This window comes from Cibotium barometz, chromosome 13, assembly GCF_041138505.1.
Source record: "Cibotium barometz isolate CiBa-2024 chromosome 13, ASM4113850v1, whole genome shotgun sequence".
Classification (NCBI taxonomy): Eukaryota; Viridiplantae; Streptophyta; class Polypodiopsida; order Cyatheales; family Cibotiaceae; genus Cibotium; species Cibotium barometz.
The window spans coordinates 48,180,839-48,325,017 of record NC_141058.1 but is presented as its reverse complement, the minus strand read 5'-3'; the positions used below and the strand labels follow the sequence as shown (position 1 = coordinate 48,325,017).

At 40.7% G+C, this 144,179-nt stretch overlaps 1 protein-coding gene across 2 annotated transcripts; it reads right to left on the bottom strand.

Moving 5' to 3' along the window:
- Window positions 1-86,384: 86,384 nt before the first annotated feature.
- LOC147632767 (WD-40 repeat-containing protein MSI4-like) lies at window positions 86,385-135,804 on the bottom strand. Of its 2 annotated transcripts, none has more exons than XM_086807621.1 (16): window positions 135,654-135,804; window positions 135,322-135,473; window positions 122,197-122,260; window positions 112,210-112,296; window positions 112,020-112,082; window positions 111,736-111,801; window positions 111,306-111,380; window positions 111,116-111,191; window positions 110,380-110,584; window positions 110,044-110,125; window positions 109,744-109,817; window positions 109,545-109,656; window positions 103,892-103,966; window positions 102,720-102,805; window positions 102,282-102,381; window positions 86,385-86,753 (listed from the first exon to the last, which is right to left on the bottom strand). In XM_086807621.1, the coding sequence occupies exons 2-16, from the start codon at window positions 135,438-135,440 to the stop codon at window positions 86,652-86,654; spliced, it is 1,386 nt and encodes a 461-aa protein (XP_086663747.1). In that variant the 5' UTR covers window positions 135,441-135,473; window positions 135,654-135,804; the 3' UTR covers window positions 86,385-86,651. The 2 variants fall into 2 exon arrangements, with proteins under 2 accessions (XP_086663747.1, XP_086663748.1); XM_086807622.1 differs by having other exon boundaries at window positions 135,608-135,788.
- Window positions 135,805-144,179: the final 8,375 nt, after the last annotated feature.

Below are 144,179 nucleotides of genomic sequence, written 5' to 3'. Positions count from 1 at the left end.
AATCAGCATCTGTGTACCCATGCACACATATCTCTATCCTAGTTTCATAAAATAGTCCACAATGCAAAGTAGACCTCACATACCTCAGTATGCATCTCAATGCATCCAAATGTGGCTTCCAAGGAACCTCCATAAACTGACTCACCAACCCAATAGCATAGCTCAAATCTAGCCTAGTGATCGTCATGTAGATCAAGCTTCCTACTATGCGCCTATGCATAGTAGGATCCTCCAAAATCTCTCCTGAATTTGCACTCAACTTGCCATTCTGATCCAATGGCACTGAGATAGGCTTACAGCCTGTCATACCATACTTGGACAACATGTCCAAGCCATACTATCTCTGCAGTAATCCAATACCATGTGGTGACCTAATCACCTTAATGCCCAAGAAATATTTGAGCTCCCCCAGATCCTTCATTTCAAACTTCTGTCTAAGCAAGATCTTTACATCAAAGATCTCTGCATCATGGTCCCCCGTAATGATCAGGTCATCTACATAGATGACAACAAGCACAACCCCTCTATCACTGTGTCTCACATACAGCGAGAAATCTGCATTGGCTACATGAAAGCCAACAGTGATAAGATATTCAAAAATCTTGTCAGACCATGCTCTTGGTGCTTGTTTTAAGCCATACAAGGCTTTCTTCAACCTGCAAACATGCTTGGGGTGACTCACATCCTCATAACTAGGTGGCTGCAACATATACACCTCTTCCTGCAAATCCCCATGCAAGAATGCATTCTTTACATCAATCTGATGTAAAGACCATTGCTTTGATGCAGCCATTGCTATCACAACTCTCACTGTTGCCATCTTGGCAACTGAAAGTTTCCTCATAATCAATGCCATATGTCTGCGCATATCCTTTGGCTACCAATCTAGCCTTGTACCTGCTTATGCTTCCATCACTATTATGTTTTACTTTGTACACCCACTTGCATCCAATGGCTTTCTTACCTTCAGGCAATTGCACTAAATCCCAAGTCTCATTTCCATATAGTGTATCCATCTCATCCATAGCTTTCTCCCAACACACATTTCCAACAGCCTCATCAATGCATGTGGGCTCTACAACCTGCACAACTTTTGCCATGTATGCATAGTGATGTGCCACATAACCATCATAGGTAAACCTCTGCACAGTATTCTTCACTCTCGCAGCTTTGCATTCATGGCTTCCATAGCCTTCTTTACACTAGGTTTTCTCATAGCTGATATCCCAAGATCCTCATCAAGGCTCATCTCTGAGTCACTAGACTCTCCATCAACATGAGAATGCGCTGCAGAAATGTCAGGCATACTAAGGGGCTCAATCACTTTCTCTTTGCCTTTATGTGATGTACTAATCACATTTGCAGGAAACTGGTATTATGACGCAACCTGCCACTCCATGGTCTATCAACTGAACTACTAGATGAGGACTTTCCTGGTCTACTCAAAGACTGTGATTGTTGACTTGTATTCTGTGCAACCACATTTCCACTCACATCAGCCCCAACAGCTTCTTTTTCAGCAGCATCCTAGCTGCTCATCTCATCAAAAACAACATCCCTGCTTACCCTCAACTCACGTGTAGCAGGGTTATAACACCTGTATCCCTTTTGCTCAAGGGAATATCCAATAAACACACTTTTTTCAGCTTTTGGATCCAGTTTAGTTCTCAGCTCATCTGGCACATGCACATATGCAATGCATCCAAAGACTTTCAGATGAGACAAATCAGGTTTTTTGCTAGTAAACCTCTCCTCTAGAGTTACATCATGTATAGCTGCAGTTGGAGTCCTGTTCATGATGTAAACTGCTGTAGAAACAGTCTTAGCCCAATAGCTATGCGGCATATTCTTCTCTCCCATCAATGCTTGCGCAATCTCAGCAATGTGCATGTTTTTTCGCTCAGCAATGTGCCTGTTTTTCCGCTCAGCAACTCCATTTTGCTTGCGGAGTGTATCTGCATGTAAACTGTCTCCGAATACCATTCTTCTTCAAAAATTCAGAGAACTCATTGGAGAAGTAATCTCCCCCTCCATCTGACCTTAGGCACTTTACATATTTCCCTATTTGCTTTTCAACCATAACTTTGAAATTCTGAAAATGAGTGAACACCTCACCCTTCTCCTTCATGAAGTATACCCACACTTGGGCCTTGTGTGGTTATCAATAAATGTCACATAAATAATACCTGCAGCCTCCCATAGACATGGTCTTCGTCGTAGGACCCCATACATCTGAATGCACAACATCTAGTGCATTTCTGTTCACATTTCTGTTACGTGGAAATATATGCTTTGTTTGCTTTCCAAATTGGCATGCTTCACATATTTTCTACATACATTCAACTTTAAACTTTGGCAGCCCTGTCACAATTCCTTTAGTCTGCATAGACTTCATTCTTTGTACATTCACATGTCAAATTCTTTTATGCCAAATGTCCGTGTCTACAACAATTCCTGAACCATTTGCAAACATCACAGCACTCACTTCAGGCAGGTTTACATTCAATGTAAACATTCTGCCCACTCTGTTGCCTTTTGCAACCAACCTGCACTTGTCTTTAAAGTCTTCAACATAACAACCATCAGGGTTAAACCGAACTTGCAAACCCTACTCAATCATCTGGCCAACTGAAACCAGATTCTTTGTTATATTCGGAACATGAAGTACATCTGCAAGGTACTTCACTTTGCCATCCTGCATAGACAATGGCACATCTCCAACATGGGCAATTGGATGAGTAGTGTCATCCCTTGTTTCCACAAAACCAGGTCTTTCAAGGTTTTTCATCTCCTTGAACCACTCCCCATGACTTGTCATGTGGTTCGAAGCACCTGAATCAACGTACCATACATCATCTTTATGTGCTGCTTCAACATTTTCAGACATGGCATTAAACAACATGCTGCATGACAAACAACCTTTCATTATTCTCATTGTTTCTGCTCGAGGATGCATAGTTGTTTTGCTGTAATTTTCCATTTTGCATGTCAGCCTGCTTCTTATAACAATCTGCCTGCACATGTCCAGGCTTACCACAATAAAAGCATCCACATGTATCATTATACTGCCTTTGCCAATTTCCACAACCTCTTTGACTCCCCCTGCCTCTGAATTGGCCTCTTCCACGTGCGTGTTGTTGTTGTTGTGAATTCTGGGACTGTTGTTGTTGTTGCTGCTGGCCATAATTCTGATTACCTATTCGGCCACCTCCTTGGACGCGTCCACAGCCTCCTTTACCTTGTCCTCTTCCTGAACTTGTGTAGAAGGCCTGTTGCTCTGAACTGTTTTTGTTTTGTGAAGGCTGTTGGTCTTCACCCAAGCTCTTCTCTTCTATAATCAACATAGACACTAAATCTGTGAAATTAGAAATGTTTTCTCGAGTCTGAATAGACATCTTGAATGCCTTATATTGTGGCTCGAGACCACGTAGACAGACTTCCACCTTATCATCATCATCTACTGAAACGTCAATAGATGCAAGGGATTCCACAATACCCTTGATCTTCAATGCATAGTCATTTACAGACATACTCTTTTTCTCCACAGTATATGAAGTTCATTCTTCAACTGTATCTTTCGTGCCTTGGTATTCATTTCATAGAGTTTTACCAAGGTGTCCCACGCCTCCTTAGGGGACTTGGCATCATGTATGTGCCCCCAATCATGGTGTCCTGTATACTGATAGAGAGCCAATACATAACTTTTCTGGCTCCTTGGTTCCAATCCTTGAACTCTTTCACATCTGCAGTAGTCGGATTGATCTCCGGTATCTCCGGTGCCTCTTCATGCTCACCTTCTATATAGTCGCAGTAATCCTTTCCCATCAAGAAATTTGTCAACCTGAACCTCCAAGCATCATGGAAGTTGTTCTTATCAAGCTTCTCAGCAACAATATGGTTTATACAATCATTTGACATCTTGCCAGACACACAAATTTACTAGGAATAGCACTCTGGTTTGTCCTGCACAAACTGTTGTATTTTCTGCAGCGGTACTGTACTACACTCAAATGTCATAACCAGTGACCTCAATGTGCATACATACACCCAATGGCAACTGTTGACCTCCTTGTAGCACACACAATGTTTGCACAACCAATCTGTCTTCCTGCAGTTCTTAAAACAGAGTTCTGCAGAGAATTGATGACTTACTCGCAGTGCTCGAAATCGCATGCTTTCTGAAAAACGGAGGTCGTAACGCGCCCGAAACGCTTTTTCGGCCCGAAAAATTATTGTCCTATAGAATAGTATAGTTGCCCTATAGCTTTACTCCTGCAAAGAAAGCTCCTCAATCAGAGAAGGTTTGCCGGTGCCTCCCGTAGAGCTCCCGACAAGGGTGTAGTCGCTCGCCAACACAAATAGGGAAGAGTAGTTGAAACTCTTACCCTCGTACCGCTTCTTGTGCTTCTTGTGCTTCTTGTGCTTGCAGCTCAGCCCTTAGCATGAACCAGGCTCTGATACCATGAAAAGATGCAGGGGAGAAGAGAGCTTGAGCTCTTGCAAGCACACACACACTCACAAAACCCTAAAAGAGAACACACAAGGTGAAAGGTTGAAAATCTTCTTCTTCTTCACTCAACACTCAACACACCATATACAAAGATAAGAGTACACACTATGAAAAGGTGCTTAACCAAATACATACTAGGGTTCTCTATAGTGTGAACCCAACTAAATGAGCTGGCGCTATAACTATGCCAGTCTCTAGAATGGCTGTCACACGACCTGTCATCCCACTGGCCGCATATCACCCATGATCTCACCAACCATGCCAGTGGTTTGTGGGGCCTATCCCCCAGGCGGATCATCAGTGTCCATCGCCTCACTAGATGAGCTCGATATCTTAACACCTCCACCATGCCTTATGCTCATACATTCCCTACCATCCAAACACCTAAAGAATGAATTAAACATCCCATGGAGGGTGTTGCTCTTCCTTGTTCCTCCTCCATGTCTTATGCTCTTGACGAACATTGCTTTTGCTAGTAGGTATCGGGATTGCAAGTATAGGTAGTACTTTTCCTAATAGGTAGTGGGATTGCCGTAATCTATTTTTATCCAAACAAGGGGACTATGGACAAAGCAACACTATTCACCTCCTTTGGATCGTACAGAGTCCCTTTGTTTTTATCCAAACAAAGGGACTATGTATAAAAAGCAAGACTATTCCTAAGTAGCATCGTATAGTGTGTACTTTGTGTTTCTCCTCACGCATCAACCATGGGTATGATGAACTCATCAATGTTCTTCTTTTAGGGTTATAACCTCATGAGTCTTTCCTTTTCAAGAAGAGGAATAAGCAATCAAGTAAAACCCATACTTTTACACACTTTAGTCCCATCTTTTCCTTATTCCCTATGTGGTTGGTGTAGTCACATATTTGTTTCCACACTTAAAACTCTATATGGATTTTAACATTTGTGTGATTGGTTAGAATATTATTTGCCTTGTATCTACCCATGCATATGGATAGGGTAAATAGATGACCATGTCAAAGTGGAATGTAAGAAGGAAACTATTAGATGTAGGAAGGGATTGAAAACTTATGGGAGTGATTTAGAGTTCATAGATGTGTAGCAAGAGCACAAATTAGGATTTAAGTTGGGTTTTAACACTTAAAAAGGAATTGCAAAGATTAAGGTGGTGCTTTTATCACATAGAAGTGTTGTTTCAAATCTTAGAATGGAACAAGTGAAATACTAGATAGAAAAAAAAGGAGAGAAATGCAAGGAGCATGCTGAGAGGGGTGATGTGTGAAATGAAAATGAGGGAAGGAGGGATTACACAAAGCTACATAATTAGACGACACTAGAGAGGGAGGGTAATAGCATAAGGAAAGATAAACGGGAGTAATGCAGGAGAGACAAAGGAGATGTAGCAGTAGGGTGATAAAGAAGATGTAGAGATGAGGGAGGCATGGGAAAGATGATGAAGAGATGAGGGAGAGGTGGTTTGGGAGGGAGGAGGGGAGGAGAAGGGTAGGATGAGGGCATGAGGGGAGGATGGGTGGCTTGGGAAGGAGGAGGGGAGGAGGGTAGGATGAGGGAAGGAGAGGAGTGTAGGAGGAGAAGGGAAGAGAAAGGAGGAAAGAAGAATAGAAGAGAAAAGACCCTGAGGAGGAGAGGAGAAGAGAAAGGATGAGAGGAGGAGGGAGCAAGAGGGGATGAGGAAAGTAGGAGGAGAGGAGAAGAGAAAGGATGAGAGGAGGAGGGAGCAAGAGGGGATGAGTAAAGTAGGAGGAGAGGAGGAGGGAAGTAAGAGGAGAAGAGAAACTAGAAGAGGAGGATGAGGGAGCAAGAGGGGAGGAGAAAAGTAGGAGGCAAGAGAAAGATGACTTCACTCTCTGAACCAAGTTTGCATTGCTGCCTGTGAGCATAATATCATCAACATATAATACCACAAGTACAATCTCATTATTGTCTTTGAGTACATACAAAGTTGGTTTAGATGAATTGTTCTCAAAACCACATAAATACCAAGCACGTGGTGCTTCTTTAAGCCCATAAAGAGCCTTCTTCAACTTGCATACTTGATGTTCACATCTTGGAACAACAAACCCATATGGTTGTGCAATATAAACATCCTCATGTAGATCTCCATTAAGAAAGGAAGTTTTTACATCCATTTGATGGACGTTCCAATCATGAGAAGTAGCAAAAGCAATAAGAAACCAAACTATGGTCATCTGAGTAGTGGGTGCAAAGGTTTCATCATAATTCACACCTTTTTCTTGTGAATAACCTTTCACAACAAAATGTGCTTTGTGTTTATCAATTGAACTATCTTCTTTTTGTGCTTAGTTTTAAAAATCCACTTAGTGCTACTTACATTGACATCTTGCGGTCCACAAGTTTCCAAGTTTGATTCTGATGAATGGAATCCATTTCTGCTTCCATAGCCTTTCGCCAGTGATCCTGTTGAATTGCTTCTTCAGGAGAAATAGGATCAAAAGAATCATCATGTAGATCTAACAATAACATCATCTATATCATCATCTTCAAAGTCATCCATCTTCTAATTTTGAGACCCAAAAGCTTCCAACTTTTGAGTTTGAGACCTTGGAAGAGGTTGTGAGAGTTTGCTATCTTGTAGAGTCTTGACCACCCCTCTAGGAGTGACCTTTGGAGAGACATCAGAGACACTTGGCTCACTAGGCACCCCCTTTTAAGTTGAATCCTCAAAGTCTTTTGTAGAATCCTGCAAGATATTATCAGCAAGATCCTCTTCTTGAAAAGTTACATCACGGCTAGTCAATACTTTGTTAGAAATAGGATCATAAACTCTGTAAGATTTTGAATTTTGACTATAGCCCACAAATACAACCTTCAAACTCATCACTAGAAACAAGATCCCATAAGCCTTTCTCGATAAGAATATTCTTCATCAAGAATGACCATAATGGATAGTTTGCACCATCCAACTTCTCATCTTTAATGATGGCCGAGAAGGTGTCTTGAGCCGCCATAGTGAAGTAGAAGAATAGATAATGATCAACTTTGAAAGAAAGTATAGTATGGATGAAAAAATTTACCAATCGCCTGAATTTGATGGGAATTGGAGAAGAAGTAGCCCCCCTTTGTGGAAATTGATTTGAAAAGAACACCTTTTTGTGCTAATTGCAACTTCTGAAGGGTTATTTAGATTACAAATCTGACTGCTCCAATGGTTCCAAAAGGGGCTCTAAATTGCAGGGCACTATTCAAAATCTGCCCAGTTTGTTGATTACAACTTTTAGGAGTTCTCAGGAAAATTGCATCTTGAAACCCTGTGCATAAAGAGACATGTAGAAATGCAAACTTAATAATAGAGTTAATTATGAAGCAAAAGTACCAATAATAGAGCTAATTATGAAGAAAAAATCTTCAAAAACGTGGGCTCTGACACCAATTGTAGGATTTAGAGCATGATAACAATAAATCAAAAACAACAATAAAGATATTATGGAGTAATTAAGGTATAATTAAATCTAGTATTATGGCATGTTGTTACAAAAATTCAAGAGAGCTTGAGCTCTTTATAATGATGAAGGGAGAGGCTCATGCAAGCTTTTGGCAAAGGAGTGGAGAGAGTGGAAAGAAGGAAAGGAGTGGTGAAGTGATTGCACATTCATGCAAGTTGATAATAACCACTTTTTTACACTGTTAAGGTCACCACTTATTAATCAGTGAGCTCCAACTAAGAGCTAGTTCCTATGCTAATAAGAAGAGATTGTGGAGAGCATCATATCCAACACAGAGCAAGAAGATAATAATATGTCACTTGATGATGACAGAAAAATATGCACGATTTGTAAGGTGGTTTGCTGCTTGCTTTGAAGAACAAACAGCAGGGATGGAGGTGGATAATCGAAAAACATATTTCAAAAACTTCTTCTCCATCCACCCTTCCCAAAATTGTATGATGCATCATCACAAGCTGAAGCACTTATGCTGTCTAACATCCACCACATGCTTACACAAGTGAAAGTGCCAAGGAAAAATGATGAGTTCTTCCTCAAGTGATCATGATGATGTTACTAAATTCTCAAGTTGGTGGATCCAAAGATGTTAATGTCTCTGAAGGTGCAAAGTCCTTGGTACATAGACGGAATGTTCAGTCCTCAGCAATCTCTCAGTTATCAAGAAGAGCCAGGGATTTTACCTCTAGCCATGTCCTTGGTATTCATAGATGGAATGTTTATTCAGCAATCTCTCAATTATCTCAAGAAGAGCCAGGGATTTTACCTTTAGCCATGTGCCACATGCCACCCCGTGGTAGTGCAATTGTAGAGGAGATTTAGGACCTTATTATTGAGTTTTGGACATCCGAGACTTATGTTTCCATAAACAAAAGATATGTGTGTCTCCATAGGATAGGGACGGGTGTGTATGTAGAGCATCCTATTCATCTCCTTGATGAGCCTTAGGTATACTTTCATAAAACCATAATTACAACTCTTTATGTGTCAATACATGTGAACCTTTTTATTGCACTAGCTCATTGCATACTCCTACTCAAGGTGTCTGCTTGTTGATGAAAATTTAGAGTTTAACAAAGCTCTGTAACATCGATTCATATTAGTGAAAACTTGCTTTAAGGCTAATTTACAGAGCTTTAAAGCATTAACTTTATTGCTTCAAAGCTTTCAGACATTGCTTTGAAGCACTGTCACAAACCTTAAAAGTAGTTACAACCTACTTTTCAGACATTGCTTTGAAGCACTGTCACAAACCTTAAAAGTAGTTACAACCTACTTCACAGTGTCTTTCACAGTATAAGACTCTTGAGGAACAATAAAAGTTCAACAAAGCTATGAAGCATTGCTTTTAGCAGCTTAAGGCTAGTTTCAAGGATTTCGAGAGAGCTTTCATGCATTTCTCTTTCCCCTCTAAGCACTCTTCGAATGCTTTAAAGCAATGTTGTATGTTTCACAAAGCTTTAAATCAATGTCACAAAGCTTTTAAGGCTATTACAGGGCTTTATAGCATTCTTTTATAGGCTTTAAATCTTTAAATCATTGAGACATGTGTTGATGAAATTTTGTAGGCTTTAAAGCTATATGATTCTCCTCTCCTTTGAATGGATATGAAAGAAGATTTGAATCATGGAGACATAGATTTAAAGCTTTATGTAAAATTTTAAAGACACCTTTAAAGACCTTGACATATCTTAGTCCTTTGACATAGATGTCTAAGGTTAGGGAATAAATTTAAAGAATTTTGACACCACTTTTTAGCAATGAATTGGTTAGACCAAACTTTAAAGCAATGAGATTTGAATATAGTTGCAGTGCTTTAAAGTAGTTCTACACAGTTTTTTACTTTCCTAGAGCTTTAAAGATAGTTATTGGAGATTTGAAGCATATAGAGATGATTCAAAGAAGATTGCCTACATTGTGTAGCTAGCACTAATGTACTTGCAATTGTCATCTCTAGATTCATGTGTTGATGACTGAAGTAGAGTTGACCACTTTTTTGTTGTGTTCATGGCAGTTACAGCTCTATCTTTGATTCCAAGATATGTATCCATCAATTGAAATCTCATTATACGAGGTTTCGTGGCCCTGAAACCATACTTTGTTTGTAAGTTGAAGGATAGATATTCATGTTGTTGCATTGCACACGTGCAGATGATTTTTTTGAAAGAATCATTCAATCACATGTGCAATGCACAATTTGGCATGCATGGAGTGGGTTATATATGTAATTGTGCTCTATGTGTGAGATCTGCTCAGTCATATAATGGTAATTCAACTCAGCATGTATACAAGAGTGTGAATGATATTTGGGAATTGGTACTTTGCCCAAAACCAAATTGGTCCATGCTTCATAAATATAAATGTCTCATGGGAACTTGTTCTTCATGTGGTGTGCACAAATTGCCTCTTTCTCCCCAAGAGATGGCTGAGAATAACTTGTTGCTCCCTATTAAGGTATTTTAGGATATAGAGACATGTACAAATGATGATGGGAAGTTAAAGAAGAGAAAAGATCTGATACATATAAAGATGCAATGTAGGGATATGATCAGCCTATTCCAATCTCACCTGAGCTTCTTCATTAGACACAACTTCATATACAAGTGGCAAGCTGAGCAGTTTAAGACATGTGTATTGTGATTTCCAAGTGATGTTGTTTCAGTATAGACTTTGCTGAGAATTACTCATTTAAGGAGAAGAATGAAATATAGTCCATGCATTGTTATTCTATCCAGGTCACTATTTTTGTACTAACAAAGGTGAGGTAAAGAAGAGCACACATTACTAAGATGATAAGGTGCATGATACTTTATTTGTGCAACATTGCTTTCTTTTGCATGATGCATGGCTGAAAAGTCAAGGTGTTCAGTATAAGAGCGGTCTGATGGAGCAACTTTGTAGTTCAATGCAAAGCAACCATTCTACTTTGTGGGTAGATTCTTTGGGTTGATAAGAATTGGAACTTCTTTTCTTTAGGTCATGGGAAAGGGAAACATGATGTGGCAGGTGCTATTGTTAAGAGAGCACTCACTGGAGAAGCTCAAGCTAAATGGTGCAATTCTGAAATGTGTTGATGTGGTAGTTTTTATGTAGGCTAGGTTTTAAGCTGCTCAATGCAATGGAATGGTCAAAACTTGTGTCTTCTGGGAAATCAAACTAAGTGAGGTGCAAAGATTATTAAAGTGGAACTGTAAACCTATCCCAAATACACGCTCCCTACATTGTGTGAATGGGTATTCAACAACTAACTCTTTCTCTTTGAGATGTAGGAGGTTGCATGTTTTTGTGATTTTTGTATGCAAGGCAAGTGGACGAGATGTGTCAACCGAATGCACATGGAGAGTTGTCAGTACTACCGTATAGTCCCAGTGGAGGATAATGATGAGGATGAATAGGTGGAAGGGGAAGAATACGGGTTGAAAGATGAGGGATTTTGATGCTTTGATGGTCCAACCAACATATGCGAGTCATCATGATGCTCTACCTACTACTCTTTGTGTTAGGGAAAACTTTGCGATTGTGAGGAGACTAATGCCAAAGGCACAGACTTTTACATTCTAAAATGTGTAGTAGAAAAGGAGTTAAGAATGAGGGAACAAAAGGATGGGTGGGAAAACCACATCTTTGGCTGGCTCTTACATAATGAAGGCATACTGGTATGAGCGTGTGCAATAAGATAAATATTGACTACTTGATGACTAGTCCATTACTCTCATGTACTCACATTTGGTGAGGGCCATTAAGTTTCCTATGGAACTAGTGGTAGGTGAAAGGAAAATGTTTATCCTATCAGCTAAAGTTCATGAAGCCATTTATAATAGCATGCCATTTGAAGTTTAACATTGTATGGAAAGAGCCATTGTAGTGCATCAACCATTTTTATCATACAATAAAATGTGCAGGGTTTTTTATCTTGTTGGTGTAATGCTCTATCTTCTCTTAGTCAAACTTGGATGTATGATGTTTTTAAAATATACAGTTGTCTGGAATCTTACACAAATTGCTTTGAAGCAGTTACGAGCATGATTTCAAGCACTTTACTAGAACATCATCAGTAGCCAAATAGGTCTAATCTACACTTTTAAAGTTAGTAACTTAGATAGGCTTGTATGTATTTAGATTCTTCCTTATATTGCCTTGGATCAGTTGAATATTAATTTAAAGCAGTACTTTAAAGTATTTGTAGTAGAGATATAAAGCATTGTACTAGACCTTTTAAGCACTATACTAGAGCTTTTAAGCACTGTATGAGAGATTTTAAGCACTATACCAGAACTATAAAGCATTGCACATCAGAGCTTTAAAGCGTATTGAAATTGCAAAAATTTCAATTGATCTTATGTATAGAAAAAAGACAGATTCTAAAAACTAATAATTGTTAAAAGTTTTGCCTCTTCAATATTAAAAGCATAAGTGTCAGCAACCCATTGGAATCTGTACATAAGCATCAACATAAGTATCAACATGGTTGAATGTATATATACCTAAGTATAAGGATGTTGGAACCTATACAATTTGCTGGAATCTATACATAAGTATAAGAATAAATGTCAAAGTGTAGTAATCTATATCTAAGTATTAGCATGTTTAAACCTATACCTAAGTATCAACATGTTTAAACCTATACATGAGTATCAGCTATAGTAACATCATGTTTTGAAGCTAAACATCAATGCCTTCCATACTGTTCCCTTGGCCTACTACCCCCTCTTTGCCATGTACTCCTCCCCCTTCTTTGTGCCTCTGAACGCTCTACTATCTGTCTCTGCATCATTTCCTCATAGGCGCATACAGTGTGCCCTTGGTCAAACATGTCCATTATGAAGCTCAACTTTGCTTGTGATTCTTCATCCTCCTCTACAACAAACACATCCGTACTAGCATAATACAACCGATCGTCATTTAGCAACCACTTTGAAAGCCACTCGCTTACTTGCCTCACAAGGAAGTGCTCTAACTTGCTTTCACACATTGATCTGGACTTTGGTAGTATTTTGCAAGTCCCTCTCTTGTTAAGCAAGCACTTATATGGACTGTCATCCTACAATATGGTCGTTGCCTCATTGTACATTGGAAAACCCTCCAAAAGTCCTTTAAAGTCTTGAATAACACCGTCATATTGCCATCAAATCGAAATACACACTCTTGCACATCTCTTGGCCACAAAAACCTAAAATTAACATCTCCTCTTGTGAGAGAGCAACATGAAAATTTTGCTTTACATTTTCAAGCATTGCACATGTTGTGGGAGGTGGACATGAACCCATAAAAGTGATTGCACAATAAATAAATATATTGAAAAATAAATATAACAAACAAGATACTCAACACTCAATATTGGGTCCAATCTACCCCCACGTAAGAGTGAGCCCATGCTTCCTCTTGGTGTACTTAAATATATTTCATGAGTAGCCTTTGGGGCTCAAAAATAGTATACTTTCACAAAAATGTCAACTTTCTCAAGAATAAAATTCTTTAAAAGTGGCTTGCTTCAAAAATGGCTTTCTTGAGTGTGCAAGCTAGGCCTCTTTTAAAAACAAGTGTGGGACTTGAACCTTATAAAAGTGCACATGTCTTGAAAAATAAAATATGCACTAGGGAACTTTCACGTGTCCTAATTAACATATATACATTGCTAATAAATATGAATAACGTCCAAATAAATTAATGGCACTTGTCATCACAAAATCAAATATTATTTATTGATATTAATTTTTTTTTCATCTTAAAATATATTTCCTAATCATCACAAGCTCACCTCCATTATCCGGTCCAATGATCTGCACTTGCATCAATTAGCCAATTAATTAATAAATTAATTGATTAAAAATAAACATCCATATAAGATTTCATATCAATAAGATGATGTAACCAATACTTTCCACGCATGTACAGATTCACTCGTGTACACGTAAAGTAAGCTATGATCAACTGAATTTAGAAAGGCATCCTAATCTAAACCCGTTTATGAGAATTCATAACATAAAAACCTGAGAATAAAAATATTCCATGAATTATTTTAAGAATCCATAATTACACAATATGGGTTCATATATAAAATATTCCATGAACTCATCCTTAATGACATGCCCAAGGAGTGACAAGCAACTATCCTCACTTGTCACAAAATCGTTCAATAATAATCATGGGCTAGTATCCCTCTAAGATGCAATCAAGGATGGATAGGCGGCGAGGGCATGATCAAGTAACCATTGAGAATCTTCAATGGGTGACCTTTATATTTGACCAAATATCTATGATAAACATTGCCTTTTCTTGTGGTTGTTTGCTCACAGTCCAAAAATAATCTCTGGTTCTATGATTTCAGAATCTACATCTAATATAGGTGGGTCATCATATACTGGATAGGTAGGAAGAGGACCTTCAAATGGTTTTAGTAGACTATGTGAAAATAGTTATGAATATCCCAATGTGATGGAATATCTAGACGATAGGCATTGCCACTTTTTTTTTGTCAGAACCTTGAATGGGCCGTAAAATCTAGGGGCTAATTTAATTGCAGGGTGTTTGTCGACACTTTTGAGTCTTGTTTTTTCAACACAAAGCCATACACGATCACCTTAATTGAAATAAATTGGCTTGTGTTCCTTATTTTCTTGGGTAGTATATTTTATTTGGGATTTAGCTATAGCCTCATGTATTTGCAATATACGGGTGTGATCTCTAGTGAAATCATCAGTGAGGGAAGGAACAGTGTGTGAAAGTCGAGAAGCAGGTATTGGTAATTTCATACCATACACTACTTCAAAAGGAGATTTTTCTATAGCTGAGTGTGGTGTATTATTGTAAGAAAATTGTAGTAAATAAAGATGTTGATCCCAATTTGCTAGTGTGGAGATTGTGTAAGACCTCAATAAATCTAAGATAGTACTATTAGTAGCTTCGATCTGGCCATTACTTTCAGGATGGAAAGCAAAGGTGAAATCAATTTTGGATCCTAGATTTGAAAATAAAGCAATCCAAAAATGATTAAAAAATCTAGAGTCATGGTCAGATACAATAAGTATAGGTAGACCATGGTGTGTAAAAACATGCTTGATAAAAAGATGTGCAACTTTTGATGTAGTCAATGTCTTTTTGCATGCAATGAAATATGCTTTCTTACTAAATCTATCAATAATAGTCTGTTGCATATCATTTAGTGAAGAAGTAACAGGTAAAATCCATAGATATTTGTTACCACAAGGACCTTCTCGAATAGGCAAAGGCATTAGTAAGCCATGCTATTTTCCATGATGTCACTTGACTCGTTCGCAAATAAGACATTTAAAAACAAAATTGGAAACATCATTCTTTATGTTAGGCCAATAAAAATCATCAAGCAGATCTTTGAGAGTAGTAATGATTCCTCTATGGCCAATGTAGGGTGGATTATGCAATTCTTCTAAGAGAATTTGTCCAAATGGAAGAGTTATGCATAAATGCTTCCCATAGAAAATAAATCCATCATGATATGAATGATTATTAGTAGAAAAGTAATTGTTAGAGTGAAATTTCAACCATACATGATGAAAATCAGGATCATTCTTATAAGTGTCATGCATAGCATCAAAAGAATGCATATCAAGAATAAAAATGCATAGCATCAAAAGAATGCATATCAAGAACAAAAATGTTTGTAAATTGAAGGACGTCTACTTAGTGCATCAACTACAACATTTTCTTTTCTTGGTTGATATTGAATAAAAGAATGAAAACTTTGAATAAATGATGCCCATTTAATGTGATGGTCAGATATCAATGGTTGGGGGGGTGAGTAGATGTCACATACTTTGTTGGTCTGTTTCAATAAGAAATTCAAAATCAATTAATAATGTTTCCATGTATGAAGTACATGAACAACAGTTCTTTGTCATATGTACTATATTTAGTTTTGAATACCGGATCCACTAGCATCAGTGACAACAGGAAAGAAAGGTCTAAAAAATCAGGTAGTTGAAGTACAAGAGTATGTGTAAGAATATGCTTAAGCATATCGAAGGATTTTTGTTGGGACTCTCCCCAACAAAAAACAGTTTGTTTTTAAAGAAGAAAAGTCAAAAGGTAATGCAATTAAAGAAAAATTGCAAACAAAATTATGTAGTAATTGCACAACCTAGATAACGAACTTTAGTCACATTCTTTGGAAAAAGCCAAGTCTTAATAGTTTGGACCTTTTTGGGGTCTACTCTAATTCCTTCAGGTGAGACAATATGACCTAAATATTCAATTTCTTTTTGAAAGAAATAAATTTTCTCTGGATTAGCATATAATTGATTTTCTTTCAAAAGGTTTAATACAAAGGTAGGATGTTGTTTATGTTGTTTATTAGTAATATCATGAACATTGATTTTACCCTTCATCTTAAGCAAAGAATAGAATGAAATAGGGTTACGTGGCATAACACTTTATTTGGGATTACCATCATCATGTAGTGTGTCTTCGAACCAATTTGGAGCGTAATCACCATCATCATCGGGCACCTCTTCGATGCTGTGTAGTTGAGCAGTTGTTGGTATAAAATTCTTCCAAAATCGAGTAGCAAAGTGGCCTAGTTGGTTGCACTTGTAGCATGTAGGGAAAGAATTCTTTACACTATTAGTGTTGTGGCTAATAGGTTTGGATTGAGATACATTGCTTTGATCATTAATAGTTTTTACATTTTGAGTGGGATTTGTGCATGTGTTGCTAGGTGCTACCCAAGGTTTTCTATTCGCGTTAGAATTGTTAAAAGAATGTGGCCCAGTGGGAGTACCATAATGATAAGACATTGGATGTAGATTGTCATTGGAACCTGAGGGTTGTTGATTGTTGGATGAAAAAGCATTGAATCATTGCAGGGTTTTGTGCAAACCTCTTTTGCATTCTACATCATGGGCTAAAGAATTAGCTTCATTAAGTGTACCTTGGCTTGAATAGTCTCTTTAAGTCGTGATTCACAAACGATGTTAAATTGTATCTTCAGGGATTTCTTCAAGCATACGGAGTTGAAGTAGAGTTTGCCAAAATTTCTCTGTGTATTGTGATATCGTCTCACGATACATACATGGTCAAAGTATCCCATGCATGACGTGCTTTGAGAGGAAATTGAGGTGGCAAAAAGCTGGACTTTACTTTACACTTGAATTCTACCAAAGTAGTTAGTCTATCATTAATTTTACGAAGAAAATTCCACCATAATGATGCACGGTCAGCCATGTGGTTGGCATCACATTTGATCTTATCTCTTTCTGAAAAGGTCTCCTCAGAGAAATAATCATCCAATTGACTTAACCATATGAAAGTACGAGACGAGAATCCTTTTTATCATCAAATTTGATAAGAGAAAAAGTATGATGACTAATCTTACTATCCTTTTTTGTTTGTTAAGCATCGAATTGATGATTTTGGCAATGCAGGCATCTTCAGTTTTTGTGGAGTAGCAACTTCATTACCATCAAATACTTTTGTTGTTCATCTTGAAGTAATTGCTCGAGAAGTTGAGTGCGATCTTCAAAAGTCGGTGGTGGAAGTGGTGAGTTTGTAAATCCACCATCTCAGGCATTGGCATGTTCATTGGTAGGAGTGTCGTTGATGGGTTGGTTGAAATCAACTCTCGAATCCATGGGTTTGTGAAGAAGACGCTTGAATTGATTGGGTTAGGTGGCCAGAATTTGGCGTAAGTGCTTGGGAAAACTCTCGAAAATTTCTTTTTTTTTTTGGGGAATTGTTTTGTGATTTTTTTGGGGGAAATTTTAGGGTATGAAAAGGAGATTTTTGGGTAAATAAAGGGGTTATGGAGAAATAAAAAATATTTTTTTTGGGGTTCTAAATTTTTTTGAATTCTAGGTGGAATTATGCAAAGGTTGAATTAGGCTTTAGGCAAAAAGAAAAAGAAAATTTGGAAGGGCTTAGGTAGCTTTAATGTGAAAGCTTGTGTAAGCTTTAGAATAACTAAAGCTTTAGTAGCTTTGGAAAAGAAAAGTAACAAAAAGCTTATAGTATAAAGATTTTAAGATTTATTAAAAAAAGATTTAAAAGAAATCATAGGCGGCCGCATTCGCAGGTGTTTTAACAAAGTAATTTAGGGAAAGAGGGTCGCCGTGCGCCGTTGGGAGGAAGGAGAAGACGAACTGAAACAAAAAGAGATGCATAGGGTGGTTCCGGGCCCTCCAAGATGGGAGAAATGCATCTATGGTGGCCAATTAGGAAGAGGGATTGAGAACCAAAAAATCGCTTTTTGATTTGAAGTGGTTTTTGGAGGTGGTTTTCAAAATGGACAAGTGGTTTTCTACCTTAGATGGACCATTGGGTAATAGAATTATGGGTTTTTGTTACCCATTGGACAAAAGTTAGGTTTTCTTGAAAAACCTTAGGCTTTTGTATGCTTTGAATGTAATTTTTTACCTTAGGCCAAGCTTTCCACCTCTTTATCCCACTAGCTCTTCAGGGCTTCAATCAATTGTAATCAAATGCCTTCAATTGTAATCAAAGGGCTTCAATCAATTGTAATCAAATGCCTTCAATTGTAATCAAATGCCTTCAGGGCTTCAATCAATTGTAATCAAATGCCTCTAGGGCTTCAATCAATTGTAATCAAATGCCTCTGATACACTTCAATCAATTGTAATTAAATGGCTCTCATACCACTCTCATACCAATACCAATGTTGTGAAAGGTTGACATGAACCCATAAAAGTGATTGTAATAAATAAAATATTGAAAAATAAATAGAACAAACAAGATCCTGAATACTCAATATTGGGTCCAATACTAAATACTGAATATTAGGTCAAAGCTCAATATTCAAAGCTATCCCCACATAAGAGTGAGCCCATGCTTCCTCTTGGAGTACTTAAATAATATATTTTAGGAGTAGCCTTTGGGGCTCAAAAATAGTATACTTTTATAAAAATGTCTACTTCCTCAAGAATAGTATTCTTCAAAAGTGGCTTGCTTCAAAAATGACTTTCTTGAGTGTGTAAGCAAGGCTTCTTTTAAAAATAGCTGTGAGCCTTGAACCTTATAAAAGTGCACATGTATTGAAAAATAAAATATGCACCGTAGCTTGTTGGCTGCCATAGCCATACACACACCCACTCACAGCAGGTAGCAGAAGTTTGCCAGATTCTTTTGCAATGTATTGCCTTGCTTTATAGGTGTTGGAGACATAGATTGCAGGCATTTTTTGAGCAGTGTATGCTCATGTATGTTGATTGTGGGTTTGCATTGCTCTATGTGAGAACGTAACAGGTACACTATTCACAGATTACAGGACATTGTCGAGTATAGGTAGCAGGTGATTCCTGCTGTGTTTGCCTTGCATTACAGGTGATTTGCAGGCATTTTGGAGCATGTGTGCTCAGTGATGTACTTGGTTTGTAGATCATGGGCAGATTTGCTATGCCGTGAGCATTGTTTTGCTCATTCTTTGCTCTCCCACAGCTTGTCGGTTGAGTAGGTGACTCCCACAGCAGTTTCTTGCCATTCACAGGTTTTGGTAGGACTTGAGAGCATGATTTGCTCTATGTATGCATTGTGGTTAAGCTTGGGCTCTATGTGAGCAGTGATGCATTAGCAGTTTTAAGTTGCGAAACGGCTAGCAGGTGGTTTTCCTTCTATGCGACAGGTCACAGGTTTCGTGACAGGAGTTACTGTGACACTTGGATAGTGATTTTGGCATACAGTTTGAGGTGGATACTGAGGTTTTGCAGCAGAAACTCTGCCCAATTTTTCAAAATCTGTGATCTTTACCATTGGTGTTGTACATCATGTCTTCGTTGCATTCAGAGCGCAATTTGTACAACATCAAGAAGTTCGATGGTACGAACTTCCCGCTCTGGAACGAGCAGATTCAGGATGTGCTCATTTAGAAGAAGCAGTTGAAGCCCTTGAAGGGGATAACTGCTAAGCCTGCAGATATGGATGCAGAGGATTGGAATGAGTTGGATGCCTTAGCAAAGTCCATTGTCAGACTTCATCTTGCCGAGTCAGTGTACTTTACAGTGGTAAATGAGAAGACTACGCATGAGCTGTGGATGAAGCTATGTGCCACATATGAGAAAGAGACTGCCTCCAACAAAGTCTATCTCATGAAATGGTTATTTGAGCTGCTGCTGCAGATGATTTGAGCTGCTGCAGATGACAGAGGGTGGATCCATTGCATCTCACCTGAACGAATTCAATATCATCTTCAGTCAGCTTCAAGCAATAGAAGCTGAATTTTGATGCGGAAATGAAGGCGATATTTCTCTTATGTTCATTGCCATCATCATGGGATACTTTCCGCACTGCTATGAGTAACTCTGCACCTGGTGGAGTACTAAACTTTGATGATGTTGTGGGTAGCTTGCTTGTAGAAGAGATCACAAAGAAGTCTGTAGATCATGGCAAGCATGCGCTCCCATGCAAGTGGGTGTTCAAGATGAAAGTCATAGGTGATGCAGTGCCTAAGTATGGCGCGGTTAGTTGCCAAGGGAATCAAGCAGGAAAAGGGTGTGGACTTTGATGAGATCTCCTCGCTAGTCGTGAAGATGACTACACTCAGATGTGTGCTTGGCTTGGTAGCTAAAGATGACATGGAGTTAAAGAGATGGATGTCAAGACTACGTTTCTTCATGGTGACTTGCATGAGGACATCTACATGCAACAGCCTAAGGGATTTGTGCAAAAAGGGAGAGAGAAGCTGGTATGCAAGCTTAAGAAGAGCCTATATGGTCTTAAGCAGGCAACCAGGGAATGGTATCACAAGTTTGATGCATTCATGAGATCTCAGCATTTTAGGCGGAGTGAGTCAAATCACTGTCTTTACACCAAGAAGGCTGTAGATGGTAGCCTGGTTATACTCATTCTATATGTGGATGATATGCTACTTACTAGCAGGAATAGCTATGAGCTAGATGGTATTCGGGCCAAGTTGCATGAGGCATTTGACATGAAGGACTTGGGAGATGCAAGACACATTTTAGGCATGCGCATTACGCATGACAAAAAGCAAGGACTCTTATGGTTATCCCAGAAAGAGTATGTCGGCAAAGTGCTTGAGCGTTTCAATATGGCGGGGGGGAGGCATTGAGCACTCCTCTTCCTCCATAGGTGAAACTCAGCCAGAAAGATTGTCCGAAGTCAGATGGTGAGAAGGCCGAGATGGCTAAGGTTCCTTATGCATCAGCAGTTGGCAGTTTGATGTATGCTATGATAGCTACGAGGCCTGACATTGCATTTGCAGTGGGAGTTGTTAGCAAGTACATGGCAAATCCAGGCAAGAAGCATTGGGAGGCAATGAAGTGTTTGATGCGTTACTTGCGAGGTACGCAAGAGATGTGCATATGCTTTGGTAGACGAGATGCATGTGTATTGGGCTACATAGATGCAGATTATGCAGGTCACCTTGGCACGAGGAGGTCTACTTCTGGCTATGTGTTTACCTTTGCTGGAGGTGCAGTGTCATGGATGTCACATGCACAGAAGTGTGTTTCACTTTCTACCACAGAGGCTGAGTATATTGCAGCCCCACAGAGGCATGCAAGGAAGCCATTTGGCTTAGTCGGCTAGTGGGAGATTTGGGAGTTACAGTTGATACTCCTGTGTTGCATAGTGATAGTATGAGTGCTATACAGTTGGCACGAAATCCGGTATTTCATGCAAAGACCAAACACATAGAGGTCAAGTATCATTTCATTAGAGAGGTACTTGAGGACAAGCGGCTTCAGCTTGTCAAGGTGCATACGGATGATAATCTTGCAGACCTTTTGACAAAGGGTCTAGCATCTGAGAGATTCGCATGTCTTAGAGAGATGATGGGAATTGGGTGAGCACTATTCTCGCATGTACGACTCTCGCTTAGAGCCACATTGGCCTTTAAGTGGGAGGTTGTTGGGGGTGAAGGCCCCTGGATATGGGTATTTAGCCCATCATATATAAATGGAAGAAAAGAAAGATAAGGTAGTGTGAGCTACCACCAAAATACGAGTCGTCTCCTCCTCTCTTGCTCACCCGTGAGCTTCTGCTCTCTCTCTCTCATATTTCTATGGCCACTTCTTCCTCCAGTCTTTGTGACTCAGCTGAAGCAGCAACATCGGTGAGCACCCCCCTCATCTTTTTATCTGTTCTATTCCTGCGATCTTTCTTCATCTGCTTTATTATATCCTTGGTCTCCATCAAGATAGCTTGCCCTTCGTGTACATCTTCAGTTGTTAATGTGGGTTGGTCTGGTAGCAGTGCCAACTGCATATATTCCTCTGGTTTAGGCTCCTTGAGAGGTCTTTTGGCTACATGATTGAGAACTTGTGTGAGAAGGTATGGGTTAGATATTTTAGATTGGTGCACCTTCAAATAGTTCTCCATCTCCTTATGTAGATAGAATTCCCAATCTTCTTCTTTCTCTTCATGTACTTTTGCTATTGTGTTGAGACCAACCCTGTTATATCTCTCTACTGGCTTTATTTGCATCATCAAAGACATGGCCCTGCAAGCCTTCTCTATAGCCTCATCTTGGATATTCTCGTACTCTGCACCATTCGAATTGTGCAAAAGCCTTCTTCAGCATGGCCTTCAAAGGCATCTTGTCAATGTTGTGTTGGTGGGCCCTGATTGCATGGCTAGAAGTTGCAGAGCTTCTCTTATTAGGTCCTCTATGATGAGGAGTTCTTCTATAGTGCCGTTTGCCTTGGTAATTCTCCCTCTTTTGGTCTCCTTGTCATTGGTCTTCGGTACTCCGTGCGCAGAGTTCTGTGTCAATAGTGCGGGGCAGTATCTATGCTATCCTTCCGAGACCGACTTTGTCTAATTTTGCCTTAACTTCAGCCTCTTTTAGTATCTATAGACATTCCGGGCTATGGTACTGGAGGGCTACCTTTCCATGGGCTATATAAGCTTCCTTCCGGATGATGGTTCCATGGAAAGGTTGGGCATAAGGGCCCAAGAAGTTCAACTTCGGTCGCTGTGTTCCCCATCTTTTCTGACTAGCTGGGGATCTAACGGCACTGCTTGCTTGAGTTGTAGATGGATTCTCATGGGCTTCGGATTCCAAGGCTGACATTTGTATATTAGGCACATAGGATCAGTCAAATGACTGGTGGGGTTGATATCTTTCTCTTTTTCTTTTTCTTTTCTCTTTTTTTTAAATAAATATAAATAAATAATTTATTGGGAATATGTGAGATCCCTGTTCCCACCGCGCAATGGAATCGGGGTGCTAGCAGCGGAAGTAGCACTTCTTGCACAGGGCAGGGTCTCACACTCGGGGCCTCGCCCACGGATGTCCGGACAAGAGACTAATCCATCGGTTTTTCCAAAACCGAACCCGGAAAAACTTCCTTTATCCGGAAAGCACGGGCGATTCCACCAGGATAACTCTTTACTCTAACGTAGTCAAGATCATTACTGAACAAACTGATCCGACTGCACCTATAAAGGTACTTGGTCAGATCAAGGAAGAAACTTGCACTTGGATCATTGGGATCAACGCTTTTTTCCCCATCAAGAGGCACAGCCGTTGATTTCTATCCATAGAACAATTACTATCCGAGATTTACTTCTTCTATCGTAATAACAGAAATTGAGTCTCGATTTACGGATCCATCAGTCCAGCCTAACCCCATCCCCATCCTGTCCCATGGGTTAGCCAACCTCCCAACCACTGTAGTGATGGGATCCAATTAGGAATTTGGTTAGGTTTTGTCCCGGGTACCAGGGAAAAGAGTTCCCAGGCCCCCTAGCCGGAAGTTCATGCAACATAAAACTAGTCACATCACTTACGCATCCAATATGAAATTACCTTTTTCTCCACATCAGCTAACTTTAAACAATCCTCTAATGAAACCATTTTGTCACTGATGATAACCCTCGAAATCTCTGGTTGAATCCATATTTCCAATCATTCATTCATCGGCGTACTTTATGACATCATTGGCAACCAGAACGCTCACCACCTGTTCACTCAGGGGCCTTTTCAATAGTTCCTAGCTCATAGTACCCGAAAATATTTTCACATATAAAAATCAAGATGGAATTCTCGTTGAAGATCAGCAAGAGCAATCAACATATCCATATAAGAGAGCCATGGACTCATCCATTAAGGACCAGCAAGGTCAATCAACCAGATCCATGCCCGGTTTCAGAAAACAACTCTTACTCCTTGTTCCAATATCTTCCACGACGCACGTGTGGGTATCTTCGGCGACCCAGAGCCCGAGCACCATATGGTCAGCACCCTCTAGGATCCTTCGTAGGTGTCCTAGCGCTTCACTCATAGGCCGCTTCCTTGGTCCCTCATCCACCGTACCGGAAGCTCACCATTTAAATCAGGTCAAGACCTCGGTCGACCTTGCTACGTGAGACGTCCTCCATTGACTCTCCGTCAGCAGTTGCAACTTTATCAGTTAGGTCTTCATGACCTTAATCTACAAGACAGTCAAAATGCTTCCCCAGCATTCTTGACATAAAACAGTCATTTACAAACAGTCACAAAATACAGTTTCTATATCGAACTCTCGTCTTTCCACATTATCCCTCCTCAATCCACATTACTTAATCCATTTTCTATTCAATGTGTACTCATTCTCATCTATTTACTCATATCGACGACACATTATTTTCTATACACATTCACATTCATTATTCTACATACACATCCATGCATACATCCATTTTCACATCCTCATTCATACATCCACATCCACATACATAACCATACATCCACATCTCCATGCATACATCCACATCCACATTCACATTCACATCCATACATTTACATCTACATGCATACATCCACATCTCCATGCATATATCCACATCCATAATCACATTCACATCCATACATCTACATATATCCACATCCATAATCACATTCACATCCATACATCTACATCTACATGCATACATCCGCATCCACATTTTCATTCACATCCATACATCTACATCTACATGCATACATCCGCATCCACATTCTCATTCACATCCATACATCTACATCTACATGCATACATCCGCATCCACATTCTCATTCACATCCATACATCTACCTCTACATCCACATTCACATTTATACATTCATTTCCACATTCCCATTCATATAACCACATACGTCTTCACATCTATTCTTTTACATCACATCCATTCTCGCCTTATCACAACCCATATACATCTTATCCCATCACATACACTTCTTACCTCATCCCATACACATCTTATCATATCTTAACTCATCTTATCACATCCTAACTCATCTCATATGCATCTTATCACATCTTATCACATCTCATACACCTCTTATCACATCCTATCACATCTCATATGCATCTTATCACATCTTATCACATCCTATCACATCTCATATGCATCTTATCACATCTTATCACATCTCATACACCTCTTATCACATCCTATCACATCTCATATGCATCTTACCACATCTTATCACATCTCATACACCTCTTATCACATCCTATCACATCTCATACACATCTTATCACATCCTATCACATTTCATATGCATCTTATCATATCCTATCATTTTCCATATCTATTTATAGAATACAAGAGAATTCTTATATTTGATATAAGATTTCTTTACGCATCTATTTATACATAAATTCCGTTTACGGAGACTAATGCTTTCAAAATAAAAATCAATCTTTTATGCATCTTCCTATGCATAAATTCATTTTAAATGAGAATGACACTTTGAATGAAAATTCAATCTTTCATGCATCTTCCTATGCATAAATTCAATTTAGATGAGAATGACACTTTTGAATTAAAATCAATCTTTTATGCATCTTCTTATGCATAAATTCAATTATGTTAAAAGTAACACTTTTATAATAAAATAATCAACCTTTATGCATACCTCTGCATGAAATTCAATTATGCTAAAAGTTAACACTTTTACAATTAAATATTCATCTTTTATGCATACCTCTATGCATGAAATTCAATTATGCTAAAAGTAACACTTTTACAATAAAATATTCATCTTTTATGCATACCTCTATGCATGAAATTCAATTATGCTAAAAGTAACACTTTTACAATAAAATATTCATCTTTTATGCATACCTCTATGCATGAATTTCAATTATGCTAAAGTAACACTTTTACAATAAAATATTCATCTTTTATGCATACCTCTATGCATGAAATTCAATTATGCTAAAAGTAACACTTTTACAATAAAATATTCATCTTTTATGCATACCTCTATGCATGAAATTCAATTATGCTAAAAGTAACACTTTTACAATAAAGTATTCATCTTTTATGCATACCTCTATGCATGAAATTCAATTATGCTAAAAGTAACACTTTTACAATAAAATATCAACTTTTATGTATACCTCTATGCATGAAATTCAAATATGATAAAAGTAACACTTTTGATATAAAAATTTATCCTTTATGCATACTTCTATGCATGAAAATAAAAATGATAAAAGTAACACTTTTGATATAAAAATTTATCCTTTATGCATACTTCTATGCATGAAAATAAAAATGATAAAAGTAACACTTTTAATTTAAAAATTTATCCTTTATGCATATAATCAAAGTGCATCTTCTATGCATGAAAATGATACTTTAAAATATAGAAACCATAAGGATTACTAATAAGAAAAGATGAATTTTATTTCACTAATTTCAAATTTCGCCATAACCTCCTTTGTATAGCTGACCATTTTTCAAATTGCTAAGTCTTTAAAACTAAATAAAAGTGCATCAAAAATATTGAAATTACCCTAAAGTAATCATTTTTCATCTTAATTGAAACAACATTATAAAAACTTGACATCAATTAATTAACCATTCACCTAGGATAGAGAATGGTTGGTTTTGCTAGAGAAGAGAGGGGAATGCCTTTTGTAATGAGGCCTAACATTATAGAGAAGACATAAAGCATAAAAACCATTTAAAACCATAAAAATCCATAAAATAATTGAAAGAAAGAAGAATCACCAACTTACTAATGACTTTGATAGCTTTCCTTTGGCTTGATGGTTTGAGGGTTCAACTCTTGTTTGGACAAGAGTGGCCACCAATCTTTGGAAGAGGGAAATGTCAAAAACTAGTGAATTATTAATGAATTCACAGTTCTTGGCTTGGGTGGAGTAGAGTAACAGTGCATAAAACACTATTTTTTTTCAACAAAGGGGGAGGCTTCTATTTATAGGAAAAATTGAGCTCCTAACCAAACAAACTGATTCTAGAATTTTTCAAATTAGTTTGGTCAATTTTTGACCATTTTTAGGTCAGTTAAGCTAACTTTTTGGAACTAGAATTGAATTAGGAGAGAGGAGAGATAAAATATCTCATTATTTATGAGTTTAAAACTCATTCAAGCATGTGAAATATGCACCTCCTTTAATGGACTCCCCTTCCTTACATATGTGTCAAAATGGAATCATTATACCCAAAATATCTCATATTTTTAATATTTCTCATAGTTTCTTACTAATAAACCTTGTACATATTCAACTCTTCATCTTATGTGAGCATTTACTCATTTTTGGATACCCAAATTATCTTATTTTTTTGATATTACTCATAGTTTCTTACTAATAAACCTTGTACATAGTCAACTCTTCATCTTATGTGAGCATTTACTCATTTTTGGATACCCAAATTATCTCTTTTTTTTTATATTGCTCATAGTTTCTTACTAATAAACCTTGTACATAGTCAACTCTTCATCTTATGTGAGCATTTACTCATTTTTGGGTATTTTCTTTTACAAAATTGGATTTATCTCCTCCCCACACATGGATTGATCCTATTGGCCCATAGGAACCTTAATTGAACCATAATCCAAAAATTTTTGAAAATCTAGACCCTTAGGCTAAGGTCCTTTATACCCATTTTCAATTAATTCTAATTGCACATTGGAGAGTTCTTTTTGAATTTCTATTTCAGGGGAATTCATTTTAATAATATGAGAAATTTTTTTATCTAAAAATATTCAAAATCTAAATATTCTCTCTCTAGAATATTTTCTCTCTCTAAGTTAAAACAGTTAGAAACAAGATCTTTTATATTTCTGAAGAGGGGATTGATTACAGGGGAAGATGCTGGATATCTTGAGAGCCTGGGGAGGAATCTTACATTCTCTCCCACTTGAAAAACGCGAGATGCCCTCATCTCGCAAACTTGGGATAATTTCGCAAGATGCACGCATATGAGACTAAGAGAAAATTTAATTAAGATTAAACACCAAGAAAAGTCTCAAAGAGAGCAAGACTCAAGACAAGAACAAAGATTTCAACTTTATTCATTCTTGGAATATATACAGTAAAGATAGAAGAACTTTTTACACTTCCATAAGCTCGTCCATCATATGGTCACAAAAGCAGCACTCACAAGCTGCACACGTATAAGGTAACTCGTCTATGGGAATAATTCGGCCGGTTATTGCAGCACCTATCTCATTGGTATGAGGTGACCTATTAAAAGGACCTCTGAGAGGCAAGCCAAAAACGGGATAAACACATATCTTCTGATGAGGAAGAAAACACGCTAGTAAGAAGACCCGCTCAGAAAACCCAACATGCCTTGATCTCATCACGCATTAGTATCGGGGATCCAAACCCCAGGCTTCAATAACCATAGCCAAGCGGACATTGTTACGAAAGTGCTACTGACCCCACGGTGTTATCCTAGTTATGTCTTGATAGGTTCGCCATTTGGTCTGAGCTATAGAAGTTCCCAAGTGAGGGAAAAGTGAGCGCTCATACAGATCTATAAAATCCTTCTTCACAGACTCGCTTGCGTCTTGAAGGTGAGAAATCATCATGGATGAAACCAGTTCTTGCTGCCAAGCCATGAAGGAGATTAAGAAAAAAAGGAGATCGATGGAAGTAAGATTACTGCGAGCGACAAGTAAGAGTTACGATTTATATAAAAGAAGGAACTAGCATAACCTTGAAGCCAATGGGGTATCTTGTCACTGAAGTTTTTTCGTCTCTCCATGATTTGGGTTTGGCACATATTTTTATAGAAGGCTTACATGAAATACATTAAGAACTTTGAGATGAGGAGGTAAAAAAAAGCTTGTAGGCTAAGTCACCTACTTTCTTTGAAATCAGATAAGGCCCACAACATCTGGGGGATAACTTCTTATACTTTCCAAGAGATAAAGAACTTCTTTTGGGCCGTACTCGAATGAAGACCATATCTGCTTCTTTCAATTTTCTGACTGTTCTCTTCTTATCTGTATACTGTTTTTGTCGATCTTGGGCAGCTTTTATATCTTTATGAATTGCCTGCATCTGTTGCTCCATGTCGTCAAGCATTTGACTGGTCATCTTGACCCTAATCAATGGGTCGACGGACCTAGTTAATGGAGTTAAGCAATCTTGTCCGAGGACGGACCCTGATTAGATTGGTATGAAGGAATTGGTCTCTGAATTTGGGTTCTTGACTTCCCTGTGCCCTTGTCATGGCAGGAGTCGGGCAGTCTTTTAACTGATGACCAAAACCTTAGCATCCAAGACACCGGTTCTCACTTCTGAACTCTTCGTTCAGAATCCTTAAAACAGGTGGGCTCCTGAGAAAGTATTATGGGAACAGAATCTTTCTTTTATCTTAGAGAGGGAATAATTATAAGATCAGAAAGGGAGGTTCTTACTCCTGTATACCTCGAAGGCTGGGGGAGGAATCTTACATTCTACCCCACTTAAAAAAAGTGCGAGATATCCTCATATCGCAAGGTAGAGGACAACTCTTTTTCTTAAGATCCAATTTATTCTGGGGTTCCTTATATTTTGGTCAACCCAACAGAATACGGGGATAAATTTCCTTATATAGAACTCATCATTAAATAGCAATTCATTCAGATCATATCATTCATATCTTTAACACGATAATGGTTCATTAAACCGAAAAATTTCCTTCTGAGAACATTCCTCCACCGGAATTTCAGTTAAGCAAGTTCTCAATTTGTCATCCCTTAACTTGATCTACCATGTCAAGTATTAACAGAAGCAATTTGACAGCACAATCCACTAATCTCATAGTGATTTGCTGAAATCATTATCATCATTTATCATCACAGGAACTCGTCTCAATCATCCACATTGTGGTTTTGCTCAGCTTATTACATTTCAACTAAATTTCAGAAATCATCATTTTTCAATCAGAATCCAAATCAATCAGTTCTCAAACAGAATTAAAAATCATATCAACCACATTCGAATTCATTTACTGAATAGCATTAAGTTATAATTTCAAGTCTTAGATTTACTCGTATATACTGCCGGTAAAGAGCTGCAGTTATACCCTCGGTATATACGGGTAGTTATGATACTTGGAACTATAAGGTAAATACCATCATGTCTAGGCCTCAAGCAAGTTAGGGTTCCATACAATTGCGGTACTTCATTTGAAGACCCAATTACTAATTTATGAATTTTCAGTTTGAATATCCAATTGTACAATTACAAACTTTTTGTGCTACTTGATAAATTTTTGACATATTTGGTTCTCAGTTGATCTTTATTAGCCAATTCGCTCTGATACCAACTGTGGGATCCCTGTTCCCACCGCGCAACGGAATCGGGGTGCTAGCAGCAGAAGTAGCACTTTTTGCACAGGGCAGGGTCTCACACTCGGGGCCTCGCCCACCACGGATGTCCGGACAAGAGACTAATCCATCGGTTTTTCCAAAACCGAACCCGAAAAAACTTCCTTTATCCAGAAAGCACGGGTGATTCCACCAAGATAACTCTTTACTCTAACGTAGTCAAGATCATTACTGATCAAACTGATCCGACTGCACCTATAAAGGTACTTGGTCAGATCAAGGAAGAAACTTGCACTTGGATCATTGGGATCAACGCTTTTTTCCCCATCAAGAGACATAGCCGTTGATTTTTATCCATAGAATAATTACTATCCGAGTTTTACTTCCTCTATCGTAATAACAGAAATTGAGTCTCGATTTACGGATCCATCAGTCCAGCCTAACCCCATCCAGTCCCATGGGTTAGCCAACCTCCCAACCACTGTAGTGATGGGATCCAATTAGGAATTTGGTTAGGTTTTGTCCCGGGTACCAGGGAAAAGAGTTCCCAGGCCCCCTAGCCGGAAGTTCATGCAACATAAAACTAGTCACATCACTTACGCATCCAATATGAAATTACCTTTTTCTCCACATCAGCTAACTTTAAACAATCCTCTAATGAAACCATTTTGTCACTGATGATAACCCTTGAAATCTCTGGTTGAATCCATATTTCCAATCATTCATTCATCGGCGTACTTTATGACATCATTGGCAACCAGAACGCTCACCACCTGTTCACTCAGGGGCCTTTTCAATAGTTCCTAGCTCATAGTACCCGAAAATATTTTCACATATAAAAATCAAGATGGAATTCTCGTTGAAGATCAGCAAGAGCAATCAACATATCCATATAAGAGAGCCATGGACTCATCCATTAAGGACCAGCAAGGTCAATCAACCAGATCCATGCCTGGTTTCAGAAAACAACTCTTACTTCTTGTTCCAATATCTTCCACGACGCACGTGTGGGTATCTTCGGCGACCCAGAGCCCGAGCACCATATGGTCAGCACCCTCTAGGATCCTTCGTAGGTGTCCTAGCGCTTCACTCATAGGCCGCTTCCTTAGTCCCTCATCCACCGTACCGGAAGCTCACCATTTAAATCAGGTCAAGACCTCGGTCGACCTTGCTACGTGAGACGTCCTCCATTGACTCTCCGTCAGCAGTTGCAACTTTATCAGTTAGGTCTTCATGACCTTAATCTACAAGACAGTCAAAATGCTTCCCCAGCATTCTTGACATAAAACAGTCATTTACAAACAGTCACAAAATACAGTTTCTATATCGAACTCTCGTCTTTCCACATTATCCCTCCTCAATCCACATTACTTAATCCATTTTCTATTCAATGTGTACTCATTCTCATCTATTTACTCATATCGACGACACATTATTTTCTATACACATTCACATTCATTATTCTACATACACATCCATGCATATATCCATTTTCACATCCTCATTCATACATCCACATCCACATACATAACCATACATCCACATCTCCATGCATACATCCATATCCACATTCACATTCACATCCATACATTTACATCTACATGCATACATCCACATCTCCATGCATATATCCACATCCATAATCACATTCACATCCATACATCTACATATATCCACATCCATAATCACATTCACATCCATACATCTACATCTACATGCATACATCCGCATCCACATTTTTATTCACATCCATACATCTACATCTACATGCATACATCCGCATCCACATTCTCATTCACATCCATACATCTACATCTACATGCATACATCCACATCCACATTCTCATTCACATCCATACATCTACCTCTACATCCACATTCACATTTATACATTCATTTCCACATTCCCATTCATATAACCACATACGTCTTCACATCTATTCTTTTACATCACATCCATTCTCGCCTTATCACAACCCATATACATCTTATCCCATCACATACACTTCTTACCTCATCCCATACACATCTTATCATATCTTAACTCATCTTATCACATCCTAACTCATCTCATATGCATCTTATCACATCTCATACACCTCTTATCACATCCTATCACATCTCATATGCATCTTATCACATCTTATCACATCCTATCACATCTCATATGCATCTTATCACATCTTATCACATCTCATACACCTCTTATCACATCTCATACACCTCTTATCACATCCTATCACATCTCATATGCATCTTACCACATCTTATCACATCTCATACACCTCTTATCACATCCTATCACATCTCATACACATCTTATCACATCCTATCACATCTCATATGCATCTTATCATATCCTATCATTTTCCATATCTATTTATAGAATACAAGAGAATTCTTATATTTGATATAAGATTTCTTTACGCATCTATTTATGCATAAATTCCGTTTACGGAGACTAATGCTTTCAAAATAAAAATCAATCTTTTATGCATCTTCCTATGCATAAATTCATTTTAAATGAGAATGACACTTTGAATGAAAATTCAATCTTTCATGCATCTTCCTATGCATAAATTCAATTTAGATGAGAATGACACTTTTGAATTAAAATCAATCTTTTATGCATCTTCTTATGCATAAATTCAATTATGTTAAAAGTAACACTTTTATAATAAAATAATCAACCTTTATGCATACCTCTGCATGAAATTCAATTATGCTAAAAGTTAACACTTTTACAATTAAATATTCATCTTTTATGCATACCTCTATGCATGAAATTCAATTATGCTAAAAGTAACACTTTTACAATTAAATATTCATCTTTTATGCATACCTCTATGCATGAAATTCAATTATGCTAAAAGTAACACTTTTACAATAAAATATTCATCTTTTATGCATACCTCTATGCATGAAATTCAATTATGCTAAAGTAACACTTTTACAATAAAATATTCATCTTTTATGCATACCTCTATGCATGAAATTCAATTATGCTAAAAGTAACACTTTTACAATAAAATATTCATCTTTTATGCATACCTCTATGCATGAAATTCAATTATGCTAAAGGTAACACTTTTTTAATAAAATATTCATCTTTTATGCATACCTCTATGCATGAAATTCAATTATGCTAAAAGTAACACTTTTATAATAAAATATTCTTCTTTTATGCATACCTCTATGCATGAAATTCAATTATGCTAAAAGTAACACTTTTACAATAAAATATCAACTTTTATGTATACCTCTATGCATGAAATTCAAATATGATAAAAGTAACACTTTTGATATAAAAATTTATCCTTTATGCATACTTCTATGCATGAAAATAAAAATGATAAAAGTAACACTTTTGATATAAAAATTTATCCTTTATGCATACTTCTATGCATGAAAATAAAAATGATAAAAGTAACACTTTTAATTTAAAAATTTATCCTTTATGCATATAATCAAAGTGCATCTTCTATGCATGAAAATGATACTTTAAAATATAGAAACCATAAGGATTACTAATAAGAAAAGATGAATTTTATTTCACTAATTTCTAAAAATTTTACCATAACCTCCTTTGTCTAGCTGACCATTTTTCAAATTGCTAAGTCTTTAAAACTAAATAAAAGTGCATCAAAAATATTGAAATTATCCTAAAGTAATCATTTTTCATCTTAATTGAAACAACATTATAAAAACTTGACATCAATTAATTAACCATTCACCTAGGATAGAGAATGGTTGGTTTTGCTAGAGAAGAGAGGGGAATGCCTTTTGTAATGAGGCCTAACATTATAGAGAAGACATAAAGCATAAAAACCATTTAAAACCATAAAAATCCATAAAATAATTGAAAGAAAGAAGAATCACCAACTTACTAATGACTTTGATAGCTTTCCTTTGACTTGATGGTTTGAGGGTTCAACTCTTGTTTGGACAAGAGTGGCCACCAATCTTTGGAAGAGGGAAATGTCAAAAACTAGTGAATTATTAATGAATTCACAGTTCTTGGCTTGGGTGGAGTAGAGTAACAGTGCATAAAACACTATTTTTTTTCAACAAAGGGGGAGGCTTCTATTTATAGGAAAAATTGAGCTCCTAACCAAACAAACTGATTCTAGAATTTTTCAAATTAGTTTGGTCAATTTTTGACCATTTTTAGGTCAGTTAAGCTAACTTTTTGGAACTAGAATTGAATTAGGAGAGAGGAGAGATAAAATATCTCATTATTTATGAGTTTAAAACTCATTCAAGCATGTGAAATATGCAACTCCTTTAATGGACTCCCCTTCCTTACATATGTGTCAAAATGGAATCATTATACCCAAAATATCTCATATTTTTAATATTGCTCATAGTTTCTTACTAATAAACCTTGTACATATTCAACTCTTCATCTTATGTGAGCATTTACTCATTTTTGGATACCCAAATTATCTCATTTTTTTTATATTACTCATAGTTTCTTACTAATAAACCTTGTACATAGTCAACTCTTCATCTTATGTGAGCATTTACTCATTTTTGGATACCCAAATTATCTCATTTTTTTGATATTGCTCATAGTTTCTTACTAATAAACCTTGTACATAGTCAACTCTTCATCTTATGTGAGCATTTACTCATTTTTGGGTATTTTCTTTTACAAAATTGGATTTATCTCCTCCCCACACATGGATTGATCCTATTGGCCCATAGGAACCTTAATTGAACCATAATCCAAAAATTTTTGAACATTGGAGAGTTCTTTTTGAATTTCTATTTCAGGAGAATTCATTTTAATAATATGAGAAATTTTTTTATCTAAAAATATTCAAAATTTGAATATTCTCTCTCTAGAATATTTTCTCTCTCTAAGTTAAAACAGTTAGAAACAAGATCTTTTATATTTCTGAAGAGGGGATTGATTACAGGGGAAGATGCTGGATATCTTGAGAGCATGGGGAGGAATCTTACATTCTCTCCCACTTGAAAAATGCGAGATGCCCTCATCTCTCAAACTGGGGGTAATTTCGCAAGATGCACGCATATGAGACTAAGAGAAAATTTAATTAAGATTAACCACCAAGAAAAGTCTCAAAGAGAGCAAGACTCAAGACAAGAACAAAGATTTCAACTTTATTCATTCTTGGAATATATACAGTAAAGATAGAAGAACTTTTTACACTTCCATAAGCTCGTCCATCATATGGTCACAAAAGCAGCACTCACAAGCTGCACATGTATAAGGTAACTCGTCTATGGGAATAATTCGGCCGGTTATTGCAGCACCTATCTCATTGGTATGAGGTGACGTATTAAAAGGACCTCTGAGAGGCAAGCCAAAAACGGGATAAACACATATCTTCTGATGAGGAAGAAAACACGCTAGTAAGAAGACCCGCTCAGAAAACCCAACATGCCTTGATCTCATCACGCATTAGTATCGGGGATCCAAACCCCAGGCTTCAATAACCATAGCCAAGCGGACATTGTTACGAAAGTGCTACTGACCCCACGGTGTTACCCTAGTTATGTCTTGATAGGTTCGCCATTTGGTCTGAGCTACAGAAGTTCCCAAGTGAGGGAAAAGTGAGCGCTCATATAGATCTATAAAATCCTTCTTCACAGACTCGCTTGCGTCTTGAAGGTGAGAAATCATTATGGATAAAACCAGTTCTTGCTGCCAAGCCATGAAGGAGATTAAGAAAAAAAGGAGATCGATGGAAGTAAGATTACTGCGAGCGACAAGTAAGAGTTACGATTTATATAAAAGAAGGAACTAGCATAACCTTGAAGCCAATGGGGTATCTTGTCACTGAAGTTTTTTCGTCTCTCCATGATTTGGGTTTGGCACATATTTTTATAGAAGGCTTACATGAAATACATTAAGAACTTTGAGATGAGGAGGTAAAAAAAAGCTTGTAGGCTAAGTCACCTACTTTCTTTGAAATCTGATAAGGCCCACAACATCTGGGGGATAACTTCTTATACTTTCCAAGAGATAAAGAACTTCTTTTGGGCCGTACTCGAATGAAGACCATATCTGCTTCTTTCAATTTTCTAACTGTTCTCTTCTTATCTGTATACTGTTTCTGTCGATCTTGGGCAGCTTTTATATCTTTATGAATTGCCTGCATCTGTTGCTCCATGTCGTCAAGCATTTGACTGGTCATCTTGACCCTAATCAATGGGTCGACGGACCTAGTTAATGGAGTTAAGCAATCTTGTCCGAGGACGGACCCTGATTAGATTGGTATGAAGGAATTGGTCTCTGAATTTGGGTTCTTGACTTCCCTGTGCCCTTGTCATGGCAGGAGTCGGGCAGTCTTTTAACTGATGACCAAAACCTTAGCATCCAAGACACCGGTTCTCACTTCTAAACTCTTCGTTCAGAATCCTTAAAACAGGTGGGCTCCTGAGAAAGTATTATGGGAACAGAATCTTTCTTTTATCTTAGAGAGGGAATAATTATAAGATCAAAAAGGGAGGTTCTTACTCCTGTATACCTCGAAGGCTGGGGGAGGAATCTTACATTCTACCCCACTTAAAAAAAGTGCGAGATGTCCTCATATCGCAAGGTAGAGGACAACTCTTTTTCTTAAGATCCAATTTATTCTGGGGTTCCTTATATTTTGGTCAACCCAACAGAATACGGGGATAAATTTCCTTATATAGAACTCATCATCAAATAGCAATTCATTCAGATCATATCATTCATATCTTTAACACGATAATGGTTCATTAAACCGAAAAATTTCCTTCTGAGAACATTCCTCCACCGGAATTTCAGTTAAGCAAGTTCTCAGTTTGTCATCCCTTAACTTGATCTACCGTGTCAAGTATTAACAGAAGCAATTTGACAGCACAATCCACTAATCTCATAGTGATTTGCTGAAATCATTATCATCATTTATCATCACAGGGACTCGTCTCAATCATCCACATTGTGGTTTTGCTCAGCTTATTACATTTCAACTAAATTTCAGAAATCATCATTTTTCAATCAGAATCCAAATCAATCAGTTCTCAAACAGAATTAAAAATCATATCAACCACATTCGAATTCATTTACTGGATAGCATTAAGCTTATAATTTCAAGTCTTAGATTTACTCGTATATACTGCCGGTAAAGAGCTGCAGTTATACCCTCGGTATATACGGGTAGTTATGATACTTGGAACTATAAGGTAAATACCATCATGTCTAGGCCTCAAGCAAGTTAGGGTTCCATACAATTGCGGTACTTCATTTGAAGACCCAATTACTAATTTATGAATTTTCAGTTTGAATATCCAATTGTACAATTACAAACTTTTTGTGCTACTTGATAAATTTTTGACATATTTGGTTCTCAGTTGATCTTTATTAGCCAATTCGCTCTGATACCAACTGTGGGATCCTTGTTCCCACCGTGCAACGGAATCGGGGTGCTAGCAGCAGAAGTAGCACTTTTTGCACAGGGCAGGGTCTCACACTCGGGGCCTCGCCCCCACGGATGTCCAGACAAGAGACTAATCCATCGGTTTTTCCAAAACCGAACCCGGAAAAACTTCCTTTATCCAGAAAGCACGGGTGATTCCACCAGGATAACTCTTTACTCTAACGTAGTCAAGATCATTACTGATCAAACTGATCCGACTGCACCTATAAAGGTATTCGGTCAGATCAAGGAAGAAACTTGCACTTGGATCATTGGGATCAACGCTTTTTTCCCCATCAAGAGACATAGCCGTTGATTTCTATCCATAGAACAATTACTATCCGAGTTTTACTTCCTCTATCGTAATAACAGAAATTGAGTCTCGATTTACGGATCCATCAGTCCAGCCTAACCCCATCCAGTCCCATGGGTTAGCCAACCTCCCAACCACTGTAGTGATGGGATCCAATTAGGAATTTGGTTAGGTTGTCTCGGGTACCAGGGAAAAGAGTTCCTAGGTCCCCTAGCCGGAAGTTCATGCAACATAAAACTAGTCACACCACTTACGCACCCAATATGAAATTACCTTTTTCTCCACATCAGCTAACTTTAAACAATCCTCTAATGAAACCATTTTGTCACTGATGATAATCCTCGAAATCTCTGGTTGAATCCATATTTCCAATCATTCATTCATCGGCGTACTTATGACATCATTGGCAACTAGAACGCTCACCACCTGTTCACTCAGGGGCCTTTTCAATAGTTCCTAGCTCATAGTACCCGACAACATTTTCACATATAAAAATCAAGATGGAATTCTCGTTGAAGATCAGCAAGATCAATCAACATATCCATATAAGAGAGCCATGGACTCATCCGTTGAGGACCAGCAAGGTCAATGAACCAGATTCATGCCCGGTTTCAGAAAACAACTCTTACTCCTTGTTCCAATATCTTCCACAACGCACGTGTGGGTATCTTCGGTGACCCAGAGCCCGAGCACCGTATGGTCAGCACCCTCTAGGATCCTTCGCAGGTGTCCTAGCGCTTCACTCATAGGCCGCTTCCTTGGTCCCTCATCCACCGTACCGGAAGCTCACCATTTAAATCGAACCGAGGCTGGTCAAGACCTCGGTCGACCTTGCTACGCGAGACGTCCTCCATTGACTCTCCGTCACAGCAGTTGCAACTTTATCAGTTAGGTCTTCATAATCTACAAGACGGTCAAAATGCTTCCCCAGCATTCTTGACATAAAACAATCATTTACAAACAGTCACAAAATACAGTTTCTATATCGAACTCTCGTCTTTCCACATTATCCCTCCTCAATCCACATTACTTAATCCATTTTCCATTCAATGTGTACTCATTCTCATCTATTTACTCATATCGACGACAAATTATTTTCTATACACATTCACGTTCATTATTCTACATACACATCCATGCATACATCCATTTTCACATCCTCATTCATACATCCACATCCACATACATAACCATACATCCATATCTCCATGCATACATCCACATCCACATTCACATTCACATCCATACATTTACATCTACATGCATACATCCACATCTCCATGCATATATCCACATCCATAATCACATTCACATCCATACATCTACATCTACATGCATACATCCACATCCATAATCACATTCACATCCATACATCTACATCTACATGCATACATCCGCATCCACATTCTCATTCACATCCATACATCTACATCTACATGCATACATCCGTATCCACATTCTCATTCACATCCATACATATACCTCTACATCCACATTCACATTTATACATTCATTTCCACATTCCCATTCATATGACCACATACGTCTTCACATCTGTTCTTTTACATCACATCCATTCTCGCCTTATCACAACCCATATACATCTTATCCCATCACATACACTTCTTACCTCATCCCATACACATCTTATCATATCTTAACTCATCTTATCACATCCTAACTCATCTCATATGCATCTTATCACATCTCATACACCTCTTATCACATCCTATCACATCTCATATGCATCTTATCACATCTTATATGCATCTTATCACATCTTATCACATCTCATACACCTCTTATCGCATCCTATCACATCTCATATGCATCTTACCACATCTTATCACATCTCATACACCTCTTATCACATCCTATCACATCTCATACACATCCTATCGCATCCTATCACATCTCATATGCATCTTATCATATCCTATCATTTCCCATATCTATTTATAGAATACAAAAGAATTCTTATATTTGATATAAGATTTCTTTACGCATCTATTTATGCATAAATTCCGTTTACGGAGACTAACGCTTTCAAAATAAAAATCAAACTTTTATGCATCTTCCTATGCAAAAATTCATTTTAAATGAGAATGACACTTTGAATTAAAATTCAATCTTTTATGCATCTTCCTATGCATAAACTCAATTTAGATGAGAATGACACTTTTGAATTAAAATCAATCTTTTATGCATCTTCTTATGCATAAATTCAATTATGTTAAAAGTAACACTTTTATAATAAAATAATCATCCTTTATGCATACCTCTATGCATGAAATTCAATTATGCTAAAAGTTAACACTTTTACAATAAAATATTCATCTTTTATGCATACCTCTATGCATGAAATTCAATTATGCTAAAAGTAACACTTTTACAATAAAATATTCATCTTTTATGCATACTTCTATGCATGAATTTCAATTATGCTAAAGTAACACTTTTACAATAAAATATTCATCTTTTATGCATACCTCTATGCATGAAATTCAATTATGCTAAAAGTAACACTTTTACAATAAAATATTCATCTTTTATGCATACCTCTATGCATGAAATTCAATTATGCTAAAAGTAACACTTTTACAATAAAATATTCATCTTTTATGCATACCTCTATGCATGAAATTCAATTAAGCTAAAAGTAACACTTTTTCAATAAACTATTCATCTTTTATGCATACCTCTATGCATGAAATTTAATTATGCTAAAAGTAACACTTTTATAATAAAATATTCATCTTTTATGCATACCTCTATGCATGAAATTCAATTATGCTAAAAGTAACACTTTTACAATAAAATATCAACTTTTATGTATACCTCTATGCATGAAATTCAAATATGATAAAAGTAACACTTTTGATATAAAAATTTATCCTTTATGCATACTTCTATGCATGAAAATAAAAATGATAAAAGTAACACTTTTGATATAAAAATTTATCCTTTATGCATACTTCTATGCATGAAAATAAAAATGATAAAAGTAACACTTTTGATATAAAAATTTATCCTTTATGCATACTTCTATGTATGAAAATAAAAATGATAAAAGTAACACTTTTAATTTAAAAATTTATCCTTTATGCATATAATCAAAGTGCATCTTCTATGCATGAAAATGATACTTTAAAATATAGAAACCATAAGGATCACTAATAAGAAAAGATGAATTTTATTGCACTAATTTCTAAAAATTTCGCCATAACCTCCTTTGTATGGCTAACCATTTTTCAAATTGCTAAGTCTTTAAAACTAAATAAAAGTGCATCAAAAATATTAAAATTATCCTAAAGTAATCATTTTTCATCTTAATTGAAACAACATTATAAAAACTTGACATCAATCAATTAACCATTCACCTAGGATAGAGAATGGTTGGTTTTGCTAGAGAAGAGAGGGGAATGCCTTTTGTAATGAGGCCTAACATTATAGAGAAGACATAAAGCATAAAAACCATTTAAAACCATAAAAATCTATAAAATAATTGAAAGAAAGAAGAATCACCAACTTACTAATGACTTTGATAGCTTTCCTTTGGCTTGATGGTTTGAGGGTTCAACTCTTGTTTGGACAAGAGTGGCCACCAATCTTTGGAAGAGGGAAATGTCAAAAACTAGTGAATTATTAATGAATTCACAGTTCTTGGCTTGGGTGGAGTAGAGTAACAGTGCATAAAACACTATTTTTTTTCAACAAAGGGGGAGGCTTCTATTTATAGGAAAAATTGAGCTCCTAACCAAACAAACTGATTCTAGAATTTTTCAAATTAGTTTGGTCAATTTTTGACCATTTTTAGGTCAGTTAAGCTAACTTTTTGGAACTAGACTTGAATTAGGAGAGAGGAGAGATAAAATATCTCATTATTTATGAGTTTAAAACTCATTCAAGCATGTGAAATATGCACCTTCTTTAATGGACTCCCCTTCCTTACATATGTGTCAAAATGGAATCATTATACCCAAAATATCTCATATTTTTAATATTGCTCATAGTTTCTTACTAATAAACCTTGTACATATTCAACTCTTCATCTTATGTGAGCATTTACTCATTTTTGGATACCCAAATTATCTCATTTTTTTGATATTACTCATAGTTTCTTACTAATAAACCTTGTACATAGTCAACTCTTTATCTTATGTGAGCATTTACTCATTTTTGGATACCCAAATTATCTCATTTTTTTGATATTGCTCATAGTTTCTTACTAATAAACCTTGTACATAGTCAACTCTTCATCTTATGTGAGCATTTACTCATTTTTGGGTATCTTCTTTTATAAAATTGGATTTATCTCCTCCCCACACATGGATTGATCCTATTGGTCCATAGGAACCTTAATTGAACCATAATCCAAAAATTTCTGAAAATCTAGACCCTTAGGCTAAGGTCCTTTATACCCATTTTCAATTAATTCTAATTGCACATTGGAAAGTTCTTTTCGAATTTCTATTTCAGGGGAATTCATTTTAATAACATGAGAAATTTTTCTATCTAAAAATATTCAAAATCTAAATATTCTCTCTCTAGAATATTTTCTCTCTCTAAGTTAAAACAGTTAGAAACAAGATCTTTTATATTTCTGAAGAGGGGATTGATTACAGGGAAAGATGCTGGATATCTTGAGAGCCTGGGGAGGAATCTTACAGAATAGGTTAGTATAATTGAAGAGTGCATTAGCGTATGAGCAATCCTCTGGTGTGTTAATAGTCAGTTCATGGTAAAGTAGGAGTGAATACGTGAATGTGTAGGCCGTGAAAGTGCAGACACAGTTTTTCGTGAAAGTGCAGGCCATGAAAGGCTCGGTTCGTGAAAGGCTCTGGCCATGAAAGGCTCAGTTTGTGAAAGGCTCTGGCCGTGAAAGGATCAGGCCGTGAAAGTCTAGGGTTGTGAAAGTTTGAGGCCGTGAAAGTTTGAGGCCGTGAAATTCTCTGGCCGTTGAAAGGCTCAAGTCGTGAAAGTGCAGGATTAGTTTCGTGAAAGGCTCTAGCCAGCAGGCTCTGGCCACAGGCTCTGGCCATGAAAGGCTCTGGCTGTGAAAAGCTCTTTCGTGAAAGTGCAAGAAGCTGAGGTCGTGAAAGGCTCAGGCCGTGAAAAGCTTAGGCTGTGAAAGGCTCAGGTCGTGAAAGGCTCTAGCCGTGAGAGGCTCTAGCCGTGAGAGGCTCTAGCCGTGAAAGTCTAAGGCCGTGAAAGGCTCAAGCCGTGACAGTGCAGGAACATTTTTCGTGAAATTGCAGAGACAATGTTTTTTTGATTACGTTTGTTTGGTGTATGAGGAGACACCAATCTTTTGTAAATTTTTTGACTGAATCAATCGTGAAGGTTCTGTTCATTTGTGTTACCACTTAATGTGTATTGTGATTCTTGAAGAACACAAAACAAAAACAAAAACAAAAACAAACAAAAAACAAAAAAGAAAAGACAAGAAAAAACGAGGATCAAGCTCCCACCTTGAAGGAATAGTCGAGAATCGCTGTGTGAAGAGAGATGGCGAGCTCGGAAGATGCACATGGAAGCGAATGCAGAAGATCACTCCACGCACACGATGCGAAATGATAAAATAAGGGAGAGAAAATCAATTTTTTAACGCAGCCATCGGACAAGGTGGCTATCTTAATGAAGAATGCCATGTGGCACTGTGTGATTGGCTACTGAAAAATTATCCTTTCACGGCATGAACTATTTTGAACTCTTTCAAGGTGTGAACCTCTATAATGTGGTTCACGGCGTGAACCCTTTTTCTGCAGTTTCATGTGGAATGCATAAGATCAAATTCTTCTCATTTTTTCTTAATACACAAGCAGTCAAACATGCATGTGAGGCCCCCGCCCCCTCCACAGTGCCCCCTCCGAAGAAGGCGCTCGCGGTGGAAGCAGCGTCAGTCTCTCACACGAGGTAGGTATCCACACTCAGGGCCTCGCCCATGCATATCTAGACAAGAGACTAGCCCAGCGGTTCCTCCGAAACAGAGCCTGGAAAAACTTCCCTTGTCCAGAAGGCACGGGCGATTCCGCCAAGAAAATCATCTAATGGGAGAATTGATTTAACGAGTCAAAGTCTTAACTATTTAAACTGATCTGACTGAACCCGAAGTCACATGGTCAGATCAAAGAAGAGACTTGTACTTGGTCCATAGAATCACTGCTTTTTTTCTCCTTTAAAACGAGGCACATCCGTCGCTGATTCCTTTCATAGAACAAGGGTCTTCCTAGGACTTAATCTAACTAACGTAACTAATTGCAACTTATTTGTATCGTAGGAATCCCCCGATCTAGCCACCCCAACCGGGTGGCCTATGCCAACCGCCCAACCACTATATTGGTGGGATTCCTTTATAAAAATTTTGTTATGTTTTGCCCGGGTACCAACAGGAAAAGAGTTCCCATGCCCCCTAGCCAGCATTTCAAGCAAAAGTTAAGGTAGGCATACCACGTACACACCCAATATGAAATTACCATTATAACAGATTCAACTATCTTTAAAACAATCTTTCAATGAAAATCATAGTATTACTGAACATAATCCTCCAAAATTTTAAGTCCATTGTATTACAAAATATATCATCTGGACTCTCCGTTGAAGACCAGCTGGTCAACCAACGAGATCCAATATCAAAATTCGATTCACAAAAGTCATTCTTTTCAGTCCATCTGAACCTTCCTCGATGTACGCATGGATGTCCAGCAACTGCAAGCCCGTGCATCACCTGGTCAGAACCCTCTAAGATCCTACTTAGGTTTCCTAGTACTTCACTCAGGGACCGCTTCGTCAGTCCTCGCCCATCGTACCGGAAGCGCACCATTTTAATCATACTAAGGCTGGTTAAGACCTCGACAAGCTTTGCCGCGATGCGACGTCTCTCGATGACTCCCTGCCAGCTGTTGTAAAATGAGCCTCTTCTTGGTTTAAACACATACCAAATGCTTCCTCCAGCATTCTGGCGTAAAACAGTCCTTTAAAAGAAAACAGACGTTCTATACAAGTAAAATTCTCGGTTTGAGATTGGTTCAACAAAACCCTTTTTTCTTAATCCATATTTTCATAAATGAGAATTGTTAATCTCTCATCAGGGTTATCTACCCATCATTTGACTAGCCGTCCAAATAGATTCTTGGTCATTTCGGTCAAGGGAAAACTATGCTAATTTAACGGTAGTCTATTCTTTGTATTTAAGAACTGGAATTGGTCACGAGGTTTTTGCTTGATTCAGATCGAGAGATGGACAAGTAGTTTACTGGCCGTCCCTTTCATAGTCGTGGTCCAATCAAAATTATTCGGTTTACTTCTAACTTTGATTCCAAGGATTTTCTTCAGATAACATCCACTGAACTTCTAACCATAAGGAAATTCCAACTTTATGAATTTCATTCCTTCCTAACCATACTAGATTAAGAATTGGTTCTATATGAGAGTATCTGATTTTTATAAAAATACTCTTCTAATTTTGGATAAATATCAATTTGGTGATTTATCCACATAACATAACTAAAGATATTCTTTCTAATCGATTTGACTTATCAACCCTAATTCTCTAGGTGGAATTATGGTGAAAATTCCTCTTTGGTTACCAATATTTAATTTAAACCTCTCTACTTAAATACCACAAAAATTCTTCTTTTAATTAAATACAAATATCCATTTTTTTGAATATGCTTAAATTTCTTCTTTTCCTCATTTAATGATTGAATTCCAATTGTCATGGGAATTCCTCTTTTATCATTTAAAAATTTTCCAATTGTCATGGGAATTCCTCTTTTATCATTTAAAAATTTCTCATGCTTAAAATAAATCTATCTAAAATTTCTCTTAAAATTAAATAAAAATATCCATTATTTTAATGTACCAAAATTTCTCTTTTTCCATTTAATTACATGGATCTCCATTATCATGGGAATTCCTCTTTTTGCATAAAAATAAACTTACCAAAAATTTCTCTTTTCTTTAATTAATTATTTATGCATAAATACTAAAAATTAGTTTCCCATGAATATGATGAAAATCATTCTTTTGGCATAGGATGTCCAATCCTAGAATATGGTAGGAAGTCCTCTTTTGCATTATGCATAAAAATAAGATATGTTTTATTTTCTAAATTTTTTACCATAGCTTCGCTGCTATTACTGATAATTTTCAATTTTCCTAAAAAAGAATAAGACATTGCAATACAATTATGATAGAAGGCCTATTCTTAAACTTAAATCCAATTTATGGAATTAAAACATAAATTTAGCCATAATCATAATCTTAATTGTGATTAATTTATTAGATTACGCTATTTCTACTATTCTTCTTTTCCCAAAATGATAGGATTTATCTCTTCCACATTTATAATCACTTAAAGTAGTTTTTTAACTACTTATAAGAATTTACCATTATTTTATTATCATAAAAGCATAAAAAAGCCATTTTCTTAACCTCTAGCTTAACAAGCTAGAGTATGGTTTTGAATTAAGAATTTATCAATGAGAAGCATTCTTTTTCTAAAGAATTAGTCATAGGAATGACTATTCTTTTGGGAGAGAGAGAGAGATATACATAAAAAGCATTCTAATTAAGTATAAAGATTAACTTTTTGGTGATTAATAATTAGAATTCTTATAGAAAGCTTGATTTGCATTAAAAATAATTAATTAGAAACTTCTCAAGCTTGAGAGGGGTTGAGAAGTGAAATCATTGAGAATATTAACAAAAAAAACCATGAAATTCTTCTTACCTTTAGGTTTGGCTTGCTTCTTTATCTTAGAAGGAAGCCCCCAACAATTCAATTGGTTTAATGAGTTGAGAGGAAAGCTCCAAGAGTTGTTGAAGAGAGAGAGAAGCTCCAATCTCTCCAAAAGTAGAGGATTTTTAAGGGATAATAGAAAATATGAGTATTTTAATGTAATACTGGCATGGTATAGTTCACAGATGAGAATACAAAAGAATGAGGGTCTATTTATAGGTGAGGGAGGCCACTAACTGAGTCCAACTAAGTTCTAGAATTTTCTAGCTTCAGTTTGGCTGAAGCTGGAAAATAAGAAACAGTGAATGATTACAAGGGATTGAGGTAAAAGCTTATTCTGAGGAGGAATCTTACATCCTCTCCCACTTGAAAGACGTGAGATGTTCTCATCTCGCAAAGTGGGGGTAGTCTTTTGCCAACTCTTCTTCTTTCTCCCAGGTGGCGTGTTCTAGAGGGAAGAACTTCCACTTGATTAAAAACTCTCTGAGGACTCTGCTCCTGTGAGAACCTTCTCCCGAACATCAAGGATTTCTTCAGGTTGGAGTACCATCTAGCCTTGAGTTGGAGAAATCAATTGTTCATCATCAAGCACGTGACTCGGGCTGGGTACATATCTCTTAAGCAAATTGACGTGGAATACATTATGTACCTTGAGATGGGGAGGCAGAAGAAATTTATAAGCTAGATCGCCCACTTTTTTTATAACTGCATACAGTCCACAGTATCTGGGAGAGAGAGCTTCTTATACTTCCCTAAGGATAAAGAACTTCTTTTTGGTCGTACTCGAATGAAGACCATATCTGATTCTTCAAACTCTCTCTTTGATCTCTTTTTATCTACATACTGCTTTTGCCTATCTTGGGCTGCCTTAATATCTTTACGGATTAATTGCATTTGCTGGTCCATGTCATCAAGCATTTGTCTGATCAATGGGTCAGACCAAGTCAACGGTGTAAGGTAATCTTGTCCATACAAAGCTTTGAAAGGACTCATCCTCCCAATGCTTTGATGATAAGAAGCATTGTAAGCAAATTCAACTAGATGCAAATAGCTTAACCACTTCTTGGGTTCCCTGCCGCCGCAGCATGATCGAAGGATATCTTCTATCCATCTATTTCGAGGTGATAGGCTGTACTAAGATATCCAAGAAAGTTCCTACTGCTTCGAAGAATGCAGTCCAGAATTTCGATGTGAATTTGGGATCTTTGTCACTTACTATCCTCCTCGGGGTAAGCCATGCAATCTAAAGATCTCTTTAAGGAAAACTCTGGCAACATCCATTGCAGTGTATGTTTCTTTCACTGGAATCAGATGGGCAACTTTGGTTAGTCTATCAACAACTACCACAAAATGGAGTTGTAACTTGATTGCATTGAAGGTAATCCAGTGACAAAGTCCATATTGATACATTCCCACTTCATCTGTGGATTGTCTAGAGGTTGCAGTTTCCCTGGCATCTTGACTCTCTCTGCCTTGACTCTCTGACACATTAAACATTTGCGCACATGATCAAGTACATCCTTTTTGAGTCCTGGCCAGAAGAAGCTTTTCTTCACAGACATATAGGTTTTTATAAACCCTGGATGTCCAGCTATTAGGCTATCATGGGCTTCTCTCAGAATCCTTCCCTTTATCCCCTGATCATTGGGAATGCATAGCCGACTATTATAATACATGCATCCTTCATCCAATTTGTTGTCATCAAGGTGAACCTCTGTCCCAAAAGATAATGTCTCCAGAACTTCAAAGCATAAATTACTGAGAGTAACTCCGAGTCATGGACGTCATAATTTCTCTCATGTGTTCTGAGTTTTCTGGATTCATAGGCCACTGCTGCATGAGCTTCCTGCATAACAGCACCGCCTAAGGCAGACCCACTGGCATCAGTAACTACCTCAAAGGGTTTGGTAAAATCTTGCAATTTAAGGACAGGGTTGGTTATTAAGGCTGTCGTCAGTTTATCAACAAGGCACTCTGACACATTGCAGTCCATTGAAAAAGGGTACTCTTTGTAGATTCCTCCCTCCGACTTTTAAGGTGTGCAGGTGTAAGAACCTCCCCTTCTGATGTTATAATTATTTCCCTCTCTGAAATAAAAGAAAGATCTTGTTTTACCCTGTTTTGACCTAGAGAGAGAAAATATCTAGAGGGAGGTAATTCAAAATTGAGATATTTTTGGATATAAAAATCCTCCTAGTGTCTAAAATGGTTTCCCCTGAAACAGATATTCAAAAAGAAATTTCCAATGTGCAATTGGAATAAATTGAAATCAGGTAAAAAGGACCTTAGCCTAAGGGTCCAGATTTTTTGAAATTTTTGAATTAAGGTTCCTATGGACCAATTAGATTAATCCAAATGTAGGGAGGAGATAAATGGAAGAATAAAAGAAAATTCCCCAAAAATGAGTAAATTCTCACATAAGATGAAGAGTTGACTAAGGACAAGGTTATTAATTAAAAAAGAAGAGATATTTAGAAGAAATGATGCATTTTTGACACCTCAATGTGGGGAATTCCCCTCATGAAGGAGGCGCCTATTTCACATGTGTGGTTGAGTTTTAAACTCACAAATAATGAGATATTTTTATCTCTCCTCTCTCCTGCTTCAACTAGTTCCAAAAAATAAGTTAAACTGACCTAAAAATGGTCAAAAATTGACCAAACTGATCTGGAAAATTCTAGAATCAGTTTGCTTGGTTAGAGGCTCACTTTTTCCTATAAATGAAGCCTCCCCCTTTGTAAATGGTTAATAGTGTTTTATGCACTGTTACTCTACTCCTCCCCAGAGCCAAAAACAGTGAATTCATTGATAATTCATTTGTTTTTTACCATTTCCTCTTCAAAAGAATTGGTGGCCACTCTTGTTGCAAACAAGAGTAGATCCCTCAAACCATCAAGCCAAAGGAAAGCTCACAAAAATCCTAGTAAGTTAGAAATTCTACTTTTTCTGATTCTATTTTATGGTTTTCTGATTTTTGCTTTCTTTAAAATGAAAATGGATGTTATGCCTTGCTGGAAAGGCTTTCCCCCTTCTCTTCATTATGGTTTTCTGATTTTTGCTTTCTTTAAAATGAAAATGGATGTTATGCCTTGCTGGAAAGGCTTTCCCCCTTCTCTTCATTATTGAATTCATCCTTTCTTTATCCTAGATGTGTAATCAAATTTATGGAAGTAAACTTTTCATATTGTTTACTCTTAATAAAGTGAAAATTGATTAAATTAGAATGATTTAAATCATCTTGGATAATTTCTAGTAAATTTTAGAGTGAAAAAATTTGAAAAATGGTCAGCCATACAAAGGAGGTTATGGCAAAATTTTCTTAAATTTGGTGAAGTAAGTTTTATCTTTTTATTATTCAAAAAGAGTAATCCCCACTGCTTGTGTATTCTAAAAGTGTTATTTTTATTCTATGCATAGAAAAATGCATATTAGAAATATTTTTATTATAAAAGTGTTATTTTGATTAATTTTGATTTTATGCATAGAAAGATGCATAAAGAATTTATTTTTATTCCAAAAGTGTTATTCTCATCAAATTTTGATTTTATGCATAGAAAGATGCATAAAGAAATTTATTTTTATTTCAAAAGAGTTATTCTCATCAATTTTGATTTTATGTATCGAAAGATGCATAAAGAAATTTATTTTTATTTCAAAAGAGTTATTCTCATTAATTTTGATTTTTTTTTTGCATAGAAAGATGCATAAAGAAATTTATTTTTATTTCAAAAGAGTTACTCTCATTAATTTTGATTTTATGCGTAGAAAGATGCATAAAGAAATTTATTTTTATTTCAAAAGAGTTATTCTCATTAAAATTGAATTTATGCATAGAAAGATACATAAAAGATTTATTTTTTTATTTTGAAAGTGTTATTCTCCTTAAAATTGAATTTATGCATAAACAAATTTTTATAAAAGTGTTATTTCCCACTGAAGTTATTCTTATGCATAAATAGATTCGTAAAGAATCTTTATATCAAAAATAAGAATTCTCTTACATTCTATAAATAGATGTGATAAGATGTGATATGAATCACATAGATGAGAATGAATAGAGAATGGATGTGATGAGAATAGAAGTGATGAGAATGAGAGGTAAATAGATGTGATGAGATGTAATGCGAATCAGATAGATGGGAATGAATGGATGGATGGATGTGATGAGAATAGATGTGATGAGAATGAGAGGTAAATAGATGTGATGAGATGTGATATGAATCAGATAGATGAGAATGAATAGAGAATGGATGTGATGAAAATAGAAGTGATGATAATGAGAGGTTAATAGATGTGATGAGATGTGATGTGAATCAGATAAATGTGAATGAATAGATGATATGTGATGTCATGTGAATCAGGATGTAAATGAATGATATAAGATGTGAATGAATGTGTTAGCATTTGAATGAATGATATAGGATGAGAATGAATGTGTTAGCATGTGAATCGGGATGTGAATGAATGATATAGGATGTGAATGAATGTGATAGCATGTGAATCGGGATGTGGATGAATGATAAGGGATGTGAATGGATGTGATGTGATGTGAATCGAGATGTGAATGAACGATAAGGGACGTGAATGAATGTGTTAGCATGTGAATCGGGATGTGAATGAATAGATGAGATGTGATGTCATGTGAATCAAGATGTAAATGAATCATATAAGATGTGAATGAATGTGTTAGCATGTGAATCGGGATGTGAATGAATGATATAGGATGTGAATGAATGTGTTAGCATGTGAATCGAGACGTGAATGAATGATATAGGATGTGAATGAATGTGTTGGCATGTGAATCGAGATGTGAATGAATGATATAGGATGTGATGAATGTGTTAGAATGTGAATCGGGATGTGAAGAATGAATGATATAGGATGTGAATGAATGTGTTAGCATGTGAATCGGGATGTGAATGAATGTGTTAGCATGTGAATTGGGATGTGAATGAATGATATAGGATGTGAATGAATGATATAAGATGTGATGAATGTGTTAGCATGTGAATCGGGATGTGAAGAATGAATGATATAGGATGTGAATGAATGTGTTAGCATGTGAATCGGGATGTGAATGAATGTGTTAGCATGTGAATGAATGATATAGAATGAGAATGAATGTGTTAGCATGTGAATCAGGATGTGAGTGAATGATATAGGATGTGAATGAATGTGATAACATGTGAATCAAGATGTGAATGAATGATAAGGGATGTGAATGGATGTGATGTGATGTGAATCGGGATGTGAATGAACGATAAGGGACGTGAATGAATGTGTTAGCATGTGAATCGGGATGTGAATGAATGAGATGTGATGTGAAATGGATGTGAATCGGGATGTGATAAGATGCGATGTAAACTGGATAGATGTTAATGTATGTGAAGTGATGAGATGTGTTAGATGCAAGTGGATGAGATCTGATGAGGATAAATGAGGAAATAAGTGATGAGATAGAAAAAGATGCGATTAGATGAGAATGGGAATACTTATGAAATGAATGTGGATTGACGTGAATGGATGTATGGATGATGTGGATTGATGCGTGGATAATGTGGATTGATGTGGATGGATGTGTGGATGATGTGGATTGACGTGTGGATTGAACTGGATGGATGTATGGAAGATGTGGATGGATGTGTGGATAATGTGGATTGATGTGGATGGATGTATGGAAGATGTGAATGGATGTATGGATGATGTGGATGATGTGGAAGATGTGAATGGATGTATGGATGATGTGGATGATGTGGATGGATGTATGGATGATGTGGATTGATGTGTGGATAATGCGATTGGATGTGATTTGATGTGGGAATGGTGTGATGTGGATTGATGTGTGGATGATGCGATTGGATGTGATTTGATGTGGGAATGATGTGATGTGATAGGGATCGATGAAGAAAAATGTGGATTGATGTGGATGGATGTGTGGATGATGTGATTTGATGTGTGGATGATGCGATTGAATGTGATTTGATGTGTGGATGATGCAATTGGATGTGATTTGATGTGGGAATGATGTGATGTGATAGGGATCGATGAAGAAAATTTTTTTTGGGAAGATGAGAAAAGATGGAGACTAATGTGAAAGGATGTGGGGTGATGAGAAAAGATGGAAATATTGTTGGAATTGTATTTGTATGCGTTTTAAATGACTGTTTTATGTCAAAAATGCTGGAGAAGCATTTTGACCGTCTTGTGAATGAGGTCGTGGAGACCTATCTGTTAAAGTTGCAACTGCTGACGAAGAGTCAACGGAGGATGTCCCCCGTAGCAACGTCAGTCGAGGTCTTGACCAGCCTCGGTTTGATTTAAATGGTGAGCTTCCGGTGTACAGTGGATGAGGGACCACAAGGAAGCGGCCTATGAGTGAAGCGCTAGGTGACCTGCGAAGGATCCTAGAGGGTGCTGACCATACGGTGCTCGGGCTCTGGGTCACCGAAAATACCCACACGTGCATCGGGGAAGATATTGGAACAAGGAGTAAGAGTTGTTTTCTGAATTCGGGTATGGATCTGGTTGATTGACCTTGCTGGTCCTCAACGAATGAGTCCATGGCTCTTTTATATGGATCTGTTGGTTGATCTTGCTGATCTTCAACGGAGACTCCATTTTTGTTAAAGTGAATACTTGTCGGTTACTATGAGCTAGGAACTATCGAAAAGGCCCCTGAGTAGACAGGGGGTGAGCGTTCTGGTTGCCAATGATGCCATAGGTACACCGATGAAGGAATGTTTGGAAATAAGGATTCAATTGGATAATTAGAGGATTATGATCAGTGACACTATGGTTTCATTAAATGATTGTTTTAAAGATTGTTGAATCTGTGAAAAAGGCAATTTCATATTGGGTGTGTAAGTGGTGTGACTAGTTTTAAGTTTGCATGAATATCTGGCTAGGGGGCCTGGGAACTCTTTTCCCTGGTACTCGGGACAACCTAACCAAATTCTTAATTGAATCCCATCACTACAATGGTTGGGCAGTTGGCTAACCCATGGGACTGGATGGGGTTGGAGGCTCTTAATTGAGACTCAATTCTGTTCTAGTTCGATAGATGAAGTAAATCCCGGACAAAAATTGTTCTATGGAAAAGAATCAACGGCTATGCCTCTCAATAAGGAAAAAAGCGTTGGTCTCTATGATCCAAGTATAATCTTTTCCCTGATTTAACTATGGGACTTACGGGTTCGGTCAGATCAGTTCAGTTAGTTAAGGCTTTTGACTACGTTAGAGAAAAGTTATCCTGGAGGAATCGCCCGTGCTTTACGGGCAAGGGATGTTTTTCTGGGTTCGGTTTTGGAAGAACCGATGGATTAGTCTCTTGTCCGGATATCCGTTGGCGAGGCCCTGAGTGTGGGACCCTGCCCCGCGCAAGCGCAAGAAGTGCTACTTCCGCTTCTAGCACCCCTGAATTCGTTGCACGGTGGGGATAGGGACCTCACACTCTTCTTGAGAAGGTTAGTTAAAGGGTGCTATCTGAGCATACCTGGGTATAAAGATCCTATACCATCTGGTTAATCCTAGGAATCCTCTGACTTCCTTTACCGTCTTGGGTTCCGGCCAATCTACGACTGCTTGGATCTTTGCGGGGTCAGGAGAAATCCCATCCTTTGACACAATGAATCCCAAGTATTCCACTTGGTCAACAAAGAAGGAACACTTGCTCTTTTTTGCAAAGAGTTGGTGTTTCCTTAGGATTTCCAGGCCCTTGCGCACATGATCTTCATGATCTGCAGCATTCTTTGAGTATACCAAGATATCATCAAAGAAAACAAGAACAAAATCATCCAAGTATTCTCTGAGAATATCCTGCATAAGACGATTAAATGTCGCCGGCGGGTATTAGTCAATCTAAACGACATGACTATGAACTCATAATGCCCATAGCGAGTATTGAATGCTGTCTTTGGGATATCCTGCTCCTTGATTATGATCTGGTAGTACCCAGATTTGAGATATATCTTTGTGAACATTTGGGTCCCACTTAACCGATCCAGAAGTTCATCAATCCTAGGGATAGGATACTTATTTTTAATTGTTAATTGATTCAATCCTCTGTAGTCAATACAGAGTCTTGACTACTCTGTATAAGTATCCTAGGGATAGGATACTTATTTTTAATTGTTAATTGATTCAATCCTCTGTAGTCAATACAGAGTCTTAATGTTCCATCTTTCTTCTTTTGAAAGAGAATGGGTACACCCCAAGGTGAGACACTGGGTCTAACAAATCCCTGCTCTAACAGTTGTCTTAACTTCTCCTTAAGTTCTATGGCTTGAGGGACTGGCATTTTGTATGCACGCTGGGCTACTGGCTGAGCTCTGGGGGTTAACTCGATCTCATGATCGACTTCGCTAGACAGAGGCATCTCAGTCAGCTCTTCAAGGAACACATTTGCATACTCACTTAACCACTCTGATTCTTTAGCCTTGCATTTTATGTCTACTGGATTCATCTTAACGACATAAACAGCTTGCCTCTTTTTGAGCCCTTTTAACAATTTAGAAGCCTTGACTAATTGTAGCATTGGGGATCCGGAAATTCCAATTCCTTGAACTTTATTCCCGTGAAGTCAAGGAAAGAGATGGTTCCATTGTGACAGTGAACGTCAGCCTGATTCTTATGGAGCCAATCCATTCCAAAGATTCCATCATAGACTCCCAAGGGTAGGACTCTAAACTGGCACTCTATTACGTTCCCATCTAGACTAAACTGAATAAGGTATGTCTCAAGGTGTGTGAAAAGAATCTTTCCATTGGCCAATTCCACTTGCATAGGTTTCCTTGATTTTTTATTTAGGACTAATTTACGCAGACATCTTGGGGAAATAAAAGAATGAGTACTGCCTGAATCAATCCCTGAATCAATCAAAAGCTTGAATTGCTTACCCTGGTACTCTGCTGGAGTCTGGAGGACTGAAAATTGACGGTTATTCCCCTGATGCTCTATTGCGGCATAGATCTATCCTTTTTCTTCCTCATTTTCCTCAGCTATAGTGACGGCTCTAGCTGCTACAGTCTGAGGTGGAACTCTCTCTCTTTAGTTTCCCCAATTCTGGGAGAGAGTTTGGAGACTGTTTTGCATGGAGGCTACAGGCTGAGCTGGCACTCTTCTGGGGTTACCCTGATTTTGGCGTGGGGGATCCTGATTGGACTGATACGAAGGAGTTTGTCTCTGAACTCTAGGACCCTGGCTTCCTTGGCCCACAGAAGGAGATGGGAAATCCTTGAGCTGGTGCCCAAACCCCTAACATCCAAAGCACCTGTTCTTACTTCGAAGCTCTTCCCTTTGCATTCTTGAAAGAGCCGGAGTTCCTAAGAAAGAACTTCGTGGGAAAGGTCTTCCTTCATTCCTGAAACTTCCCAACTCCAGATTTTGGTTGGGACCTTGGTGTCTCTTTGGAGGCAGAAGAATGGAAGAACTTCTCGGTGTCTGGAATCTCTTGAAGGATGAGGGAACTGGCTTTGGCGCGGGACTCCAACGATAAAGGCTTTGGCGAAGTCCTTTGCCATTCTTACAGCTTCTGCCATGGAGACTAGATTGGCATTCTTGACAGAGTGTCTAAAGGTTCGTTCATTCCCTGAATGAACCTGGCCATAAGTTATTCATCTAGCGGTGGTGAGTACTTGAGGAGAAGAGCAAGTGCCTGGTGATATTCTTCAATGGTTTTGCTCCCCTGGTTTAGATCTAAAAATTCATTCATCTTGGTTTCTAAAAATCCGGGGGGACAAAATCTCTTCCTTAGATAGGCTTTAAGATCATTACAGGAATGGGTATTCTTATCCAGATGGTTGGTGTCGCAATGGTTTCTCCATGCCACCCTGGCTGTTTCCACAATTTTCAGCCTAGCAAGAGCCATTTTGCTCCTCTCGTTGTATCCGGTGACATCAAAATATTCCTCCATTGCCTCGACCCACTTCTCCACAGCCTCCCCAAGTTCTCCCCTTCACCTTTGAAGGGTCCTGGCGGCTGAGTTCTGTGAAGAGCCTTGCGAACGTCGAGGTCAAGCTCTTCCTCATCAATGAGAGGATCTGGTTGACGACCACGGTTCCCTCGCCTCATGATTTTGCCAAAAATGATACATTATTAAATTTTTATTTTGATTTCGTCCATGAGATCCTAAGACTTAAGAGGTTCGGAAAATAATTTCTTAAACAAGATAAACGATCTTATTGGAGATCTATGACATATGCCCAGCAACAAATTTTGCTTTATCAATTTGTTATATAATAAATAATCATTTATACAACAGGGAATTTTTCCACAAAACATTTCTTTATTTATATAAAGGTTACAATATGTACTTAGAGCATCTCAGCTCTAGAAGTCAAAATCTCCTCGGGAGATGCATAAGACGGCAGTACTGGCCCTGATACAAATGTTCCCTTACTGCCAAGGGAGCTACTACCTTCTTCTGAATAAAGCAACTAAGAAGTTAGATATGGCAGGAAAGTCTGAAATCTTGAGGCATCGGGTGATATAAAATAACACCATGTATCACTTTCAGTCTCTTCAAAATCATGGTCAATAAGATATTCTGCCTCAACATCGCGCGCTGGTCATAAGAGGCATGGACAAACTCTCCTGTGCAAACCACTTGTGCTGCCCTCTCTCCGCTGGGAAATATAAATCCTCAAAATGGCCTACGAGTCTGGCTCGGCTCGTTCGAGTTGTAGCAGAAGAGATGAGATGTTCGAAGGCGAAAGTAATCATATCTTGTGTGACTGGGTGAGGTCGGCGGAGGAACACCAGATAAGTGTGGAACTTCCATCTATAAAACCAAATTCTTTGATTAAAAATCTTCATTAATGAAGCTTAAGGAATGAAAATACAACACGTAAATGCTCTTTCTGAGTTTTTATTATAAATTTCTAATAAGAATTCATTTTTCCTGATTAGCTTTCAACAAAGCTCTGATACCAGCTGAGACCCCGTCCCCTTCGCGGTGCCCCCTCCAAAGGCGTTGGTGGCAGAAGCAGTGTCAGCCTCTCACGCAGGGGCAGGGATCCACACTCGAGGCCTCGCCCATGGATATCCGGACAAGAGACTAGCCTAGCGGTTCCTCTAAAATCGAGCCCGGAAAAACTTCCCTTGCCCAGAAGGCACGGGCGATTCCGTCAGGAAAATCATCTAACGGGAGAATTGATTTAACGAGTCAAAGTCTTAACTATTCAAATTGATCCCCTGTTCACTCAGGGGCCTTTTCAATAGTTCCTAGCTCATAGTACTCGACAATATATTCACATAACAGAATGGAATCTTTGTTGAAGATAAGCAAGATCAACCCACAGATCCATATAAAAGAGCCATGGACTCATCCGTTGAGGACCAGCAAGGTCAATCAACCAGATCCATGCCCGGTTTCAGAAAACAACTCTTATTCCTTGTTCCAATATCTTCCACGACGCACGTGTGGGTATCTTCGATGACCCGGAGCCCGAGCACCGTATGGTCAGCACCCTCTAGAATCCTTCGCAGGTGACCTAGCGCTTCACTCATAGGCCGCTTCCTTGGTCCCTCATCCACCGTACCGGAAGCTCACCATTGTCAAGACCTCGGTCGACCTTGCTACGTGAGACGTCCTCCATTGACTCTCCGTCAGCAGTTGTAACTTTATCAGTTAGGTCTCCATGACCTTAATCCACAAGACGGTCAAAATGCTTCCCCAGCATTCTCGACATAAAATAGTCATTTACAAACAGTCACAAAATACAGTTTCTATATCGAACTCTCGTCTTTCCACATTATCCCTCCTCAATCCACATTACTTAATCCACATTCCATTCAATGTGTATTCATTTTCATCCATTTACTCATATCGACGACACATTATTTTCCATACACATTCACGTTCATTATTCTACATACACATCCATGCATACATCCATTTTCACATCCTCATTCATACATCCACATCCACATACATAACCATACATCCACATCTCCATGCACACATCCACATCCATAATCACCTTCACATCCATACATCTACATCTACATGCGTACATCCACATCTCCATGCATACATCAACCTCTCCATGCATACATCCACATCCACATTCTCATTCGCATCCATACATCTACATCTACATGTATACATCCGCATCTCCATGCATACATCAACATCTCCATACATATATCCACATCCATAATCACATTCACATCCATACATCTACATCTACATACATATATCCACATCTCCATGCATACATCCACATCCACATTCTCATCCATACATCTACATCTACATACATATATCCACATCTCCATGCATACATCCACATCCACATTCTCATTCACATCTATACATCTACATCCACATGTATACATCTGTTTTCACATTCATACATCCACACTCCCATTTCCACATCCACACATCCACATACATACATCCATTTCCACATTCCCATTCATATAGCCCCATACGCCTTCACATCTATTCTTTTACATCGCATCCATTCTCGCCCTATCACAACCCATATACATCTTATCTCATCACATACACTTCTTATCTCATCCCATACACATCTTATCACATCTTAACTCATCTTATCACATCCTAACTCATCTCATATGCATCTTATCACATCTTATCACATCTCATACACCTCTTATCACATCCTAACTCATCTTATCACATCCTAACTCATCTCATATACATCTTACCTCATCCCATACACATCTTATCACATCTTAACTCATCTTATCACATCCTAACTCATCCCATATGTATCTTATCACATCTTAACTCATCTTATCACATCCTAACTCTTCTCATATACATCTTATCCCATTTCCTATGCATAAATTCATTTTAAATGAGAATGACACTTTGAATTAAAATCAATCTTTTATGCATCTTCCTATGCATAAATTCAATTTAGATGAGAATGACACTTTTGAATTAAAATCAATCTTTTATGCATCTTCTTATGCATAAATTCAATTTAGTAGGAATTACACTTTTAGAATAAAAGAATTTCTCTTATGTATCTAATTTATGCATAAAATCAATTTATGATGAAAATCACACTTTTAGTATAAAAATATCTTTTATGCATACCTCTATGCATGAAATCCAATTATGATAAAAGTGTCATTTTTACAATATAATAATCATCCTTTATGCATATCTCTATGCAAGAATTTCAAATGTGATAAAAGTAACACTTTTACAATAAAATAATCATTATTTTTTGTAATATTTTTATAATAAAATAATAATTTATTTATTTTTTTCACCTCTATGCACAAAATTCAATATGATAAAAGTAACATTTTTATAATAAAATAATCATTTTTTTTCTTAGCATGTGAAGTAGGCGCCTCATTAAAGGCTCTCCCCCTTCCTTACATATGTGTCAAAATGGAATCATTATACCCAAAATATCTCATATTTTTAATATCACTCATAGTTTCTTACTAATAAACCTTGTACATTTTCAACTCTTCACCCTATGTGAGCATTGAAGGGACTCCGCTTCCTTACATATGTGTCAAAATGAATCATTATACCCAAAATATCTCATATTTTTAATATTACTCATAGTTTCTTACTAATAAACCTCGTACATATTCAACTCTTCACCTTATGTGAGCATTTACTCATTTTTGGGTATCTTCTTTTACAAAATTGGATTTATCTCCTCCCCACACATGGATTGATCTTATTGGTCCATAGGAACCTTAATTGGACCATAATCCAAAATTTTCTGAAAATTTAGACCCTTAGGCTAAGGTCCTTCATACCCATTTCCAATTAATTCCAATTGCACATTGGAAAGTTCTTTTTGAATTTCTGTTTCAGGGGAACTCATTTTAATAATATGAGAAATTTTTCTATCTAAAAATATTCAAAATCTGAATATTATCTCTCTAGAATATTTTCTCTCTCTAGGTTAAAATAGTTAAAAATAAGATCTTTTATATTTCTGAAGAGGGGATTGATTACAGGGGAATATGGTGGACATTTTGAGAGGCTGGGGAGGAATCTTACAATACTTATTCTTAACTGTCAGCTGATTGAGACCTCTGTAGTCCACACAGAGTCTTAGCGTTCCATCTTTCTTTTTCTGAAAGAGAACTAGCGCACCCCAAGGTGAAACACTGGGTCTTACAAACCCTTGTTCTAATAGCTGTCTAAGTTGTTCCTTGAGTTTGATGGCTTCAGGAACTGGCATTTTGTACGTGCACAGGGCTACTGGGGCTGAGCTCCGGGGGTCAATTCTATCACATGATCTACTTCCCGAATTGGAGGCATCTCTGTTAATTTTGCTGGAAATAAATCATCATAATCACTTAACCATTCAGGTTCTTTAGCTTTTAACTTTGAGTCTACTAGACTCATTTTGACAACATAAATGAGCTGCTTCTTTCTAAGTCCTTTTAGTAACTTAGAAGCCTTTACTAACTGCAGACTTGGGGATCCTAAAATTCCGATTCCTTGAACTTTATTTTCGTGGAGGTCACGGAAGGAAATGGTTCCATTATGACAGCAGTGAATGTCAGCTTGATTTTTATGGAGCCAATCCATTCCAAGGATCCCGTCGAAAACTCCCAAAGGTATAACTCTGAACTGACAGGCAGTCAGTTAAATTCCCATCTAGATTGAACTGAATATAATCTGTCTCAAGGTGAGTGAAAAGAATCTTCCCACTTGCCATTTCAACTTGCATAGGTTTCCCTTATTTCTGATCTAAGACTAGCTTACGCAAGCATCCAGGGAAAATGAAAGAATGAGTACTCCCTGAATCAATCAAAAGCTTAAAAGGCTTACCCTGATACTCAGCTAGAGTATGAATGACGGAGAATTGACGGTTTGGCCCTTGGTTTTCAATTGCTGCATAAATCTGTCCTCTTTCTTCTTCCACTACTTCTGCTATTGTGACTGCTCTAGCTACTGCAGTCTGAGGCAAAACCCTTTCTCTTTGGTTGCCCCAGTTCTGGGAAAGAGTTCTGAGGCTACTCTGGATAGAGGCAGATGGCTGAGCTGGAGTTCTCCTAGGATTGCCCTGATTTTGACGAGATGGGACTGATTTTAACGAGATGGGACTGATAAGAAGGGCTTGGTCTCTACACTCTCAGTCCTTGACTTCCCTGTCCCCTTGACATGGCAGGAGTCGGGCAGTCTTTCAGCTTGTGACCAAAACCCTGGCATCTAAAACACCGGTTCTCACTTCTGAGCTCATCCCTCTGAATTCTTGAAAGAGGTGGGGCTCCTAAGAAAGTGTTCTGTGGGAAAGGCCTTCTTTCACTTCAGAATCTCCCAGTATCCTAATTCTGAATTGGGCCTTACTGCCTCTTTGGGGGAGGAAAGTTTGAAGTACTTCCCAGGGTTTGGAATCTTTTAAAGTCAGAGGGTGCAAGCTTTGGCGGGACCTTAACAACAAAGGCTTTGGCAAAGTCTTTTGCCATTCTTACTGCTTCGGCCATTGAGATAGATTTAGCATTCTTTACTAAGGTATCCAATGGCTCGTTCATTCCTCGAATGAATCTGGCCATCAGCTGCTCTTCATCCAATTGCGGGGAATATTTGAGGAGAAGGGCAAAAGCTTGATGGTACTCTTCAATTGTCCGGCTATCCTGCTTTAGTTCCAAGAACTCATTCATTTTAGTTTCAAGGAAGCCCGGAGGACAAAACCTCTTTCTGAGGTAAGCTTTAAGATCGGTCCAAGTCTGGGTATTCCGATCGAGATGGTTAGTCTCGCAGTGATTCCTCCAAGCAACCCTGGCCGTTTCCACAATCTTTAACCTAGCGAGAGCCATCTTGCTTCTCTCATTGTATCCAGCTACATCAAAGTATTCTTCCATTGCCTCAATCCATTTTTTCACTACTTCACCTAACTGCTCCCCTTCACCCTTGAAGGGACCAGGTTGGGATCTGTGCAGGGCTTTTTGACCATCCGGATCTAACTCTTCGTCATCGGTTAGAGGATCCGGTTGCCTTGCATGGGCCGCGCACCTCATGACTCTGACAAAACAAGATTTTCGTCAACTTAACTTTGACAATAGATTTATGATTATTTAATTTTTACGATTTATTCTTTAAAGAGATAATTATTATACATCATGAAACAAGATTTACTCTGATAATTTTATTAACCATATTCACAATCATGAAAACAGTTTGGAATTTTTTTACAAAACATCGTTTATTATCAAAAGTTTTTGATATATACATAGAGCATCACGGCTCCCAAAATCACTACCTCAATCGTATATGCATAAAGAAGCGAAACTGCAAAGGAGACATGCCATGGTACACACGATTCATTACCAAAAAAAGAGGTGTTGTAATTCTACTTCTAGGGGTAAAGCGGCTAAGAAGCCTAAAAACTCGGCATGAAATTCTGAAGTTCCTGGGTGAATGATCAAAGAGTTATACATGCTGAACAAGCCCTAGCCTGATCAGTTTAGAAATATTTTGCCTGAGCCTCTGACGCTAACTGGTACTGACATTAATACATCGTCCTCCACAGAACCACATATACCGATGTCACTCAAGAGGATCGGGAAAGTAAAGACTCTCAAAATGATGTGCGAGTCTCACTCTGCTTACTCAGGTTGTAGCAGAGTTGATGAGGTGCTCGAATGCAAAGGCTTTCATATCCTAACTCTGGGAGAGTTCAGGAATGCCACATAGATTCGGGGTATCCATCTATAAATTTTCAATTCAATTTATGAGTTTTTAATTTTTGAAGTTCATTCAACATAAATTTAACAAGCGAAAACATTATTTCCTAGATTTACTTTAAAATTTTAAGCAATTTCTGATGCTGTCACGTAAATTTACAACAGTGCTCCGATACCAACTGTGGGATCCCACTGTCCCCTCCGTGCACCGGATTCTCGATTGTTTGCTGGCAGCGGAAGCAGCTCCCTCTTGGGCACGGTAGGGTTTCCCACACTCAGGGCCTCACCCTCGAATGTCCGGGCACGAGACTAAGCTGGTGGTCATTTCGAAAACCGTAACTGGGAAAATTTCCCATGCCCGAAAAATGGGGATGATTCCACCATTTTGAATTTCTTAAACGATTTTTTCTAACGAGGTTAAGATACTGAACTAACCTTCATCCGAATAAACCAAATAGAAGGGAAACTATTACACAGACATAACTTGAAGGAATCAACGCTTTTTTCCTAATTGAATCAGACAGATCTATTCATTTGAGAAGTCTTCAAGTTATTATTTAACTATTCGAGTTCTAAGCGTATTCCTATTGATCAATTTTATTATTAAAATTGTACTGCTTCCAGCCTACCCCATCCAGCCCATGGGTTAGCCACCGCCCAACCACTGGAATTGGTAAAACAACCAGACAAGTACTCACCCATCCATAATTGAATGCCTTCTTAACTTTTGCTTTAGAATACAGATATGCATACACTCCTCTTTAAACTTTAATTTATAAAACAATCCATTGACAAACAATTATTGTGGTTACAGATGTCATAACTCAAAATTTCCATTCAATCCTTGTTTCTCACAAAACAGTATCACTCCTGGACTCTCTGTTGAGACCAGCAAGTCAGCCAACGAGATCTAGTAACAGATTACAATAACTTTCTCATCATCATACATATATATATCTTCCACGACATACGCATGGGTGTCCTAAGCACCGCGAGCCCGTGCATCGCCTGGTCAGAACCCTCTAGGATCCATTTATGCATTAAAAAAATCAATTTTGGTGAAAGTATCACTTTTATAATTAAAAAAATTCTTTTATGCATCATTTTATGCATAAAAATCAATATTGATGAAAGTAACACTTTTATAATTTAAAAAAATCTTTTATGCATCTATTTATGCATAAAAATCAATATTGATGAAAGTACACTTTTATAATAATAAAAATTCTTTTATGCATCATTTTATGCATAAAAATCAATATTGATGAAAGTAACACTTTTATATTAAAAAAATTATCCAATATACTTCTTTCTATGTATAGAATTTAAATCTAATGAAAATCACTCTTTTATAATAATAAAAAATAATCAATATGCATAGAATTTAAATCTAATGAAAATCACTCTTTTATAATAAAAAAATAATCAATATGCATCTTTCTATGCATAGAATTTAAATCTAATGAAAATCACTCTTTTTTATAATAAAAAAAATAATCAATATGCATCTTTCTATACATACAATAAAATCACTCTTTTATAATTAAAAATAATAATCAATATGCATCTTTCTATGCATAGAATTTTTTTAGAATACACAAACGATGGGGATTACTCTTTTTGAATAATAAAAGATAAAACTTATTCCACAAAATTTAAGAAAATTTTGCCATAACCTCCTTTGTATGGCTGACCATTATTCAATTTTTCCTAACCTTAAATTACTTAAAAATTATCCCCAAATGGTTTAAAGCATTCTAAATTAATCAAATTTCACTTTTAAAAGAGAAACAATATGAAAAGTTTAATTCTAACAATTTGATTACTTAACTAGGATAAAGAAAGGCTGAATTTAAGAATAAAGCAAGGGGGAAAGCCTTTCCAACAAGGCATGGCATCAATTTATCATTTTAAAGATAACAAAAATTAGAAAACCATTAAAAGAATAAAGAAAAAGTAGGATTTCTAACTTACATGAATTTCTGGGAGCTTTCCTTTGGCTTGATGGTTTGAGGGATCTACTCTTGTTTGCAACAAGAGTGGCCACCGATTCTTTAGAAGAGGAAATGGTCAAAAACTAATGAATTATTAATAAATTCATAGTTTTTGGCTCTAGGAAGAGGAGTAGAATAACAGTGCATAAAACACTATTTTGCTTCAACAAAGGGGAAGGCTTCTATTTATAGGAAAAAGTGAGCTTCTAACCAAGCAAACTGATTCTAGAATTTTCCAGATCAGTTTGGTCAATTTTTGACCATTTTTGGGTCAGTTTAGCTTACTTTTTGGAACTAGACTTGAATTAGGAGAGAGGAGAGATGAAATATCTCAATTTTTGGGAATTTAAAACTTCACCACACATGTGAAATAGGCGCCTCCTTCATGAGGGGGAATCCCCACTCTGAGGTGTCAAAAAAAAATTTAGTATTTCCTTTGGTCCTTAGTCCACTCTTCATCTTATGTGAGTATTTACTCATTTTTGGGAGAATTTTCTTTATTTCTTCTATTTATCTCCTCCACACATTTGGATGAATCTGATTGGCACCTCAAAACCTTAATTTAAAATTTTCAGAAAATCTGGACCCCTAGGATAAGGCCTTTTGAACAGATTATAATTGATTTCCAATGCATCTTTGAAAATCTTTTTGAACTTCTGTTTTGGGGGGATTTATTTTAATAAGAAGAGATATTTTTTCATACAAAAATATCTAAAATCTGAATAACCTCTCTCTAGAATATTTTCTCTCTCTAAGCCAAAATAGATTAAAACAAGATCTTTTATATATCTAAAGAGGGATTTGATTACAGGGGAAGATACTGGACATCTTGAGAGGCAAGGGAGGAATCTTACAAAAACAGTCCTTTGAATTAAAAAAACAGAGGTTCCAATGCAAGTAAAATTCCAATTTAAGATTGGTTCCAAAAACCCTTTTTCCATAATTTCCATTTTCATAATGAGGATCCTTGATCTCTCAACAGGGTAATCTACCCATCATTCAGTCTGATTGTCCAACTAGGTTCTCGGTGAGTTCGGTCAGGAAAAACTAGTTTAGTTCCGGTAGTCTATTCTTTGTGATTAGAAATTGGAATTGGTCACACGAAGTTTTTACTTGTTTCAGATCGAGAGATGGACAAGTAGATTATTGTCCGTCCCTCTCGTAGTCTAACCAAATTCATTCGGTTTAGTTCTACAAGGATTTCCTTCAAATAAATATCTAGTTTTAGGTAAATATCAATTTAGTGATTTTACCAATTAAAATATCCAAAGATATTCTTTCTATCACATAATTTCTCAACCTTAATTCATTAGGTAGAATTATGGTGGAAATTCATTTTTTGACACCAAAATTTAATTCAAATCATCTTTTCTTAAATATCATAAAAATTCTTCTTTTAACTAAAATATCAATACCTATTTTTTTGAATAAACTTGAAATCCTTCTTTTTATCATTTCAATGAGTGCAATCTAATTATCATGGGAATTCCTCTTTTACCATAAATTAAATCTATCTAAAATTCTTCTTAAAAATTATATAAAAATATCCATTAATTCCATTAAGCTAAAAAATCCACTTTTCTCATTTAAATATTTTAATTCCATTATGATGGGAATTCCTCTTTCATCATTTTAACTTATCTATGCAAAAAGATAAATTTAACTAAATTTTCTCTTAAAATTAAATAAAAATCTCCATTAACTCCTTTATACTAGGAATTACACTTTCCTCATTTAAATATTTGAATTCCAATATGGTGGGAATTCCTCTTTCATCATTTAAACTTATCTATGCAAAAAGATAAATTTAACTAAATTTTCTCTTAAAACTTAAATAAAATATATATTATTTTAGCATCATAATTTTTTCTCTTACTTCATTGAAATACATGGATTTCCATTGTCATGGGGATTACTCTTTTAACATAAAAATGGATTACTAGAAATTCCTTTTTTTTGTATTTAACTATTTATGTATAAATCTAAAAAATAATTTTTTCATGATTATAATGACAATCATTCAATTAATCTAGGATGATTAATCCTAGAATATGGTAGGAAGTCCTCTTTTCATATTATGAATGAAAATGATTTATGTGTTAATTTTGTAGAAATTTTGCCATAGCTCCGCTGCTATTACTGATAATTCTCAAATAATTTGAAAGCATAAAGTTTAGTAATATCCCTATGATTAGAATAACCATTAATTGGATCAATATCCAATTATGGGCTTGATTCTTAAATTTTCCATAAATTAAATAGCATAAAAGCATTAAAGAGCCACATAATTGGCCTCAATTTGACAAGCATAGAATTTACTTTTAGATTAGAGAATTGCTTCATGAGAAGCTTCATTTGAATATAGAATAGGTCATAGGAATGACCATTCTTTGGGGGAGAGAGAGACATGCTTAAACATTATAATTTAAGCATAAATGGAAATTTATGTGTTTTATCATTACAATTCATTAAAGAACTTCAATTGTATTCAAAAGCCATTCAATTAAATGCTTCTCAAGCTTGAGAGGGGTTGAGAAGAGAGAAACATTTAGAGATTAAAGAAAAAAGACCATAAACCACATTTTACCTTCTAGATTGCTTGATTCTTTGATCAAAGTAGAGGCCCCCAACCAATCAATTGGTTTGGTATGTTGATGAAGTCTCCAAGGAAGATTGAAGAGAGAGAGAAGCTCCAATCTCTTCAATTTGTAGAGGGTTTTTAGAGGATAATAGAAAATAAGCTTATCTTAGAGTAATACCGGGGCATAGTTTAGTTCACAGATGAGAATACAAAAGAATGGGGGTCTATTTATAGGTGAGGGAGGCCACTAACTAAGTCCAACTGAGTTCTAGAATTTTCCAGCTTCAGTTTGGCTAAATTTGGACAAGTTTTGGACCAGTTTGGCTCCCTTTTTTATTTGGTTTGATCTAGAAGAGAGGAGGGATAAAAATATCCTATTATTTTTTAGTTTAAAACTCATCCACACATGTGAAATAGGCACCTCCTTGAAGGGCCCCCTTCTCCTTACCAATGTGTCAAAAATAAATGATTGCTCCAAAATATCTCCTTTTTTTTAATACTTCATAGTTTTTAACTAGTAAATCTAGTACTTAGTCAACTCTTCATCTTATGTGGGCATTTACTCATTTTTGGGTATTTTCTTTTATTCTTTGGATTTATCTTATCCCAACACTTGGATTAATCTTATTGGTCCATAGGAACCTTAATCCAAATTTTTTTAAAAATCTTGACCCTTAGGATAAGGTCTTCTAAATCATTTTTTAATTAATTCCAATTGCACCTTGGAAAATCTATTTTGATTTTTTGTTTCAGGGAAATATTTTTTTGATATTTGTAGAATTTATTTATCCAATAATATCCCAATATTGATTTACCACTCTCTAGAAATTTTTATCTCACTAGGCCAAACAAGGAAAATTAATATTTTCTTGTATTCAGAAACATAGAATGATTACAAGGGATTGAAGTAGAGGCTTATTTGTTATTCCGGCTGAGGAGGAATCTTACATCCTCTCCCACTTGAAAAACACGAGATGTCCTCATCTCGCAAAGTGGGGGTAATCCTTCACCAACTCTTCTTCTTTCTCCCAAGCGGCGTCTTCTAGAGGGAAGAACTTCCACTTTACTAAGAATTCTCTAAGGACTCTGCTCCTGAGAATCTTCTCCCGAACGTCAAGGATTTCCTCAGGTTGGAGTACCATTTGGCCTTGAGTCGGAGATATCAATTGTTCATCATCAAGCATGTGACTCGGGCTAGGTACATACTTCTTAAGCAAACTGACATGGAATACATCATGTACCTTGAGATGGGGAGGTAGAAGAAGATTGTAGGCTAGATCGCCCACTTTCTTTATGACAGCATACGTCCCACAATATCTGGGAGAGAGCTTCTTGTACTTCCCTAAGGATAAGGAACTTTTTGGTCGTACTCGAATGAAGACCATATCTGACTCTTCAAACTCTCTCTCTGACCTCTTTTGTGAGGTCCCCCGTCGCTCCGAGGCTCTTGCCCCCGGCGACGGAAGTGGTGTCGGCCTCCCGTGCGGGGCAGGGTCCACACACTCAGGGCCTCGCCCCCACGGATGTCCGGGACGAGAGGCTAGCCCGGGTGACCCCCGGGCTCGGAAGACTCCCCTCGCCCGGAAGGCACGGGTGATTCCGCCAATTGGAAAAATCTTCTAACGGGAAAAATTACTCTAACGAGTCAAGTCTTAACTAGATAAATTGATCTGACAAAACTTGAAGTCACATGGTCAGATCAAGAAGAGACTTGCACTTGGTCCATGGAATCATCGCTTTTTTCTTCATTTACGAGGCACATCCGATGATCCCCTCCCACAGAACAAGGTCTTCTCAGGATTTAAAACTAAATAACGTAACTAATCGTATCTAGTTGTTTCTCAAGAATCCTCCGACCCAGCCTCCTAACCCCATCCAGCCCATGGGTTAGCCAATCACCCGTCGACCCCACTGAATTGGTGGGATTCTTTTATAAATATTTGGTTGGGTTTTTTCTCGGGTACCAAGGAAAAGAGTTCCCAGGTCCCCTAGCTGGCGATTCATGCAAAAATCAAGGTAGGCATACCACGTACACACCCAATATGAAATTGCCATTTATAACAGATTCGACTGGCTTTAAAAACAATCCTTCAATAGAAATCATAATATTTCTTATCATTATTTTCTGAAATTCTAAGTCCATTGTATTACAAAAATGTATCCTCTGAACTCTCCGTTGAAGACTAGGTGTCCAACCACAACGAGATCCAGTATCAAAATTTGGTTCTCAAAAATCTTTCCTTTTTGTCCATCTGAAATCTTCCTTGACATACGCATGGGTGTCCTAGCAACCGCGAGCCCGTGCATCGCCTGGTCAGAACCCTCTAGGATCCTTCTTAGGTGTCCTAGCACTTCACCTAGGGACCGCTTTGTCAGTCCTCACCCATCGTACCACCGGAAGCGCACCATTTTAACCGTACACCGAGGCTGGTCAAGACCTCGGTAGGCTTTGCCGCCGCGAGCAACATCCCTTGACGACTCCCCGCCAGCTGTTCCAACGAAACTCCTCTTAGAAAAACATAAGCCAAATACTTCCTCCAGCATTCTGGCGTAAAACAGTCCTTTGAATGAAAAAACAGAGGTTCCAATGCAAGTATTCCAGTTTGAGATCGATTCCGCGACAACCCTTTTTCCATAATTTTCAATTTCATAATGAGGATCCTTCTCTCATGAGGGTAATCTACCCATCATTTTGTCCGTTTGTCCAACTAGATTCTTGGTGAGTTTGGTCAAGGAAAAACTAGATTAGTTTCGGTAGTCTATTCTTTGGATTTAGTAACTAGAATTGGTCACGAAGTTTTTGTCTGATTCAGATCGAGAGAAGGACAATTAGGTTTACTGTCCGTCCCTCACGTAGTCTAGCCTAATTCATTCGGTTTAGTTCTACAAGGATTCCCTTCAACTAAACATCTAGATTTTGGGTAAATATCAATTTAGTGATTTTACCAATTAAAATATCCAAAGATATTATTTATGCCACATAATTTCTCAGCCTTAATTCATTAGGTAGAATTATGGTGGAAATTCATCTTTTGATATTTTGACACTAAAATTTAATTCAAATCCATCTTTTCTTAAATATCATAAAAATTCTTCTTTTAACTAAAATATCAATACCTATTTTTTTTGAATAAACTTGAAATCCTTCTTTTTCTCATTTCAATGAGTGCAATCCAATTATCGTGGGAATTCCTCTTTTACCATAAATTAAATCTACTTAAAATTCTTCCTAAAAATTACATAAAATATCCATTAAGCTAAAAATTCCACTTTTCTCATTTAAACATTTGAACTCCAATATGGTGGGAATTCCTCTTTGATCATTTAAACTTATCTATACAAAAAGATAAATTTAACTAAATTTTCTCTTAAAATTTAAATAAAAATCTCCATTAATTTCTTTACACTAGGAATTACACTTTTCTCATTTAAATATTTGAATTCCAATATGGAGGGAATTCCTTTTTTATCATTTAAAATTTATCTATGTAAAAAGATAATTTAACTAAATTTTCTCTTAAAATTTAAATAAAAATCTCCATTAATTTCTTTACACTAGGAATTACACTTTCCTCATTTAAATATTTGAATTCCAATATAGTGGGAATTCCTCTTTCATCATTTAAAATTTATCTATGCAAAAAGATAAATTTAACTAAATTTTCTCTTAAAAATTTAAATAAAAATCTTCATTAATTCCTTTACACTAGGAATTGCACTTTCCTCATTTAAATATTTGGATTCCAATATAGTGGGAATTACTCTTTCATCATTTAAAATTTATCTATGCAAAAAGATAAATTTAACTAAAATTCTTTTTTAATTTTTATTTTAAATAAAATATGCATTATTTTAGCATCACAATTTTTCTCTTACTTCATTAGAGTACATGGATTTCCATTGTCAGGGGATTACTCTTTTAACAAAAAAAATGGATTACTAGAAATTTCTCTTTTTCGTAATTAACTATTTAGGCATAAACATAAAAATCAATTTTCCATGATTTTAATGAGAATCATTCAATTAATCTAGGATGATTAATCCTAGAATATGGTAAGAAGTCCTCTTTTCATATTATGAATGAAAATGATTTATGTGTTAATTTTACAAAAATTTTACCACAGCTCCGCTGCTATTACTAGTAATTCTCAATAAGTTTGAAAGAATAAAGTTTAGTATTATTCATGTGATTAGAATAACCACTAATTGGATCATTATCCAATTATGGATTGATTCTTAATTTTACCATAAGTTAAATAGCATAAAAGTATTAGAAAGCCATTATTTTGGCCTCCAATTAGACAAGCATAGAAATTACTTTTAGATTAGAGAAATGCTTCATGAGAAGCTTCATTCGAATTGAGAATAGGTCATAGGAATGACCATTCTTTGGGGGAGAGAGAGAAATGCTTAAAAACCATTATAAATTAAGCATAAATAAAAATTTATATGTTTCTTCATTACAATACATTACAGAACTTCAATCGTATTCAAAAGCCATTCAAATTAATGCTTCTCAAGCTTGAGAGGAGTTGAGAAGAGAAACATTTGGAGATTTAAGAAAAAGAAGACAATAATCCACACTTTACCTCCTAAATTACTTGATTCTTTGATCACAGTAGAGGCCCGCAACCAATCAATTGGTTTGGTATGTTGTTGGAGTCTCCAAGGAAGATTTAAGAGAGAGAGAAGCTCCAATCTCTTCAATTTGTAGAGGGTTTTTAGAGGATAATAGAAAATAAGCTTAACTTAGAGTAATACCGGCATAGTTTATCACACATGAGAATACAAAGGAATGAGGGTCTATTTATAGGTGAGGGAGGCCACCAACTGAGTCCAACTAAGTTCTAGAATTTTCCAGCTTCAGTTTGGCTAAATTTGGACAAGTTTTGGACCAGTTTGGCTCTCTTTTTTATTTGGTTTTATTTAGGAGAGAGGAGAGATAAAAATATCCTATTATTTTTTAGTTAAAAACTCATCCACACATGTGAAATAGGCGCCTCCTTGAAGGGCTTCCTTTTCCTTACCCATGTGTCAAAAATGAATGATTACTCCAAAATATCTCATTTTTTATTAATACTTTATAATTTTTAACTAATAAACCTAGTTTTTTAGTCAACTCTTCATCTTATGTGGGTATTTACTCATTTTTGGGTATTTTCTTTTATTCTTTAGATTTATCTTGTCCCAACACTTGGATTAATCTTATTGGTCCATAGGAACCTTAATTGGACCATAATCAAAAAAATTTCAAAAATCTTGACCCTTAGGCTAAGGTCTTCTAAATCATTTTTTAATTAATTCCAATTGCACCTTGGAAAATCTATTATGATTTTCTATTTCAGGCTCAGGTTGGAGTACCATCTGGCCTTGAGTCGGAGAGATCAATTGTTCATCATCAAGCATGTGACTCGGACTAGGTACATACTTCTTAAGCAAACTAACATGGAATACATCATGTACCTTGAGATGGGGAGGCAGAAGAAGTTTGTAGGCTAGATCGCCCACTTTCTTTACGACAGCATACGGCCCACAATATCTGGGGGAGAGAGCTTCTTGTACTTCCCTAAGGATAAGGAACTTCTTTTTGGTCGTACTCGAATGAAGACCATATCTAACTCTTCAAACTCTCTCTCTCTCACCTCTTTTTATCTACATAATGCTTTTGTCTGTCTTGGGCTGCCTTTATATCTTTACAGATTGATTGCATCTGTTGGTCCATGTCATCAAGCATTTTTTTGGACATTTTCGACTCTAATCAATGGGTCAGACCAAGTCAACGGTGTAAGGCAATCTTATCCATACAAAGCTTTGAAAGGACTCATCCCAATGCTCCGATGATAAGAAGCATTGTAAGCGAATTCGACCAAATGCAGATGACTTAACCACTTCTTAGGTTCCCTGCTTTGCAGCATGGCCGAAGGATATCTTCAATTACTTGATTCACCCTTTCCGTCTGGCCAATTGTTTTGGGGTGATAGGCTATGCTGAGATCCAAGAAAGTTCCTACTGCTTCAAAGAATGTAGTCCAGAATTTCGATGTGAATTTAGGATCTCTCTCACTTACTATCCTCCTAGGTAAACCATGCAATCTGAAGATCTCCTTAAGAAAAACTCTGGCAACATCCACTGCAGAGTATTTCTTTCACTAGAGTCAGATGGACAACTTTGGTTAGCCTGTCAACTACCACAAAAATGGAGTTGTAACCTGATTGCACTGAAGGTAATCCAGTGACAAAGTCCATACTGATGCATTCCCACTTCATCTGTGGAATGTCTAGAGGCTGCAGTTTCCCTGGCATCTTGACTTGAGAATCATTCAATTAATCTAGGATGATTAATCCTAGAATTGGTAGATGAGAATACAAAAGAATGGGGGTCTATTTATAGGTGAGGGAGGCCACTAACTGAGTCCAACTGAGTTCTAGAATTTTCCAGTTTTAGTTTGACTGAATTTGGACAAGTTTTGGACCAGTTTGGCTCCCTTTTTTATTTGGTTTGATCTAGGAGAGAGGAGAGATTAAAAAAATATCCTATTATTTTTTAGTTTAAAACTCATCCACGCATGTGAAATAGGCGCCTCCTTGAAGGGTTCCCTTCTCCTTACCAATGTGTCAAAAATGAATGATTACTCCAAAATATCTCTTTTTTTTATTAATACTTCATAGTTTTTAACTAATAAATCTAGTACTTAGTCAACTCTGCATCTTATGTGGGCATTTACTCATTTTTGGGTATTTTCTTTTACTCTTTGGATTTATCTTATCCCAACACTTGGATTAATCTTATTGGTCCATAGAAACCTTAATCCAAAATTTTCAAAAAATCTTGACCCTTAGGATAAGGTCTTCTAAATCATTTTTAATTAATTCAAATTGCACCTTGGAAAATCTATTTTGATTTTCTGTTTCAAGGAAACATTTTTTTGATATCTGTAGAATTTATTTATCCAAAAATATCCCAATATTATTTTTTCTCTCTAGAAATTTTTATCTCACTAGGCCAAACAAGGAAAAATAATATTTTCTTGTATTCAGAAACATAGAATGATTACAAGGGATTGAAGTAGAGGCTTATTTGTTATTCCGGCTGAAGAGGAATCTTACAGCTCACGTTGCGCTCAATGACACTATTGTGACGTTCACTATTCTTTTTGGAGTACTACTTATATCATGCTCCTTAAAAATGATCTTTCGTGGCTTCCCAGCATACTTGCGATCTCATACATGAGTGTTATACTCTGGTCTATGTGTGGCCTCATCATTCATCAATAATCAATGATCATAGGGAGGACTGGTCTCTTGTGATGTGCACTTTCTTTGTCATCTCATCAGTGAGAGGGGTAGGCGCTTTATACATGGGTGTTCCTTCAGTTGCCTGATTAACTATTCAAACCACTTGGGCTGGGCTTGTAGACAATTGTTCTTTTAGTTTCTCCAAGTTTGGTTCTCTCCCTATGTGCTTTCCTTGAGAGTAAGAGACTACCTTAGTGCTTTGCAAAATTGCATTTGTCATATCGGTAGGACATGCATTGTAAAGAGAATTCTTGTGTTTATATCCTTCCCCTACAAGACAACTTCCATGCTTTCTTTCTGCTAGGTTTGTTCTTGGGTATTTGGACCATCATTACTCCCCTCTATTGTTGTCTCATATTTGAACCCCAATGTGCTATGTACACCTCCCACCAGCTCAACCAAGAGTCCATTGCTAACATATTCCTATCCATTACATGACCATTGCGCAACCATTGACGTATTAATCAAGCCTCCACTGATGCAGCTTCACTGGTAGGAGCCATGTGCCACTTCTAGCACACTGTTTTGTGCTCTCCTTGTTGAGATGTAACGCACACATGCTTTGTTGTGTGGGAAACCATGCTCTACTCCCAATGAAATAGGCAAGACCTCTCCTATCTATTAGAATGTTATTTTTCCCACCATTGAACACATGTCGAACTACATTCCAGTTAGCCTGAGCCTCATCTGCATGAAACCAAAGAAATCTTCCCTTTTGCAACCATGGTTTGCCATCACTTCATTAATGCATTCCCAGAATAGACATTGGCCTCCATATCCTCCTCTTTCATTTCACATGTCATAATTGTTAAAATATCATGCATGCTACATGAAAAACTCTAGTCATTTATGATGTAACAGACTTGACCAACTCTGCCTACTTTTATACTCTACATTCATAATATGCTACCTTGGATCGTACACATGACAAGCCATGGTCACCCAATCTAGTGTTCGTCGAGTGTGGTTGATCCACGCATGTTGCAGGTCGCTATAGCCAATCTGTCGCATTTGATTCACCAAATCTAACATTGAAGCGGCTCCAAGGGTGAACATCTTGAAAACAAAGCACTTCTCACCTAAGGACCCTTATGCTAGCGAGAGCCTACTTCCGTGAAAAAAGCCATAAGTGCACTCTCGTTTCAGCTTCATAAGTGCATCCAAGCCAAAGCTCTCCTTTGAAGGCCCGTGGGCTGCAGTGACAAGGGGCTGCAGTGTGACAGGGCCTTCAAAACCTAAAAATCAAATTGTTGAAATTTTACACTTTACTTATCTATATTTTAACAGCTCTTTTACAAAAACATAATTGCACAACCCAATTAGCCTACCAACTGTCACAGATGGGTGGAGAGATTTGTCTAGGAAAAAATTTCTTGTTCGGGATGGTAAAGCATAGGGTCAAGGCATAGTATGCACAGATTAGGAAAGGTAAACTTTGACATAATGTATTAACTCCATGTATTTTATTAGCTTGCATGGTGCATTAACTCCATATGTTTCATTAGCGTGGTCACATATACCATCTCAACATGTGAGAATGCGGTGCCAGCTCATTATCATTGACAAGTTTAGGTAGGGGGAGCTCCTACTAGCACTTCAATAATCAGAGAATGAGTGAGTCTTGTCACAATGGTTATCATTTGTATATATTGCATTGTGTATTCTCTCATGTACGACAATGATGTTTGTTTTAGATTGACTCGTTTACATGTGGCTCCCTAACGATCTCGCAAACGAGAAGAGAACGATAAAAGCATGGTATATACTCCACTTGCAACCGTGTTGTCCCATCTTGTTTCGAAAGTAATGATCTTTCAAATACTTGCCTTGTCAATCTTCACATTGCTTACATTCATTATGTGACATTAGTTAATGTGTTTACTTTGCGGATGCATACTAAATATTCTACGGCTATACAAAATGTTGTAGAGTTATTGGAAAGACAAACCATGACACTACAAGAACATACCGAGAAGTATGAAAAGGCCGTGAAGGGGAGTAGAGACAACCTTTAGGGAAAGAGCATACAAAATGCTTGCGGTTGCAAATCTGACAAATGGAGATGGTTTCTTTTAGATGCTCTACAATTTTTATTGGTCAAAGAAGGGGCTTGTCAGTTTGACAAAGGATAAACCGTATACTCTAGCAAGCACATGTCTCGGTCCAAAAAGGTAATTAGGATCCTTTTAGACTACATTTTAATGTATATATTTACATGTTTTATCTAAACCCTAAACATGTGGATGCAGAATAAAAGAGGTCCTCCACATACTCACGACAACAAAGTGAAGGATCCTATAGCCTTCGGCACGTTTGGGGACACTAAGAAGCTCCTCAACTATGTAAAGACGAAAGTATACTCGGAGTACTTGCTCCAACAAGGTAGGACCATCATCAAAGAACTCCTCGCCTCAAGGGTTCGAGGCCTTCTAGAAATAACAAAGGGAATTGCATCTTTTTTATTTTTTCCCTGATCTTTGGAAAGAGATGAGTGGCATAAAGGATTTGGAGATGCATCCCCAGATGGAAGAGAGCTCAACGCTTGGTTTATAGTAGGTACGAAATGGAACTCTTAAACATGTCTATGTATTATATCTAGTTTGTCACTTGATATCCAATTGTACACGAATAAGTTTCATGTATAGGGATGGTACTTTGGAGAACCTCCCAAACCCTCTATGCACTTGGATCGATGTGAATAGTGTAGATTCCATGTAGCCGACATCATGGAAAGACAATGAATTCAGCCAGTAGTAGTGGATAATTCAAGGATTCCCCTAGTGGCTTGACTACCCACTAGGTTCAATCCATGAGTCCGAGTATGATTTGTGGACAGGTTTCTATTCCACCTGCTATTTCAAAATCATACAAATGCATGTATGATATTGTAAAGCGTAGTACTAACGTCACCTTTCTTGCTATTCTCATGTTGCAAAATTTGAGAAATATCACGAACAGGAAGGGAATACAATAGGAAGAGATTCCCATGGTGTTGTAGGAGAACAAGAACATGACATTGGACCTAATGTAGTACCTCCAACCGAGTAAGCCTTTGCATCAAAGCAACAAGATGAGCCACCATACTAGCACACCTCACACCTACACACACTAATCCATGCATGCGCATACCCCATGTGTGAACTAATGAACACAAAGTATCGCCTTTCAATCTTTGAGACAATCATTGCATTGTGGCAATCTTAAGAGCCTCCTATAAGCTAATGCATTTGGAGTACATGTCAAGAGTGGTTTTCGAAAACGAAACATCCAAATCAAGCCCACGTTTGTGAATATTCTCATGAAATTTTCTACCATCAACTAGAGCTTCATTGTTCTCACGTCTTAACATCCTACGCTTGCACATTTTGACTTGCAAAGAGATCATTTTACTTGCAGAAGCACATACCTTTTTTGTTAGCTCATCAAATCCAAACAAAGATATAGGCTACCAAAGCATTCTAGATGTTCTTAATTCATATATCTGTAAAAAAGTTTGCATTTTATTCTGTTTGCAAAAAAGCTCACCTAAAAAAACCACACCCTCAACTATTGGTGTTGGAGTTGCATAGTGTCTTGTTCAAGCTTTTTTGGTGTTCTCGGGCTGCTTGGTCTGCTTATTCGGTGGTCTTTCTCAGCACTACGTTTAGTATCCTCAGCCCTTCGTTCATCATCACGTTGGGCTTCTTTGGCCCGTCGTTCTTCAGCATTTTTTATCATTAAGTTGGGTCACAATGAGTAGCTCTGATACCAATGTACCATGCATTAGTTTGATCGTCCTAACACTCAACAAAGCCTTCTTTAAGCCTATGAGTTTATGCAATCCACCTTACTTTAAGAGAGAAGAGTAAAGAGAGTAGGTGAGAGTCAACACCAGATTGGGTCCCAATCACCCGCTGAAGGGCCCCCATTGCAAGCAAGAGTATTTTCTTGTATTACTTTGGAAAACTTTGTACAGTGATGAGAATGATTATTATGGACTATCCAATGCAAGGACGAGGGAGACTTACCATAGGTTAAACCATATACTGAACCAATTGCACTAGAGAACTCTATGAAGCCACTTATGCAAAACTAGAACTGATGAGGACATGCACATACGCTGCCTAAAGATGAGAGGATCTTCTATGTTTCCTTGCTGAAGCACAGAGTGCTTGCGGCTGATTGCATGCTCCAAGAACCCTAGGGGGGATACTCAAGCACACATGTTCTCTAAGTACTTTGCTAAATACTTGTGAATGTTATGGGATTTATGCAAGGGATTATGGGTTGCTTAGATATATCGATATATAGATGCTGCCATCGACCGAGATAAGGTCCCATGGCTTGGTACAAATAGGCTTTTAATGCCATCACCTAGCATTTTAATGTTGGCATTGAATGCCGTGGCTCAAATAGGTGATCTATGATGCTTAGCATCATGCCAAGGCAAAGCCCACGAAATGGGTTGACTTATGGGCTCGCCCATGTGCACACGCCTATTTAATGCTTCTAAATGGTCTTTCATGCATCTACCATTACTGGACTGACCCCTACATGCACTATCCTCAGGTGATTTACATGCTTTTGATCTCCAAGTGGGTTAAGGGACGGACCCTATTACCTATGGCTAGGAGAATGACCTATGCAATTCATGCTTGACATGTCTAGAATTGCGACTCACAATGGGTCCAAGGCATATGACAAAAAATCCTAGAAAGGGTATTAATATTGCATGATGTTACATACAATGTTGAGCCAATAAGTCACATAGCACCACAATGCAAGGTGCATGGGAAAATGTTTGCCTTTCTAGTGAATTTCTAACATCTCATGCTTGGATTTGATAAAGAGACTAGTAGACATCGACATAAAATCCAAAATGTACTATCTAATTTTAATAACCAAGATCTTTTACGTCCTGCATTGCAATACAAACTTGATTACCCATACAACAGGCTAGAGTCCTCGCCAAATGTATGTCTAACAAGACACTCTAGCTACAGCCTCTATGTCTCGAAACATAAGCTACAATAACACCTAGATTTGTAGCTCCCTATCAAGGCCCCGACAAAAAGACTCACAAGAGACTTTGATACAAGGAATGGCGATTGATACAAAAATCTATTTTACAAATATCATGATTTTACCAATACATAATGGCTATATCGTAGTAAGGTCCTAGCGAGGAGGCTACTACGCATGATATTATACTAGCTCATGGTGTGTTGGGCATCCAATTGATCATCACTAAACTTGGTATAGAACTCTCTTCTACCCTTCCTTTAACACTAGCTCAGGTTTACTTCTAGGTTTACTTCTGTCATAAGAGTCCAATCCCAACTGTTTATTACAAAAACACCTCCTAAATTGGAAGCCTTGATTATTGCCATGGTGTTATATGAGTAAAACGGTTGCACGTGCAAGGTTGGGTTAATGTGCAAGGTAATCTAACCAAATACCATATAAGGCTGTGTTCAGATAAGGCGGCAGCCAAGCTGCCGCCAGCCTGCGCTCCAATTATTGAGCGCCCCATGGCACTAATGGTTCATACTGGGCGGTGGAAATCCACCCCCCCCCTTGCCACGTATAGGAAGAAGAATTCTGATGTTGTGCCGACCCCCCCCCCCTCTCGCCCAAACCATGTTCCACCCTCCACCTCGACTTTTTTGCAGGAGGAGCCCACCTTTCCCAACGTCCCAATTCCCAACGTCCAAATTTCCAACATCCCAATTCCCAACATTCCAATTTCGAACGTACAACCCCCCCCCCCCCTCACACCCTTCAATTTCCTATAAATTAAAGGGTTTAGGGTGAGATTTTGTACCCTCTTGAATTTTCACAGAACAGAGAACAAACATAAGCTTCACAAGTTCCATTCTCCAAGGTGCTTTTTCATGCACTTCAATCACGCTTTCTTTTTATCCACCCATTTACCTTTCTTTTAATGTTTTTGTGGTACACTTGCCATGCCTTTGACATTGTGTGCTTATGGTTTTCTTTTAGGGGTGTGCGAAAAGCGCGGGAGGCAACGTGAAGCGAGCGCATAAAGTGACCCCTCACAAACCGCATTGCCATTATCATGACTTATCTATGTGTTTTTAATTTATGTGGTGCTAATATTCTCTTCGTGTTTGATGTAGGTACTATGGATTCCAACACGAGCCATGAATTTGATTCATCGCAACAACGAGGCGACGATGATCCTATTTTCTCCCAAACTTCTCTCCCGCACTCTAATTTCTATTCATTTCCCCATCCTCCTTTTCATGTGCCACCTCATGGCTTCCAAGCCATGCTCAATTCTCCTTCCTTTTCTCCAAACTCTCCCTTCATGTTTCGCCCCCCCCATTCACCTAGGGTAGCGCAACCTCCTAATCGATCATCCCCCCTAGGTATCCCAAACATGGGTTCCATTCCCAATTCCCCAGGAAGCCAACCATCACCCAACTCGCTCAATAACCCCCCTTTATCTTCTCAACCAAAGCGAGGTCGTGGCATGAGGAAGGAGCCTAGCGATGAGGAGATTGTGCCAGAGACCCAACCTGCACCAAAGAAACCCAAGAACTCCAAAAAGAAGGTGGTGGTGGACTTGGGGAAAGATGACGACAACGACAATAAGAAAAGCAAGTGGCAAGACTTTTGGGTTGACCAACTCATTCATGTCAGGGGGGCATGAGTGAGGAGTTCAACAATCCTGGGAAACAAGGGGTCAACTTGTGGGCAAAGGTGGCCACAAAGCTAGCCGGCATTTACCCTGATTTCGATAAGGATAGTGAAAGTTGTCGCAAGAAGTGGCAAGCGGTGCTAGCAAAATATAGAGTGGACAAAGCTCACAACTCGGTATCTGGCAATGACAGGAGGCACACATGTAAATGGTTCGATGTGGTGGATGAGTATTACCACGATAGAGCCACGGTCACTCCTCTTAGCCACGCTTCTTTATCAACAATGGATGATGCTACTTTCCCCGATGGTGACAAGGATGAAGTAACTATAGCACTAGATGACGAGAAGCCACAAGCACCCATGTCCTCAAGTCGTCGAGTGACTCCCAAGTATGAGGAATCTTTGGCCACAATGGCCGATACTGGGAAACATCTATTGGACCATCTCAAGGAGACCTCTAGCCAAAATGTTGCCTTGGAGAGGGAGCGACTGAAGATATTGGCAGGATTGCATGCCACAATGAGTGAATTCCTTAAGGAAGGAAGGGGGGGCAACAAGTAGCCTTGGCGGAGGAAATTCTTGTTATTATTCTTGTATGAGTTTTAAAAGTTTGGGATCTCGACGTTGCTTTGTTCCTATGCGTTGTATGGATTTATGAATGTTTCTAAGCTCCTAAGAAGCCATATAAGCTGAGAATTGAATATGTATCAACTTGTTTTGGATTTGCAGGTGACAATGGGCATGTCCAAAGACATTGCACTCTATTGTGCGTGGTTGTGTTCTATAGCGATCTATGAATTGCTTAAAGAACCAAGCATGCACAATGATGAGTGCATAGTGCAGACTTGGTTGCATGTTACCGAATGCATGGCACGATCTGTGAGGTTGAGGAAGATTGCGAACCATAGGAGGGGTCATGAACACAGACAAGCGTGGGCATATCCACGGCCTCAAGGCTTTGTAAAATGCTATCTCCTAAGTGCTTATAGTGCTAGCATGTTCAAGCGGCGTCTTACGGTTAGCAAAGAAACCTTTCATTACCTTTGTGGGAGTCTAGCACCATTCATGCAAAAGAAAACCACAAACTTCCGTGTGACTGTGTCTATTCAAGATAGGGTAGCCATTGCTCTAAGCAGACTTGCTATAGGAGGTGGACTCTTGGGCCTTGGTGACACCTATGGTTGCGCTAAGAGCACATGTTGTGAAATAATCCTTGCATTTTCCAAGGCAATTGTGAAATCGGGTCTCCGGAATATGTACATAAGATGGCCTTCAAGATCTCGGCTTGCAACTTTAGCACGAGAGTTTGAGGCACTTAGGGGAATTCCCTACGTCGTTGGTGCGATAGATGGTTCTCACATCCCCATCATTGCACCCCGAGACAACCATGTTGACTACTTCAATCGGAAAGGGTTCCACTCTATTTTGCTACAACTAACAGTAGCCGCCAATTGCTCAGTATGGAATTATGATGTCGGTTGGGCCGGATCAGCGCATGACTCCTCGAACTTCTCCAGAAGTGATATAGGGCAAGCATGTGCAAGGGACGAGCTGGGTAACTATTGTTTGGTTGGCGATTGTGCTTACCCCGCACGGCCATACATGTTAGTGCCTTTCAAAGGATGCAAGGAAGGGTTAACACGTCTAAAGTACCATTGGAATTTCATTCAATCGAGCACAAGGATGCCAGTTGAGAGAGCGTTTGGTATGCTCAAGGCAAGGTTTCGCATCTTGCTAAAAAGATGTGACATGAATCTACGTCATGTCCCAGATCTTGTTGCGGCTTGTCTTGTGCTACACAACATTTGTATCCAACATGGAGAGTCTTTTGATATGGAGTGGGTACGTAAGGCGGAAGCAGAATTGTCAGCATGCTCTGGACGTGTAGAAGAGGATCGAAGAGCAATAGCTACCTCCATGAGGGAGCTTCAAGCAATACGTGAAGTTGACATAGAGGATGCAATGGAGCGCGCTCAAGGAGGCAATGAAGGGGGTGCGAGTGACCTTGGAGTTGGCTCGGAGCGGCGAGATAGTCTTGCCCGAACAATGTATAGAGAGCAAGCAAGGATGAATGTCCTACAAGTTTTTGGAAGGGCGGCTTTAGAGGAGCTGGACTCACCTACCAACTCTGATTAAGCCTTTGAAATACAAGTCTTTTGTCTGGTTTATTGTGGTTTGTAGTGTGGCTTCTTTATTTTATGTAGTTACACTATGCTTTATGGACATAATATAGCTTTGTTCTATGGATTTTGGTATGGTGTTTACTCTTTCTTCCGTCGTCCCCCAGTGTTCACAGTGGGCGGCGGAAGAAGTCAGGCTCCCTTTTACTTCCCCCTCCCTATGTGAACAGTTGGACGGCAGAAGTGTGCATTTTGTAAGAGTTCCACCTGGAAAAGTGTTTTTGAGAGTATGTTTTCCGCCGCTCCAATGTGAACCCAGCCTAAGAGAGAAGTTCTTTAGTGTAGAACGCTATTGTAATATATTAGGTAGTCTAACCAAGTATCATATAAGCAAGAAGTTCTATATAGTGTAGAATGCTATAATAGTATATTTGGTAAACCATATGAGAGAATTTTAGTAGTGTAATGATGTAGCTATAGTCATATATTAGGTAAACCATATGGGAGACCTCTAATGATGTGGTGATATGAAGCACAAAACCTAACTTATTTCAAACCCTCAATACCTATCTCAGTTAATCTCATGAACTTTGAAAACCCAAGCTTAGAAAAGCAATTCTGGGCCAAAAAGTGTTCCTCTTACATGTGTTTAGGGGCAAGAAAAAACGAGCACATATGTTGAACCGAGCCAAGAAAAGTCGGCCTTGTGGTACAAACCTGCAAATGCTTGAAACATTGAAACTGCCCAAAAGAGGGTAATCGCAAAGGTACACCAAGCAATCCTCAATCTTAACCACGGCTGAGAGTCCCCATCAAGAACCTTAATCACCTAGTGTATCAGATTCAATTACAAAATATCTCATTGTGTTGGAACCTATCATTGTTTGATCGATACCCATATCCATCAATTCCACCTTCGATTGGAGAATTTGTGCCAAAAAACAGTGGATGCTCACCATGCTAATGTGCTACGCTAAGGAACAGAAAGAATTCATCCAGGGTAGCAGCTCGTCCCCTAATGAGCAACAGCAACAATAGAACTGCCGCTACAAACTCAGCAGGAGCAACCCAAAACTACAACCCATCCCTTGATCACAAACACAAAGAGCTCTCCGAAGCCCCAAGAAAACATGATTTTCTCCTTCTGATAGATAACACAAGCAAACATGCAAAATAGCACATCAGCCAGCCCATCACCAACTTGTCTCCCTATGATAGAGAATCCAATCAAAGATCCAAGCCAAACAGTGTGCAGATGACAGCAAACAAGGTGCAACGATTAAATAGATGCCTACACGCAAACCCTGTACTATACCAAGCAGTTACGTACACTTTCAGCTCATGCAAGGCCTTCAAACCACAGCTTCCAACTCATGCAAGCAATTCTAGTCACCAAACATTGCAGATAAATAGAGATAGCCAACAAACTACAGGAGGCAAAAATGACAGAGAAATCTGCACAAGTTGATGAAAAACAATGGCATTTAGAAAGTTGTATGGGGCAAGGACGGATTCTCCAACATTCAGAAGCTTACAAGGCTTTTGCAAATAGCCAAAATGTGATACACTTGGTGTTGTCTCGTATTCATTGTGCTCGACCACTATTCAACTCGACTTGGACGCATCAACAAGAGAAACTCTTATCTTAATATGGGAAGAATGCCACTTTCTATACTTAGTTGTGAACACACATTTTGGACTCTCTAATGGAAGAAGAAATGACACAAGTCATAGCAATTGTATGGGATTCCATCAGCAGTGCACTAAGAAATAAAGAGGTTGTTACAACATGCTAGGCCAAACTCTAATCAAATCTCAAAATAGGGAGGCAAGCTATTTAAATCATTAAATTCCTTAATGGAGCCAGAGCTTTGGATAAGATGTTATCGTTCTCCAAGACATAATTACCAGTTCCTTCTCCAAGCAAAGTAAAAGGAAGGATGTAAAACTTTGATTTACCAATCGAGTTAGGCATTGCTAGGTGTATCAACACTTGTTCTAGCCCTAGTCATCCCTTTCCTTTGGCAATCACCCTACAGAAGTCCTCGGTCATTATCCAAAAAAACGGATCGCAGGCACTCAAAAAAGGGTGTTTGTAGGATTACCTAAAAGTTTCCAAACACATACAAAAGAACTATGAAACCTACTTAAAAAACATACATGAAAACCCACTGCAAGTCAAAACACATGCAGATACCAAATAAAAACACATGCAATTATTTGGTTGTGCACAAAGGTACAATGCTTACCTTTTTGCATAAACTACAGCTGAGACCATCCTTTAAATCTTTTTGATGCACGCCACATAGAAGCACAATTTTTGTAATTTACCAAACAACTTATAATTGGAACCATTCTTAAAATCTTTTGAGAACCAACCAGTTACACATTTCAGAAGATGAGTGGTAGAACCCACCCTCTATAAGGCTTTTTGCATAGTACAAAAGAACCAAGCCAGTCTTCACTTCTCATCTACACAAGCTAGTATATGGCCCTTGAATTGTTCTAATTCTGCCAGCACTTCCTCTTCTGGCCTGTAGATCAAATCATTCATCCTCCAAATCTGCCAAGTTGAAAATATATTACACCTTCATAAGTTAATCACATAATAAGCATGCAGCCATAAATAATCATACAAAGACCAGTTCATAATGCTGACCAAGGAGAGGCTTATCAAGATGCCAGGAAACTTGGTGGTTCATCCATTGCATGCAGTGAGGATTTCTAAGGGCCATGGTTGCTAGAAATGGGAACAGGGCAATGGGAATGGCCGAAGTCCAGGTAACGGAAACAGCCCAAATATGGGGGGAATGGAAACGGGGGAACGACCCCCCTCCCCCCCCCCCCCCCCCAAAAAAAAAAAACATCTTTTTTAGTGACTACGTAAACATTAAGAGAGATTATGTAATAGATAAAGAAACAGGGGAACAGGGAAACGGCAACGGCAAGGTTAGGGAACGGCTTTTCCCCACTATTAGGTGGGGAAACAGCATTTCCCTGCCACTATGCTCTACAGGCACCTCCCTGTTTACATAGATAGAGACAGTTGATAGGTGCATCTCATAAAGGGATCACGGGCGCTCTGGATATGCACAATAGACCATATCACACAGGAGATGGGGATCATGGCAACATGCCACTTGATTGTCATACTACGAGATTCGAGGGCGTAATCATTGCCTATTCAATGGGCTCAGTCCTCCAAAGAGTCATCGAGTACGAGGACCAGCGGTGTGCCAGTCTCTACTTGCATGAGATTCATATGCATGAAGAGCAACTCTTGAAAGCAGAATTGGACATGAGAGCCCTCAGACACTCCTTTCTTCCACCGATCGGCCAGGAACATAGATGACAATAGCCACCAAGAGAACCACATCAGAGCTCCAAGAAGAGGCCAATCCTCATCCTGGATACTATCAGCATCCAGCAAACCCAAGATTTCTGAAGCCACATCAGCAAAAGATGACAACACAAAGTCTCGAAGAACAAAATGACAGCAGGCTAGGGCACAGACAGATTGTAGATATGTTCCATGAGCAAATGGAGGATTCACCATCCTGATGGAATTTTTTTGCCAGCTTTGTAATCCTATTTCTTTAACAAAGAGTGACCTTGCAGCCCTGGAAGAGGAGCACATCATGCCAAGACTCACTAATACCTCCTAGTACTTGCAGCCTTAGAAGAGAAGCAGAAGAGTTACATCCCCGATGGTTTACAATTAGACAAGTGAGCTATGGTGGTTGATGGAGAGCCATGCTGGTGATAGAGAGAGAAAGAGACAATGCTCAAGAGGGAGTGTGTTGCACAACTCAATGAGATTGCTGAAGTTGTGCAAGTAAAATGCTTTTATAGCTTGAGGATCCTCTCAGTGAATTCACAGCTTATGTCAAACAGGTATATAATATCTAGATATTATTCTAACCACTCTAAGAGAGGGTTCACGCACTCTCACTTACTCACATAAGTGAGTGTTCACACACATATAAAAGAACAATAGCCTTTTTAGGGGTTGTTCACACAAACACACAGGGGTACACACATTGAGACTCCGAAATACCTAACAAACCCCCCTTCGGAGTTAAACCTTCATATCTATGGTGACTTGGGCCCACAACTGCACACGTGATTCAAAAGATTACAGATTACAGTGACCACTCTCATGCAAGGCCTGATAAGTGGCTTGACCACACATGATGTTTGTTAGCCATCCTAAACTACCCCCCGACTCAAAACAGGGATAAATTGAAGTACTGGATCCTTTTATAACACAAGGTGATTACAAACACATATAATCATGTTTCAGGGACATCCCGAGCGGAGAACCCTTATTGACACTCTTTTACACTTAGAATGCCCAATCAATATCTATCTCTAAAAGAGATAGATCGGAGAATGTGGCAGTGAAGCATTTTTCAAGTGCTAAAGTAGAGGATCCTGGCTTCTCTGGTGCATCTTCACTTTCAACCACCTGGTTGGCATGATTCTTTCATGTTCCTTTGTCATTCTTTTGAAGCAACGGTCTTCTCTATGACCTAGCTTCTTGCGGAAGATGCACTTGAAAGCTTTCCCTTTTTTCTTGCCCTTCGGTTTTATGAAGAAACCCTTCCCTAAGTCAATGTTGGTAGCAGCTTCATCTTGAAGTCTTCTATCCTCGTCAATGAGGATGGCCATCATGTTTTCACACAGCATCCCCCTAGATACCTGAAATGTGGATAGCACTTCTTTGTACCTTTCGACCTCTTAAAAGAGTACCGCCTTTTTGTCATCTCCATCAATGTTGGTTTTTAAGGCACCCAATTGTTGCAAGATAGAACCTATAGTGTTGAGGTACTCTTCAAGAGAATGGTGCTCTTTCATTTTGAGACTAAAGTATTTTTGTTCGGAAAAGACTTTAGAATTGTTAATTTTATTCCCAAACAAATTCTCAAACTTATCGCATACCTCCTTTGATGTTTTGTCAAAGTCAAGGTGATGTATAAGATTGTTTGCCAATCCAAGACCTATATGTGCCAAAGCTTTGTCATTCTTGTCATTCCAAACTTTTACGACTGGCGATGTAGCAACACCTTCACATTTTTCCTCCGCTCCCTTGATGACATTCCAAAGCACGTCCCACATCACTAATAATCCAATATTTGTTTGCCATGTGGGGTACGTCAGAGGCGTCTACCTCGCTTCTACGACCTCTCCATTCTAGACAGCCCCATGGCGGAGATACTTGATCTAAGGAGAGGGCAACACTTCAACTGATCAGCATACATGGATCTACCTGATATACATTTTTCAGTATTTTCCAGTATTTTCTACTCAATATCATCTCGGAGTCTTACAGTTCTGTTCTTATAACTGTAGGACAATCAGTTTATTGTACTTTTTAGTCTCATTTAGTTGTTCTCTTTGATGAGACACCAACTTCAGATGTACTCTCAGTTTTGGTCTCATAGGCCACTATGGCCTCTTAGAGACGTTAATATATCATTTCATTTCTCTCTCTCTCTCTCTCTCTCTCATGGCGTGAGCACCATCGCACCCGCCCCCTGTTCGAACTACATGCTAGTACCCCCCCTCCCCTACTGCGTTCCCTACACTGACATGCGCCCTATTTCCATGTGCGCACCCTATTCACTGCGCTGATATGTGCATCCCCTCCACCCACCCACTTATCCACCCTGCTCAAGCCCCCCAAGACAGCAACTAAGGGGGAACAGCCAAAATGAACCTACAAGAGCTGGAGGCAGACATCAAGACTGGAGGACAACACCAGGAAGGTGCTGGACAGGATCCTGAACCCACATGAAAAACAATTGGAAGGAGCAAGGAGTTATAAGGCAATAATAACAAGATTGAAGAACTGACTGGAGGTAAAGGTGACCCACCAAGAGGAGGAGAATCCGACAATGACCAGATGCAACAACAGGCAATGCCTGACCCTGCCCCAGCAATAGGGGAACTCCGAGCAGAAATGGAAGCCCTAAGGCTACTCTCAAGGATCATATAGTGGAAGAAGGGAAACTGAACACACAGGAGGGTATAAGGACGGACTCAAAGCAGCTCAAGGTGGCCAGTGATAAGTTGCAACGAGAACTGCAGACCACCAAGAAAGGAGGGTATAAGGACGGACTCAAAGCAGCTCAAGGTGGCCAGTCATAAGTTGCAACAAGAACTGCAGACCACCAAGAAAGATTGGGTGAAGGTCGTGAAGAAGCACAAACCCCCACAGAGCATCATACATGAGACTCGCGAGGAGGAGAAACGCACGAAGGATAGGGCCCTCTGCCCTCAAGGGCACATAGATCTACATGGGGGATAATCTCACCCCAGCACAGGTGGCACACCGCCGAGAGGCAATGGTGACAATTCATGAAGCCCGTAGAGAAGACAAGTGGGCTAGGCAGGATCATTATACTGAGCACCGTCCCAAATAGGGACACGAGATCTATGCCTGAGGTTTGCAGTATGGAGCTACAATGGCACCCTGTGGTTGAATCCAGAAGGTTTGAGCGAGATTCTCACAAATAGGGATGCCATTTTCTATATAGAGACTCATCAAAGCCCTGAGAGGGGTTTACCATACATGGCCGGGTAAGAGTGGGAGCCAGCTTTCCGAGGCGAGACCCGCACAACAGGGGGAGTACATGGCTCGAGGGTAGCTGTCCATTTAAGACCCACCTCCGACAGATTCTCGGCATCATCTACGAGGAGGAGGATGCACGGTATCTTACCGGGGACATAGTCTTTCACATTGTTGCATGTTATTTTGCACCACGCCACTCGCCTTATGCCACACAGCATGGCCAATCACCGTACTTACCATTATATGGGGATATTATGGAGTTCTCACAGCTGGGGAAAGTCCTCCTGCTCAGGGACTTTGACGGCAGGACAGGGAGTATACAGGTCTAGACACAACGCAGAGATTGCATGGTGGTCATGAGCCTGTGCATAGGCGTTGAGTGAGCAAGACGTGGAAGGGATAGGAAGAGAGAACTATGGCGACTGTAGGGAAAGATAGAAGAGGGAGAGTGGTTGCACAACTCAATGATGATTGCTTGATTGATATTGAAACCCTTCACAAGTACATGCTTTTAAAGGCTAGTAGCCTTATCTTTTGACCCATAGAAATCACACACACACACACACTCTATACTGATAGACATGGCACACTTGTCCTATCCTCTCATAAGAAAGTGTTCACAACTTAAGAGGATGTTCACATAATGAGTCCCAAATCCTAACACTATGGAGTTAGGATAGAGAGGGGAGTTGGCAGTTATGCCTTGGTTGAGTCAGACGTAATTGTTGGGTTCACTCTTAGGAGGATTGGACAAAGGAGATATTAAGATTTAACACACACTCCGTTCAGTTTTGGACAGGGGAGCTCGTGTTTGGTATATTCATATTGTGCCTTGAGTACATGGTACGTACTCAAAGGACTTCTCTCACGTGAAAAAATTGTTTCAAATGCAAGGACGTGCATGAGGTGGAAGAGTTGATACAACTTATTACCTAAGCATGAGTTGTTTTGACTTGTGATGGGAGTAATGAGATGTTGGAATCTATTTGCACCAAGAGGGCTAGTGTTTGCCGACAACCAAAACATGATGCTATTTGGTATGAAAGTTGAGCTGTGTTGTGGATTTGTGCTAGAGTTGTTCTCGTAGAACTTGTTGCACTTCGTGACCAGTGTCCTACCTCAACTCTTGGTTTAGAGTGCAATTAGAACCGCTATTTCAACTCTTGGAAGTGGAGTAGGCGATTGTACAGGCACTAAGAAGTTGGACCTTTGTAGCAGAATCTACAAGATAGTTTCATATTGGCTTACGTAAGAGCCAAGAGACTTGAGCAGATGCTATGAGTGATTGTTAGGATCCAAGGAATCCCTTATAGTAGTGTGTCGCCTTATGGATTCACAAGGACATGGATCTAATAGAAGGGAGGGATAATGTTACATCCCAACCAACCTAGGGTTAGGGTAACCCAAGGTTACGGGCATGTACTTACTACTAAGCAAGGATTAGGATTAGGGTTAACCCAAGATTAGGATTAGGAACTGAATCCTTCTCAGCTAGCCAGCCGAATCGACCTGCGTTGAGTTGAAAGCCGCTCCCTCGAACTATGCTACCACCCCCCTGCCATCACCTAAACCCCTCGCAGTCTCCTTTTCGTCTGCAGCCCCGGCCGCATTTGCTTACCCCATTTCTCCCTCCGCCCCTCTTTCCCCTGTATGCACCCCCCCCCTCCTTTTTCCTTCTCGGATCCATCCTTCCTCTTTCCCTCTACTCCATCAGGCAATTTCTTGGTTCTTGGGTATTTCTCTTTTAGCAAGCCTCAGCCCCTTCTGGTCTTCACCCCTCAAGAGGACTCCATGGCAACCGCTCCGTCATACCCAACCGAGGCTATCGTTCCTTGTCTATCTTTCTCTGAAGCGGACCTCCAGCTCCTCGCCACGACAGTTGCATCTTTATAGGCCTCCACTCTGGTATGCAAGATTGTCAGTAGCCGCCCTACGTGCAGACAACTCAAAGATCTCCTCGAGCTAGCCTCCTTCGAGGGCTTGCAAAGATCACATACATTCATCCTTTGGGGCACGGCTACTACCAGGTGGAGTTTGACTCGCCAAGGGTGTCAGATCAAATCATGCAACTGAGCCCCGTCGCATTGCGTACAGCCAAGGCCTTCTTTGCGAGGTGGTAGCACGGTTTCAACCCCGCATCCGACCCATTGGTTGGCATTTCACACTTTCCCGTGATAGTCTGTTTCCAAGGCCTTAGGAAGGAATACCTTCCTCTTCTGCCGGTGATAGGTGGAGCCACTGGGAGAGTGATCGAATCCCCCCAGACTGCCACTTTGTCCCTTACGTGGGTGGTTGGGATTCCATCCCTTCGCATCTATATTGCCGTGCCGAAGGCCATATCCCTTCCTTGCCTTCGAGGAGACCCCATCCTATAGAGAGTGGAGTACTCAGGCCTTCCCAACCAGTGTTCATTTGCAGGTAGATGGGACACCTCGCCAGAGCTTGCCCTCGGCGCAAGTCCAAGAGACCGCCTACCATGGACCCTTGCCCCAGTCCCAAATCAGATCTTCACCAGGGGGTAGAGAAAGAGGCAGGCTCTCAGGCAACCGAGCACCAGGACCCGACCTCAAACGACTCTGCTATACCGAAGAGTGGCAAACCGTTGGCCCACGCAAGGGCTGTCAGCCAACTTCAAGAGCTGAGCGCCACATGTGCCAGGCTGGCAGAGTACAGGAGGAGTCGGTTCCATTTCGAGCATTTATCATAGCACCCTACCATTGGCAATGGGCCCCCTCCAGTCATTGCGAGGATCCCACCTCCGGCCCGTTCGGTTTAGCAACCGTTACCCTACAGAGAGACTCCTTTGCTTCTCAAGTTCCCGTGAGGCCAGCTGGCCCCATTGAACCCCAACTGAGCCCGACGAGCCCCTCCCAGCACAATCCCTCTCCGATGGATCACTCCCAACCACCCCCATCACCCTCTTCTCCTCCTCCCCCTTCCCCCCCCACCCCCCCCTCCCTCATCATCATCCTTCATCCTCACCTCCGACTCTTCCCGCAATAGCCCCCCCTGCCCCGTCCTCTTCGTCCCAGCCCGCACTCCCGCCTCCTTCCGCCTCTCCAAAGCACTCCCGCCGCCCTCCGGTAACGCCCGACCTAAAGCAAAGGCAGGCAGCAAGCTTCGTTTGCCGCTTGATTCATCCATTCTCAGACCTGGTAGAGATGACCATTGCCACTTCCCCGGTGAGGGCTCTCCCGCCGAGTCCCCAAGTGAGCCCCCCAGGATCTTGGGGCTCCATGTGGATTACAAAATCTTCCAATGTGGAAGGAACTGATATCTTTGAGGAGACAATGGCTCCCCCCTCCCTCCCTCTTACAAATACCTCCATTGTGATCAATGGAGTTCAAAGTACGCCTACCCTCGCGCTCGAATAGAGTGGCGACACATGGAGGAGGATAGGATCCGCGCCCACTTGGCACGCCTTCAACCGAGGACCGATTGCGTTTATTCCCCATCAAAACCCACGCCCAAGACTTTTCGAGTGGAGGGAAGTTCCAAAAGTTCCGCCTCCCACAGAGATTGATAAGCGGATAGCCTCATGGAACATTCAAGGTTTAGGGGGGGCTCTACTTTCAGAGGCAAGACATCCTCAAAGGAGAGCTCCACAAAGCTACAATTGGGGAGGCATTGACACTCTTTTCTTTCGGGAGAACATCTTTCCGAGGGATGTACCTGTCTCGTTGCGAGTATATTTTATCGGGCAAGAGCCACACTTTTTGGTCTCCCTCTTTCAACCCCTCGAGGACGCAAGGAGGAGTTTGTATTTTTGTCAATGAGCAACTCTTGCCGGCAATGACAAGCTCAAGTGTCATAGTCTCCAAGCAAGCACAGTGGGTTACCATTAGGATTGGAGAGGACTGCGCCGGTTACCTCAATGTTTATGCCCCAAACGCCGCAGCAGGTAGAGCCATCTTCTAGAGTACAATCCCTCGGGCCCTTCCTCGAGCTAACTTTTGGTGCTTTAGCAAAGACTTTAACATGATCAAGTCTACAGGGGACAGACTCGGGGGAGGCACGACTACGGTCTCATTTGCAAAGTACTCTGCATGGGAGGAGTTGATCCTGGCACTTGGGGGACAAGACCCTTGGCACCTTCTAGAGTTTGGGTGCAGCCCCGAGAGCCTGTGCTTCTCACGGTCTGATAGGAGCAACACCGGCCCCAACCTCTCTCAACTTGATAGATTCTATGTGGGTGAGTGGGCTTGCGGTCACGAGGGCATGATTGGCATCTTGGCGGACACCACTTTCTCTGATCATGCTCCATTTATTATGTCCTTAGAGGACCGCTAGAGGCACAGCATGCAAGCACTAGGATTCCGGACAGCCTCATAAAGGACCCCGTGATCTGCAGCAAGATAGCACAAATATAGGCGGGACTGGATTTCATCTCACGTTCTACCGCGTGCACCTAGGATGTGGGTCTTGGTGAGATCAGCATATTTTTGCAGGAGGCAACACAAAGTAGATTGGAGAGATTTCGTTTGCTTCTCTCCAGCGTCTTTAGGAGAGTTTCCCCGATAGCCCCTGGATTGAGAGTCAGCTTGCTATCGCCTGTATGGAGATCAGATCCATCGAGGAGAGGAGCGTGGAGTATAGGAACCATGCCAGAGCCTCCTTTTGGACTCATGCCAAAGACAGAGTCACGGAGGACTTCTTTGAGATTGTAGGCCCCCATAGGCAAAGAGATGGTATTGGGAGGTTCGATCCCTCCTCACGGGCACCCCGTTGTCCCCATAGGTGATGGATGCACGCGAGAGGGTCTGGCAACACACAAGAGAGGTGGTTCCCCTCCCTCTCCTGTCCTTATTATTGACTCCCTTCACAACAAAGGAGCTGGCAGAGGCATTGACGGCTCTCCCTAGGGGAAAATGCCCGTGGGTGGACGGACTTCCAGTTTCTTTCTTCCTTCGCCACTTGGAACTCATGGAAGGCGGCGTTCAAGCAACCTTCAATGAGATTATGATCACAGGTGCCATGCCAAAGAGGCTTTCAGAGGGTTTGATACACTTGATTCCCAAGGAGGGAGGTGACAAATTGGAGATCCGACAATGAAGACCCATCACCCTTCTTGGGACCACCTACAAGATCTTGGCCAAGGCCATCATCCGAAGACTTCAGCCTTTCCTCCCTGACTTTATCCATGACACTCACACAGGTTTTGTTCAGGATCGGAGCATTTTGAACAACATCTTCACTTTTTGGGAGGCGACAGCTTCGGCCAGGATGCAGCAACAGGACCTCTTAGTGCTCCTCCTAGACTTTGAGAAAGCTTATGATAGAGTTGATTGGAGGCACGATGTACTGGATGGGGTTCCTAGTGGAGTGGATGTGTGATGTTTCACGACTTTACTTAGCCTCCCCCTTTCTCGCTCAGGTTCTCATTCAAGAAGCCCAAGGTGATATATTCCCCCTTTCTCGCTCCGTCCAACAGGGCTGTCCACTAGCACCTTACCTTTTCACCGAGGCCATGGGCAGTTTTCTCTCAGCTCAGGAGACGGGGCTCCAGGGATTGCGTCTCCCCCTCCGTACTCAAGAGGAGCTGCTAAACTCAGAGTTTACACATGACACAACAACATACCTATTTGGAGATGTGAGGAAATCTCCAGAGATTCGCAAAGGCAATTGAGATCTTTTGTCGCGCATCAGGAGCGCAGATCAACTAGCACAAGTCGTGTGGTTTTTGGGTAGATTCTGCACCCGCCCCGACTTGGCACCCAGCCGAGGCTTTCCAGTAGATCCTGAGGGGCACTCCAGCCCACTATCTGGGATGCCAGGATGACATTGATATCTCCCCGGAGCAACAGCTCGCCCCTCTTCTAGGCATTCGGAAGAAGCTTTTGTACTAGAGTTTTGCAAGGCTCTCCTTAGTTGGTCAAGTGGTGGTGGTGAACCACGTCCTTGCCACCATGTGGTACATTACTTCTTGTTGGGCCATCTCCCGAGCATGCATTGGTCAGGTACAGAAGTTGATCCGGAACTTCTTGTGGGGTGGCAATGATGGGAGGCTTGCCCGGGCCAAGGTGGTCTAGAGAGTGATCATTAAGCCGCAACACAAAGGGGGCCTAGGCATCATTGACCCCACCATTCAGAGCCGCGCCCTACTGGGCAAGTTGATTGTTAGAGAACTCCTTCCAGGTGGTTAGCCTTGGAAGGACTTCCTCTTGGCCCGGATTTCAACCCGTACTCCGAACCTAGGGGGCCCTGGCCACAGGGCACCAAATGGATCTTCACAAAGATGCGGGCCCATGGATTTAGCCCAGATTTTGAGGACAGATTTACAGCCAACCTACTCTGAGTTTGGGATCACCTCAACCCGGCCGTTAGGCAGTTAGCTCCAATAAACTCGGAGGAGCGTCTTTGGCAGCCCTTGATCTGGAACCCCTGATACGTTTACCCAGTGGCCATATGTTGGGAGCTCGACCTCATGTATCAAGGGGAGCATTAAGCATAGGACCTACCAGGTCCCTTGGAGATTGGCTTGCACATAGACAACTTCCCTCGAAGTATAGTCACAAGGAACGGTAACGGGGGACGGAGACGGAAACGGGACGGGGGACGGGAACGGGAACGGGACAGGGGATGGCCGTATGTAGGGAACGGGGACGGGGGTAGAAACGGCGCTTCAAAATTACTTTGTCGGCGCCACCCACTCGCCTAAAAGGGCAAAGCTTGCATGCCCATGGCCGTGCACTGCCTCCATGAGAGGATGGGGTGTGATTGACCTCATCCCACCATGTCCATCCCGTCGTCCTTCTACGGGAACTTGAAGTGCCGCTGCCACATGAGGAGGATGCCATGGATGATGGATGCCTCCTTGTCACTTGATAGCTTGAGAGAGAGAGAGAGAGAGAGAGAGAGAGAGAGTGAGAGTGAGTGAGGCTTGAGCCTTGAAAGTTGAGGGAAAACTTGAGTGTGGCTGGGTGGGTGGGGGTGTGGGGTGTGGGGTGTGTGTGTGTGTGAAGCTTGAGAGAGTGTGTGCGAGAGAGTGTGAGTCTTGAGAGGCTAGAGCTTACTTGTGTGAGAGCTTGAAACTTGAGACCCTGGCCCTTGAGGATTGCCGCTTGAGGGAGAGAGAGTGTGTGTGTCTGTGAAGCTTAAGCTTGATGTGTGAGAGGGAGTGTGTGTGTGTGTCTTCTTATAGGGAGGGAGGCAAGAGAGAGGCCAAGGCCCAAAGCCTCAAGGCCTATGGGCCAAGGCTAAAGGCCCACGAAAAGCCCCCCCCCCCCCCCCCCCCCCCCCCCCCCCACAAACAAACGGCCAAAAAAAAGATCAAAAATGTGACTGTTGCCCAAACGGTAACCTGGGGCATTCCCATGCAGCCGTCCCCTCTTGGATCCGTCCCCCGGAACGTCGTCCCTTGTGAGGGACACCAAGCTCAGAACCGAGGTAGAGACGGACTTAGCATTGACATCGACTCTACTATTCCCCAGGAGTGGCTGACCCCTATCCCAGAGCCCCCCCCCCCCCCCCCCCCCCCCCCCCCCCCAGCAGTGGCTCGGCGTGTTTACTAGGCATGATATTCTCTGGCAATCCATGGTGCGGATGAGAGCTCTGGTTTTTGCTCACTCTTTCTATTGGTCCCCATGGAAGATTAGAGAGATCAGAGCCCCCTTTGGAGGATTTCAGTGGCTGCACATTACAGAGGGTGAGGGTGAGGGTGACGGTGAGGGTAATCGGATTTCACGCACATGAGTAGCACATAGATCCCCCACTGGCCAATGTGGCCAGGGAGAGACTCTAGTGGTTATGGATTTGGCCTCGCGCACCTCCAGTGTGGGACCCGGGGGAGTGGACTTGGCATGATCCTGCTCATCGGGAGGAGACTCTGGATACTCCTTTTTCCACATACACAGCATGGCTAGTCCGTAGGATTTAGATGCTCGAGGTTGAGGGCACTCCGACTACAGCATTACATTGGCACATGGCCTCTCACGACGATTTCTCTCAAATTTTTGGAAGAGGCTCTGGGATAGTTTTCGGCCTCGAAAGATCACCCTCTTTCTTTGGTTGATGCACACAGGAGCTTGGCGGTTGGCATGTGGTTGGCCATTGGCAGTCAACCAACAGCTTGTCCGAGGTGCGGCCACCCTCAAGAGTCTCAACAACATTGTCTTTGGGATTGCCCGAAGGCCCAACAGGTTTGGTAGCAGATTCTTCGCATTTTCATGATGGACAAGAATCAACCCTTATCATTTCATGGGGCACTGTCGCTTGGGGTTGTCATGGCTTAGGAGGAGGAAGGTCGGGAGCTAGCCCTTCAAGTCTCTCACCTTCACATATCGACAGTACCAATCCTAACCCCATCTATTGATCATTGGACTCCGGATTCGTGCAAGAGATGGGAGATTTGTAGCAACATTGCAGCCAGGCACATATTGAGAGCTCGATGCAACAAAGCCATCGAGGGTACCCACACTCCGCCTGCAAAATCCATCAGGAGCATTTGGCTAGACATCATTCATACCCTCCACGGACAGTGGAGGAAGTTGCAAGGTGGTTCTGACCGCATGCAAAAGCGGAGAGAAGCTTTCTTGAGGCTTTGGCAACCTGGCCCTTTTCTCACGGATAGTGGTGGTGATCCCACTTGGCATTACAAACCACCTGTGTGGTTATTCCCCCCACCTCCCCTTGTATGAGATAGCCTTCTCCTCATAGAGCGGCCAACCAGAGAAGAAGTGCATCTTTCTCCACCTCTGATCCTTTGATCACCATCCCGTACATGGAGGCGAGTTTGTATCTACCCCTTCGTGGTATGTAGCCCTTTGTTGGCTGGTTTTTCATTCGCTAATAGAAGGATCTTTTTCTCGGAATAAAAAAAGATTAGGATTAGGATTAAGGCTTAGCAAGGCGTGGGGACTTGGAGTTCACATGCAAGCTAAGGATGCTAGCAAGATGAGGTCAATATCAGCCATGAGATCTGATTGCCGTGAGCTTGGCAAAAGCCCAAATGATCCCAACATGCCGTCCCATACCACCAGGCCGAGCCACCCGCTTGCAGCTTCATGGCCTTGAGGTCTTGCATGCCCTTGGCAACTCTCTTGTCCGTCATGTGGATACCTCTAATAACTCGTAAGTGTCCCCAAGGTCCTTACTTTATTTATAAGCTTTGTTGCTTTATTTATAAGATTTTTAGCTATAATTAGTCCCTTGCTATTTATTATTGACCCAAGCTCAAGGGTGATTCGAGTCACTAAACCTGAGGTTGAGTGGTGGTGAGCAGCTAGCCACAATTCTTCGCAATCACGACGCGATGCATACAACATCGGGTCTACGAAACCCCTGTTGGGAATTCTAAGGTGTGTAGACCAACGTGCAGTTTTAGAACATAGTCCCATGCCATAGAGACGTACCGCCATATAAGGTGGACATAATTGCTTTTCACCCCACTCAGAGGACATGTGGATGAGGCTTCTGACTACATTGAGAGATTGGGGGACAGAGGAGCCCAGCTAGCAGGTACATGGATCCTTATATGCTGATGATATTGTGTTGATCTCTGACTCCCCTGAGGAGGGTATGCAGCGTCATCTGGATGCTTTACATGAGTTTGCACATGATAGTGGATTGTCTGTCAACCTTGGCAAAACCAAGGTTATGGTGTTTAACACCACGCCACAGTGGGTTAGGCGATCAGCTCCCACATTTACATATGGGCAGGAGATTGTGGAGTATACAGATGCATATACATATCTTGGGGTAGTATTTAGTGGGCCAGTGTTTTCGATGAGGAGAGCAGCAAAGACTAGATTGACTAGAGCACATGCAGCCCTGGGTGGTTTGGAGAGAATGTGTTCGCACGTTTAGTTTCAGGAACCTCGAACGGAACTTTGGCTTTTTGACACTCTAGTGACATCAGCTATGCTCTATGGAGTGCAGATATGGGGACCTTCAGTGGGCCATCACAGCACAAGCGGGTGGAGAGGTATGGAGAGGCCTTTGGTATCTATGATTGCCAGGATTATTAGAGCCAAGGCCTCGGTACCTCATGAGATTATTTGAGCAAAACTGGCGGCTGCCCCTCTGGTGATTGAGGCTCTTACGAGATCAGTCTCCTACATACATGGCTTGTGGGATCTCCCCGAGACAGGTATGCACGCCTCGCCCTTGAGTCCTCCCGACAGTTAGCTTTACAGGGAGACATGGCTTGTTGGTATGGACAGATGACATCTTGGTTCCAGGCACATGGTTTTAGCATGGACAGATTGCCTCCCTTCCAGTATTCTCTGGAGACACCCTCTCTCACTCTCACACGGACAGAGATTACCAGACTCATCCGTCAGGATTTAGTTCAGCTGGACATTAGGAGGACATGGATACAGCCGACTGAGGAGCTGGGCACGAAGATGGCTTTCTACAGAGAGCATTTTCTTCAGCTCACAGCATATGGTTTTGTGATCAGACCCAATTACATGGATGTACACTTGTCTCATGCAGTACGATGTGCTATTGGTCAGATTCGCACATCCTCACACCAGCTTGAGATTGAGATTGGCCGATATAGAGGTATACCAGCTGAGGCCAGGATATGTCGAGTATGCCATGGAGAGCCAGAGACAGAGTTGCATTATATATGCCATTGTATTGCATACTATGAGATACGTGGTCGTTTCCACTGTTTATTCAGAGAGGGTTTTGGACCACTTTCCAGAGTCATGGGATACCACGACCAGAGGTGTTTGGGATTGTTCTTGCTTGAGCTACGGAGATATAGAGATAGCCTGCTTAGGCGCACAGAGAGCCAGACTCAGAGGCACATTACAGACTTCTTTAGTCCAGCCATCACTGCGCCAGATGGACCACAGCAGCAGCAGGACATGGATACCGCCCACACCAGCGGTACACTGATTGATCGTGCGATTGAGCTTGGGTGATCCAGACGCCAACGACTACGGAGGAGGGCATCCCAGCATAGACGGAGGTTGCAGCGGCGGATTTGGATTATTCTTGCGAGACATGCGGGACACCCAGTCAGGGTGCTGACCACAGAGGATATTGGGGAGATCCGCCAGCGTCCGATGCGGCACATATTATGAGATGGAGGCACCTCCATAGTGTACCCCCCCGTCCCACATAATATTGTATCCCCTCACTGTACTCCACTCACCTCCATAGCGTACCCCCCCCCCCCCCCCCCCCCCCCCCCCCACTATATTCACACCCTATAAGGGTTTCTGTTTACCTTCCAGTTCCAGTTTCATTTTCTAGGTGCCAATAGTATCATCGTTCACATAACCCTTTCACATCCTTTTGAAAGGGTAAGAAAGTAATCTTTTAGTGCAACCATCTTCATGAACAATGTCATATATGAGGAATGACTAAATTCATCATCAAGCACATATCCAATAAAAGAAGATGTCAATAAGGGTTCTCACTAGTGGAACAAAATTCATGTGTAAACAACACGGTTCTTTTAACAAAGAACATCGGGGCAACTTTGCTGAAAGAGAAACAAAACAATGAAAGATGACAAAGTAAGATCTGAACAAATACACAAATGGTTTGAAGCAAGATGCCAACCTGCAAAGTTCCCCCTCCTCCCGTCTTCTCACAATCAGCAGACACACTCACTATTGTCCATGGATCAAGAATGTTCCACTGGAAATCCACAACCTTGTCTCTGTATCATCATTGGGGGTTCACATTCATTAGTATAACCATCATGAAGGAACAAAGAAAAACCCTTTACATAAATTTCTGGCTAGAAAATTCACTTTGCTTTAACACTCATAGGCTGGATTCAAAGTCTGCAGCACATATTTTTTGTAGGAAAAACAATCTTATACGTTGGCAGCCTAGGGAAGTATCTACAAGCCTTAAGCTGCTAGCAGGCGAAGTGTCCTAATCCTTCTAGCATTGCAGGGAATACTTCAAAATCAAGAACGAAGCAGCTAACACAGATTTTTCCTTAAAGGAGACTTTTTTTCGCATTACTAGAGTCTTTTTGACCTGAATTACCTGTGTCCTGCATGTTGAAAGAAAAGCCCTGCAGGAGGCCAATTCGCGCGCTTTGACATTTTGCTTTCCTCTTTCTTTTTGGAGACCTGGTCATAATTAAACAAAAGCATAAGTCCAAAACATAGCCAAGCGCACCCCGCAGAAGAAAACTTCAAGCAAAGCTCTAGAATCCAAACGAACTTGACAGAAAGATATCAGCATCAAAGCATGAGTACATCCTCCACCTCAAATGTTCTCCACTATCTAAACAAACCCTCTGGACACCACACAAATGAAAGGTTTTCGATCATATGTAATTATTAGCATGCAAACCCAGGGCTTCATTAAATTATTGAAATGCTAATCATCAATCCAAAGTCCAAAATAATAAGCAAAAATAAATCCAAGTAGTCGAGTTTCTATATAAATGAGGAGTGAGCCAAGGGCCCATCCTCCAATCCTTCAACCCAATAGTGAGGAGCTCTACACCCACTATTGGGCACTGATGACGTTAGTGGGGATGTCATAGTATCTAGTCCATACTATGCATAATGGAGTTGATAGTTATAGTCTTGTGGGTTGACTACAGTGAGTATATAACATGTACGTTCCTAAAAGGTGAATTTGGGCATGTTCTTGGATTCATCTAGGTATATATATCGATAAACTTGGTTCCAATCTAATTGACTCTCTTCATAGCAGCAGTGAAAGACAAGCTAAAAATTACTCTAACTACACATCCTACTCACCGATTGCTCCTTTGTGATCCTTGAGCTAACAATTGACTTGAGCTTTGCAGGATAAAGCTGGTTGAGAGATCCTCACCAAACACTCTGGGAACAGGTCAAAAGCCCTTCAGAAAAGCAACCTTGCCGCTACACATTCTTTTTCCCTACCCTGTATGGGAACTTTGTTCCCTTCATTTGACATCATAGATACTTTGGGTCTTTTCCTACACATTTTCACTCAGAAATTAGATAATTCGTGCTTTTATCCTGCTTCTATGCCCATTACTATGTAAGAATGGATCCAAAACCCTTCCAACATAATTGTTCTGCATTGTTACTACAGGGGAATAATAGGTAATTAAAAATCATGTTTAAGAAACATTAATTATCTTTTTAACAAACAAAGCAAAACATTGCAATACAATAGAAGCATGTATAGGATGTGAAGCTGAATTAAGAAGACACCTTCTCATAGTCCCATAAATTCACGAAGCCATCTTCAGCAGAGCTTCCAAACACCGACTTCCGCTCTGGGCACCACTACAAGCAAAGGTACAACAACCAAGCACAACCTTAGCAACCAACACAATATAGCAAAGTGGCAATAATCAGCAACCTTCTAAACCATCATCGTGGCTGGGTGTATTATGGACCAAAATGTCTCTACCAACATCGGCCCACTAAACATGATAAATACCTAGCCTAGTATATCATGTATGTAAATTGCAAAAACAAATCAAGCACAAACAATGTCTCTACCAACATTCGCCCACTAAACACGACAAATACCTGGCCTATTGTATCATGTATGTAAATTGCAAAAACAAATCATGCACAAACAGCCCTTCAACAAATAAACCTGTGGTAACAACATGCACGAAAGGGGGGCAAACTTTCGGCCACCCATTGGAATGGTTGATTAATTGCTTCTGTAATGGCGAGCGTGTATCTCAGGACAATTAACCATTATGTTAATTAAACACAATTGAGCATAACAGATTAAACCACATAATCACAAGACCACAAACACTGCATGCACTAGGGGTCAAAGATGGGTCAACCGCCCCTTGTGATATTTTATTACCAAAAGAATCTCCCTTGTACAAGCTTGGAATGACCTGGAGCTACCTCAACTAGCTCGTTTGCATTATCCGATTACAATAGAGAGATAAAAAAATTCACAAAGTAGTGTGTTGATGTATTGAATCATTTTCCGTGCAAATGATCACGCAATCATGGACTTTACCCACATTGGAGGTGAATACTCACTCTCACAAGGTAAGTTGGTTCTCCCATAAGCCTTTAAAAGCTATTCCATCGCATAAAAGTCTGCAAAATTGAAGCATTAATGTATATGTGCTGAAATTACCTCTTTTCCATGCTTGTGTAGTGGTAGGGCAAATTCAACTCTCGACTTGTTCATTCCATCTAATTGGTGTTGATGGTCATATTTCCTCTCTGTCCTCAAATTTTAACAAAAAGTAAGGAGCCAATCTCAAGAGGTCAAACTAAATTTTAGGGAAGAGAATAGGGCTCCACTTTTGGTACACGCCGCTCTCATCTCTCTCTCTCTCTTGCTTTTGGGGAAGCGTGCAAGCTACAGGCATTGAGAAGGGAAACGTGAGTGGACTGGTTGCTAAATGGGCCGTACATACCCTGGCTGTACAGTCCACGTGGCTGCTATACGACTGCAGGTACAGGTTCAGGCGGCGCTGGCAAGAACAGACAGCAGGCGACTGCTGTGCAGATGCTGACCTGTACGGTACATGCGGCTGCAGACCTGTACGGGCAGGTACATGCGACAAGGAAAAAACTCTGTCCAGCTGGTATAGTCGGGTACGGTGCAGACCCGTACAGCTGGTACAGGCGGAGGTGCATCATACAGGCAACAACTGCAGGCGCAGAGACTATACGGACTGATACAGTGGGATACTGCTGACCTGTACGGACAGGTACAGGCAGGCACAGTTCTGTTCAGTCCTGAATAGTAGTAGGCAGCGCATCTCCAGCTGCAGGCGGTGCTTTATCAGAGCATAGTTGGTGCATCAATCAGATGGTTGCAGGGAGGAAAGTACAAACGGTCTTTGTCAAGTACAGACTGGTACGATCAGTCCCACGGGTGCAGAACCACGCATTGAATTGGTAAGCTCTGAACTTGTCCATGTTTCTTTCTTTCCACTGGCTTATGTCTGCTCTGCAGAGTTGTGTCATCTGGCCCCTTGTGAGAGGAGGGGTATGGCAGTTTGAAAGGGTGGAAACAGAGACTGGACAGTGGATGTACATTGTATATTTGAACTGAGTTGTGGAACCATGTACATGGAATATGCCAGATGTGTGCTCAAGGCTGCCCTACTGAATTGTCTTGGTTGATCAGAGGAAAGCACAGTGTGTTGCTCTTATGGAGCACAGATCTGTGTGTGAATCCTATGTGCTAAGAGGTCTTGAGGGCTGCCAAATTGGACATACAGGTTTATTCTCCTAGCTAGCTTTGTTGTACTCAGTTTTACATCTCATTGAATTTGAATAAAGAAATACCGAAAGGGGCGCCAATGTTTGGGGCCAACAGATGTCGACTTCATTTCATTTTTGGGGCATTCTAGCTCCAGTTAATTTTGTTATTTATTTGGACTACAAGTGGAAGGGTGATTGCTAGTCAACCGCTAAGGGCTATTTGAGCCTAGATTGGGTAATACTTACCACCTGTTCACATGCCACTTACCCATGTCAGCAGACAGTTTCACACGCACGGTTCACAGGCAGGCATCCCCTAGCCTGGAACTACACATAGGTCATGCAAGCATGAAAACAGCATGCAATATCATTTGCAGGCAAGCACATAAAGATGCTATGCAATGCAGCATTGGCATGAGCAATTTCCGTTCATGAAACCATATAAGACCAGGCGTTTCCAGGCAAGTATATGCGATACTAGACCCCAATCCTCCAGGCGTTTCCGGGCATGTACACAAAGGCACAAGTCCCAGCGGAAAGCCAAGTCCTCCAGATATTCCGGGCATGATTACGTCAAGTCCCAGCGGAATATCATATCCAACTATACACCATGACACGTGTCAATCACATGCATAGGCACATTCCATAAGCCATGGACACCAATCCAATATGTACCTAGTGTGAAAGCAAGAGTGAACCATTCGGGTGGCCAAATGGTGACACTCACACATACATTTTTCAGTATTTTCCAGTATTTTCTACTCAGTATCATCTCGGAGTCATACAGTTCTGACAATCAGTTTATTGTACTTTTTAGTCTCATTTAGTTGTTCTCTTTGATGAGACACCAACTTCAGATGTACTCTCAGTTTTGGTCTCATAGGCCATTATGGCCTCTAATATATCATTTCATTTCATTTCTCTCTCTCTCTCTCTCTCTCTCTCTCTCTCTATCACCACACACACACACACACACACACACACACACATACATACATACATACACACACACACACACACACACACACACACACACACACATATATATATATATATATATATACACACACACACGCATAATGCACACACACACACACACACATATATATACCACAATATATATAAATAATACAACAAACGCCTCTAACGTCTCTAAAAAATACGAGTCTTTCGAGGTGCGTACCATACCCTCCTCGTACCAAACGCCTCTGACGCCTCTAACAACCCTGGTCCAGGGTTGCGATGATGCCGCAAGGTCACGGCGCAACTAGCACAGGGACTTGTGAGATGTGTGCAAGCGTGGGTGGCGGTGGACAGAGCAGGGTGGCACGGGCGGGCGAAGCTCGGGCAAGAAAAGGCACGGGCGGAGGCACAAGTGCGCGGTGTGCGAACAGACGGTAGGACACGCAGTACACTACTTGGGACAACGGCACAAGGTCGCGGCACAGCGAGCACAATAACTAGCACATTGTGCGTATCGCAAGCTGTGGTTGATAGAGCACGACGGCGCGCACAGCCGGAGCTCCTGCCAGAATGGGCAGGGCGGCACGGGAGGAGGCGCTAATGGGCCAACTGCAGAGGGGTTGAAACTGTTTCGAGGTTTCAAGGTTTCAAAAGTTAGAAACGGGTTTTTTTGTAACTATGCTTGGGGGTCACTTTCACGAGCTCCGGCAGACGCTTCTCCATGAGACAAGCAGCCCAAGACAAATTGACCAGGGGATACACTGCACTTGCCCTCCTAGAGAGACAGTGCCACTAGACACTTCCAAGAGCTCAGGCCAAAAGGCTGCACACTAGTGACTCCAGCGATGATGTATGCATCCCCATTATTGGCACCAAGCTTATCAGCAGCAAATTGGCAACGCATAGAGCGTCCACAGATTTTGATGCTATCCAGATTGATACGCAGCAAACCATCTATCCCTCACCATATCATTCGAGCAGAGTTTGCTGCAGCACCTATGGTGGTAGAGGCCTTATTCAAGACTATCAAGTACATACAGAGGATACTAGCGATGGATTCATCACGGTTACCATACCTAGCACTAAATCTTCTCAAACGATAGTAGAGAGAGGGGTGCATCCATCTTGGTATGCTTCTATCCTCACATGGTGAAATTCATCACACAAACCACGTATGAGCCGACTACCCCCATTTCAGTATGACCCGAACTCCCCCTACACCAAGCTCACACATGTGGACAAGAACCGGGTAATTTGATGACTTGTTACAGTTACATGTTGGAGATACATGGATTAACCCAGGAGAGCCCCTACCACCCAAGATGTAGTACTACAACGACCATTTTCTAAGGCTTACAGAAGAAGATGGATTCATACGGAGGCAATGGTAACTAGATGTTTTCATGTCACATGCTATGAGGATAGCACTTGGTCAGCACAAGTTCTCATCCCACAGGCTCGACATTGAGGTTGGCAGAGCCACAGAGGGATCCCTAGAGAGCAGATTTTGTAAATTGTGCCATGGAGGAGTAAAGTCTGAGGAGCATTATATTTGTCAGTGCCCAATGTATTATAAGATCAAGGGAAGATTCCACTGCCTATTCAAAGAGGGGTTTGGGCCATTATCTCAGGTTATGGAGTATACAGAGCAGCATTGTCTCGGACTCTTCCTATTGGAGATCCAACAACACAAAAAGTTACTATTCAAAGACCCTCGGCCCTGGTACCCATCTCAGTCTACCATCACCAATTTTTTTCGCCCACAAGAAGAGGCCACAACAGTAGCGAGACGACAAGGGGCCCACCATCTCACCCCTCGACTGGAGTTGGCCTACCTCACACCACCGCACTTCGGAGAGCCAAACGGCCTCACCCTCCTGGACCTCGAGCACCCCAGGTTCACTAGCCCCAGATTGATGAGATCCTCGCCTGCCATCAAGAATCTACAGCTGCTACCTCATCCCAGCTTCTCCTTGGCCCTGCAGATCTAGGGGCCCTCCTCACCCGCTCACCGATGCTGGACATCCTTTACGGACGCCTACCACACATCAATGGACAGCTACCTCTCCACACTCACACCCCCATATCCTCTACGCCCACTTTGTATCCACAATGATGAGGATGAAAATGATGATCCATACATACCTACATTTACCTAGGGATTAGTGTTTGTTATATTGTCTTTTTTTTCCATGATGAGATTCCATGGACACATTGTACACACCTTTTGTCCCATACACCTGTAGGGTCTTTTGCAAGGACAACATCCCATACACCTGTATGGCGCTCTCTCTCTCTCTCTCTCTCTCTCTCTCTCTCTCTCTCTCTCTCTCTCCACCTCACATTTCAATTTCATATTCAACTTTTGTTATGATAGCTCCAGAGGATGCTATGAGTGTCTTCCATTTTTTACAAAATTACACAGTATACATTCTGTACCACTTTGGTCTGATAAGCCACTTTGGCCATCAAGGACTGTGACATTCACATGCTCACTTTATCTCACATTTCACTTTCATATTCGACTTTTTTTATGATGGCTGCAGAGGATGCTCTGGACGTCCTCAACCTTTTACAGACAGTCGTACCACTTTGGCCATCCACACATTATAAACCAAGCTCTGGACATGTTTTCTGACCATCTATTGAAAAACCGCGCTAATATTCAAAAACAAAAAAAATGCTCCAAGTCAAACAAATCTACCTGTACACAAAGCACTGCCGACGAATGCCCCTGGAATTTGTGTACTGGGGTACCTTGGCCATTTACAGAGAGCTTTCGGCGGTCAAACATCCTTACGGAATTATCAGCAGACCTGTGCTCAAAACCAACTTCCAAAAGTCACTCTTGATCATGGCAAAGCAGCAAATGTTATTGAGCTTGTGATTCTATGGAAACATACCCAGTTAGAAGCAAATTGTCTTCAAGTGAATTCCAATCAACACAATGAAGATCTGCATCATGGGCTTTTTCAACCTAACATGTTGCAAAGGGGAGGGGGGAGTGGTGCATAAGCATAAAATAACAGAGAATTTTGGCCCAATACTTTTACATTCCTAACAGTAACAGTAACCAGAACAGACGTTTTCTCTTGAAACCATGCACCACACGTGCGCGTGAGAGAGAGAGAGAGAGAGAGAGCATGTCTCATTTCATGGTTAATCTTTATTTGAGCTATCAAAAAGACTAGCCATCCTTCCACCTTCAGTGCTGGCTCATGTCCAGCTCGAGCATCCCACAGGATCAGGCAAGAATCATCTCCGACACTGCAAAATTCTTGATCACTGGAGGAAAAGGTCCATTATTAGGCATTAAAGTTCCCCTTGAACTGCCCACGGGCTGGTTGCCTGGTGGTGAGGGGTTTCATCATCCAGGGTAGGAACCTGAATTCAAATCCCACCCAGCCTACACCCGTAGAGTGGGCAGTGCCTATTTCTACATAAACAGCAAAACTCTCCAAAAACAAGGAGCCCCTTACACTAGTTTTAAATGTGTGTGAGATTCCGCAATTAACTCCACAATTTGAAGAAGGTCCTACCTGGATGGATGGAATTGGACATCCTCCACAGTTTCCGAGTGTCCTTTGAAAATTCCTCGCGGTGCAACCCTTGTGGAATTCGCCAAAGAGGACTGACTACCTCTCTGTTTGCCACCTGTGGGTGTTACAGGCTTGGAAGGTGAAGGATCCTTTGCTGACGTAGTAAAGTCTTCTATGCTCCAAAGTATTACACACATGTCCTTGCCTATAGACCAGAAATTTTCATTCCAAATTTAGTCTGAATCCAATCCATGTGTACCCATCAAGAGGATGTGTTCAAAACATGTGCCTCCAACATCAGAGGGCATCCATCTTTACCATGAAGGGCACACATACAGACACATAGAAGAGTCCTTTACAGTGAGAAGAGAGAGAGAGAGAGAGAGAGAGAGAGAGAGAGAGAGAGAAAGAAAGAAAGAAAGATTTTATTAACGTCTTCCAAAAGACCGAACTCGGCCTATGAGACAAATCGGAGTACTTGTATGAGGTATCCTCTGTCATCCCAACAAAATGAAAAAGTACTGAATAAAAAAGCTGAATCTGGGTGTGCAGGGGATGGAGCTCTACTACTAGGAGAAAGAAAGAAAGAAATGAAATGAAATGTTATATTAACGTCTTCAAAAGGCCAAAGTGACCTATGAGACCAAAGTTACAACCATGTGACATCTGATACACACACACACACACACACACACACACACACACACACACACAGTCCAACAAGAAAATTACAGACCTCCTGAGAGAACATGAGGTGCAGCTGAACTCAAAGCGAGAGCAAACTCTGAGTTGTCTGTATGTCCAGTCAATGTCTACACGAAGTTCAACAAAGTTAGACGAACATTCTACTATTTGGTGGTCAGATAGCACCAGAAGTAGCACTCCAGCAAGAGAAAAACAAGTTGCATTTCTACTCTAGAACAGACCAGATCGGGTTTTGAAACGCTTGCACCCACAACTACTTGGCAGTTTGGCTGAGTATCCACATTCCAGACATACACCTGCATAGTAGACACTGCATGACGTAAGGACTCAAAGAATTAAGATTATGATAATCCGGTTGGCAATTGACTTCTTATGGGACAGGGCCTTTCATACTACTGGACCACTGGTAATGAAAGGGACTACTTATGGGACACAGTCTTTCATACTACTGGGGCACTGGTAATGAAAGGGACTACTTCCTCCAGATACTCAAGCCACATAAACAAATTTGAAAGTATTTTATGTCAGTAATAAGTTGGTCACAAACACCATGCATGTTTCTACAAATACAACCATCCAAGTTCCTATGTCAAACAAGGCCATCATGCTATCACCAAGTGGCATCACACACACACCAAAAAAAGTTGATACCTCAGGGCCATCTGTATGAGTTGCAACAATTTGTCTCTTCTGTGGCAATTCTCTGATCCTATTAACCTGATAAGGCAAGTATAAACTTGAGCAACAGCACACTGAATACCCATCGAATGTTAATTCCAACAGAATGCGTCAGTTCATCATACACATGATGGATAAGCTCATAAGTACAGTTTCAAAAATGTCATCTCAAGGTCCGCAGCCAGATCAATCAAATAGCTGCCGTGAAAACCGTATGCAATCAGATAACATTGTTAGCACAGTACAAATTATCTTACCTCTCCTGGATGAATGATTGTCTTGTGTTTCTTCACAAAAGGCGACCTAGCTTCCTCATTGAACTGTTGCATAGCATTGAACAATCATTGGAATCCAGAGCAACAAATTTTCAAGAAAAAATTACACATTGAATTGCTTTAAGCAAACAGAACTGGCAATGCCAAGAAACCAAGAGAACGTCTTTCATACTTGCGAGATATGTTCAGCAGCTGCAACTCTTGGCTTCACTACTTCACAATTCGCTATCACCAAGGTATTAGGCACGGTTCCATCAGTCTGCAGCAGTTTTTAAAAGCAAGTGATAAGTCAAGACCCCATAAGTTCACATGCAAGATAAGGAACCCCTGCATCAGCAACAAGCATCTCAAAAGAATCACAAAGACTCAAGTTAAAGATGAAGGGAAGCACTGTTTGCTTGTTGATGTCTTATATTAGAAAACGAGGATGCAAAAACTTTTAGGTCTCACATATTCAAAGCACAAGTGGCTAAGATCAACAAAAGCATTCATCCATCTATAAACCCTTCAATTCAGTGCTTGCAATGGGAGTCCTAAAGGGGTGTTGTTCTTCTCCTAATATGCAAGCTATAGCAAGGTTGGACCATGAAGCCAGAAAGCTCTCTCTCTTTCACATATGGCGATACTCTACAGATTGTAGAGCAATTTACAGCTTTTTTATGATTTTGAACTCCATAATAAAGAGTGGAACACTCTGAGATGAATTGAGACTCTTAACCGAGCAAGTTTTGTTGACATAAAAAACCAGTGTTAAATCATAAACCTGCTACTTGTGGATCAACCATAATCCTCAACAGTCAAGCTAATACAGCCCATTGACATGAAGAGGCAAGCTAGTTAGAAATGGTATTCATCAGTACATTCGTCTGTCATAGCCAAAGTCATGCAAGCTGACCTCCTTCAAAAAGTTGGCATGGCAAAGATTCCTAGATAGATGGGAAAGTACGGTTTTGGAAATTCTTCCAAAGCTTTAAAAATAATTCACAAAGTGGAAGAAATGAACCATCTAACGGCAACAAGGATCATAACAAATAAAAGAGGTCAAGCAATGTGCTCTCTCTCTCTCTCTCTCTCTCTCTCTCTCTCTCTCTCTCTCTCTCTCTCTTCAATTACTCTCTGCCAATTAAGTTTAAACGCATGCATTAATCCTCATTAGTACTTCCGCAACATAGTGCATGTTGTGGTAGTATTAATGGTGATTAATGCATGCATTTAAACTTAATTGGAAGAGAGTAACTCAAGAGAAGGGAGAAGGAAGGAGAAAGAAGAAAGAAAGAAAGTTAATGATGATTGATGCATGCATTAAAACTTAATTGGAAGAAAGTAACTGAAGAGAAGGGAGAAGGAAGGAGAAAGAAGAAAGAAAGAAAGGTATATATAAAACGTCTTCAAAAGACCCAATGGGTCTATGAGACCAAAAGTGATACAACAGTGTCCATGTAATCTCATCATAGTACAAAAGAAAACAAAGACTAGAGAGAGAGAGAGAAAGCTGTATTAACGTCTACTAGAGGCCGAACTCGACCTATGAGACAAATCAATGTACAACTCTCGATGTCCTCTGGATGTCCAAAAAAAAAAAGGACAAAATGAATATGAAATAAACTATGAAAGTACTGAGCTAGTGGGGGGGTGGGATGGATGGAACACTATTGCTAGAGGCTCAATATGTAACCTATATGCATAGGGTATACAAGAATGCAATGCAGATCTGTCTAGCTCCAACCAGTACCATAATGGGGGTGTAATATGTGATACATAGGCGATGGCGAGGCAAAAATCCCTCAGAGCATGATCTCCGGGTGTGAGTGTAAGTGAGCGAGCCGCTCCTGGATATGGTGCTAATGTCGAGCCCGTATCTCTGTGATCTCCCTCTGATGTAGCCTGGGAGTCTGGTAGCCTAGTGCTCTCGGTCTCCGTCTGGCTCGGAGGTCCGCAGTGGCTGAAGTGTAAACCCCCTCCTGTGTCAAGGTAGGCACTGGGATAGATCTCTGGAAGAAATCAGTGAGCAGAAGCTATCGCCCACCTCTCCCTGTGGTATGAGTCCGTAGCAGTGTCTCGCTGTGGCGCTGTGTCTCTAACAAGAACTGGCCAAATCTGCGCTAGTCTACGGACTCCATGATCTGGCGAAGGTCTCATGCATGAGCACTCAGCCAGCCCACAACCCAACTATGGGCATCAAATGTGTGCACCTTGCTGCCCAAACTACTTAATATTGTCCATGACTTGTCCACACTTGGTTCAGCCTTGCCCAATGCCTCGACCTCTTTAGCCCTTTGACCATATGGCTGCCCGGACATTGAGTATTCCACCTTACACCTCTTTTGAGTAATCCAGGTACGCCCTTGAATATGTTTGGTGCCTGAGTCTTGACCTAATAAGCATCCTGGACATTTGTACAACGAATAATTCAAGTGGGTTGCATAAATGTGGAATGACAAACGACACTGACACCTCTGTGACTGTAAGCGATATGGACACCCAGACTAAAAGAGAAGCACTTCAAAAACAGTAGGAAGCCACAGTATATAAAGAGACAGCTCGCTGAGCCGGAACGCCCGCCCCCCGTAGGTACTTCTTTTATTACGTAGAAGCTTTACAAACAATCCAAGGTGAGGGCAGTCAGCACTGGATTTAAAAGAGAAGCACTTCAAATACAGCAGGAAGCCACAGTATATAAAGAGACAGCTCGCTGAGCCAGAACGCCCGCCCCCCGTAGGTACTTCTTTTATTACGTAGAAGCTTTACAAACAATCCAAGGTGAGGGCAGTCAGCACTGGATTTTCCACATAAATACTGGGCAGCTTCTACTTCTTTTATTACATAGAAGCTTCGCAAACAATCCCAAGTGAGGGTGCAATCAGCATCGGAATTTCCACAAATATATTGGGCAGCTTTCCACATAGCATACAAGAGACTCTGACAAAGCCCTCTTCACAAAAGCCAGGCCAAGTCAATCCACACAACAGTCCCAAACAGTCTTCTACTCTGCTCCAAAACAGCCCACTATTCAGAGGGAAACAAAACACTGCTGTACAACCAGTTTATAGAGCAGCCAACAAGGAAGAAGACTTGCAACTGTACAGCCAGTTCACTGTGGCCAGAAGAGAGAAACTTGCACTGTTGCTATACGGACAGCTTCTGTAGCAACAAAGTGGGAGAGAGAAGAGATGGCCGCTGTACGGCCCCTGTACGATTCACTGCTGTACATTCAGTCCCTTGCGAGGGTCCTACAGCCAGTTTCTGCAGGCGACCAGTCGAGCGGTGGTGGGAGAGAGCCAGCTGCAGTCGGCCAGCTCAAAGGCAGAAGAAGGGGGAGAGAAAACAGCTCCTGTACAGCAAGCGCAGAAGAGAGAGAAACGGCTGCTGCCGGCCTGTATGCTTGTGTGCCACCTCCGCCACAAGCAGCCCCCTCCATGTCTTTTTTTAACGATTCAGCCATACTCTTTTTAGATGGAGTGGGCCAGCTTAAAAACATGACATAACCTTTTCCTTTTCTGTCAAAAGTGGCTTTTGCTTGCTTAAAATATCCAAGTTTGTGCTTTGTTTACCCAAGCACTCTATAAATGACCAAAGTAGGCCTCTTTAGTGTCTAGGCTATTAAAAATATCCCTCACAAATGGGCATTGGACGCCTAGCTTTTATAGTTTTTGTGGGCCACAAACTATCCCGCATGTCCATGAATCCACGCCCGAGCAATAAGATGTCCAGCCAAACTTTAATGATGTCTGAACACATTGACTCATAAACCTTATAAGTCACAGAAATGATTAAAATCCCACGACACTCTTTCTTTGTGACCATCTTTCAGGCCAATCCATGCCAATGAATCCTTCAACTTAAACCCTTCTTCTGTGTAAAATCCTTGTTCTCACCTTGGTTCCGTTCTGTGTGTGGGCTTTCCCCAAAACACTGATCATAGCTGGTAAAGGGACCAAATGGTGACATCCCCTCCGCCTTACAAGCAGTTGTCCACAACTGTATAAGTCTGTTACCGCCACCATTCTCCTCAAATGTAGTAGATCCATTGCCAATCTGTAGTATCCAACCACAGCCATAGAAAAGAGATAATCATGTCCCAAATAAATGGGCCGGACTAGGCAAGTCTCCATAGATCGATAATCGTATCCCAACTTCCACGAAGTGGGAGACTCTACCAGTTACACTCCCTGTTGGATATGCATCTCTTACTGCAAAGGAAGAGTTGAGCTCAAGTCCAAAATCCAATATATTCATAATCCGAGCATTGAAGCGATAAGTCTAGATCCAGGATCCGAAATCAAATACAAGCACAAGAGCCAACCGTATTGAGAAACAAACTTTGGCCAATTCCACCGGCTATATCAAGAGTCAAACACAAGCACAAGAGCCAACTGTGTCCCAAATGCCCATAAATCCATAAGTAGCTATGAGTACGTGGAAAAAGAAAGTAAACTGAATACATAGCCACAAAACATCTTGCAATGCCATTAGAGTCCATAAGGGTACCACCCCTATGATCCATATGCATGCCCAAGCCTAACATGCTCCACATGTCCATCTCTTCACATGTACCTTCGCCCTGCACAAGAGTACAACTAGTTCACCAGGGCAACTATCCTTTCATGAAGCCAAACATGCTCATCAAGGTTTCCCCTTCCACGCAACTTCACTCACCAAAGTTACCACCCTTCCATAAGTTCACGTCTTGACTCACTAGGGTTACCACCTGTCCATGAGTTCACATAACACTCACCAGGGTTACCACCCTTCCATGAGTGAGTCCATCCACAGTTAGCGTAGGCACAGTCCCCTGCCAACGAGATGCTAGACCACATGACCCTTGGCGTAGACAAAAGTCCCCTGCCAAACGAGACATGATGTGCACTTTACCACGTGCACTCCGTATCGCTACTTATATACTTTGGAGGAGTGGTAGGCTCAAGTTCACTCTACCACGTGCACTCCAAGTTGGTACACTGACCACACACCTTGGAGGAGAGTGGACTCAAGTTCACTTTACCACATACACTCTCTGGTGCTATTTTGACCACAGACCTGGAAAAAGTGGTGGGCTCAAGTGTATAAAATAAGATAAGAATGAGTCACAAGCATGGATATCATGGTGCTCCATAAAGTTTATAGACATTTCTATCACCAATAGTTTTACAGGCATTTCCACCGCCGCCAATAGAAATCCATAGGAAAATCCTCGATCCATGAGATATCCATGAGCTTCTATAAATCCAATATATCCCAAATAAAGGGAGCCAAAAACATACTCCATTCCAACAAGGGGAGCGATAAACAATGTTTCCCTAAAACCATCTCAAGGCGAACAACATGCAAGCCTAGCGGGGCGTGTTTTGACAGATTCAACCACGTATCCAAAAGATAATGATAGAGAGAGAGAAGGGAATAAGGGTCTTGCACAATACACCACACTGAGCCGAGAACAAGCCCCGCCCCCCTTCAAGAATTTATTCACGAACAATCCACGGGCACGCTGGCCAGGATCAATACAATCAATGAATACAAAACAAACAGATATACCGATGATATCCAAATCAATGTCAATGTCAAGGCACAAGATCTCTAATGCCGAGCACACCACGAGGATGACCCACAAGAATCTCTCACCGGGCTAGTACTAGATCCAATATCCAAATCCAATATCCAAGTCTAGATCCAAGTCCAATGTCCAAGTCTAAGTCTAAGTCCAAATCCAAGTCTAAGTCCAAGATCCATGTCCAAGTTCAAGTCCCAAGTCCAAGTTCCAAGTCCAAATTCCAAGTCCAAGTTCTATTTCCAATCCAAGTCCAAAGATCAAGTACAAGGAACACTGGTAATATGAGCAAATGACAAAAGTTTCTTGTGTACAACTGTAGAGCTTGTTACCCAAAGAGAACGAGAGAATCCACAACAAGGCTCCACAGAAAGTCAATGCTTGCCAAAAGATGATAAAGATATTGCCTCAAGTAGTGGTGAGGGCCAGATGGTAGGCAGTGATTCAAAAGGTTTAGGCAGCAGCACTCAGCAGCAGCTGGTACAGGGAGCGGCCAAGTGGCTACGCAAGTGGCTCTAGGCGGCTGGCAGTGGGCACACAGTAGGTAGCAGCAGCAGCTTCTGTCGGAGGCGCCCAGCCACGTTCAGGTTGTACACCAGCAAGCGGCTCTGGCTGCAGGCAGTACACAGGTGTAGACAGCTGTAAGAAGGTGATGGCGGCGCAGGTGTACAGGCAACTGGGTGTAGGCAGCAGCAGTTGGCGTTTCAAGAGGTTGTGTTGGTTGTTGACAGCACTGTCTGGCAGCACTGGGCAGTAGACAGAGGCGGCCCAGCCCTAGGTACAGCCAGGCGGCAGAGATTCCGGAGGCGGAAGAACTGTACAGAGAGCAGCAACGCTAAAAGATGTCGAGGTTGATGAATCTCTTCACCTCCACGCTCAAGATGATAAGGTTGTTGATGATGCTCACCAATACTTCAACAATGATACTCTCACCCACCTTCTTGAACTTTCAAGAGACTCATGATTCTTTTATACTTGGGGAAGCTTTGCTTTTTGCCAAAAAGTGAGGCTTTTGATTCTTTTCCCTGTTACTTTGCTTTTGGTCTTTTTGCTTTTGTATTTTAATAATAATAAAATATTGCTCATCTTTGCCAAAGTTCTTGATTTATGCTTTTCTAGCTTCAGGGCCTTGCTTTTTGGCCCTGGAGCTCCTTTTTGAAAAAGCGGCTAGCTTTTCATTCGGCTCAGTCTCCTCTTGCCAATGATGCTCTTGGCTTGCGAAAACCCAATTTGACTTTTTGCTTTTTCTTGCTTTTTGACCAAGATTGATGCTTTTTCTTGAACAAATCTTATGGTCCTTGTCCCCGTGTCTTCTTCCACCTGTCTGGTGTCTGGTGTTTGGGCATAGATTCCATCATGTGAAATAGAGCTAGGAGGGCCACGTAGTTACACGACAACACACTATTCTCATACAAGGGTTAGTGGATATCAAAAGCACCAACTTTGCAAAACTCAAAGTATACTTAGCTTTTCTTTGCCAAGTTCGTCATGCAACCAAAAGAAATATCTCCTCACCATATCCATAAGATATCTCGAGATATATTGCCATATAGCTTGCCTATAAGCTTGATTTATAATCCACAATATCCATATGGAAAGAGTATTGAATATAGGCACATAAAGCCAACTCCATACTTCGAGGATAAATTCCATGAATCCATAAATCCTTAGTCCAAGCTGTCTACTGCTCATGCTCTTGATGGTATTGATGTGTATGTGGATGGGCTTTTACTTTAAGTCAAACATCTATGTATGAGGAGTTGGAGCCACGTGTGGCGTGTTGTAATAGATTAGGAGCCAAGGGGGCAGAGGGTTAGACCCGATTTGGTGCAGTAAGGAGAAGATGGCAGCATGACTCCACCTTCTCATATATTCGTGGTTGATAATGGTTGTCTTTTGTATTGGATTTGTTGTAGATCGGTGGTCATACACATGAATGGAAGCTATGTACTTGTTTTTTATGCTTGTTCACCGAGACCATGAACTCTGAACACTCGAGGCACCTATACATGGGTAGGTTGCCCGCAGTAGGCACATGTAAAAGTTTGAGGTGTGCGTTAGTTATCCCACGTGAGGGGATTGTAATGCCTATGGGCTTTTTGTATATAAGGAGTTTTCCCTACTCTTGAAGGCAATGAATACAATCCATTCATTTGTTCAATTTCTCTTGTTTTGGGCATTCAAATCAGCTATAAGAGTGCTCATCCAAAGGGTCCTGGTGATTGACATTGAATTGTTGTCTAGGCATACCGATGCGGCACCCTAGTGCAACAAGCACACGTGGCATCATCTCCCACTCAACTTGATGATGGGGTTGGCACAATTTTCAGGTCAACCATAAAACTTCTCATCATGACTTGGTGGGACTACTTCTCTAGGATTGAAAATTGTTGCCTTCTTGACCTGAGACTAGTCTTCATCTTGAATGAATTGTTGGCAACAATCCCACTGGCTCTAGTACCCATTGAAAAACGAATCTAGTCCCATTTGGTGGATGATGAAGCTGTCTAGGAGTATCCAAAATATGAACATCCCTATGTCGCTTGTCTGGTGGTCTTCTTCTTATATTTTCTTCGTGCTCTTTTCGGTGTTACAGACTTCAATATATCCTAAGAAAACTGATTCACATGGTTAATGATAGGTTTATCAAAAAACGAGCAATTAAAGCCGCACTTCCAAGACTACTAAACAACAATGACTGCAATGGAGGACAAAACTTAGCACACAAAACCCTAGCTTGAACTTTCCGTGTCACATGCATACAAGAAATACCTATCGTGTACCAAATTCACCAATGATGATTAATGGATTGAGAACATTCTTTGAAATGACCAACATACGATTGTTCCAATTAACTATAGGCTGGGACAAAAGAAACCACCTCATCCCTAAGACGGCGTCTACACTTGTTAAGGGTGCGACTAAGAAATCACGCACTAAATCCACCTGTTGCACAAAATCCACCTGCATATTTATGCAACCCACTTGAATTATTCATTGTACAACTGTCCAAGGCACTTATTAGACCAAGCGTCGGGCATCAAACTTAGTCAAGTCTGTGTCTAGAATACTCAAAACACGTGTAAGGCTGAATACCAAATGTCCACGCAACCATATGGTCAAGAGGTTGAAGCATCCACAACCCAAGCAACGTTCAGCAGCCCAGTGTGCAAGCGCAAAAAAAGTCGGCCCAAAACAGCAAAATACAACCATCGCAAGTTTCAAGCACTTTGACAAATCAGTAAAATAGTGGTAATAATTTGTACTTTGCATGATTCAGCAATAGAAGCAAATACACCACTAGTCACCGGGGACGCTTAAAGTGGGTGATAGGGACCCTACTGCATATCATCTCTCTCGATCTCCTTTCTTCACTTAATCTTTCTCTAATTAAGTTTAAACACATGTTCCTATAAACAATCCAAAACAAAGAAAAACTTTTCTTACACTGCCTTATGAAAGTTAAATAGCTTTTGATGATGATTAAGGCATGTGTTAAACTTAATTGGAAAGATTGAGTGAAAAGAGGAGAGAAGGAGATAGAGAGAGAGGGCACTTGATAAGGTCCCAATTACCCACCTAAGAGCCCCCACCAACAAGCAGAGTATTTGCTTGTATTGTTGAATTCCCTCAGTGCTTGAACCTTGTTAGGGTTGCGTTTGTATTTGTCATTGAGCTTGCACACTGGGCTACTAAACCTTCCTTAGACAGATGCCTTTGGAGACTTGGATGCTGCTGGAAACGCTAATTCTATGCTTCTATTCAAGTTTTTGGACAGCTCTTGCATGTGTGGATGCTTCTCCTTCAAGGTACTTGCACGACTATGATTTACCCAATCACCTGTTAAATAGGGAATGAAGCACTAGTCTGGTGGTCAATTTAGCCTACAGCCCGTGATTGGTGGAAAACATGCATAATACTAGATATAAAAGCTTTGATTGTTGTGTATTTCCTGCTTGGCCTACATGGGCTCCCTCTGTGGCCACACAACTTGCCATAAGCTGACCATAGTTGCCCATGATTGGTGCACACTTGCACACAATTTGGTTCACAAGCCCGATGCCTCAAACTCCTGTTCCCATTGACCATATGGCTGCTCGCGCATTGGGTATTCAGCCCTACTCCTCCACATGGCATCCCCTCCTGCTTATCTTGTTGACAGGGCTGGCATTGTTTCCGGGATAGCCGTCAACAATGTTGGATCAAACTTCCCAATATGCTTTGGAGGATCTTTTGCTCAAGGATCAAAACCTGCTGCCTACAACTTGTCTTCTTGGATCTTATGCAACAATCACATTGCCTTTGGTTTCCATGGATAAACAATGCATTTGATTCAAATTGGTGGTTCAAGAAGCATGTGATGGAACATGACAAAGCAAGGAATCTTTGCATGGGTCCACTCGCACACGTTTCACAAGCTTTGTTGTCTCAAACACACATCATCATAGTTCACTTCAAGCTATGTAAAGCCTTGTAATGAAAAATGCAAACAAGACTAAACAAGCAAATTTACCAATGCTTTAAAAACACTTTTGGCTAATATCTAAATAAAAACTGTACAACAGATAATTCATTTGCACTTGTTAATAATACAAGCCTAAATACAACATATACCTGTTCAGATAAGTACAAGCGTTGACGATTTTTGTATGTTGCTTGTTCCAATTGCGAGCCCCATCTACAACATGTTCAAGAGTTCTCAACAAGTTAGAATTCACCTGCATAACTATGTCTTAGGCAGGTTATAGATACCTCCCCACTCATCCCATGGGCAGAGGGTTGGAGTTGACAGCAGCCAAGATGGACCCCACTGACAGGCAGAGAGATGTGTACCCAGCCTTATCACCATATACTTAAAGTAACACAATCAACTTATTTCTTGGCGCCTTGTGCAAAAGTACACAGCCTTATCACCATATACTTACACGATCAACTGATTTCTTGGCACCTTGTGCATAAGTGCACAGTCGGCCATTTATAACCATTGCCTACTAAGGACCCACAAAAAAGACCGGCTCTGAGTAGTTTTTCTGCAAAGAAGGCATTCGAGGAAGAGACTTCATTGTTCTCAATAGGCATTTTTGAAGACAAAACCTGATTTGTGCCAATCAAGAACCGGAAGCACATAGCAGCTAAATAAGGTGGAACTAAGAATTGCTCCAAGAAGATGGAAATCATCATGAAAAAAAGTGGCAAACATGAGGGAAATCTGACGCGGCAAAAATGTGGCAGCAGAAAGAGGCACAACCACGTGTATTTTGGAAGACCATTAAATGTACGGTCATCCAACCAAGCTGGCCAAGCGACAGCTAGCTCACATGATTGTGGGGTAGTCTGGTAGCAAGTCCTAAAAACACGCCAAAAATTACCCCCCGAGGCCCCCGCCACGCCTGCGCCACCATAGGAGGATCAACGCCATCATCTTACACCATCACAAGACTTCCTCACGCCGGCTCAGCTTTACCACTCTGAGTGCCATGCTGTGGTGCCCCATGCAGGATCTCTTAGGATAATATGCGAGACTTACTGTCACAACCCTGTGTTTTTCTCTGGACAGTATGCAGGTGTGCACGGGGACATGGTGGACAGTGTGAATGGCATCGGTTTGGAAGTCAAAAAGGACTCAAGGTTTTAAAAAGGTTTTTTTTTTCACAACCCCATGTGGGGGGAGGGGACAAAAGATTTTAAAAACCTTTAAAAACATTATGATACCCTTTATGAAAGATAACGTGGCCATATGCTATTATCTTACACGCCAGCTGGCTGGACTGCAGAAAGAAGATGGCTGGATGCACCTTTCTTTTTGGTGAAAAAGCAGATGGCTGGATGCACCTCTCTGTTGGTGAAAAAGCAGATGGCTGAATGCGCCTCTCTACAGGTGGAAAAACAGTGGGACTGCACATGCACCTTGGCTCTCTCTCTCTCTCTCTCTCATGCTTTTCTGGAAGGACTGCTGGCGGGCAGCGCTACTCTTGCTTTTTTTTGGGGGAGTGCATGGGCTGTGCTTCTCTGGCTGCTGTGCTACAGAGAACACAGGCGCAGACCAGGCTTACTTTTTTGGAGAGAGAAGGTTGGCTGATCGGCTGCTGTGCTACAGAAAACACAAGCGCTGAACCTTCCTCTCTCTCTTTGCTTTTTGGAGGGAGAAGACCAGTTGGCTGCTGGACAGAGGTGCACAAGTGTGTTGGTCCTCCTTGCAACAGGGATGTTCTGAGACTGTTTATGGGCTGTTTTGCTTGGCTGCAAGTACACTCTGTACATGGGGCCTGGTGATGTTTCTTGGCATGGGAGCAACGCAAGCTCTCATGGGTGCATCATGGAGCAGATTGCTTTCTTCTTGCTTGGAAGGAACAGAGGGACCTGCAGTTTTGGGCATACCTATGTAACATATTTGTGGGGCAGAAATACAACTAGACATATTCAGTAAGAGCTCCCTCTTTTGTTTGTGTGTTGTGTTGGCACTACATTTGAGTATGTGCCGAGAATGTTTTCGAGTGGAAACACGACATGGGTTTCATGCTGGGCCAGACCAGATGTCTAATGTGGAAACAGGTCACCCAATGTTTGCTGAAAAAGGTCTTTGTTTCATGTGGAAACATGTTTTTGGGTTTCTCCAAGAGATAGGTCACTTGCAGGCAGTGGGTATAGGAATGGACACATGTTTGGTACAGCCTTGTTGCTGATTGGACAGGGGTTCGAGAATCCATGACCGAGATGGATTGTACCCTTGGAAGGCAAAGAGGGTTGGTACAGGTGTGTCGACTGTATGGTATGTTGTGCTGTGATGCAAGTTCTCTTTTGGAAAACAGTTTGGGAGTCTGTGTTGTGATGCAGAAGCATTGGATGTGTCAGGATGTGATGTTGTTCATAGGGTGAGAGGCTATGGATGGTCGTGGCAACCCTGATCATGGGAGAGCTTCTGTATATAGGACTCATGTGAAAGAGTCTTTTGATGTGAACAATGGCTGGATTTGTTTGTGGATGCTGAGTGGACAAGAAGCCATGATGCAGGGTCTTTGCACGCTTCAAGAGTTCTACTGTGACGGCTGAGTTTCCAGCGTTATTGTAATCAAAGCTCTCTTATAATCAATTAAAGAAATACCGCAAGGGGCGCCACTGCGTTTTGGGGCCAATCGGTGTCCGTGTACTGTTTGCAAGAGCACTCTAGCTCCCCCTGTTTGTTTTCCTTTTCTTGGTCCTCAAAGGTGTTGCAGTGTTTTGTGTGCAAGTTTGTTTTTGCACCGCCCTTTGGTTTTGTTTGAAGACCAAGGCCGGTTTACACTTACGCTCTTTGTACATGGATCAGCCCTAGCGTCTCAGCTTCAGCATTCTGGCTTTGTCATTTTCTTTCATTTTGGTACCCATGATGATGTATTCCATGGACATGATGTAATCCTTTTGGTCTCATACGTCATTTTGGCCTTTTGTAGACGTTAATATAACTCTCTCTCTCTCTCTCTCTCTCTCTCTCTCTCTCTCTCTCTCTTCTAGTACCAGCTTTAGCTTTCCATTTTTAGTTCCTAGCATTTCCATGTTTTATGTACTCAAGCATTGTATCACATGGACTTGATGTAATTATTTTGGTCTCATAGGTCACTTTGGCCTTCTGAAGACATTACACTCTCTCATCAATACCACATGAGATAGTCCGGGCAAAGATGGGAGCCCCACCGATCGTAGTCGAGGCCCTCTTCCAAACGGTCACTTTCATACATAGGCTATGGAGCCTCTCCAGGCCCAGATACTCTAGACTCACGCCAGAGTCCTCCAGACAACTTGCATCACAGGGCGACACGGAGTGCTGGTATGCCCAGACTAGCACATGGTTACAACTACATGGTATGCATGTGGATCGCCTTCCACCTTTACAATACAGCTTGGACTCCCCCTTCCTAGAGTTGAGCCGAAGTGAGCTCAAGAAGATCATCGGGATGGATATCATTCAACTACACATAGCACGCACATGGATCACACCGATCGAGCCACTAGGGACAAAGATGGCTTTCTACCGAGAGCATCTTCTCCACTTATCCCCTAAGGTTTTGTTGTCCGCCCGAGGTACATGGACATTCACACCTCTCATGGAGTCAGATGTGCTATTGGCCAGATCCCCACGTTTTCACATCAGCTGAGAATAAAGACCGATCAATATGGAGCTCTCTCCCTTGCCCCTGAAGATCGGATTTGCCAGCTCTGTCAACTGGACCCAGAGACTGAGGAGCACTACATATGTCGATGCCCAGTGTACTACGAGATCCAGGGGCACTTTCATTGCCTCTTCGGAGATGGATTTGGGCCATGGTCTAGAGTGATGGACTACTCAGACCAGCGTTGACTTGGGCTTTTTCTCCTCGAGCTACGCAAACACCGAGACCACATCCTACGCTCCAGACTGAGGGGGCATGTTCGAGACACAAGCCAACGCACCCTTACCAACTTCTTCAAAGCAACAGCGCCCCCACGCACCATTGACCACGAGTCGACCGGGCCCACACAACCACTTCGAGGAGTCACCCTGGACAAGGCTGGAGAGCTATGTAGAGCACGGCATCCACGACCCGCTGGGCCGTGTGTTACGACCCTGTGTTTTTCCCTTTGGACAACATGCAGGTGGGCACGGGCATGAGATGTACAGTGTGAACAGGCATCAATTGGATGTGAAAAGGAAACTCATGTATGTGGCCAGCCCAAGTGTGAAGGGGACAAAAGGTTTTAAAGAAAGGGACAAACGGATTTTTAAGTTTATAAGGTTTTTAAAACTTTTGATGACTTAAACATTATTTTTGAAGAATGCGTTTTTGCTATGTTGCTTTTGGCGTTTTTTAGAAAAGCGAAATCGCCTCTTTATAAAGCAAAGGGTGGCGGAGCTGAAGGAGCAACAGGTCGTCACGAGGAGTCGTGTGGCGCATGGCGTATAGCGCATCCTCTTGGGCGATCACGCTGGCATGTGGCACAGGGTTGCAGACTTGTTAGTTGGGCTGCACGTGTGGAAGTTCAGGCGGGCTGCGAGCAGCCAGGCGGCTGCACGTGTGGAAGACCAGGCTGCTGCTGCGTATGGGCTACAGCCAGCAAAAGGGGCACTGCTGCTGCGTATGGACTACAGCCAGCAAAGGGGCGCCGCTGTGCGTATGGCTACAGCCAGGCGGGAGACTCTCGGCGACCAAGCGGGCAGCAACGGGCAACCAAGCAGGCATCAAGCAGGTGTAGCGCCAGTCAGGCAGATTGCAGGAGAAACCAAGGGGAGGCGCTGCTGGACAGAGACATCCGACCACTGTATAACCTCTCTCTTTCATCATAAGAGCCCGGTGTGTTCTCTCTTTTGTGTACCATGGAAGTACGAGAGACTTTGAACAGGAGAACAAGCTATAGATGCACGGGACAATGTTCATGGGAGAGATGGTGTGATTTCTCTTCGTGTCGAACTTATATGTGCTCAGGGATTTGCTTACAGGTTCTCTATTTTCTCTCACCTGGTGCTATGGAAAACAACCCTGGGTTTTTGGCAGCGTGATTGGATGGTGCATGTGGATTTTTCTCATGGAAACAGGACATTGGTTTTTCCGAGAGGAAACAGGGCTTCAGTAACGAGGAGACACGCCTGTGGTTTAAGGAAAACAGGTCTTTGGTTTATCGGATACAGGTCTTTGGTTTCATGTGGAAAGCATGTCTCTGGATTCATGTGAACAGGTTGTAGTTTTCTCAAGGTTACATGCAAGCTGTGACTGTAAGAAAGGACATATGGTTTGGTACAGCCCTACTGTTGTTTGGGAAAGGGTTTGAGAGCTCCATGGTAAAGATGGAGAAGACCTTTTCAAGCAGGGAGGTGTTGTACAAGTGTGCCTTCTCTATGGAATGCTTTGCTATAATAACGAGAGTTATTATTTGGAAGTCCTGGGTGAAACTATAAGAGATCCTATTGGTGGAGGATTCTACAAGTTGTACTTTGTACTCAAATTTTGATCAAGTAAAGAAATACCGCAAAGGGCGCCACTGCGTTTTGGGACCAATCAATGTCCTTGTACTATTTGCAGGAGCACTCTAGCTCGCCCTGTTTGTTTCCTTTTCCAGGTTCCCATGTGTGATGGAGTGTTTTGTGTGCGAGTGTTTGTTTCACCGCCCGTCAGTTTTCTAAAGGCCGGTTTCACCGCAGCCCCAACCGAGACATTATCAGAGGATACATGCGATATTGGCACAACATCGACCTTGGCGCTTCAGCTTGCCTATGCTGGATCGACCTATGCAAGACATTATGGGATGAGCCTATCTCAGCAGCTTCCAATAGCCTACCATTTTTTCAATTCCACACTTTTATCAGATATACCTTTTTCTGGCAATTGTATCAAGCCACTAGTTCCTCTTTGGCCACATGTTATAGCTAGTTGTTTTTCACTTTATACTTTTCATTTTCTACTTGGGACATTTAGTAAACGAGTGGATTGGCCCAGCCATACACCACTGTTTCTTCCAAAATGATTGAATATGAAAACAACTTACAAACACGATACTTGCCTACAAGTGGCCCACCTACAAGTTAGCAATATGGTGCCCAGCACCCTTCACTAAGATTGCCCAACAACCCCGATTTCTGCAAAAGTAGCTTAACTTCAATGAGATCAACCATCTAGTGATTGAAAATCAACCTTTGGAACATGCCCAGCACTTCCCAAGGGTTCTCCCGCATAGAACTTGTAGCAACCGGAGACAAGATGATTCTTCCGCAACTTCAATATTTAGAATTTGTCTTCTTTTTCTTCTTCAAACTTGAAGAGAGACTTCCAATTCTGAAAATCAGAATTCAGCCAGCTTCTAAGTGTTTTGGAGAGGTAAAAACACTATGGTATGGTTGGAAAAATACTCTACAATAATTGTATTAGATAGAGCAATAAACAAAGGCCAAGAAGCACTCTTGACTGAGGCTAGAAATCTGAACTTATAGAGTTCTATTCAACCTAGAAGGAGGCGCCTAAATGAAGAGAAGGAGTGGAGGTTATTGCTCATGAAAAGATGTGGTAGGGAGAGGTTTGTGCAAGACTTTTGGATCAAAGAATGGCTATTAGCAAAGTAGCAACTCGTGTAGCTAAAAGAGGAGGAAAAGTTTACTTTTTATCTTTTTTTTTTAGTTAACTAGCTTGCATGACTCTTTTGGAGAAAAGTGAGCTTGCATGCTTTACTTTTAAGAAAAGTAAGCTTGAATGGCACACTTTTAGATGCATGAAAAGATAAAGCATTGCATGGTGCATGCATGTAGCTGAAAAAGCTTGCATGTCGCATGCATGGGGGTTTTTGGGCATGCATGTCGCATGCATGAGGATTTCTAGCCATGCATGTCGCATGTATGGGGGTTTCTAACTATGCATGTCACATGCATGAGGGTTTCTAACTATGCATGTCGCATGCATGGAGGTTTCTCATCATGGAGAAGAAGTTTATCAACAATACTTAGCTAGATTGTCATGCATGCATAGAGATAGAAAACCCGCATAAGAGTGGGCTACCTTCAAAATGTCAATTATTCTTGTACAAATCCATCAATACAAGTTAATTGAAGACAGGTTATGCAACATACTAACCCATGGGTGCAATCCAGGCGTCCCCAGATCCATGAGCTTCTCATGCAATAACATACAAGCATTGTTCAGGCAAATAAAACAATACATGCAAATAAAAATAAGCCATGCACACAAATGTATGCATTTAAACACATATTTTGAAAGAAACCCCATCTATTTATATGTACTTGATATTTACAAGGACTATGGTATTTGGATCTCCAAGATCCATCAAATATCCATGGCATTATGTATTGCATTTGGTTCTCCAAGATCCATCAAATGCTTAACACGCTTCTATGCAGCCCAAATCTCGTAGATACAGCTAGCATGCACATACATGGGAAGCTTAACCATAAACATTCCATGGCTACACGTAGTGTCCAACACCCATGTCCATGGATAATAGAGAATTCACAATATGAATCCCGAGAAATTAGGGAATAGTTACAAGATGTACACGCGAGAGAGGGAGTGGCAAACATGATGGAAATGTATATGTGATGCATGCTTCATGCCACCAAGTATGCCCCAACGTCGTCGCATAACGTTTCACCTCGAAACGGCACAAGAAATGTTGAAACATTTCAACCCCTCGACAAGATGCTTATTCAAACGCTCAACCAAAAGAGCTACACACACTGTAGCATGTGCGAAAGCTTTGCTGTACTGATCCACAGCCTTAAGCATGATTAAGAACATTGATACTAATTACTTATGATTAAAACACAGAGGAAAGAGAAGAGATTCAGGGTTTTCTTTATTACTATGGTACAAAAAGGTTGCTTATTGCTTGTACATGATGTAGGGCTTTGGTCACCCCAAGGAGTTGACCCTGGCCCTTCTAGAGATTAGTGTTCAGGGTTTTCTTTATTACTATGGTATAAAAAGTTTGCTTATTGCTTGTACATGATGTAGGGCTTTGGTCACCCCAAGGAGTTGACCCTGGCCCGTCTACATATCTTCTACTTGTTAGATGAATTGATGATAAACTAATGACTTTATGACTTCTGAAATGCTGAATTATGAGTTATGCTTATATATGTTGCTTGAGGACCAGTCGGTCATCTGACCAGCCTGTCGGCCTACTTCTGGTAGACAAAACATTCTGAAATTACTGCCATGCTACGCTTTTCCTAGAGTTATCCACACCTTATGCCATGCCTTTGACTCACTGGCCGCCTGTAGCCTGGACACACAGCAGGCTGCCAACAGGTCTCTATTGGCTACCGACTGGGTGCCCTAGGCCCCTCATGCATTGTATGTGATGCTGATAATGCTATGGTGCTGATGATCAGGCTAATCTGATGATGAGGCTAATGCTTATGATGATGCTAAGGATGATGGTTCTGATGAGACTACTGATGCTTTTGATCCTGATGCTTCTGCTACTGACACTACTACACTAATCAAGGATTAAACAGTTCATGCTGAAGATTAAGCCATGGCACGGGCGTGCACGTGACATTCCCTTCTCCTAAACTTGATGACGAGGTGGAACTCTGTCATCCTTCCTCCCTGGACTTGACCTTTAAACTGCTACTGCTTTCTGACTTTGACTTCTACTGCTTACTGACTTTTACTACTCATATTTTTGGGTCTGAACACCTTCACTCCTGATCTCTACTTCCAAGTCTTTGATGAAGAATTCAGCATCCGTTCACTGCTGTCCCCATGTCCGCTTTCCCTTAACCTTGACACAACGGTGGATCACCTCCCAGAATTGATCATGCTTGTTGCTAGGCCTTTGGAACTGATCTGAGAGCTTATTGAGGTACTAGGTCTATGTACCTACACTCAAGGACTGCATCCTCTAGCTTTGCCTGTTGCATACCACTCCATCTGCTACCTTGCTGCATCCTTCCAGCTGGAACTGTGCACCTTCCTTGGGACATAGCTTAGTGGGCTGAGCCTGAATGCTCTAATACCAATGTTGCATGCACGTAAGCCTTGCTGTACTGATCCAAAGCCCTAACATGATTAAGAACATTGATGCTAATTACTTATGATTAAGACACAAAGGAGAGAGAAGAAGAATTACTATGGTACAAAAAGGTTGCTTACTGCTTGTACATGATGTAGGGCTTTGGTCATCCCAAGGGGTTGACCCTGGCCCTTCTAGATATCTTCTACTTGTTGTTAGATGAACTGATGATAAACTTATGACTTTATGACTTCTCAAATGCTAAATTATGAGAGGACCCACAAATCATGACTTTATGACTTTTGAAATGACTTGAAACTGAGAACAGAAAACGGTGTTTCAAGGTTTCATGAAACGCAAAACGCGTTTCACCTTTTCAAGGTTTCAACCAAGCTGAAACACGTTTCATGGTGACCATGGTATGCCCATGGGGAGAACGAGTTTCATGCAGGGATCCTTTTGTGAATGCAAGTGCTAGGAGACCACCTTTGCACAAGTCACCATTGCATAGGGCACATGCCTTCATGCAACATGTTTCTCACCATGGTCATGTGCATGCACCTCATGCTACCCTGTTGGATAAGGAGAAGAGGAAGATAGATGAGAAGGGTCACCATGCCAAGAGACTGAAAGAACTTAAGGTAAGTGATAAGTCTATCAAGTTTGAAGCTTATCATGATGATTATAATGCGAGCAAGGCAATGACTTCCATAGCCCAATTTAATATTGCTTTCCGTGATAATGAGTTTTTCGAGAAGTCAAAGATTCACCGTGTGAGCATGTTTTTATAGGACTGGGCTGCCCATTGGTGGAGCACTGAAAAGCTTTCTAGCAATCACCTTTAATGAACAACAACAAAGTCTTCACTACTTCCAATGTCATCATTTTGGGCATCTCCAAAATTCATGTGTGGATGGGCTTCAGATGCCCAAAAGATCAAGAATGTTCAAGCTTTGGGAATGGGAGATTATCCAATACAAAGGACCGAGTGTTCGTAGCATGGTCCATGCACTCGAGATGGTTTCTTGGACACAGAAATGGGTTTTGGTCCTTGGAGCTCAAGTGTCAAGTGGAAAGTATGTACGGCGAACTCTTGAGGATTTGGGGGAGATCGAGTAATGAAACAGGTTTCTACATGGTGCTTACATGTATTTCTCATGTGGTGGAACATCTCCTAAATTTTAAGAAAAGTTGCTATTTTTGGCAATCTCCCATGGAATTTCCGTTCGCATCATTACCTCCGAAATTCGACAAAGATCGAGTATTGCCAAAGCGCCAATGTAAAATTAGCTATCATCTAGGATATTTTTAGAGCTAAAGATTGTGGAATTTTTGGCCTTTGGATTTCTGACATGTGGCAGATAAGAGAATAAAAGTCAGACAAGTGTCCTCACACTTGTCAATTCAGCTCTACACATGGCATTGTAGCTTTTTCTTGCTTATTTGAACATGAGAGAGTTATCTCTTGGGCGAGTTTGAGCTTCAAGCAAGTTTTTGGAGACTGAAAACTTCGATTTTTCTCCATTTTTCTTCATTTCTAAGCCCACCATAGCCATATCCAGCTTGGGGAAGATGATTTTCACTACTCTACACCATCTTGCACACCCTGGATGGCTGTTTTTCAACAAAATAGTCCTAAAGCTTGCTGAAATTTTTGGTTTTATGTGATACACAAGCTATTATACTATATATATACCTAGATGAATCCAGGAACATGCCCAAATTCACCTTTTAGGAATGTGCATGTTATAGACTCATGGTAGTCAACCCACAGACTATATATCTATCAACTCCATTATGCATAGTATGGACTAGATATTACGACATCCCCCACTAACGTCATCAGTGCCCAATGGTGGGTGTAAAACTCTGTATCAAGATACGCTCACACACGCACTCTGCGCACACACACACACACACACACACACACACACACACACACACACACACACACATAAGGGCATATATTCACACAAAGCCCTTCGTACTGAGTTTCTGTCAAACCTCCGGAGATGCAGGGCAAACTCAGCTATGATGAAGCCTAGCACTAAGGAAAGTAGCAAATAGAAAGAATTAGTATAACAAATAAGTAGTTGATAGGGCAAACGCACCGCTAAAGATAGAAAGAATAAGCATAATATCAACTAGTTTATGCGCTCATGGATGAGCCACATGGACTGGTTTACAGGTTTTAGCGCTCATGGATGCAACATACAGGTTGTTATACAGGTTTATGAGCTCATGAATGAGCCACATGGGCTAGTTTACAGGTTTATGAGTTCATGGATGAGCCACATGGGCTGGTTTACAGGATTATGTGCTCATGGAAGAGCCAGATGGGCTGTCATACAAGCTTATGCACGTATGGAAGAGCCATGTGAGCTGTTATACATGTTTGTGCGCCTATGGAAGGACATGTTGGATAGCCATATTGGCTAAAGGACAGGTTTATGATTGTATATGGATAATCCGGTATCTCCCATGGGGAGAGTAAGGCCCTCAAAGCTTGTACATGTTATATTTCTCCTTGGATAATGAAATACTCCAAGGGGGGAGTCGGCCCATTCCGGCCTCTATGTGATGTTAGTTGTGCAACTTTTATTTTCAACTTTGTGGATTGTTTAATGGTTGTGATTAAATGCCGAAATGTTTAATTGTGCTCATAGTCAAAGCGATGCACACCCACTCCCGCGCTTCCCGGGCGAGTTGCATCCGATGCACTTGATGCGTTGGTGTCTCAACTCACCTTAGACAAGCTACCTAAATCTCCTAGTCAAGCTAACACTTCACTCAACAAGCATAAACACTCAATAGAACTCTTTGATCAAATGGAGAAGAAAGGGTTGAAGCCAACTGTTGTGACCTATGTGTGTGTCCTTGATGCATGTGCAAATGGACTTCAAAGAGAGGTTCTATGCACACTTCTTGCCTCCCAATGCTGTGGAGAAGATCATGAGCAAATGGAATAAGATAGAGCGAAAAGACAATGAGACTGTGCAAGCTTATGTGAACAAATTTTGGAAGATCTATTTGGAGGACTCACCATTTTTGTTCGTAGGTGAGCCCAAGAAGATACAGAAGTTCAAGTCTAAGCTTCAACCAGTTTACAAATCCGGTCTTGATACGCATCACAATGCACCTTGCAGGACTACATGGCAGCCGCCCTTGCCATAGAGCAGTTAAAGCAGAAACTGCAACGTTCTGGCAAAGGGGATCATGCTTTCAAGGGCAAAGAGACGGCTGGCCATAACCTGCAAAAGAGTTGATAGAATGCTAAACCTTATATGCAAGATGTGGAAAGTGGAGGAAAGGCTGTAAATTCGCAGCCCAAAGATACCTCAGAAAAAGCATAAGTTTAGCTTAACCACGGAGCAAAGAGAGCAATATGCTTCTCAAATGGCAGCCAGGATGACATGTTTCGTGAGTGTCCTAAACGCAAGAGTAAGGACAATGAGAATCAACAAAAGGTGTCGAAGATCTATGTGAAGGTGTTCGATGAAGGCCATGCGTCGTGCGAATTGCTTCATGAAGGAAGCATAAGATGTGGCCCATGTCGTTGTCAGAGCAACATTGGTTGAAGCACCCGTTTGTGCGGCTTGTGCCTCTTCTTTGAAGGAAGCAAAAAAAATGCAAAAAATTTATAAACAGTAACTCGGACTAGCATTGACATCATCATAGCCATGGATATTTTGTTGAGGGAGGGTGTTGAAATTATACACCAAAATATACATTAGTGACATTGGAGCTAAGGACAACTTGTTCAAAGGCCTTATAGCCATCTTTAGCATGGTGTAGTATGATCAAAGAGGTCTACATATCAGCTTGATAGAAACACCTAAAACAAGTCGGGGAAGATCTACCTTGCACCCAAATCTGGGCAAATAGAAGGAACTTGGTGGTGATGAAATCTAGGGAGGTTTAGGGTTGAGATTAGCACTTAACCTTGGTCCTAATCATTTGCACTCTAACCTATATAAAGGCACACATCTAATGCAAGAGTACATACTTATTCTCCCATTTCACCCGGAGCGAGGAGGTTCAAGAGGGTAGGATAACGAATCTCAATTATGGCCGCCCTTACCTATGGGGATTGCGATATGGCATAGGACCGTAACGAGTATGTCGATATGGATATTCACAACTACATGCATTATCATGGTTTCTTTATCACTAACCGCCCAACAAGAAAGAGCTTAATCAGGTCAACGTTCGCCATGCATGCCACTTCTTTCACCCAAAAAAATCAAAAAATGTATGGAAGAGTACCTGCAAGAGAGGGAAGGCCAGACTAAGTTATGGTTTGCGAGCCAATCATAGAGGACCGGGACGAGAGACTTCCACTGAGAGTAGCGCTCTTCGACGGGACCACCATCGCTGCTCCGCATCTCACTGACTGATAACAACAGGAGAACCCTAACCTGCCACAGTGATTCGATGCATGGTTACCGAAACCCTAATCTAGAAACCCCTTAATCGCTTCGAAACTAATGGAGAAAGCATGCAAGGAAAAGCCTAATTTTCAGTTCGTCGCCGCCAAAAACCCTAATCTTACCACAAAACTTAGTAGCTTGCTATATAGCTCCTCGCTCAGCTCGTACCTGTCGAAGACTTCGAAAGGGTTTTCGGTTTCAACAGAAGCTCCGGCACGCTAAAAACTCCTTGCTCTTCCTGCTCGGGCCTGATACGGTATACTCGCACTCGCGCGGGAAACTTATGAGTCATGGCCCATGAATGACTCGTAAATGGACATTTGTGATTTATACAAGTTTACAAGTTAAGTATAAATTGCCTATTCTACTCTCGACAAAAATAAAACCACACATATTTTTTATTTGTGTTGACAAAAATTTCCATGGATAGAAAATTAAGAGAAACATATTAAAAATGTCATTTATTGTATTTTCATGTGATTACCATAATAGCATATAGCATTGTTTCTCTTGAACAAAGGAATATATTGTAACTTCCCTCTCAGGAAGTATCTCTTTTATTACAGCCACACTACTCTCATCAAACAGCCATTGCATGACTCCTTGCACACCCACGTCACCTGTCACCATCGTCCACCCTTCCCATCACTAGCCATCGTCTTTTGTCAAGTTGATGTCGCCTGCCACACCATCGTTGCCCTATGCCACTTGGAGCCACCCGCCTTCTTGAGTGCCATCGTTGCCACCTTGTAGTAGCTACCTCTATAGCAGCCTTGAAGTCCCACTAGTGCCCACAACCCACATTCAATTTAAACCCTAATGCCTTCCTTCAATCCCAAATAACATAAAACAAGAAACCTACCACAACCAATCACAAACAATGAAGCGATAACAACTTTTAATTTTTCAAATACAATCTTATTTACCATGTTGGATGTTGGTACTCTTGGTGTCAATAGAGGCTCTAACCTCTTCAGGAGAAGTCATATCCGTGATCACAATATGAGCTGCATAAGTGTAAAGCCTTAGGCTTAACCTTGAGTGGGAAGGCCGGTATCGAACCTTAAGGGTTGAAGAGCGCACTCACTACCCCACTCTCAAGAGATTGTTCTTGAAAGAATACATACGTGAGGGTGTGCTTTGGGAAGTGGCATCTCAACTCCAAAAAGCTGAACGTGAGGAAGGGGAGTCAGTGAGAGACTTTATAAGTCGATTGAAGCATCTAAATTCTCGCTGCACTCCCGATGAGCGCTTCAATAATAACCAACTGCTCAATAGATTCATCCGAGGATTGCGCCACGAGGATATATACAATGGCCTAGTCATTAGAGGTCTTACAACGTGGGAAGCAGTCACTGCCAATGCAATCCAGTTAGAAGACAACTTGATGATTGCAGGTAAAAAGGTGTCTTCGGAGACAAAATCTGTTAGTTCGCAAGTATCTGGGCACGAGCCAATGACGGTAAAACCTATTGCCAAGGAGCCCAAGATATCCAAAATGTCTGTGACCGACCTTAGGCTCTCCAAGAATACTTTAGGGGTAATCGAGCTCCTGAAAATAGCCATATGTACCCAAGAAGAGAGCAACAATGGTGTTCGGTTTGCTTAGGACCACATAACACGAGTGAATGTCCCACATTCAGAGTCAAATTCAATGGGAATTGCAATGCATGTAGTAACTATGGCCATCAATCTAAAGATTGCCTAATACTTTTAAGTGAATGTTGGCAAATCAGGCACTACTAGCCTGGTCAAACACACCTCAAGTACCCACGCTAATGCCTGCACAACCTGTCGAGCAACCGTCACACCACATAGTTCCAAGGAATCCGAATGTAGTCCAGTCTGTGCCGTTACCACCGCCAGTGCTAGGACCACACCCTCCACATCCAAGGAATCCGAATGTAGTCCAGTCTGTGCCGTTACCACCGCCAGTGCTAGGACCACAACCTCCACATCCAAGGATTACCCCAATAAACCAGATGGGTTGTGAGTCACATAGCGCGTGTGGGGATTATGAAGAGGAGATAGACCCCACTGCTCCATACGGGATTGATACGTTTGAAATGACTCCCCAGTACTACATGGAGGATCATTTCGGGAAAGTCAAGCTGGTATATCAAACGGCTGCTCTCGCCACAAGAGGGCAAAACCTTAATACCTTGGTGAGGAGACCACCTCTTCAATGCTACGAGTGTGGTGGACCGCATCGTGTAGCGGAGTGCCCTAATAGGCTACAGAAGATCGCTACAGATGCAACCAAATCAAGGGAGCACATCGGGAATGCCGGTACTTACATGTAATCGTTGTGGCATAGATCATTTGATTGCTCAATGTCCACATAATCCTAATGCACCCAAGATTACGCCATTGAATTTGGTTGAGGTCACCAACCAAGCACGAGGAACGATACCTGTTGTACCCGCGAATGTAGTTACACGGTCAATGCTTCAAAATCAAAACTACATTCTCGAAGAGAGGGACACTGCATCAATTGCTCGAGCAAAGAAAAAGAAAACGCGGCGGAAGAGATCGCTTAATGCCACGAGCTCCAAGCCTAGTTCAAAGACTAACATAGGGAGAGGAGACGACCCTGTGTATATGAATGATCCTGAAGATGATTCTGATTCAATAGAAACCATGGGGACCAAAGCCACTACCTTAAGGGAGAATCCCACTCGGGAGCTCAACGAAGGAGAATCAAGCGAACACATAAATCAGGGAAAACGGAAGGAAACTTCCTCGGCCCCACAACCAAGTCAGTTAATGCCCTCTCGGCCACCCAAACTGACTGAGACTCCCCAAGACAAGCCACGTGGGCCAAAAACCCTCAAGAAAAAGATTGGAACTTACCCAAACCCAGTTGAGGAGATTGAACAAGTGCAACACTTAAGGGGTTTGGTGGAAGAAACACAAAGAGAACTAGAGCCAAACCCGAGAAAAATCAAAATTCCAGACACAGTGTTTCCTACGCAAGTTCAGCCTCACAGGAACCATAAACCATTAGCTATACCTAGTATCATTCGGGAAGAAAGTGAGGATAGAACATCAGGAAGTGGGCAACCACCCTTCTTGCTTGAAAGAATGTTTAGTGAGGGAATGCCTGACCCCATCGAAGAGGAAGTGATTCCATCTTCACCAGTCCCTAGTCAAGGGGCGATGTCTCGAAAAGTACCGTTGAATGTGTCTAAGCTAATGGATTTCATGTCCTCTGAAATCAAAACCACGATCATTTCCAAGTTATACGGAGATCCTGAGCTATTCTTAGCTCTCCGGGCATTTCTTAATGGAGAACTAAAGGCGGGATTGCCACAATTTGCAAATATGGATAGACCCGACATGCTTCAAGATGAAGGGGAACATTGGGATCTACAACCCAATCTAGATAAAGACTCGGTTGTTGAAATACCTGTGAACAAGTTGGGACAGTACTTTGAAGGTGACGAATCTAATGCAACCCTCCCCATTACTACCAAGGGATTAACTCTAAAGAGAATCCTTGATGGTGGTGCTGGAGTGAGCATTGTGACTAAAAACTGTTGGGAATCTATGGGAAGACCTCACCTCGAAGTCACAAACATAGTGGTTAAGATGGCAAACGGAACTATTGCTAAACCTATTGGGATGTTAAGAGACCTTAAGATCAAGGTTCTGGGATACAAGGTAAGACATACCTTCATTGTAATGGATTTCTCCAAGCATCCTATGTCATATCAAATGATCTTAGGACGTCCTTTCATGAGGGAAGCACAAATGGTACATGACTGGTCGAAAAACAATGTCTATCTACAATTCCAGGACTCTGTCATTCGAGTTGATCTTGAGAATGGTCGCACGCATCCTTTAGGAAGCAAGGTTATCATCGATAATCGATCGGATACCACTATCCACTCCCCCCCATTAAGGTATTGCTATACATAAAAAGAGACTGATGATGGGAAAGATTCTCCTTATATGGATGTCCTACCGGGTATGACTGAGTCGGATAACGTGGATTGGGTACACCTAGCGACAACCATAGACACATGGGGAAATAGAGGCACAAGTTGGGTAACACCTGAGGGGTAAGATATGCCACCGTTAGTGCCAATAAACATGATAGGTGTTATGCACTTGACTCCTGATGGCGAGAAAGCGACAGACTCCACTGACACTGAAAGTAGCAAAGACTCTGACCAATGTAACACTGAGTCGTCTGAATCCCAAGAAGAAACTGACTCTGAGCCTGATGGGGGGGAGGGATGAATCAAATATTCACCCAAGTGTGGAAGCAAGGTGCTCAAGGCCTAAAACGGTGACCTCCTGCAGTTCATCCGAGAGTGAGGGGGACACAAGTGAAGATCGACCAAGTGAGTTCGAATCTGATAGTAGAAACAAAAATCAAAAACTTGGTAAGAAGAAAACGAGACATAAGCGTCAACGCTATCGAGCTAATGTGCGAACCACGATAAACAAAGAGTGATCCACTGCAGAATGGCTTAGTTATGTAGGAGCTATTGACGCTCATCGGAAGATAGCGGATAATTGGGGACAATACCTCCAAAGTGTCATGTGGTGTATTTCGCAACCTCATGACGTCGCCCAATTAGAAATCGAAGAGAAGCCAAAACTAAGTCGTACTGCAAGAAGGCGACAAAACCAAGAGTTAGCTCAGCAACAAAAGGAGGCGGAATTAAAAGAAAAAAACTGGGCACAACAAGAACCAGTAGACTTACACCCCACACCCGAGCATTTCAAATCATTTACCAAAGGGGAACGTAAAGTGGTCTACACAAAAGCCCAACGAACGCCTACCAATGGGAGTAGCGGTGTCTACGATGGCCCTGCGGTAGTTAAGGAGATAGACTTAGCAGATCCGGGTGAGGAGTCTAAACCAATTTTTATTGCTCAAGACCTCACTAAGACGGAAGAAGCTGCACTTACGAAGCTTCTTAAGGAATTCAAGGACATATTTACTTTGACATATCATGATATGAAGGGTGTTCCACCCTTTGTGGTGCAACACACGATTCCAATGATTAGCACTGCTAAACCAGTCCAGCAACGTCCCTACCCAATGAATCCTAAGTATGCAAAGATTGTACAAGAGGAATTTGAAAAGCTTGTAAAATGTGGATTCATATACCCTATTAAGTACTCAGAATGGGCTTCTCCGATAGTCATTGTACCAAAGAAGAATGGGAAACTTAGAGTGTGCGTTGATCTCAAAAAGGTTAATGCAACCACCAGAAGGGATCATTACTCCTTGCCATATTATGAACATGTGCTTGAAAGAGTGGCAGGCAAGGAGGCATATAGCTTTTTAGATGGGTACTCGGGTTACAATTAGATCACAATTGCAGTCGAGGACCAAGCTAAAACAGCATTTATCACGGAGTTTGGAGTGTTTGCCTTTCGCGTCATGGCCTTTGGCTTGACCAATGCACCTGCAACATTCCAACGATTGATAAACACGGCCTTTAAGGAATATCTAAGGGACTTCTGTGAAGCTTTCTTAGATGATCTTTGTGTTCATTCCTCTTGGGACGAGCACTTGATGTGTTTACGAAAAAATATTTGAAAGGTGTAGATTATATCGCATCTCCTTGAATCCTTCCAAATGTCAATTTTGGGTTAAACACAGAGTTATCTTAGGCATCAAATTGCGGGCATTTTTCTCATCGAATCAGGAGATCTCCAAAATACAGGTGTAATTCTTCCATGCCCAATCTCTTTCATTTTTACTGTTCAATTAATTGTATGAACTAAAGGCATGACCACATGGAACTTGTCAAAGTACTACTTAGTTTTTGAAGTTGCGTGACGGGCTCGTGTAAATCATTAATGAGCTTAACCTTATTGGATATATTCTTGAGAATGCATGAAGTCTTTAGTTAACCTTGGAATACGATTGTCTTAGTCTAGGGTTAAAACCATCGTAATGTTTAAACAACCTGGCTGTGTGTGTGCAAGTCTATTATGTGCTCTAATGTTGGCCTATCGCCTTATTGACACTTGGTAGGGGAGGAGTATTCTACTCCAGACCGATGCCTTGGTTGGTAGGGGGTAGCCTTGCCTAAGGTGAACTAATGGATTCCTGGATAATGCTTTGTGTTAAACATGGTACCAGGATCGATGTTAGTTTTGCCTTAGGGAGGTCGCCATTGTGTGTAAAATTTGTCACGTGCATAAAGAAATAAAGGCAAAAGGCTCCTGTAACTCTGATGTTTCTTGTGTCCCTAGGCTCGTGGTATTAACTTGTTCTTAGAGTAGACACATTGCGGTCATTGTTTATTTATTAAGCTTGGTTATTTTCCTTGACTTAGGCCAGTTATAAACCTTGATTAACCTTTGACACCTTGCTAACCCTTGATTTACTTTCAATAATTTTAAACTCCTGTTAATTGGCTACACTAGCTCATTCATGTGACCCCTTAAACTAAGTTCTTATAGCAACATCCATTGTGGTCTAACATGCTTGAATTTATTATACTTTATATCTTTTGAACTCCAGCATACTTTCACTCTACTTCCCTGTTTTGCAGACGGTCTACCACAAAAAACCCTATCGAGCTTACCATACCATAGCTTTCGAGGACGGAATCTACATCAGGAAGGGGGGCATGTTAACCTATGACGGACATTGAGACGTACTATGTTTTACGTCATGTAATTAGTTTAAGTATTCTGAGTCATGGGCCGGGCTTGTCGGCACCATATGCAAAGGATAAAGGGATTGGGTGATCGTCGATGAGAGGCGCACCTTGAATATCAGTAGGATAAGGGTTAGGATCGGCCGGCCATGTATGGGCGCCCATGTGTGAACGGCCAAGTCACCTATAAGAGTCAAATATAACCCTAAAACCCTCATTCTCATGTGTTGAATACAAGAGTGCTCTTGCCTTATCTCCTTGGTTTCCTTCTCCTGCGTGAGAGAGAGAGAGAGAGAGAGAGAGAGAGAGAGCGATCGAGCACTGTGTAGTGGCACGGCGGCGGCGAGGCGGTAGAGCGGCGACGGCGGCTCCTCCTTCACTGCTGTGACGCGGGAATCCTTCACAGCGGCGGTTTGAGCGGTGAGTGACACACCTTTGCATTCTGTTTGAGCTTGCTTTCCTAGTTGTATGCTTGCAGCCATTCGTGGCTCGCGTACGGTGTTCGTCGGCAAGTCCCTAGCTACGACTCATGCGGCAAAAGCACACATAAAGACAAAGGCATGGCATCTTCTGCTGATGACAAGAAAAAGAAGTTTCGAGGGAGCTACTATTATTGTGACACAAGGGTCATGTTGTGTCAAAGACTCTAGAAAGAAGCATGGTGACCAGAACAACAGCACCTTGAAGTCTTCATGAAAGGGGAAAGTAGTCAATTAACAATGCCGAGACCACTCTTAAAATTTGGGTCACCATTAAAGATGTATGCTTATTTTCTTAGTCTCCAATTATTAATGATTCATGGATTTTGGACACTGGAGCCTCTTTTCACATCACCCTAGTAAAAAGGGCTGATATAGTTCCTAGAATCTTCTATAGAAACCCATTAGTGTTGTTTGTTGGAAATAATTATAAATGTCTAGTCAAAGGGTCTGGAACCATCTCTTTTGTGGGGGAGCTACAAGTGAAGAGAAGAAGCTATCAAACATGCTCTATGTACCTCAAATCAAGAGGAATCTACTATCAATTGTGCTTTGATGAGACAGGTCGTGGGCTTGAAGTACAATTCAAGTAAACTAAAGCAGGAATTCTAGATGTTGCTCGTTAGTTAGTTAATAAAGGAGTATGGTGCAATAATCTATATGAGTTGAGTGCCCTGATAGAGCGACTGTAGATGAAAGCACGAGCAGCCTTTGGCAAGCGGTTTGGTCAAATCGAATTTGAAATGCTAAAGGAGATGTAAAAAAAGAAAATGGTAGCTAATTTACTTGTAATTTTTAGAATTACAGGACCCATGTGATGCTTGCATGATGGGCAAGCTACATCGCATAAGAGAGCAGTAATAGGACAAAGACTCGTCTAGAGCTGGTACATGCTAATCTCTATGGTAAGATGTCTACCACTGCATTGGGGGGATGTTCTCCTTCGGCATAAGGCTATAGCTTTTAGGGCAAGTTTAAATAGTGGCATAAGCTTATGGAGAACGAGACACGAAAGAAGGTGAAAAATTCCATCAAGGAGAAGAATTCCTTTCAACGGGAATTTGGTAGCTACTACAAGGAGAATGGCATCAAGCACCAACTCACCACACTACTCACACACCTCAACAAACGGTGTTGTAGAATGCCATATTTGACCATCATGGAGATGGCTCGATGCATGCTAAAAGGAAAACACTTATTGGGCTGAAGCGCTGAGCACAATTGTTTATGTCCTCAATCGAAACTACATAATGGCACTCAAGAGTATCACACCCGCAAGAGGCTTACTTTGGTAAGAAACCTTCAATGTCTCATTTTAAAACATTTGTCTATGAATGTTTATGTACATATATTTGATGCATCAAGGAAGAAGCTTGATGCCAAAAGCAAGAAGTGTATCTTTCTTAGATACAATCAAGAGTCAAAGGCTTATCGACTCTGATCCAGAGGTGAAGAAGATAATCACCAACCAAGATGTGGCGTTTATGGAGCAGCCACACTTAGTGGAGGAGACATGTTCATCCACTTTATCATCTGTCAGAGAAATAATCAATCATGAGACTTACTCGGTAAAGGTTGAGCCT

Excerpts from the sequence above, each read along its gene's own strand:
- LOC147632767 (XM_086807621.1), bottom strand. The coding sequence starts at position 135,440 with ATGCGGAGCAGCGATGGTGGTCCCGTCGAAGAGCGCTACTCTCAGTGG. Across the intron at positions 111,192-111,305 it reads GCGTTTCAAAACCCGATCTG|ACATTGACTGGACATACAGA; the intron begins GTCTGTTCTAGA and ends AACTTCGTGTAG. Across the intron at positions 102,382-102,719 it reads TTTCAACATGCAGGACACAG|AGACAAGGTTGTGGATTTCC; the intron begins GTAATTCAGGTC and ends ATGATGATACAG.